Here is a 142,069-nt window from a genome sequence, read left to right on the forward strand (position 1 = left end):
ACAGGTTCCAAAGCTACACAGAGAAACCCGGTCTGGAAAAACAAAAACAAACAAACAAAAGATTAAAAATCTGTCAGTGGCTCGTGCCTTTAATCCCAGCACTGGTGAGGTGGGGCAGGTGGACCTCATAAGTTCAAGGCCAGCCTGGTCTCCATAGTGTGAGGACACCCAGTCTCAAACAGCAAAGATAAACATTGGGTCAAGTGGAAGTAGACCTCAGGAGTTCTGGCAGCACTTGTCATAGAGTGACTCAGAGCTGGGCCTTTCATAGTCTACTCCATATCCTACTTCAGCGAAACAAAGTTGAGAGACTGTAATATCTGGCTAGACAGGACGCTGTGTTGTGGGTAATGGCTATTTGCCATTTTGCCCTCTCCAGCATCATCTTTCACCTCCCTAACTTTTACTGCCTATATGGCTGGTTGGTACCAATAAATGTACACCTAGGCCGATGTGCATGTTTACAGGTCTAAAGCAAATCAAAGCTAGCAAGATGGCTCAAGAGGTAAAATGCTTGCTACATAAGCCTAATGCCCTAGGTTCAATCTATAAAGCCCTCTGACCTCTCCACGGGATGGTGGTGCAAGCCTTTAATCCCAGCACCATTGAGACAGAGGCAGGCGGATCTCTGAGTTTAAAGCCAGCCTCTAGAGAGTGAGTTCCAGGACAGCCAGAGCTGGACTGTTTCACAGAGAAACCCTGTCGTGAAAAAACAAAAGGAAAAAAAAAAAAAAAAAAGAAAAAAGAAAAAAGAAAGGAAATCCTCAGACCTACCCCTGCTCACCGTGGTGTGTGCTTCCCCTACACACTCACATCACATTATGCACAATAATAAAAACAGCAACCCAGTTTAGCAAAAGATAACTGATACACTCCATATGAGCTCTAGAACCTGGTCCTGAGGCTCTAAAGGTATATAAGAATCATGAGAGCCCACAGCTGTGCAGGTAAGGTAACTAGATGATTTTTGTTTGGTTGGGTTTTTGTTATTGTTGTTTTGTTTTGTTTTTGCTTTTTCGAGACAGGATTTCTCTGTATTGTTTTAGAGCTTGTCCTGGAACTTGCTCTGTAGACCAGGCTGGCCTCGAACTCACAGAGATCTGCCCGCCTCTGCCTCCAGAGTGCTGGGATTAAAGGTGTGAGCCACTGACACTCGGCATGGAAAATATATGATTTTAAATAAATACAGTGGTCTGGCCCCAAGCTGGGGTCAGAGCTGGGCCTAATTTGTTAGGGGAAGGAGTCGTTGCTGTTAATAACTGAACTGTAATTTAAAGACGAAGGGGAAAGGGTGAAAAGGTTACTGTAGACAAATGGGCACCAACAGAGACACAGAAGCAGTGTAGTGCCTTTGAGAGAGCTTCGAGGCGTATCCAAAGCAGAAAGGGTAGGGAAGATGATGGACTAGGGGTCTGCCTGCCTGCCTCGCCATGGCACTGTAGGCTGTGAGGAGCAAACTCGAAGGAGGGAGGGGCTGGCCTTCCAGCCCAGCAGTGATACTCTAGTTTTGTTGTTTGGCTCTCCCCATCCTACAGTGCTTCTGGAGGCTGAAGATGGCACCTTCTCAGGACTTGCCTTTCCCTGGTTGGTCACTGGCCATCTGGTGTCTGCTTGAGTATTGCTGTGTCTCTGCTGCAGACAGGACTGACCCAATGTTCACAGACCTCAAAACCTGCGGCCTTTTCCTCCACGGGCCTTGACTTAGGAGGTCTATGGCACACCCCATGACTAGGGTCAGGACTTACTTCCTGGAGAAATGAAACAGGACTTTCAGAATCACAGACAAGGAGTCATGAAAATAACCGTCAGGAATGGATCCTCATGCTGACTCAAGACTGCAGCGGTCACCAGCCACAGCTACGCTGTGTTCAGTATTCTCCCTCAGCTAAACAAAGTTCAAGGGCTGCAGCCTTGGGTCAGCAAGGTGCTGTGTTGTAGATGACGATCAGTTGGCTTTCCCCAACATCATTCTTGACCACCTTCCACAGCCTGTATGTCTGGTTGGTGTCCAGTAAACTACAAGTATGGCTGTGTCTGCCATGTTTATAGGTCTGTCCACAATGAAGCTGCCCCAGGAACCGCCTCTGCTCATCTGTGCCCTGTGGGGGCCTTCACTAACTGGATATCAGTGTGATTGCTACTGCAGTAGTCTTAAGTTTTACTGCGCCCACCAGTTTGCCCGAGCTGTAACAGTCACCTACAGGCCGCTTTTGTTAGGCATTGTTTCTGATGGGCATGCTAATTACTCAAGGAGTGTATGTCCCTGCAACCTTGTGGTTCTCCACCTCACTCTGCCACCCCTAATACAGTTGTGACCCCAACCATAAAGTTATCTTTGTTGCTACCTCTTAACTGTAACTTTGCTACTGTTATGAATTGTAATGTGTTTTCTGATAGTCTTAGGCAAATCCCTGTGAAAAGGTTGTTCAGCCTGCAAAGGGGTCACAGCCCATTGCTCTAACCTATCTCTTCCTTCAAGGCTGAAGGCACAAAGTTAAGTCATTGTCCTAAACCTTCAGTCATCTTGTATCCAGCAACAGCAAAGTCTGTCAGGACAGCGCTCCCATCTCTCTAATGACAACTATGACATGGAAGGCACACCCCAAAGCAGAGGTCCCAGTAGAATTCAGACTGGCCTCTCGAATGGCAGAACAGCTTATCAGATGGCTTTGCAGGATCGGAGCTGAGAGTGATGGGTGGACCCACACCTGCTAAATTATGCATATCCCTTGACTGCCCCAATTCTTTCACTGTCTGACGATGAATCTCTTCTAAGTACCCTGGAGAGAATCCTGGAGGCCACTCTTTACCGGTCCCTCTTCCAAATGCACGCTGCTTTTCATTATTACTCATTTCTTTGGTATAATTGGGGATGTCTGAACACGCATGGGAGCGTGCGCGCACACACACACACACACGCACACACACACACTGTGGTTACAAAGTGAAGATTGTTGCAGTGTGCCTAGTTTCCTACATTAGCGCTCCAAGATTGCATTTTAGGAAAATAGTTTAGTTAAATGGAGTAAGAGCATGGTGGCCAGAGGCTACGCAGAAGCTTCCTCCAGAAGGGAAGGCTGCAGACAAACCGCTCACCCCCTTGCCTGCAGACTAAAGGCTTGACTCCGTGGTCTGGCTGTCACTTCTCTCTCCAGGTCACCTGAGGGCATCTTCATGCGACCCCGAGAGCTGTACCCAGTCCTATGAAGACTGCATGGCGGTTGGCTGCATGCATGCTCTCTTTGTGGAAGGGCTTCTTCACCTTGCCCTGCTCACGCTCCTCTCCTGCAGGGTCATGATGGCCCTCCCTGTTAGTTTCATTACTTCCTACACAGTTCTTGCTACAAAAGTTGCCTCTTGTAACCACGTATTTCCAGACTGGTCTCTTCTTCTTTCCAAGGAACTTAGCACTTCAAAACCTGGTGTTTCTAAAACAAACAGAGCTCCTAGCATCGCAGACAGGATTGTGGTGATATTTTGTTAATGATCTAACCAATAAAGCTTGCATGAAGATCAGAATGCAAAGCTAGCCACAGCCAGGCAGTGGTGGTACACACCTTTAATCCCGGCAGCCACCCTAGTTAGCCATAGAATCTGGGTGGTGGTGGTGCACACGTTTAATCCCAGCACTAGAGAGGAATGTAAGACTGGGAACTCGCTCTCTTTTCAGTCTGAAGATTTCATAGAGGTAAGAGCGCTCCGGTGGTTGGCCGCTTTGCTTTTCTGATCTTCGGCCTGAATCCCAGTATCTGTCTCTGGGTTTTTATTATTCATGCTGCAGGCATATTTAACACAGCTGGGGCCTCCAGGTTCCTCTCATCACCTTGCTTGTTTGTACCATGGTCTTGTTCACCCTGGCTTCCTCATAGGGCAGACGTGTGGGGAAGTGCACTTTCCTGAATTAGCATGTGTCTGTTGAGTGGTGGCTGAAGAAGAAGGTGGGGCTTGGGGAGTTTATAACAAGTCATCCCTGAGTTTCACTTTTTCGGGTCCTCATTTGGGAGAAGCGCTGAGATCTGAGGGAGGTAAGGTGAGCACTTCCTCTAATTCCTGCAGCCTCATCCCAAGCCTTCTTCCCTGGGATATCCCCATAGCTGATGGAGGCTAGTCCTCAATGGTGAAGTCGGTGCCCAGCCTCACAAGGGGTCTCTAGGATGTCATGCAAAAGGAGCACTCATCCTTGTCACTGATTGAGTTCAAACATGGGCAGACTTCGGGCTGAATGCGTTGACCTAGAGTTCAAATACCGGGGTTCCTTGGAGGGAGCTGCATAGTCTGCCATGTGTTGAGTAAATGCTGGGTGCGTGAGCCAATGAGTAAGTGAATGATTATGGTAGCTGGGCCGTGAACCAAGGTAATTGCTCCAGCTGCCTTGCTTCATCCTTTAACAGGCTGTTTGAATGTGTGTCCTTCCCACAAATTTGGAAACTAAGTATTGGTATGTGTAATTTAGGGGAGACTTGTCAGAAACAAATTTCTGGTTTACCAAATTACTGCCACATTTTGAGATAGGGTCTCACTCTGTGGCCCAGGTTGTCCTCAAACTCCTGCCTCAGCCAACCAAGTACTGGGTCTTCAGGCATGAGCCCCAGGCCTAAATTTGCCCAACCCTGCCCTGGCATCAAAGATGGCAGAGGTGACTCAGACATCACAAGGTTATGAGGCTAGCCCTTCAGACGGGGACAACTTGAGTGAAGACTAAAAAGCAGAAGACCAGGAGTCAGTGTGGCTGGAATTTAGAGTGAGGAAAAGGGAGAGGAAGCTCTGTCTTGGAGGGGTGGGAGTGGGGAGTGGAGGGCGGGGAGCCATTATAGCATGATCAGGGCAAGAGCCAACCTGAGGAGTGAAGGTAATCACTCAGGATTGTTGGAAAAGTGAGTGTGGGCACAGGAAAGAGAGGGCAGGCAAGAAAGTTCTTTCTCAGAGCCCCAGTGAGGTTATAAGTGACTGCTCCCTTCCAAGCAAACCCCTGATGCTTCTAGTCAGGACAGAGGGCAGGAGATGTGTGGGAGAATAGTAGGGAGATGAATCTGCCTTTACTGAGCTCAAGGAACCTCTCTACCAGGACAGTGGGTCTAACAGACTGCTGGCGTCAGTGGTTGATTCGGGACCCCTGGCAGTTTTTAGTGGTGAAAATCAGGGAGTGTAGAGGAGAGGAGTCACTAATGGCTCAGGAAGAGCGGCCACCACAGACTCTGCAGGAGCCAAGGAAAGAAAGAATGCAGGAGCAGAGGGACTCCAGAGGCTTAGGGTTGGCAGAAGGGGAGAAGGGGGATGCAGGGGTTGAGAGAGGATGCTCTCCGTTTTGTTTTTGCAATGAAGGAAGAGTGCCCGGTGGACCTTTGTGCCACCTTGACGTGTCTACCAGATTGCCCTTCACATCTGAATGGTGTCAGGACTACTATAGGTTCCCCTAGGGTTAGCTGGAACAGTGGTAACTGTGGTGGCAGTAGCTCAGCTGAGCTGCGTACCTGACGCTTCTACAGACTCTTTTAGCATGACAAGGTTCACTAGCTCCTGTCTGTCATTCTTTATCATTTTTTTCATGTGTTTGAGAGAGAACTGAGGATAATGGAGTTGCAGTTCAGATTCTGCGAAATAGATGTAAACCTGCACGCTACACCCGGTCTTTTTGCTCACTTTTGTTCCGTGTAGCCTTCTGGCATATTGATTCTCATTTCACAGAGGAGGGGAGGGGCCCCGAGTTTGGGAGGTCTGGTGCAGCCGTCTTGTGGAGAACCGGGGTCCTGGCTCCCAGCCAGGCTCTCCCATCCTATTTCACTGGACTGTCCAAAGCCTGGCCACGAGGTTTATAAAGACTCTGAGGCCTTGTGCTGCTTGGTACAATAGCCCTGTCAGGGTGGACACCATCTCCTCCCACGTTACAGACAGAGACTGAAGCTCTGAATTACCAGGGACTTGCCCAAGCTCTGGTCATTAGTACATCCCTCTTCTGAGTGCAAGTTCAATGCTAAAGTGTAGGCTCGCTCCTTTGCACACCTCTCTGTCTCAGTGCTTTGCACACCTCTCTGTCTCGCATCCTTCTTCCTCAGGGTGAAACTTAAGTGCTCGGCCTTGTCCTGAAAACCAACCTGCTTGGTTTCTGGTCCCTTCTTTCTTTACAGTTGTCACCTCTACCAGGTCCCTGGTAGCGTATTTATTCCAGCCACAGCAGCGTATTTATTCATGCTTTCTCCCTGCCATGGCTTGTGCCAATCCTACTATGATGTTTGGTATGGCTGTGAAATTCCTGAGGGCGGGGCCTGCATGTGTTCCACCATCGTGTTCATGGGGGGCATTAGGAACCAGAGGATCTGCATGAATGAACATTTGAACTTGGAATGAGCTTCCCCGGGCTCTCCCGTTACACATGCTTCTGGAAAACAACTGTCTCCTGGTGGATTGCTAAAGGATCCTTTCTGTCAGGAGCTTTTCATTCTGCCTACAACTCCCTTCTTGGTCCCCTTTAGGAGGAAAGAAGTTGTGGGTCTGGGTTATTGCCTCTTGGAGCCCATAGAGCAAATGTTCTTGAATCCAGCTATCCCTTTTCCCCTCTAGGTAGTCAATACCCTGTGTGGAAACATGGACACCATTGGGCCTGTTGGTTTGCAGCCTGGAGAAAGAGCCTCAAGCTGCCCACCGGAGGGCTTGCCAAGGCCCTCGGATAGCTTAGAACTGGTAAGCCTAGCACTGGGTTCCACTTCTGTGCTTATTTGAGACCATCACAGGTATGATGACTAGAGGAATGGGTTGCTGGGCTCACACACTGTTCGCAGTTTGCGGAACTGTTAATCTCCAATATCTTTTCTTTGAGATTCCAAATAACTGCAAGGTGTAGATTGGCCTCTGAGGGAGGAGCACTTAGAGATGAAAACGTAAGCGTTTGTACCGAAGGTTGTCAACTTTAAATGTGCCACTTCTGCCAGCGGTTACACAGATGCTCTACCTGCTCTACAAGGGTTAGCATCTGGAATGGGCCCTCCCCATTGTCTTTAAAGTAAAGCACGGGGCTCCCTTGTAAAATGCTTACACTGTCACTATCTTACACTTTTGCAGACTTACCTACCACAAATAAAATGCTTACACTCTCACTATCTTACACTTTTGCAGACTTACCTACCACAAATAAAATGCTTACACTTTCACTATCTTACACTTTTGCACACTTACCTACCACAAATAAAATGCTTACACTTTCACTATCTTACACTTTTGCAGACTTACCTACCACAAAAAGAGAAGGAAAAAACCCTGACAGAATTGAAACTTTCAAAAATTAACTTTGTAACCCCTTTCATGACTCAGACATCCTTTCGGCTGCATTCCATCCTTTCTTATAATCTGGTATTACCGTTTCTTAGCCCTCATTCTAAATGTTATACTACACACACACACCGTGCACACACACACACACACACACACACACACGCGCGCGCGCGCACACACACACACGCGCGCGCGCGCGCACACACACATACACACATACACACACGTGCGCACGCACATACACACGCGCACACACACACACTACAGACAAGGAGCTGAGCCCTTCAGTGAGTGGCGTCTCTCCAGTCTCTCTCTGGCACGGTTTCCTCACAGGGTCACTGTGGTTAGGCACCAGAGGTGACTAAGTGCTGAATTGGTTTCCTTAGAAGTCAGTCTCTCTCTCCTTCCTTCTGTCCCTCCCTTCTTCCCCATCTCTCTCCCCTATCTCTTCCTCCTTCTCTCCTTTATCTTTCTTTTCTTCTGTCTTGGTCTTGTTTTGTTTTGGTGGTATGAGTATTGAATCCAGGGCTTGGCCACTACCACATCTCCAGCCTTTCCCTTCATCTTGACTAGTATTCAGAAGTCTTCACCTACCACACCCGGGAGCAGAGAATGCTTATGTAAACCATTTCATAACTCTTGGTCTCCATTTCCTCATCAGGAAAGCATAGGAAAATAACTTGAATTATTTGTTCTCCTCAAATTAAAAAAAAAAAAAAAAAAAGCCTCGTGGGAATGAAGGAACTGCGTAGAGGCCATGCCCACCAAAGCGGCCTTGGAGCACCCCGTCTGTGTCCTGTAGTTTCCACCTCGTTTGTTCTCCACCTGCGGTGGCTTCATTGTCACTGAATTTCACACATGCACACACCCCTTTTCCTTTGTGCAACCTGTGCCTCAGACCCTGCTGTAAGAGTTTCCTCCATGTTCTGCCCATAGCTGGGCCCCAGAAATGAGCAATGACTACCAACCCAGGGCTTGTCCCGGGTATCACATCCCTTCTCACCGCCTACACCTTCCTCCTGAGACCTCGCTCAGGTCCCACATCTGCTGTATTGGCTTTGCTGTATGAACCTGCAGTTTGACAAATTCTCTATGGCTTTGCTTGGCTTCACAGGGTTACCAAATGCTCTATAGCCAGGGACCCCACTCAACACTCCTGGCCTCACTTCAGGCTCTTTCTAGAGCCGTAGTTTGAGGGAAACAATCATGTCATCAGTGTCTAGCCACATCTTCTAGTCCCTTGCCAGACCTTCACAGAGGTCTCTTTGTTACCACCCGAGGGTGCAGAGTCAAGCCCTCTGGGATAATTGTGCCCCATGCACTGAAGAGAGTCCTTACTTCACTGAACATGTGTGTCACACTGTTCTGGCAGTGGTTTTAGCCCCTCACAGCATCCTTGCTGTCCTATTACTGTTCTGCTCGATAGAAGAGGCCATTCACTCAAACAGGTGTCAGAGCCAAACTGACTGCTACAGCAAACTCGTTAGAAACAGTTGCCATGGAGACCATATTGGACTCCACACCCTCTCCAGCCCTTTCTTCTCACTCTCCTGAATGAGGCCCAGACCGCCATGACTTTCCTGGGACCACGGAGCCACAGAGGGCCGAGTGGGGACTGAGGTTCTCTCTTGCTCTTTTTGTCTGGATTTCTATCCTGTTTTGTTCTTCTCGGGGGAGGTGCTAGGTTTTTTCCAAGCTTCCCATTGATAATGGCAACATTTTTGAAGTCAGATCAACCTGGGTTCACAATCCACCCTTCCCCTTCAGAGCGTCATGGGCTAGGCAGATGGCTGCTCTCTGAGCCTTAGCTTCCTCATTTTTAAAGCAGAAACAATCGCTCCCAGTGTGCACGGCGTCTGGAAGCATCTGTCCCAGTGTGAACATATAGCAGGATGCCTCGGACTCCAGTTAGGGTGATCTGCCCCCTCAGAAAGCTGCCCCCCTTCATAAAGAGGGTAGCATTGAGGCCTCACGTCCCATCCTCACCCCTACTCTATAGAGCAGGGGTTCTCACCTTCCTGATGCAGCCACCCTTTAACACAGTTCCGTATGTTTTGGTGACTCCAACCATAAAAGCATTTTCATTGCTACTTTGTAACTGTAGTTTTGCTACTATTATGAACCACAATGTAATCATCTGTTTTCTAATGGTCTTCCGAGATACCAGTAAAGAGCTGGTTTGACTCTCAAAGGGGTCTCAACCCACAGGTTGAGGACCACTGCCTTGGAGGGCCTTTGGTCTCCAGGTGCTTCTCAGATTTGTATCCAGTTTGGGGCAATTGATCTTCAGAATAGAATTCCTGTGTCACAGGAGGTGGGGCCTTGGGCAAAAATCTAATAAAGCTGGAGCTCCTGAGCTGTGACCCTCCAACAAATCGGGCTTCTTTGGGTGATCAGGAGGGTTGATCATCCCAGGGAAATTTCCATGCAGAGCTGAGTTCTGTGATCTACCTATTTCTTAAGCTTCTAGTACGGCGAGAACCCAGGATATCACATCTTTTATCTCATCCTGTCAGCCTTTCCATCAAGCTCTGATCCCACAAACACCCCCAAACCCACCCCCGTGCTCAGGGGAAGATCTCATTATTGTCCCTCAGAGAATCAGATGGTGGATTCTCTTCCTTTGTTTAGGTCACCACTTGTAAAGCCTCCCTTACTCCTATCTAAGGATGTGATGGCTCCAGTCACACATTTCTGATCCTGCCTCTCCATTTTCAGTGGCCACCATCAGTGCCAGAACCATATTGTATGCTGCCTCTGTCTTCCACAAAGGAATCAGAAGAGCTCAGCAGGAACCAGACTTGTTTAGCTGTGTGGCAGGGCAGGGTTTGGAATGGCGCTAGGTGTTTGGCAGGGCTTAGTTGACCTGTTGGGAAGAATGGCCAACTGAGGGAAAGGCCACCTCCTGCTCTGCTCTGTGCTTATCCCTGTGCTGGGCTTGTTCAGGCTCTGGAGTCCGAGAGAGGGTTGAGGGAGGTAAGAATTAGGGTGTGAATTTTGTTTATTACAAAGACAGTTACGGAGCTCTGGTTCTGGAGATCGGGGAAGCAATTAATAGCAGCTGGAGAGAGGCTTCACCAAACCACACATTTCAAAAGCTAGATGGTCAGGGTGGAGGATGTAGGCACTGAGAAGCAGTCACTAGGGAATGGAACACAGAGGGAGGTGGCTTCTCTTCCTGGGACCCTGCAGAGGATGCAGGAGCTTGGGGTAGGCAGCAAGGAGGGGGACTAGAAGACCAGAGAGGATCTGGGAGAGCAGCGCAGGGTGCTAGCCAGCCCTGGAAAGCAGAGGGCCTAAGAAGGCAGGGGTGAGTCCGGCAGGACAGCGCTCTGCCAGGTGAAGTGGGAGTGACTCCTCCCACATGTCGGCTTGCTTCTTCTTAGGTACAGCAATGCTTGCAGCAATTCAAAGTGACAAAGGCGCAGCTGCAGCACATCCAAGCCAGTCTCCTGTGCTCCATGGAGCAGGCGCTGAAGGGACAGGACAGTCCTGCCCCCTCTGTCCGCATGCTGCCCACATATGTGGGGTCCACGCCGCATGGCACTGGTGGGTAGCACAGGCTAGGACGGGTGGCCCGGCATGGAGAATGTGTTCTGATCTGGGGAGAGGGGACGTTCCTTATCTCTGTCCGCCATCGCTAAGGCCCCTTTTACTGAACTTCTTGGACTTTGGAAGTTTTCCTGGGAGGCAGGCAGCTCTGACGCTGCCCACGCAACGGCATGTCTTTATGATCTCTAGAGCAGGGAGAGCTCCTGGTGCTGGAGCTTGGGGCTACAGGAGCCTCACTACGCGTGTTGTGGGTGACACTGACGGGCACCAAAGAGCGTAGTGTGGAGCCTAAGAGCCAGGAATTTGTGATCCCTCAAGAGGTGACACTAGGTGCTGGCCAGCAGGTGAGTAGTCACTGCATGGGGGGGGGGGGCTTGAGCCCGCTGGGTGGGTGGGGCGCAGGTGCTCAGAGCTAAGGCGTTCGTGTTGTTCCCATAGCTCTTTGACTTTGCTGCCCGCTGCCTGTCTGAATTCCTGGATGCACACCCCACGGAGAATCAGGGTCTGAAGCTTGGGTTCAATTTCTCTTTCCCTTGTCACCAGACGGGCTTGGACAGGGTGAGCGGGGGGGGGGGGGGGGAGACACGTGGGGCCCGTGAGTGGGAAGAGACTGCAGCTCGTGTGAAGGCCACGAGGGAAAAAAACAGCCCTGCTTTTCTGCCCCCCCCCCCAGGGCACCCTCATTTCCTGGACAAAAGGCTTTAGGTGCAGTGGTGTGGAAGGCCAGGATGTGGTCCAGCTGCTAAGAGAGGCCATTCAGAGGCAGGGGGTAAGTGAGGGTCAGGGTGATGGAGAGCTGCTCCTGCTGGGCTGGGCTGGGCAGGGCAGCTGTAGGTTATGCCTGTGTTTCTGCTTTCGCTTCCTACGCACAGCCTTTATCCAGTTTGACCCTGGGGTTAATGTTGCTGCCATAGCAATCAATGAGACAGAGGTTAAGAAAGGCTCAAATAAGATGACCCTGCCCTGGGGGAGGGGCCTGTGAAAGGAAATGAAAACCCTACGACCAGCCCTCAAGATCCTCACATTCTAGAAGGCCAAGTGTTCTAATAGAAGATTGCCCCGTGTTCAGATAACTGGTGGCAGCAGAGGGCGCAGGGAAGGAGCAGGTTGTCTTTTGCGTGAGCTTGGGGAGATGAGCTAACGTGAGAGTCCTAATCTCAATACTCTAGAAGCTCCAGTCCTTTCAGGCTAACCCCAGGCACTGATTAGAAGTCAGGTCAGAAGGTATAGTTCAGAATGCCAGGCCAGGGTGTGGGTGAGGCAAGCGTGGCTCAGTCAGACTTCAAGGAGGCACCCAGCTGTGGGACCCTCTTCCTGGTCCTGTGGGTAGGAGCCTGCGTGACCCTGGGAGCCTGAGTTGGGGGAGGGGATGGGAGGAGAACCCACAACACAACATGGGGCATGCAGGCATTTCATGGACCCTGGGTATCTCCTCTAAAGCCTTGGCCCTCCGGCCACCCAGGCTGGCCCCGACTCCCTGTTCTCTTCCACCGTCAGACCCACAGTATTGACGTGGTAGCCATGGTGAATGACACAGTGGGCACCATGATGGGCTGTGAGCTGGGCACCAGGCCGTGTGAAGTTGGGCTTATTGTAGGTGAGCCATGGGCCATGTGTGAAGGGTGGCAGCTGCTCGGTGGGTGGCCTCTGATGGGGTCTTCCTTTCCAGACACCGGTACCAATGCATGCTACATGGAGGAGGCGCGGCATGTGAAAGTTCTGGACGAGGACCGTGGCCGCACCTGTGTTAGCATCGAGTGGGGTTCCTTCTATGATGCTCAGGCCCTCGGGCCAGTACTGACCACCTTTGACCACACCCTGGACCGCGACTCCCTAATTCCTGGTGCTCAGAGGTGGTGGCCTGTTGTTGTCCCCAACTCTGCTCTAGGCGTTGCCATGTTCTAACCTACCTCTTCCCGTCCTTCCGAGGGTCTGCAGCTTGTCCCTGGGGGTCCCAGGTCAGACTCAGGGAAGAAAAGCCTCAGAGTACTAGAACCCAGTTTTCAGTCCTGGATCGGTCTAGTCAGCCTTGGCTGGTTTGGGGTTGGGGGTTGGGGACAGCTGAGAGAGATACCCCTGCTCTCCTGGGTGCTGCTGCCTTCCTAGGAGCATCCCCCCCAAATATGACCCAAAGGATCTCTTGTCCTCTGGGAGGTTATTTGTTTCTGGAACCTTAAACAGCTATTCCTCTTTGAGGGCTTACAAAGGGCTTTGTCCATTTCCGCTGTAGGTTCGAGAAGATGATTGGGGGCTTGTACTTGGGTGAGCTGGTGCGGCTGGTGTTGGTCCACTTGGCCCAACATGGGGTCCTGTTTGGTGGCTGCACCTCTCCCGCCTTGCTGAGTCAAGGCAGCATCCTCCTGGAGCACGTGGCTGAAATAGAGAAGTAAGTAAGGGAGGCTGGCCCCTTAGACAAGGGACGGGGGAATCTGCTTGGAAGAGGATGAGGTACTCTCTCCCCAAGGTAGCCGTGGGGCTTGGCAGGATGGGCAGCTCCTAGGTTGCCTTTGCCCCATATCGTGTCTTCCTCTCCTCCCTGCAGTGCCACTTCAGGGACAGCCCGTACCCACACAATCCTGCAGGACTTGGGTCTGAGCCCTCGGGCCTCAGATGCTGAGCTTGTAAAGCATGTATGTGCGGCTGTGTGCACACGGGCTGCCCAGCTCTGTGCTGCTGCCCTGGCTGCCCTCCTATCCCGCCTCCAGCACAGCAGGGAGCAGCAGACACTGCATGTGGCTGTGGCCACCGGAGGGCGAGTGTTTGAACGACACCCCAGGTATTGTGAGAACAAGATCCTCTGCGAGCAGGTGGCATAATGTATGCTTTTATGATATATACCCGGAGGGCATGCTGGTATCATGTGTGCAAGCTGGTGGATGTGAATGGCAGAGTGAGAGTTGGACTGGGCTGTGGGAGGCCAGGAGGCATGTAGGGAGAGAAAAATGTTTCTTTTTCGTGTGTGCCAGAGAGAGGGGCGCCGAGGGCAGTGGATGTATGATTGGTGCCAAGGAACAGGTTTAGGACTGAATTTATTTAAAATGATAAGACCTGGGGCTCCAGCTTGCCAGGGTCTAGGATTCAGATGCCAAACTGAGTGCGCCTGATGTGTTTATATAGGTTCCTCCGTGCTCTAAAGGAGATGGTTATGCTCTTGGTCCCAGAATGTGACGTATCCTTCATCCCCTCTGTGGATGGTGGTGGCCGGGGTGTGGCAATGGTGACAGCTGTGGCTGCCCGAATGGCTGCCCACAGGCACATCCTGGAGGAGACTTTGGCACCATTTCAGCTGGACTTTGAGCAGCTGACCGCGGTGCAGGCACAGATGCGGGAAGCCATGGTCAGGGGCCTTGCAGGAGAGGCCTCTTCCCTCCGCATGCTGCCCACGTATGTGCGAGCCACACCTGATGGCAGTGGTGAGTACCTTGCCTGGGCAGAGATCTGGGATGTGGGCTCCTGGGAGTCGACAGTGTGTGCTAGGACAGGTGCCATTTCCCTGCTAGTACTTACTGAGGGTCTCTGTCCCACAGAGCGAGGCGATTTCCTGGCCTTGGACCTAGGGGGCACCAACTTCCGGGTCCTGTTGGTACGTGTGGCCGAGGGCAGTGTGCAGATCACCAACCAGGTCTACTCTATCCCTGAGTGTGTGACTCAGGGCTCTGGACAGCAGGTACTCACAGTTCGGATCCTAGTGTCAGGGGTGGAGAAGGTGGGGGAGTCCGCCCCCTGACATGCTCCGCCCTGCAGCTCTTTGATCACATTGTGGACTGCATCCTGGATTTCCAGCAAAAGCAGGGCCTGAGTGGACAGAGCCTACCCCTGGGATTCACCTTCTCTTTTCCATGCAAGCAGCTTGGTCTGGACCAGGTAAGGGAGCTAAGAAGTGATTCCCAAGGGTCTGTAGCTCACACGTCCTTAGAACATGAGCAGGAGGCCAAGGAAGGCGATAAGGGGAGCAGCCCTGCTGAGCTGGGACTGTGTACGGCCCGGGCTTCCTGCAAAGACGTGTGCCCGCGGTTAGGGTGAGAGGCATTCAGAACAGTACTGGCCTAGGTTGATGCTGACCAGAAGATACGTCCTAGTTCAGCCTTACCTCTGGTGTTCTGCCATGCTCCTGGTGTCTGTCAACCACGCCTCTGGTGTTCTGTCTTGCCTCTGCTCTCTTCCTTCAGGAAGCAGCATTTGTTCTTTTCTCCAGAAGAGGCTTGAGGTCACACGTTTCTTTGCTTGTTTCCTTCCCAGCTTGGCACATTGCCGAGTGACAGTCATAGGTCAAAAACACACCCAAGACACATCATATTCTTCAACCTGTGTATCAGACGTCTCAATGCCCACCTCAGAAATCTGGCATAGGAATAGCTAGTCTTGGGCCTCTTGTCCAAGCTCCCAGGAAACTCAGCATCTCCAGTTTCTGTTTGGAAGCGTTTCGCGCTGAGCAGCCTGCTGCCCCTGGGGACCTCTGCCATGTCCTCAGTTGTCTTAAGTCCACCACAGTCTTTATCTGCCTACACGCACAGTTGTTCCTGTTTTGACTTCTATGAAGCATAGCTGTTTTCTCGGCTGTCTTGTACACCATGCTCTTACTCCATGGTCTGGATGGTGCAGCTGCCTAGTTTCTCCTTTAGTATGGCTCCGGGCCAAGCATGTTCGCTTCCTTGAGCTGTTCTCCACAAGATATGGGAAGTGTGTATCCGTGTGTAAATTTGGGCATGCAAAAAGTGTGGCCTAATGGATTTTTTAAAATAACTGAATATTAGCTTATGTGTTGAGCCCACGTTCTTGCTAGGGATAGTTCAGTAGTTGGACACTTGTATGTGGGAGATCCTACACAGTCATTTTTTTTTTCCTTTGACAGCTGTGGCTAACTCCTACCCTCCTACCCTTTCCCTCAGACATACACAAACAGCACACCATTTTCCAGGTACAGTTCTGCCCCTGGTTACTAAGTCTCCTTGCTCATGAGAGACTTGCCTGTCTCACCCTCCTCCTACCCTGCCCAGGTGGCTGGCTTTTCAACTCACCCTTTGCTTTTTTCTGGAACAACTGATGGCTGTGCCTAACTCTGAGTATTCCTTCCTTCAAAATGACTCTTGGAATTCTTCTTTGAAAAGATGGATTTGCTGATATTTGAGTCTCTAAAGTTTCTCCATCCTCTTTCCTACATGCAGCAATCATTCTACCAGCTCTGTTCATTCCTAGCCCAATTCCAAAGGACCATTCCTTCTGGGCAAGCATTTTAAAACAACCAGGCCTCAGACCACCTGAGCATTCTGCAGCTAATAATGGAAGACATAGGTCAAACCATTATTAATAGGTTTCTTCACACTGAAAGTTTCCTAGGGAGTTGAGGGGTGAGAAAGCAAGCCCTTCAACCATAGGGCAAGGAATCCTGCACGGGAAGGGTGGAAACTGTACACTTCTGGTGGGTACAGGGTTTGTGAGGCACAATAACAGTCTTGTCTGCTTGATCCTATCTCAGGGCATCCTCCTGAACTGGACTAAGGGGTTCAATGCATCAGGCTGTGAGGGCCAAGACGTGGTGTGTCTATTACGGGAAGCCATTAGGCGCAGAAAGGTAGGAGCCTAACTCCAGGGGTGCTTTGGGGGCTGGGAGGGGAGCAAAGTATCATTTGCTTCCTTGAGGGGAGCAAAGGGGCCCTCTACAATAGAGACCTCTGAGTCCAGTGCTGGTTGCCATGACAACTATGTTGCCCAGCAACTAGCAGCATCCTTTTGTATGCAGGCAGTGGAGCTGAATGTGGTTGCCATTGTCAATGACACGGTGGGGACCATGATGTCCTGTGGCTATGATGATCCCCATTGTGAGATGGGCCTCATTGTCGGTAAGGAGGGTCTTGCCCTTTGTGCTCCAATGCCAGATAATTCATTGCCTTCTGTTGATTCCTTAGGCTGGACATTTCTCTGACCCTGGGGACATGTGATTATTTCTGTGTGACCCAACAGTTCTGGGCCATTGGACCTAGCTAGGAGTCTGGGACCAGGGTACCTCATTCTAGTTAGCTACTGGTTGAGTCATTAGATCTTTCAAAGCCTCAGTTTACCCATTTGGTAAATGAATCTCTGCTAGACTGGCTTTGCTGCTCCCCCCCCCCCCGTATGACCTTGGGTAACTCACTAGAGTCTTCATCTTAAGGTACAGATAATGACAAGAGGTTAAGGGAATAGAATGAGAAGGAAGGGACCTGGCATAGTATAGTGTGCCTGGCTCATGGTGCATACTTGTTCAGCACTGGGGAGAGATGGCAGGCTGGTGACTTGTGAGGGTCTTCAGATAGTGAAGTGTCTAAGACACAGGCAAACTCTTACCCTGGGGCTATCTGGCATCTGGATAAAGGGCTGGGAGGACGCATAAAAGAAGAGGGACTCTATTTCCTCAGAACAGAGCACCTGGAGGGGATTAAGCCCAGGACAGCCTGTGGCACCTACAGCTGACTGACTCCACACCCTAGGGCAGACAGGCTAAGATCAGAAAGGGACCAGTTCTGAACACGTGGGAGACAGGGCTCTAAAGGAGAGCCTTAGGCAGGGGAGGAAGGCTCTCAGGCCCCTGAGCACAAGGATGTTGTGGCCTCTCATGGGCAGGGAGGTGCTTAGGAGACGTGGCACTATCAAGGGGCCCACAGCTTGGAGTTGGAAACCTGTAGAGCAGTGGTTCTCACCTGTGACCCTTTAAACAGTTCCTTGTGTTGTGACCCGCAACCATAAGATTCACTGCTACATCATGACTGTAATTTTGCTAGTTATTAATCATAACGTAAATATCTGTGTTTTCTGATGGCTTTCGGTGGCCCCCGTGAAAGGGCTGTTTGAGTCCCAAAGGGGTCGTGACCTACAGGTTGAGAACCACTGGTACAGACAAAGGGAACGCCTTTCCCTGTCTGTTTCTCAAATATTACTTTCAGCCAACTCCGTGTCCCAGGGCTCCCACAATGCTTTTTTGTTTCTGTTAGACCCCGTGGAAGTACTATCAGAGCAAGCCATTCACTGTCTAACTTCTGGCCAGGCGGCGGGGTCTCTGTCAGCTCCTGGCCCACTCCAGTCAGATTAAAGGCACTCTAGGGTCAGGAGACTGTAGCTTCTCACCAGCAAGAGAGTGGAGCCACACATCTCTGTCTCCCCAGGGAGACAGGGTTGACGGCAGCACAGGGGAGCTTTTGGATAGCAGGGGAGACAGGCTAATGCCGGTACTGGTAGGGGCACAGAGGAAGCGGAAGCTCTGAGGTTTTGGTACAGACGAGGTCTACTACATCAGAAATGTCAGAAAGGGAGACCAGGGCCAGGGACTGGCTTTGAATGTTCGGAGGTAGAAATGTAAGGAGCCTACATTCTGGTGTTTGGCGTGGGTTGAGGAGGAGTTTAGGCAGGGGAGGAAGGCTCTCAATCACCCGCCCCTTGACCCTGGCCTGCCTGCAGGTACCGGCACCAATGCTTGCTATATGGAAGAGCTCCGGAACGTGGCAGGCGTGGCCGGGGACTCGGGCCACATGTGCATCAATATGGAGTGGGGTGCCTTTGGGGATGATGGCTCACTGGGCATGCTCAGCACCTGCTTTGACGCTAGTGTGGACCAGGCATCCATCAATCCTGGCAAACAGAGGTACGACGGAGGCCCAGGCAGTGTTGGTGAGCAAAGCTGATGGGCCTCTACTTCACGTGGACACGCATGCGCCTCCGTACAGGTTTGAGAAGATGATCAGCGGTATGTACCTGGGTGAGATCGTCCGTCACATCCTCCTGCATTTAACAAGCCTTGGAGTTCTCTTCCGGGGCCAGAAGACTCAGAGCCTTCAGACCAGGGACATCTTCAAGACCAAGTTTCTCTCAGAGATCGAGAGGTGCCTGCACTGCAAGGCAGCCGGTCATTGTGGGGGGATGCTGGATGCTGCTGATGGCGGAGGGAACCTCTCGAGGATTAAGTGGGAGAAACCCTGAGAGAGGGAACTAACGCCAGGTGGCCTTACTATTCTGTGTTGTCTCTTTCTGGCTTCAGTGACAGCCTGGCCCTGCGTCAGGTCCGAGCCATCCTGGAGGACCTGGGGTTGACTCTGACCTCAGATGATGCCCTGATGGTCCTAGAGGTGTGCCAGGCCGTGTCTCGGAGGGCCGCCCAACTCTGTGGAGCCGGCGTGGCTGCTGTAGTAGAAAAGATACGGGAGAACCGGGGCCTGCAGGAGCTGTCGGTGTCTGTGGGAGTAGATGGGACACTCTACAAACTCCACCCTCAGTAAGTCTGGGTACGTGGGTCAGGTAGGGAGACATGGCCAGGTGGGCTGAGCTAGCCTGGGCTCAACTCAGCCCGTTGTCCTCACAGCTTCTCCAGGCTGGTGTCAGCTACAGTTCGGAAGCTAGCCCCTCACTGCACGGTCACCTTTTTGCAATCAGAAGATGGGTCTGGCAAAGGTGCAGCCCTGGTCACTGCTGTTGCTTGTCGCCTTGCCCAGATGGCCCATGTCTGAAGGAATCTCCAAGGATGATGGGCTCTCACCGGACTAAGGCCTCAGCCTATCTTGGCTCAGCAGGCCCAGCCACCCGGAACTCCCAAAGAAGCCACGTGTGGCCCCCCTTACAACCAGCTATCCATAGCCAATGGCTTTCTGAGAGAAGTCACACTCTGGTTAGCAATATATATATATAATTTATTTACATTCACGTCCGCTAAAATCCCTACGTGCCCCGGCAGCCGGGCAAGGCTGTGTACATAAGGCCAAGTGTAAGTGCATGAAAGCACTTAAGACAGAGTCAGGACACAAGCTTCACACAACAGGCCCCACACAGGGGCGCTGGGCAGCCCCAGGAATGGGCGCCACGGCACACACACTTGCCATTGTACAGCCCGGGACTCCCATTGCATATTCACACGCCCCGCTGGGCAGGGCACCTGGAGGCTGGGGGCAGGGGCAGGGTCAGGGGGGAGCCTTCGGGTGTCCCTGGGTGGGTGGGGGGAAAAGGGCAACATGTGAGAGGCAGATGTGTGCCGACACCGGGTGTGAGACGCGAGCAGCCTCCAGGTGCACAGCGTGAGATGTGTGTGGTGGGGGAGGGTCCTGCGTGACCTGGAGAGGGGTGTGTGTGACATGAGCACACGGGGCATGCACGGACACATGCCTGTGTGGTGACCGTGTGCCTGAATCCAAGGGCCAGCCCCTGTCCGGCTGGGGCCCTCAGTCCCCCAGGCTTGAAGCCAGGCCCCGCAAATGTACCCCTACCCAGCAGGCACAGAAATGTTTGCATAAGGCCCACCTCAGGCAGGAGCTCTGGGGGCCGTGTCCCAAGCCCAGCATGTATGCACATGCTGTGTGTATGCGGGGCCCCTGGCAAGGGACAGGAGGAGAGGTAGCATCACACGCATATACACGCATACACACAGATGGGCTGGGCTCAGCCCAGGCTCCAGGCACTGTCCACTCTGGGCCCTGAGAGCAGGGCAGAGTGAGAGCAGGCGGCTATACCAACCTGGCCAGGCAGGCCATGGAGGGATGGGATTTGGGCAGGGTCTGAAGGGCCAGCGTTAAGGGACAACTTCAGCCAGGAGGGGGCCTGTCCAAGCAGTTCTCCCCGGTGTGGGGGCAGGGCCCCTGTCTGGCTTTTGCCTGTCCCTGGCAGGTACCAAAGCTGGTGGCAATGTAGGCATTACCGGCCTGGCCAGTCTCAGCACTCGGCCTCTGACACTGTGAAGAGGCCAGCGTCTGGCTGGCCCAGGCCGGCCACGGCTGCTGCCAGCTGGCCGAGGTTGCCATTGGGGAAGTGCCGGGCCTCCCAAAGGTTGAGGATCATGGCCGTAGGGCTGGGCTTGGAGGCAAAGAAGCTAAGATGGCTGCAAAGAAGGAACAGTCTCTGTCAGAGGTCCGGCCCCACTGCAGGCTGCCCCGTCACGCCCCAAATCTAACCAAAGGTGGGTGACACCCCTCAACCGCCGTGGCCACTGGAGGTTGTGGCGGGCCCTGTGGGCCTCGGTCTACCCCTCCTGCCCTACCAGTCCCCACTCTGCCTATCTCCACCCACCTGTCCAGGTGAAGTTTCTGGGCTAGAGTCCGCCAGTCGGCACCCCGGCTGCAGGGTGGGTCCAGGCTGGTAATGATCTTTTGCCGAATGAGGAAGGGGATCTTGAAGGCACTGGGACCCACCAGGGCTGGGACCCCCCCTTCACTCTCCAGAGCCAGCAATTCCGCAAACCTCGTGTCCTGGGTTGTGTGAGGTATGCAATAGGCGCCAGTCAGAGCTCAGCCCACTGCTGCTCCCGCTGGGGGGTTTCCAGACCACCCCAGACAGTGGGGGCAGCAGGCACTGGGTGGCCTCTCCCTTATGCACGGGGCCTGCTCTAAAGAGGGTCTCGGATGCTGCCTGGCCAAACTCACAGTGAGCGGTAGAGGAAGCAGCTTGTGCCGTCCGCCACCCCCCAGGGCCAGGGCCATTGCTCACACTCTGCCCTTACCTCACGACATGCCTCAACTCCGTTCCTGCTGCCCTTCCCCACCCCACTGTGTGCCAAAGCCCTGCTTACCCTTTAGGGCCCAGGTAAAGTCCCTCTCTGGGGAAGCCTTCAGGGTCTTAGGCCAACCCTGCCTCCTCCTGCTCTGTACTGTTTGACCCCCTCTCCATACCCCACTAGCACAAGTCCCCAGCAACTTGGAAGGCGCTGGGGGAGTGGGTAGGGCTGGTGGCAGGTTGGCAGCCAGGCCCGGTGGCGAAGTGTTTCTGACGAGGGCGGGGCACTGGCAGTGGGAGTCCAGCATCTCTGCCCACCTTAGTGACGTTAAAGTTGATGATGAAACTCTGCCCGTCGCCCTCCACCTGCCACACCCACACCTTGCAGGCCAGGTCACTGGTGCTGGGGTTGATACGCTCCAAGGTGAAGGTACAGTGCAGATACTGCTGGGTGCCGTTCCAGATGTCATAGAAAGGAATCTCCTGTGGAGAGGGACAAAGAGGCGCCATCAAGTGTGCCCAGCACAGGACTGTGGTGCTCTGGCCATGGCACGGGCCTCACCTGGTAGCTGACCAGGAGCTTGCTCTTCCACAGGGAGCTGGGCACATCATGGACGGACAGGCGTAGGTTGTGGTAGCTGTCTTTGAAGTGCAGGACCCGAGGCTCCTGGATCAGCTGCCCCCCCAGCTGCTTCTCAAGCTGTGCCACCTCCTGCGGGGCCCAGAGGGTCAGCGAGGCCCAAGGGTGGGGGTAACCCTCTGCTCAGGGTGGGAGGTCAGCCCACGGGGCTGTGTGTGGAAGTACCTTGAGCGCATCACGGGTGTCATGCAGGCAGTACACACGGATGTTGTACTCGAGGGAAGTGCAGGCCACAGGAGCAAACAGCAGAAGCTTGAGGCGCTTGGTGGCAGCCACACTGAGGGCCTCTCCCACCAAGGCAAAGCGGCCGAGCTGCTCGGTGAAGACATAGCAGGCACCCGCCTCCAGCTGGCAGTAGTAGAGGTGTGAGGGTGACTCCTCACCAAGGTGTAGCACATCCTGTGTGTGTGGGATAATGGGTCAGGTCTTCACCTTAGGAGTCCCCGGAGCCATCGGGCCGGCCACCCTCAGCTCTAAGGAGTGGCCAGAGCTTAGGACCACATAGTTATGAAAGGCCAAGGTGGAAGGGATGGGAAGCCATGCTGTGTTTGGGGTGGGTGCCTCAGCTGCTGCTCCCTCCTTACCTCCCAACTGCCCTCACAGGACTGCTTTTTGAGGTGCAGGCTCCAGCTGTCAGGGCTGGGTTCTCCGCAGTGGTCCATGGCAAGGATGACAGGCCGTGTGAGCAGGACTCCTGGAGGCCCACAGCTAACGATGGGACTCAGCAGGGTCTGACAGCCAGCTAGGGGCAACCTCAAGTGGGGAAATACGGGTAGGGAGGGAAAGGCGTCAGTGGCCAGGTCCTATGAGGGTAGGGGATGAGCTTTGGGCAGGGCAGTTGGCACCCTAGGGACAGGAGCTGCAAAGCAGGGTGAGCATAAGTGTGCCGCATCCCTGTCCTCCCTCAGGCCAGGCCAGAAGAGGCACAGCAGAGCTTGTCATGTTCAGGGTGTGTGTGTGTGTGTGCATGTGTGTGTGTGCCTGTGTGTGTGTGTCTGTGTGTGCTTGTGTGTGTGTGCCTGTGTATGTGCATATGTGTGTGTGCCAATGTGTACATGCGTATGTGTGTGTGTGAATGTGCAGGGTGTGCCTGTGTGTGTGTCTATGTGTGCTTGTGTGTGTGTGCATATGTGTGTGTGCGCACGAGCGTGTGTGTGTGTGCGTGCGCGTGTATGTTCAAGTGATTCAGGACAGCAGGCGGGTGCCCTCCCAGCCCCCCACCACAGCAAGGCCCAGGCCCACACCTCACATCTTCTGGCTTGTGCAGTGTGAGGTAGATCTCGTAGATCTTTCCTCGGGGGATGGCATCTGGGGGAATGAGGAGGCTGATTCCTGTAACGGCAAAGGGCCAGGGCTTATTGCTACACATACTCAATGCCCTGTGAACTAGCCAGACCCATGACTGTCTCCTGTAGCCTGCCTTGTCTGGCGACAGAGGTGCTTCAAGGACTACCATACTGTCCCGCCCACATAGGCACAACTCTGAGTCAGGGAGACTCCAAGAACATCTGAGATAAAACAGCTAGGAAAGGGCATAATTAGGAAAGAAGGTACCGCGTACGCTGTCCGCACCTCCCTGTTATCCAAATGTTATTAATTGGATCGGGGCATTTTCTGCTTAAAACCTTCCCCATCTTTTAGGCCTGTCATTTGAGGCCTGTCACTGTCACTCTGCCCAATCCATGCTACATTCAGCAGTTCCCAAACACTGGCCCTGTGGCCATGCTCAAGCTCCTCCTCTACTAGTCCCGGCCCCTCTAAGAGCTGGTCACTTCCTGCCACTGCCTCCACCCTTGCAGGTGGTGATGGGTCTCTAACAGCCCTCAAGGACCAGCATCTACGGCCCAGATGTCCTCCCATTCCACTGCTGTGTCCTGCCCCACACGCTTTCAGGAGCGGTATCGCAGTGTGGGGAGGAGAGGAGTTTGGGGTGGATCCAGAAGGACAGAGCTGAGGAATTACAGAGAGTAGAGTGAGGCCCTGCTCCAAGGATAGGACCCCCAGATGCGAGGAACCTCTCAGCTCATACAGGAAAGGGGACATTCTGTGAATTTGTCCCTAAAGCAGATAGACGAAGCTCCAGGGTATGCTGGGCTGGACCACCAGGCTATATAAGGACACTACAGTCTGCCAATGCGCAGTGATGCTCCACGGGCTTATACGTCCCACTGACGCCACAGTCGCTAGGTCTGTGTAAGGGCACTCTATGATGTCCACCCATCTGTGTGCGACCATTAAATGATACGTGACTGTTTCACAGACAGCTGGAACCCAGAACAGGGAATCTATTGGCCACAGGCTAGCAAGTATTGCTTCCCTCACTAGCCTGTGCTGCTTCTAGAGCCCGGGGTCGCTACTGTTGGTGACAGCTGCAGACAGCCTGGCATGAATGCTGGCTATAGGGAGGTGCATGCACCTGTGCGCTCATCCAGAACGGAACACTCATGCTGGGCACCCAGAAAGCTGAGAGGAAAAAAGGGTGCTAGCTCTCAGTCCAGCAAGGAGAGGGCCAAGTAGACCCCAGTAAGGCGTGCAGGGGAAACGGGCGGCCTCCCACACCGCCAGGGGCCACTGATTCTCATACCCTGTCCTGGCGGTGGGGGGGGAGGGGAGGTGCAGACAACAATGGCAGATGAGGCGGTAGATGGAGCTGCATGAGCAAGAGGCAGCATGGTATGTATGTTCAGGTGCCAAGGCTCTGCAGTGACTGTCACGTGTAGATGCACAAATAGGTAGAGTCAGCAGGCCAGCAGGGGTGGGTCACATCAGGGAGCCCTAGAAGGGGCTGAGTAGGGAGGGACGTAATGAACTGGGGATGAGGTGAGGGGAGGGATAGTCTGGGTGTGGTGAAGTATGGGTAAGACGGGAAGTCGAGGAGGCAGCCGCTGTTGGGAAGGGCGAGCACTCAGAACAGTGCCTGACTACAGTGAGGGGTGGCCAGGGGTGAGGGAGAAAGAGCAGGGACCGAGGTGTCCCCAGACTGTGCTAACTATGAGCTGGGGAAAGCCTGAGCGGATGCGGCCGTGGGAGAGGGTGGGAGATGACTGTTTTAGGCAGGAAGACTGAGGTGCCCAAGGGTGCTAAGGGCCGGGAGAGCTGGGGGCTGGGATGGCGGAGTGGGTGAGAGCACTTGGAGCTCTGAGGAATGCCAGAGATGGGCAAGGAGATCAGGAGCACATGGGGTCACCTCAAGAGAGGGAGCAGAGGATTCAAAGTGGGGGGGGGCTCAGCCTTATTAGTGGTTGCAGCCGATTTCTCCACAGACGGCCCAAGAGGGGTCAGGGACCCTGTCTGAGGCGCTTCTGCGGAGTGGCCGATAGGATCCAGGATGCAGTGGGGGCTCTAAGGGGTGCTCTGCTCTGGTGTCTGACATTTGCCATACTTCTGAGCCTGGGGCCCAACACGGAGCCCACCACATGTAAGGCTGAGTCTCTGACAAATTGACAGACGACCTTCAAGTCCACAGGCAGCAAGGATGCCCTTATCCACGGCACTGTAGCTGCATCCTTCCCTCAACTACCTCCCTTCTCGCTGGCAGACTCTGCCCTCCACAGAGGCTGGTGCACTCGGGAGGACCGTCGGCCCTGTTCTGGCCTTCTCTGGGAGGAAGAGGAGCCTAGTCTGAGCCCCTGTGCTCTCTGCGGAGCCCTGGGGTCCTACCTGTATTTGGGATCATCAATCGGCCCCCGAGGAAGTTGAAGGTCCCGTAGGCCATGTTGCTGGTGCCGCGGGGCAGGGAGCGAAAGTAGTTTTGGGTGGAGAGGCGGGAGACAAAGTCCTCTGCTTCAGAGGTGGATGAGCTGTGGTGCAGGGTATGGCGGCCACTACCCAGCGGGCTGAGCAGGTGACCATTGGAGAGCTGGAACTTGGGGCTGGGCCCATCCTGCCTGGGACATAGGCTGCCCTGGTAGGTTGTGGTAGTAGTGCTGAGGTCTGGTTGGATGGTGAGCAGATGGGGATTGTCTGTGGGATAGAGACAGACTCAGCTGGTGGCTCAGAGGGACTCCTCCCGACAGCCCCTGCCTTGGGGACTCAGGCAGGAAAGGGGGGCACCCCCCACCTGCTTTGTTGGGCTTGATGCTGACAGGCTGGAAGCCTGAGGTGAGGATGGATGAGTCGGCCACGTCTGAGTCCAGCCCTTCCTTCTTGCGACAATAAATGAGGATGAGGACGAGCAGCAGCAAGATGAGGCAGGCAGCCACGGCAACAAGGCCTATGTAGAGGGCCACGTCCTCGGGGCCAGAAGCAGCTGCAAGACAAAGGATGAGCTGCAGGGGTGGTGAAGGAGAGGGTCTATGGGCAAGAGAATAAGGCTTCAGCACCCCCCCCCAGGGGTGGATATGAGGCAGGGAGCATGGAATTGGCGTGTGTGCCTTTTAACCCTGTACTTGCCGCCATCTTGCTTGGGACTGAACAAGTTGTATTCCTCACAGGGATAAGACTTGGCCTGAGGTTGTCAGGAGAGTGAAGGAGGCAAAGAACTACTTCCCCGGGGTGATGGTCTATGCTTGGCTGCTAGGTTGGGGGTCAGGGTGGCAGGGGCAAGGTGTGTTCCCGGGATACCAAAAGTACGGTGCTATAGTTTGCAAATGCCGGCCTAAGGGCTCATATATCACAGGCCTAGTCCCTGTGTGTCAGTGTGAGAGGCACTGGGACCTTTTAAGAGGTGGGGTCTAGTGGGAGGGCATCACATCTTTGTGAGGGCTCTTCTCAGTCCATGGGAGGTGTCTGTCTCTCTGTGTCTACCTGTATCTTTCTCTCTCCCTTACATGTGATCTCTCTCTGACATGGTACCATCTGCCTCTAAGTAATGTGGCTGGGGTTGGGGGGGGGTTGCATTCGCCAGAGCCCAGCATCATGCTACTTGGAATTTAAGCCTCTAAAACTAATAAACCTCTTTTCCTATTTCATTATAATAATGGACAAATACATGGGTGATCAGCTTCTCGTGTGTTTCCACGTCAGTCTGAGCCCTGATGCATACACCAGCCTGGAACTGGGGTGGAGGGCTAACCACTTGGAGGAAGCACTATTGATTTTTGAGAGTTTTGCATAATGGAAGAAATGTCCATCAGAAAGGAATTGACACAGATAATTAGGTTTTTAATTGAAAGAATAGGGGAGGGTGTAGTCTAGAGTAAAAAATCCAACAGAGATCTTTAATTGTTAGTTATGGCCTTGTAATTAACAGGCCTCGCGAGCCCAGCGTCCCCACAGGACTTACTTGTGAGCTTGGGGGATGGGATAATTTCATGGCTGTGGGAGAGCAGATGGGTGTACATGAGTCAAGGTTCACATCTGCGCATGTCTCAGGAGGAAGGTGGCGAGACTGTGTTAGAGATGAAGGCCCCTGGGATGCCGGGCTTTGGAGAGATACAGTCTATGGCAAAAAATGGCTGCCTCTGGGGCTGGACAGGGCCAACTGTGGCAAGCGGAAATGGACCCGGGGCAGAGAAGACTCACTGTGCAGGCAGAGGTCACTGGTACAGTTGCGGGTGTCCAGGTCGGCACCCCGGCACTCCTCACCTCCATTGCGGGGTGCTGGGTCAGAGCACTCACGGCTTCGCCAGTGGGTGCAGTCAAGCCCACAGGCTGACCACTTACTCCATGAACTCCAGCTCCCATCCACTGGACAAGAGAGACACGGGCAGAAAGCAAACAGTACACTCAGCTTAGGAAGCTGGCCTGGGTGGCCTGCCTGTGTGGCCCGACTAGTCATCTGGACCAGGCAGAGAAAGCTGGCCTGCACTTGGGCACAATGCCAGGGTCGAGCCCTCCGATCTGTAGGACCTTAAGCTGTCCAGCTAGCCTTGATGACACATGCTAATGACAGGGGACGCGATGATGCCAGGGGCTGCTTGGCTCTCCCACCCAGGGAGGCTGTCCTGGTCCTGAGATGGGAAGGGCTCTCAGTCACATGACTGCCCTTCTGGTCCCAGGCACAGGTGGATGTGCAGCCCCAGGCTGAGCCTAGATCCTGTCCTCAGGTTGCATTAGACGCTAAGTTGAGCCCAGGCCTGGACACAGACCGAGCCCTGACTCTGACCACACTGCACCCTGATCCCCACCTCAGACTGAGCCTGGCCCTGCGAGGCAGGCGGGTGGGATGGAGCCATGGGGGGGCAGGCTGGTGGGTGCGATGGAGCCAGGCCACGGAGATGGCGTGGTGAGGAACGATGCAGGAGGCGGTGGCCGCTGGTACCTGGGCACAGAGTGGCGCAGGCTGTTTTCTGGACATTCTGCCCCTCACAGAAGGCGCCCCCGTTGAGAGGTGCCGGGTTGGTGCAGCTCCGGCTCCGTTTCTGCCAGCCACGCCCACAGCTGGCGCTGCAGACAGACCACTCAGTCCACGTCGACCACCCACCGTTCACTGGCCGGATAGAGAAGGACTGGGGTCAGGGAGCGGGGGCATCCTCAGACATGCTGGTCCAAGGGATGGGGCAGGAGGCAAAGGGCCTGTGGGCTGGGAGTGAGTGGGCTGCTGTGCTGGGGACTGCTGGGGAGGGCCAAGCGCAGGCTGCTGGACCCCCGGGCTTCGCGGCACCTTCAGATACTCTATCTTCTTGGCACTCAGGCTAAACTGTAGCTCACAGGGCACCTCCAGCCGGACCCCAGCTTCTCAGGGCGGATCTTCTATGACCTCCCTCTGCCTGTTCTGGGGGCTCCCAGATTATGTGGCTCTACTTCCCGTTCTGGGGCCTGGGAAGCACAGGGATGGCGTATGGTGTTCCTCTGAGTCTCTCACACTGTGCTCCCGCTCACAAGTGGCCAGCACCTGTCCCATCCCTTTGCCCAGACATACCTCTGGCCTCTTTCCTAGTCAGGACACTGTCTGGTGAGCCTGGCCCTTGCTCCATGCCTTTCCATCCTACGAGCCACACATCACTGCCCTGATGGTACCTCGGTACCTCTTCCTATGACTGGGGAGCCCCAGGACCCACCATAAACAGTGACAGCAGCAGAGGCACTGCGGCGACGGGCTACGATGTTCTTGGCCACGCAGGTGTAGTTGGCAGTGTCGGCCAGGCGGGCCTGCCGCACCACCAGGCTGTGTTCCCTTGTGATGTACACGTTGGGATCGAGGGAGGGGTCCACGAGGTCCTCATTCCGGAGCCACTCCACCTAGGGGGAGAAACCATGCCACCACACGGCTGGCCCAGGCTGGCCGGACCAGGGGACAGTGGCCACCGAGGAGGTGGCAGTCAGGAGCGTGAGCTTTAGATGGGATAGGAGGTCTGGGAGCCCTGTGCCCCTGTGGAGTGGGTCCTGTAGCCCCACTCACCTCAGCTGGGGGGATGCCTTCTGGGGGACGACAAGGCAGCACAATGCCCTGCTCCAGTGAGACTTCCTTGGCCAGCGGTTCCTGCTCAAAGTTCTTGCGCAAATCTGGAGAAGAAAACAGTGTCCTTAAGTGTCTGGCTTAGCCAGACTGGCTCCCCGCCCTTGGTCCTGCAAGAACCGAATACACGGCATTAGTGCCAAGTGCACTGGGGAGGGTTTAGGTCGCCAGGAATTTCCTCCACCCAGCAAGGCAAGGCTGTGGCCTCCAGGAAGCCTGCCACCCCCTCACCAACCAGGGACACCCTCTAATGACCATGCCTTTACAGCACGGCCTGGCCCCGTACTCACAGGCGATGCGGATGTAGGCCTTCTGACTTTTGGTGGTACCCGAGGAGCTCCACGCCACACACTGGCACCAGTATTCCTCCAACCCGAACACTTTCTCTACCTGCTGCCTTGACACATTGATACGGACCTCCATGGTTGGCAGCCCTGCCGGGTTCAAGGGCTACGCTGAGTGTCCCTGTCCTAGGCAGTTCATGCCCTGCGTCACCTGCAGCTCCCCTAAGCCTGGAGGGAACTCCAGGGCCACTGAAAGGGATGCTGACATATCCCCTGGACATAAGGGAGGATGGTTTCTAGAACTTCTGTCCCTTCTACTCTGTTACCTGAGGCATGTCTCAAGTAAGTCACTGACTGAAAATCTCTAAGGTGGTTACTTGTGGAGCTTTGGTCAGCAGGTTCCAGCCTCCAGGAGCCCCGAGAGCAAGGGTGAGGCAGGCAGGCTGAGCTCTTTGGAGGGAGAGGAGGGGAGGGGGCTCTCTGAGCTCTCTGGAGGGCCAGCAGGTAGATCTGATAGGTGATAATGTAACAGCTATTATCATTGAGCTGCGAGGCAGGATGGAAATAGACTCCTGGGACGAGGGTGACCCACTCGCCGCTGCCGGGGCGGGCCCTCACTCATGCTGTTCCCTTCCCTGGAACTCTTCCTACTACTCTGTGTGTGCTCCAGCTCCAGCGGGTGCCCCACTCCGGAGAGAGAAGTAGGCACCGAGAACAAGCGCAGGGGTGGTCTGAATCCAGTGTGGTCAATATTCTCCAGACACCTGGGGTGGCCTAAGTGTGCTCATCCATACCCCAGGGGGTCAGCAAGTGGGGTCAGTCTGGGTGTGCTGGGGGAAACCCCTCTCCTACCCTACTCAGATCCCACCTTCCGCAGCACCCAGAACCAGACAGCGGGTGCTTGGGGGAGGAACCCTGGTCTCGTTGACAACTCAGAATAGGGGATGCTGATCTCCGAGCCACCTCCCACCCCTAGTCTGCAGCCAAAACCACTGTCCCAGGAGTGAGAAAAGACTGTTTGTTTCCAGTTTCTCCTCCTCCTGACCCCAATTTCCCTTGGGTCACTGGCTTATCAGAAAGAGAGAGAGAGAGGCCAGCCGCCAATGTGTTTCCATTGTTAAGAGAGAAATTCAATTAGGGTTGCATTGCAGGAGCAGTGAGCCCAGCTGAGGCAAGCAGCCTGGGAGACTGTTTTCCTTCTTCATTTCTCTAGCATGCCTCCCTGACCCCTGCCCAGACCCTCCTCATGGAGTCTCGCCAGCTGCAGCCCCGGGACCCAGCTGTTTCTATCAGCCATCCCAACCCTGGCAGGTTCTTACAGGTGTGCATGTCTACAGTCGCCTCGGGCTGTGATGGCTGCTGTGCGACTGGGCACTGTCCCCTGCTAGTCCCACTCTCTTGGGTGTAGGGTTGGCTGGGGCTAAGAACCAAGGTGCCCCTCCCAGGGCCTGTGTGTAGGAGAAGAGCGCTAGGCGCCAACTATCTGTCAAGCACACACAACTCTGGGGCCTCTGAGACCGGGTCATGGGTGGAGCAGAGGCTTCCTCTCCCTACTTTCTGTGTCAGAGTCAGGGATGGACAACCTCCAGAACATTCTGGCCTGGGGCACTGAGTGTCCTCTGGGTGGACTGATGGCCCCCAAGCCCCAGACTTCCTCTACTCTTCAGCTGTTCACTACCTCGGGGGGGGGGGGCTCAGCTTGGGAGCAAGAGCATGAAGCGCAGTCTCCCTTTGATCTCCGGCCCCTTCAGCCCCCTTCCCACATCTTCCTGCTGCGCGCGGGGAGCGGGGGGGGGGCGTTTATCCACAATGTCCTGACTTCAGGGTGCACCTTGAACTCCACAAGCTGAGGGCTGGGGGCAGGGGGACACTAGACCCTGTCCTTCCTTCCTTCCAGCAGGTCATTAAGGAGCCTGGTTCCTGGGAACAGGTTCTAGCTAAGCGGGGCAGTATCAGGAAATGTGATCAGGTGTTAGGAAGGAGGGATCCCATGGTGGCTGGACTAGTGGTGTGTGTGTGTGCGTGTGTGTGTGTGTGTGTGTGTGTGTGTGTGTGTGTGTGTGTAAATGCAGACAGTGCATGCGGACCCCACAGTGGGGATTGCTGAGGGTTTCTGGGAGGTGGAGGATTAGCTGGACACTCTGAAGTCAACGTGGGCCCCTTCTATCCAATTTTAATAAGTACCGGAGGCCAGTGCTTGCGTTTACAGATCCCAGGCTTTCCCCCTGCCTTCTGGATGGGAAGTGAAGGCAAGGATGGGCATGTGAGAGTCTCTTCTGCCACCTGGCCCTTACATGTGAACAAACAGGGCTCAGGTCTACATGGAGCATTAACGCCTGCCACGCCTATCTGACCAGACCGGCTTTGGTATGTGCAAGACCCTTTTGCCATGGCCTCTGTGCGTAGTTAAGGAAAACCATTCTCCTGGTCTTGCAGCATTCTGGTTCACAGTTTGGAGATAATTAAGTCAGTGAACCCTGATGTGTTGGCCATTGCATACCCGAGGCTTGAAGTTCAAGGCAGAAGGACCTGGTGTTAAGTGGGTATGTCACCACGGTTCTGTTTCTCTACTCATGTGGATGGACAGACGGCACAGATGCCAATGGGAATATAGGTTTGGGGCTGTCAGTGTGTGTGCTGCAGAGGTACAAGGCTGCTCGGTCAGAAAGGGCCTCGTGACACTGGGGTATAGGAGATAAAGAGGGATGGCCAAGTCCATGGCAGGGCTCATTAAAACATAAAGCGGTACTTTGCCTATGCAATTAGAGTTTCTCTTTCAACCTGAAAAGGCCACTCACCTCCAGTTCACAGATTTAAAAAAAAAAAAAAAACTGATCTGGGGCTGGAGAGGGTATTCCCTGGAGCTCTCATGTCCAGACGATGTGGGTTCTGGAGCTATGCTCACAGTCAGTAGTTGTGGGAGGTACTGCTACTATCTAGAACTTTCTTGAGCTATGCTCCCCAGCTGCATCCAGCAGGCAGGAGTCAGCAGTCTGAGAGCTGTGGGGGCCGAATCTTTAACACCTAACCTGGTAAGGAGGGTGTGCAATGAACACTTCAGGGTTTGTAGGATGGGTGTGGCAAGCAGCCGGCATGGACACAGTTGGAACAGTGCAGAATGCAGAGCTCAGCTAGGAGTCGCTAGCCTAGGAAACAGGCCAGGGGAGCGGAGTCCAGGGGATGCTGCTGGTGGGCTGAGCTGGCACATGGTGGGGAGGAGTCCCACCTCTGTGAGCTCTGGCGTCAGAGGATGGGGGTCCTCTCTGCCCTGGGTGGAGCCCTTTGGGGGTCCTGGACAGGTCAGGGTCAAGGCATTGTTTTCTCTGAGGACGAGGTCACACTGTCTGAACCTGGGGCTCCTCAGCTTGCATTCGCAATAGCAAGTGCTTCCAACTGTTAACTTAGGACACAATTTCACCATCTGCCCCGTGTGATCCACCCACAGCACAGTCTGACTGCAGCTTTCCTGACATCTGCTGGCACCCCGGGCTCACTTTCCCACCTAACCCCGAGCCATCCTCAAGGGCCGATGTTCTGTCTCCCACCCTATCCCTTTGGAAAGGGCAACACCCCTTCTACGTACTTCTAAACTTGGATGCTACCCCTCCTCTTGAAGTCCTTCCAGGGCAGCCGCCACCATTCCTGCTTCCCTACAGCACAGGTCACACTCTGGGTCACCTTTCTCGGCTCCCTTTAGCATCTGTATAAACCCCGGTACTGCCTGTCTGCCTGGATGGCATTGTTGCTCACCCTCATGCTGGTGGCCTGTCCGTCTCAAACGGGCTATCTCCTGGGGTGTGTGCTGTGTCTCAGGCTGGCTGGGGTCATGGTGGGAAGAGATGCAGGACTAAACCAGAAGGTTCTATGTGTCTCAGTGACCGTTAGTACCAGTGTTAGCTATGTTAGTGTTAGTATGGCTGCCTCTGTGGGCCTGCTTTGGGGGAGTACTGGAAGCCATTCAGGGCTCTCCATCATGCCCACTTGCCCGCCTGAGTCCAGGGCTTGCAGTGGGGAGAGCTGGTGTCCTACAGGAGGGCAGGCTCTTCTTGGTGTTGCCTGCTGCTCTTGGGACCCTTCTGCCCCTTTCAGCTGAGGCCCTGAGCCTGCTTCTCCTGTCAGTCTCCATACTGTGCCACTGGTAGCTCTGGTCACGTCACTCTGCTGTCTGAAGTCCCGTAGGTCAGTGGCATTCCTCGGGTGTCCTTGTTTACACTCATGCATCTCCATTGCTGAGCCGTGACCAGCGCGCCTGGCCTTTGTCTGGGCTATGTCCCTGGCTAGCGGTCTTTTCTCCCTCTTCCCTCTCTGGTCATTTCCTAGTTTTCCATCATTTAGCCTCCCCCGAGGAGCATGCCTGTGACCCCGAGGCAGCCTCAGCTCTGCTCCCCTCTTACTAAGAAGCAACCCCACAGTGCCTCTCTTGAGGGACCGTGAAATAATGCAAGCATGCTTGAACAGAGAGCAGAAAATACATTCTCATCATGCGGAGCCCGCTCATTTCCACCCCGTTCCTTTGCAGGCTCCTCTGGACAGGCTGTCCTGATTTTGTGCTTTGCTGGGAGACCCCGGGGCATTTCAGTGGACGAATGTGTGTGTGTGTGTGTGTGTGTGTGTGTGTGTGTGTGTGTGTGTGTGCGTGCGTGCGTGCGTGTGTGCGCGCCTTCCCTCTCACTTCCCAGGCTGATGGTCAGGGAGTCTCCTGGAGAAGACCTCTGTGGAGTCACACAGTGCCAGGTGTGGGGACTCTGCCTTCCCTGGTGGTCCAGAAGGGAATCGGCCAGGAGGCGGCTGCACCTGGTGCTGTTGCTTGCAGGTGCTCACGGACCCTCGGGGCCAGCCGTGACCGCATCTGGGACTCACCACTGCTGCCATCAGTGCTGCGCTCGATCACGTGGTCCACCTGGCGCACCCATTCCCCGTTGCACTTGAAGAAGATCTGGGTGGCGGGCACAGCCTTGCACACTAGCAGCACGGGCTTGTTCTTGACGATGTACACATCCTCGGGCTCCACCAGGAAGTGGGGGAGCAGATCTGGGTTGGCACCAGGCACTGGACTGGCCACCGTGGCACTCTGCTGGGCCCCTGCAGGAGGAAGGGAGGAGGTAAGCCGGGTCTCCCCGAGACTGCAGCGGCAGCTGGCACAGCAAAAGCTTTGGGCATGACAAGTGCAGGCTGAGCCACTGGACATCTCCAGGTTAGCATAAGAAAGGACACTCGGCCTTCTGAAGACCAGGGTGCCACAGTGAGGCTAAGGCAGGTGTTGGCTCTCAGGAGGCCGTGGACAGAGAGCAGCGATGAAAACTCCATATTCTCCTGGAGAAGTTTTGGGATCTGGCCCAGCATGCCCTTGTCCCAGTAGATCTAGGTGAAGGTGGACCTTCCTGGCACTTAAAATAGATGCCACTGAAGTACAAGATGAGTGGAAAGAGGCAGGGGAAGGTACACAGTATGTCATTTTGAGTGGCAACATGGGGGCGCTGGGTAGAGTTACACTATGGAAGTCTGGGGAGGGGTGGAGCAGGGAAGGGCTGGTGAGGCATGATGGGTAGGCATGTCAGGGTGGACGCCAAGAGAGTCTTCCTGGAACTCCCAGGACCTAGGCCCCTTCTCATTCATTCAAGAAGACCTGAATATGGGTTTCCTTCTAATTTTAACTCGAACCTACCACCATCCCACAAGTCATTACAATTACACGGGTAACTGGCTCCAAGGCATCCATGGAGGTAAAACCCCAGAGCAGTCCAATGTGTCTGTCTACCAGCAGGACACCCTAAAGGTGGAGGATGCTGCACCAAACAGCCCCCTGCTGGCCAACACTCAAAGCAGTTCCCACCAACACACACATTAATAGGGGCTTCTAGGTGTAAAAAGCAGGAAAGTCCCCAGGAAGTGCGTTCTGCTTCCCAGTACTGGTGACCTTGGGAAGTTGGGTGAAGTCACTGGCTTTGCATCTGTGACATGGGGTCACTCCAGCGGCTCATGGGGATTCTGGAGTACCTCATGAGGCTGGCTGCTCTGAGCAGCCTCTTCAGGAAGATTCTCTGTCCTTCCTCCAGGCACCTCTCTTCCTTTTAGGCCTTCTTTCCCCTACCTCCCGGCCCCTCTGCTGCATACCTGTTCATTTCTGCAGCCACCTCCCTGCACGCTCCTGCAACTCTGCAATAAAGGCCAAGCACATGAGCACTCAGTGAAAACAGAGCTGCCCTTCCTAGACCACCCTGTGTTGCATCCGAGTCAGGTTCAGGACCATGGGAGATTTGGACAATTGGAGAATCCAGACTTTTCACTGCCGGGTATGAGGTCCCAGAAGAAATCCCTCCCCACTAGGACCCCAGCTCCGACCCTTCCCTCAGGAAGTGCTCAGGGGGACCACCCTAAGACCCACTCACTCTGTGTGTGTCTGGGTGGGGGCGGTGCTGGGGGTTGAACCTAGGGCACTGAGCTTGCTAAGCATGTGTTCCATGGCTGAGCTCCACCCATAGCCTTCAAGCTCAGGGAATGCTTGAAGTCTAGTCTGGCTCACTGGCGCATCTTAGGGCTCATGCAGAACTTCTGAGGTCTGGAGAGTGATGGGGGGGGGGAGAGGAGTAGGAGGCAGTTCTGGAGTGTGGGTGTAAGATGAGTCCTTGTAGGTATGGTGGCTTCTTAAGACACAAGCCTGGACAAGCCATAACATCTCCGTAGTCCCCAAGACTGCACACATGAATGGCCAAGGAGCTCCCACAGTCCTTCAGGGCAGGTCTGCAGCTGCTTCTGCCTCCCCTTAACTGGCAGAGGCTCAGCATCATAGCCAGTGCCTGTCTCTCTGCTCAGGGTTGGATGGGCACGGGTCCCCTGCGGGGTGTGAGGCAGGGAGTAGGTGCTCAAGCCTCCCGCCTCTCTATCGATCAGCACAGCAAGCCCTACTCACGTCAGCCGCCCGTTGAACCCAGTACAATCCCTCATGTCTGCATTTAACTGCTAATGAAAAATAAATGTACTGTGACCAATAAGGGACATAGCTCACTTCTCCAGGGCCTCCGTCACGCACTCTGCTGTGGCCTCCCTCCCACTTCTGGGGTGAGGGTATTTATCAGGAGGTCCCAGGGGTACATTCCAGGCTGGAGCCCTGTCCTCTATCAAGGACACTTATGGGTGAGTGGTAAATTTGGGCCATATCTTCCAGGGACAGCAAGATGCTGCCTGGGTGGTCAGAGCTGGCTTCTCTCTTGCTAGCCCCTGTGGTGGGCATCTGCGCCCTCTCCCTGCCCACATATTCCTGAGAGTTTTGTCACCTGAACTGCCCTGCATGCAGCACGGAGAGCCTCAGTCCCCATTTCTTCCACAGTGTGGCCCATTAGGCTGACCACTTTCGGCGTGAACCCTCCATCAAGGGTGGACCCTTGTGGGAGAGACTTGGGAGAGGGTAGGCATGGATATGTGGACAGTGGGTGCCTGGCCCATTCTGTCCACCTGGGAAGAAACCTGCTCCTCTGAGGTCTCAGGCCCACACACTCACTGTGATTAGTCTAATGGTCAACTTCCCACAGTTCAGAGTCTCAGTGAGGGAGCGTCTGGGTAAGGCTGTCCGCAGGCACGTACATGAGAACTGTCCCGACTCCTTCCTCACCTCTGTGAGAGGGTGCAGTCACTGTGGGGAGCACCACTCCCACAGCAGGGCACCCCAACTCTGTGAGAGCAGGAAGCATGTATTCCTCTCAGCTCGTGGCTGGATGTCACATTGGTTAGCTGTTTCAAACCCCCACTGCCTTGATTTTCCCACAATAACGAACTGTCACCTGGAATTGTAAGCTAAGAGGGTCTCCTCTCCCCCAAGTTGATTTTTGTCTCGGTATTTTTATCGCAGCAAAAATGAAATTAGGGCAGTCACCCACCTTAGCCATCCATCTATCTATCCCATCCCCATAAGCCTCCTTCCAGGACACAGGCTACATGCAGCATTGTGGTGGGTTTGATTGCACAGGGCCTCTCGTCAGACCACCACTTCTGTGGGCAGGAGTCCAGGGCTTCCTGGATGGCAGCAGAATGTTTGCTGAATGACTGAATGACCCCAATGCTCCCTAGAAATTAAAAGCTGTGCAAGATAGCCCTTCCTTCTTGGTCCACGAGAAGACCCAGAGAACAGGCAGAGAAGCCCACCAGCGGCTGCCGGTGGCACACAGGGTCCCTCGCCAGCTCTACTCAGGTACATACGTCTGTGTGAAGCTGAGCCCATAGCTTTCCTTACTGCTGTGAGGAGGGTGAGCGCTTCCTGTGTATCTCAGAGGCCCAGGGTGGGTGTGAACATGCTTTCAAATGTTTTATTTTTAAAAGCACCATGAAAATGTGAGGTGTGATTAATCAAGCTATTAATGAAGTTGCATTTACTGAGTAAGGCCTCATCCCAGCCAGCAGAGCAGGAGGGGTGGGGGGTAGGGTGTCACCTGGCCCCCCACAGCTGCAACCAGAAGAGTGTAATTTCCCTAGTGCAGCCAGTGTGCGGATCCTTCCAGCCTCCCACCGCCCACCCCGGGGTGGGGAGAACACAGCCAGGGGCAGGATGGCCAGCTACTTCCGTCCCCCCAAAGTAGACTGGGACAGGAGTGTGTGTGTTGGGGGGCTATGTGGCAGCCTCACCTGCCCCCCAGCCCTATGTGTTGTGTTCCCCCTGCTTTGAGCTGGGGAGCCCCCAAAGGCTTATCTGTAGATGCTGGCTCTCCACAGGACCCTCTGGCCTGGGTGTCCCAGCTCCCTAGGCAATACAGATGCCTAGGCAGGCAGAGAGAAAGGCTTCAGAAAAATGTGCTAGGGTCTGAGCTTCCTCCCTGGCCTCACCCGGGGACTCCCTCTACATCAGGCGGCATCTTGACAACTTGAAATCCCTCAAGAGCTTGTGTACATCCTGTTCCAGGCTCTGCCTCCGTCCAACATTCTGGCTGACAGCACCTGCTTTTCTTCCAAGAAAGCCAAGACTCCGCAGGCCATGTGGCTGACCCTACTCCTGGCTCCTGGTCCTGCAGATTCCTCTCTGCAGAGCCCAAGAACCTGGCGGGGATAAGGGGGCAGGTTCAGAGCTCTGGGTAGCCCTGGAGTCGCTCTGTGCCAGCCCTGCAGGCCTCGTCTATCAGAGCAAGGCCAAACACAAGGTGAGGTCTGAAGCGGCAGACTGGGGAGATGGCAGATGGCCAGAAAGGGGACAGGTGCGTTTCTGGGCAGCTGCTGAGGCCTGGAATTCCACCAGGCTTGAGTAAAAGGTAGGACTGGGTTCCCAGCCATAGGGGCCAGTTCTTTCCTTAGCTGAAGCCACCTGAATTAAGGATCCTTTGTCCATTGATCTATGTGCACATCTCCTACCTTCTGGTGCTTTCTGCTCCACCTGTAATGACTGCTCTAACTTCCCTTCTGCAGAAACACTTTCCTGACCCCAGACAGCTGGCTACACTCCTCTGAGTCCCCAGACAACAGTCACAGTGCCAGTTCTGAGTGTGCCAATGCCCCAAGAACAGTGGCTGAGCATGTTTTACCTCCTGCCTATCTCCAGAGCCAGACCAATGTCCGACACACAGCAAGCGCCCAGAAAGTGTTGAATGAATGCCGAATTCACTGCTTGGAAAGGGACAGAGCCCAGAAACAAAGGGCAGGAAGTAGACCACAAGCTCTAAGAGCCAGCTCTGTTCTTCCAATCAGTCAACGAATCAGGCAGTTTGCTGGGAAGAGTAGCTTCCTCAAAAAACAGAAGCAAGCAAGACTGCGGAGGCAAAGGACTTCCTCTAGGGGGAGCAGTCTCCAGGCTGCTCCAAGGCATGGTGGAGGAGGTCAGAGCCCTACAGGAGCTCTGCCCTGGTGGCCTGTACACGTGCAGGGATGGAATTCCTTAGGACTTGAGATAGCTTCCAGAGCTTTTTCAATTACTACTTTTTAAAATTCTCTGATGGAAGCTCAACTGTAAAGGCCTAATATCCAAGGACACGCACTTCTGGGAGGAGGGGGAAGAGGTGGGGAGGGACACACAGAGGGAAAAACCTAAGGGGAAGAGCAGGAGATGGGGGAGTAGCAAGTCCCTCGCCCCTGCAGGCTACAGGTCTCAGGGCAGACGAAGAGCTGTGGGGTTCCAGGTGTCAGCTCAGAGCTGTGAACTTGTCTGAAAGTGAAGACCAGGTTCCACAGGCCCAGAAATGCACCCCAGGAACCTTTGCGATCCCTAGAAACCTAGCAACCCTTGGCACTTCCCACCAACTGTTTCACACAGCCTGGCTGCAGGCCCCATGCAACATAGAAAGACCTGCATCTCCCATCTGTGAGGACGCACAGTGATGACCCCACAGGAGACAGGGTCAGAGCGGGGACCCACTGGCCATCTGTCTCTCCAACCGTGGCTCCCAGCCTCACAGGACTTCTGGAGGCAGGTCAGCATCCCGGCTCTGGTGATGGTGGTGGTCTCTTCCGTGTAGGATCATGAACAAAGAAGTAACAGGGACAGGGACAGACCTCACGGTGTCTCGGAAGGTATGGCTGTTCCCGCCCTGCTCTCAGACACATGCCTGCACACACTCTGGTTTCCATGGTAATATATGTATGAAAGTGTCACAGAAGCCGAAGCCACCTTCTCAAGATTGGAGGAAAGTCACCCTTTCCCCAGGGACTCCGGGGGCTTGGACACATGGACAGCCACAAGCATTGTGAAGACAGAACGCCCAAGGGGAGTGTGGCATCCTGGACTGGCTCCAAGGATGGACCAGCCGCACAGCCTGTGTGTCACCTGGAAGCTGTGATGCACCCTGACTGACTCCTGCGGTCAAAAGTGGAAATGAATGCGGGACCAGCCACATGCCCCGCAGGCAGCCGATGGGTAGTCACAGTATGGACGTTCCCTCAGCCCGGCTCGGCCGTAACCACCCCTCCCCCTCCCCCTGCTCTCAAACCCACCGCTTACCCTACCCCGGGGCCTTTGCACCTGCCTTGCTCTACCTCTAGCTGGTGGCCCTCTCTTCCGATGGTGCCTCTCTTAGCCCAGTGTCACCTCCTCTGGGAGTCCCCATGGCTGCACTGTTCGAGTGACCACTACTAGCCTATTTCCCAATCACCAGGCACCTGCCACAGCCTGAGGTCCCCGGCTCTTTGTCTAACTGAGGCTCACCAGCAGCATCCATTCCAGCACAATGCAGGGCCTGGCGAGGAGTGGAATGCCAAGTTCAGGTGTGCCGATGGACTAGCTAAGGGTGCTCCAACTCTACCCAGCACCCACCCTTTGAGTGACATGGCTGCCATCACTAGGAACCCTCAAGCCTGCCAGCAAAGGGGACTTGCAAACTCTGGGGGACAGAGGGCTATGATGGGAGACAGGCCCTTGGGCCCTACTCAGGACCCCCTGCCCTAGCCAAGGGGCCTTGCCTCAGGCCTGAGAAATAGTTAATAAAACTGAGGTCTAAATAAGCATTTGATTAACAAACGATAAAATAGCTATTGTGTCCCTGAATTAAGCTGTAATTGTGGTTGATAATTGGCTGGTTAGAATTTAATAAGCTACAATTAAATAGAATGGAATCCGGGGTAATTATGTGGTCACAGAGCCCAGGGAAAAGGGGGGAAGGGGGAAGGAGGCTTTTTCCTGCTTTGACTTTGCCGGTGGCATGTGGCTGTGGGCCTCCTCCTAGTTTGCATGGAGGTGGAGATGGTGATGGCGTGTGTGCCTGTGTGCAGTGTGTCCTCCTCCACCTGTCACCCGGCAATGGCGAGTCCCGGCAATGGCGGGTCCAGGACTCCTCACTACTTGATGCAAGGCAGCACATGAGCCTTGCCAGGGCAATGGCAGCCTCAGCTGAAGGAGACATAAAAGAACTGGCACAACTCCCCGCAGGGCAGGAGGCCAGGAGGGTGCTGGGAACCCCACAGAGGAGGGAGGCAGGCCGCAGGAGAGGGAGTCCTCTGGCCTGTCTAGGGAAGAATCGGACTGAGTGGGAGAGCACCCACTCAAGGTCACACAGCGAGTGGCTGAAGAGCTGGGGCATTCTCACACGGCTGCAGGAGAGAGGCAACGCCACTGGGCTGCCGGCTGGGGGCTGTCTGCCTCTCTCAGCACCCACGCCCTCCCCGATTTTCATCTGTGACCTTCGCCAGGTAAACTTACAAGCGAAGAAAGGATGTCAGTACTTCCAAAAAAAAAAAAAGCGTGGCCACAGCCAGGTGTGGCTGTCCCACCACAGCCAGGTGAGGCCCCTGGCAAACACGCAGGGCTGATGGGCAGCTGCTGCCTACGTGGCTGTTTATGATCCCATCAGCGGTTTTACAATGTTGCCGGCAGTTAATTTAATTAAAGAGCCCGCACTGGATGTGATGGCCTTTCATATCTCACTGGCTTAACGGAGCTCGGCCAGGGCTCAGCTGAAGTGGCTCTGGGGCTGGGCAGGGACTGAAGGCTGCAGACACAAGGTGGGTCACATCATCAGCCCTTGGATGCCGTGAAACACTGCAGGATCGCAGTCACCTGTCCTCACGACAGTCACAACGAGCTGCCTTCTCGTTTCAGCCTCACAGATTCCAGGAGGCAAAGACCTATTGTGTTTCCACTCTGCAACTTAGAGGTGAAGAAATGACTGATGGCCAGGGCAGTGAAACCCTGATTCCGACCATGCAGGCCGGTGGCTCACCCGGGCAGGAGTGGCCAGCTGCATACAGCGCATGGAACATGGCTACACTCAGGTCTCGCCCCAGGGGAGTGGCCTAGTCACCATGGCAGGAAATCCTGGCACAGCCTCTGAGAACCACATCTGCTGTGGCTCATCCTCTAGCATCCTTGGGCTCAACGTCCGCCTGAGCCATGCCCACACCAGCACGATGACCTTGAGACCACAGGTCTCCAGCTAACCCGTGTTCCGGGTCTCCGAAGTTAAGTTCTGGACCCCACTCCTTATATAGGAGGCAGAGAGGACACCCAGACACTAGGGCGGGCCCAGTTCCTACCCACGGCTTCCCAGCTGGCTCCCTGGCTCCGACACATTCCAAGTCAACCTGGGAGCCCCAGACAGTCTTGACTTCCCGGGACTTCCTGTCAGCTGGGTCACCTCAGAGGATCCGGGCCTCTCTTCCTAGGTGCTGTTTTAGCTCCAAGTGCCTTCAAGCTTCTCCATTGTTGCCAGGCCGCCACCGGTTTACCCGTCTTCTCCCGCTAACCTCAGCTATAATCACGGTGCTGTAACCTCACAGGGCAGAGGCCGGATGCTCCAGCTCCTGTGCCGTCTGGTACAGGCCCCCATCTACCGGGCACCCACACCCAGTGCTCCTAGCCCACGGATTCCCGAGTCATGTGACCTCCTGTGGGCCATCCCTCCTGGGCATTCCAGGCTTGTTCTTGGGCCTCCCATGGGCTGTCAGATGCCAGCTGTGTAGGTGGTCTCCTCCATCAGACTGTGCACCTGTACGCAAGCTAGAGTCATCAGAGAGGAAGGAGCCTCAGCTGAGGAAATGCCTCCACGAGATCCAGCTGCAAGGCATTTTCTCAATTAGTGATCAGCCCTTGGTGGGTGGTGCTATCCCTGTGCTGGTGGTCCTGGGTTCTATAAGAAAGCAGGCTGAGCAAGCCAGGGGAAGCAAGCCAGTGAGCAGCGCCCTCCATGGCCTCTGCATCGGCTCCTGCCCTGCTTGAGTTCCTGTCCTGACTTCCTCAGTGATGAACAGCAGTGCTTAAGTGTGAGCCAAACAAACTCTTTCCTCCTCAACTTGCTCTTTGGTCTTGGTGTTTCATCACAGCGATAGAAACCCTAAGGCAGCACCCTCCGAGGCATACCCATGTCCTTGTCACTCTGTCAGCAGTGTCCTGCTCAGGGAGGGCTGGAATAGGAGGCCAGTGACAGCAATCCCCCTGTATACCTGGCTGTGTGACCCTGGGCCAGACAAGGGGCAGCTCCATCCAGCCAGTGCCACCACCCAGGCAAGGTGGCTTGGAACCTCCCACAGCAAAACAGTGACAACTGACGTAAAAATTTAGACACTGTGTTGACCAAACAAGATGGCAGGCCAACTAGACAATGGCCTGACTAGACAATGGCCAATGTCTCTCAATTTACAAATTAGGGACACAGCAGGGCAAGGGGGAGCCCCTTGGGTGACCACGAGCCTGTCACACACCCTGACTCTGTCCCTACCCCACAAGTTTCCTCTTCCCCACCTCTCCCGGCCAGCCTCACCTTCCCTGGACCTGGTCTCCCAGCCTGGAGTGGATGCCCTGAGGCCAGGCAGAAGGATCTGCCATCCACAGGTGCCTGGGGCTTCACTGTGATCAGCTGGTGTCCACCTTTACCTGAGGCCGGAGACACTGTCCCTTCTAGAGGCCCAGGGGCCCCAAGAGCCATGTGGTGCTCTCTGTCTGGGAAAGGAAGAGGCAGCGAGCAGCCTGGGCTTGCTGGCCTTCAGTCTGCCCTTTAAGCTGCAACCAAGGGGTGGCGAGATGGGGAAGAGGAGCTGGGGAGCCCAGAGAGGAGGGAAGGAGCCCAGGCCTGGCTTCAACCTTCAAGCTGTGAAGACGGTGTCCGGCCGTGGCCATCACACCCCTGACAATATAGTAATGAACCCTCACCCCATTTTAATTATCTGCTGTCCAAATCATTACCAGCTTGTTTCTTTCGCTGAAGGGCAGCTGTACTTTTTCTCCTAATATTGATTGCTGTGTTTCCCTGGTTGGTTCATTATCTTCCCTACCCCTTTAATAGGCTCCTAAGGTCTTGGGTGAAGAACACTTGGGCTGCAGGAAGCAGAGAGAAGGAGCTCAAGGGACCATGGAGAAGGAGAGAAGTGAGCCAACCCTTACTGTGCAGCCTGAGGTGAGCCACTGCCCTCTCTGGGCCTGGAATCCCAGAACCCTCACTCCCGCCACACCGGCTCCCTCATCTGGATGCAGTCAGGGTGGGATTTTTTTCCTTTTCTTTTATTTCTGAGACAGGATTTCTTTGTGTTGTCCTGGCTGTCCTGGAACTCACTTTATAGACCAGGTTGGCCTTAAACTCACGTAGATCCTCCTGCCTCCATCACTGAGTGCTGGGACCAAAGGTATGTGCTGCCACACCTGGGCAGAATGTTTTAAAGTGAAAGAAAGGAGGAAGAAGGGGGTGGCAAAAGCTGTGCCCTCCTTGTCCGTGGCCTCTACAGGAACAGGCAGAAATAGTCAAGGAAAGAACGCAGAATCTCGGGAATGTGGAACACCGATGCCAAATGAAGCTGGGAGGCTTTGGGGTGGGGGCCTAGCTTTCTCCTGTCCCCAGGAGATTCCATCCCCAGAAGCCTAGCCCTCCCTGGGTCTGTCCCCCATCCTTGGCTTCTGCCTCACCTTGCTTGCCATCACCATGGAAACACAGGCGATGCTATGATGTCTCGTGGTTGCAGAAGAGCAGCCCATTTCTCTGGTTTGGCGGTGGGGGCAGAGCAGGGAAAGGGCCTCTTTTGGTGAAAATTTAGAACTTTCTAGATGAGGTCATGTGCTCTTTAACAAGTCGCTAATGATTGTATGAATATTTAAATCTTAACATAAACCTGCAGTGGCCCCAGTGAGACCCCACCCCTCTTTAGGAATTTATGGCTCTCGGGCTGGAATATATAAAAATTGGCATCAGTCTGGTTGAACCACTGTTACGCTGCAGCTAAATGGGTAATTGGGAGTGAGAGGCGCTATCTGTGGATATAAATTACCTACAGTAAACTGAGGGCATTCATGGAGAGTTTATTATCAATTATCTCTTGCTTGTTCCCCTTAAAACGAACTTTAAGTATATTAATGAGAAAATTTACAGGTCTTAATGAAATGGGGGAAGTGTAAGGTGGCTGAGCCTCCTCCCCCCTCCTGCTTGGCCGCCCTGGGACACTCAGCAGCCCACTCAGCATAGTGGGTCCCAGCTGGGTGTGGCCACTGTGCAAAGTCAAGTCCTACTCCTAACCCTGTCCCCAGAGAGTAGCAAGGGGGTGTGGGGACAGCTTCAGCAACTCTACTGTTTGTTCATCCAACAATTCCCACCAGGGCATGCTGTGTGCGGACAATCAGCTCCAGGAGACTGAGGGCAAGGAGACCTTCATCTGCCCCCTCCGCACAGCACAATGTGGGTACTGCCATCCGGGCGGCACAAATGGAGTGTGGTGGGGGGGAGGGGGAGGTGAGGGGGAGGGGGATGGGTAGGCAGAGGGGAGAGAGAGAAAGGGGGGGAGAGAGAGGTGGGGGGGGCAGCTTCCCTCCCAGGCTCAGAAGCTGCTCCCAGAGGAAGCCAAGGGCAGAACCTTTGTGAATCTGTGTAGCCACCCTGCCCCTCACCATGTCCACCCCACCCCCACCTCAGATGCACTCCAGACACAGGCAGACACAGGCTGGCTTGCTTCAAGGTCGGCTTGACCTCCTTCTGGTCCAATTCACCGCCCGGCAGCCTTGGCTCCCTCGGGTCCAGAGCACCAGGACTGCTGACTCTCCCTGCCGACCTTGGCTTCTCCTGACACCAAATGTGGTTCTGGGCTCTGAGTGGTAGCTTGGAATTGCCATGCAGGGCAAAGTCAGGTTTGACCCTCTCTCTGAAGCCCACCCCGTGGTGGAAGACAGACACTGGGCAGATCAGCAGAGTGTGGAGTCACTGCTGGCTCAGGGACAGTGCTGGTGGCAGCTGGAAATCCCTGGGGAAGCTGATCTGGGTGCGGTGGGCAGGTCCCTGCGGTAAGCATTGTGAAGGATGCCACAGGGCCACTCTGGAGTTGTGCCCCCCATGCTGGGTCTGGGTCCGGCGGAGGCACCTCTGCCCACCACTGAGTCGCTGCCCCCACCCACTAAAGGCCCTCTGGGTCTGACTGCCCCAGGCTCCTCGCGCCCTGCTGGCCCCTCTACCTTGCCCTCTCTTTGTTCTTACACAGCAGTGGGCTTTACAAGGACCCCAGAGCAGGGCTGTGGCCACCCAGGTCTGGGGCTGTGCGATCATCCTGGCGGGAAACCTGCTCCACGTGGCTCCTGGTTATTCCTCCCCAGCCCTTTCACAGTCACTGAGCCTTTGCTCTCCCCGCTCGGTCCTGCCCCTGGGCCTTGGTATCTGCTGAGCACGTTTCCACACACAGAGCCGCTACGCTCCCTCCTTCCTCAAGAAGCCCCCGCCACGCCACGTTCACTTGCCCTGCTTTTCTAGTGGGATCTCTGCTGAGCTTGTTCCTTTGCTGTCTGTCTGCCTGACTCACTTGTAACATGGGCAGGCAACCCACAGGTCCTCCACCCATGCTGCCAAGGGAACCCCAGGCTCCGGGCTGCAGAGGCCTTCAGGGTGCATAGAATGCAGCACACAGGCCCTGTGTGGGCTGTGGGAAGCAGTGTTGTTGGACACATCAGGCTGGGAGGCAAGGATGTGACACCTGGTCACAGTTTCATTGGTGGCTACGACACTGGATATGGGAGAACAGAGAAGGGGCAAGGCCCAGAGAAAGGGTGTCCCACAGTGGTGGATGAGAGGCTGCCTGACCTAGCAGGCCCCAGAGAGGGGCACCCTGGCACAGGTTTGAGGCTAGGTGAGGCACAGCAGAGAGCAAAGATGGCTGTCACTCCCGGCTCAGTTGACAGTAGATGGCAGGGCAGCCAGGCATAGATAAATAAATAGCCTCTGGTGCACTGCTGAGGGACGGAGGTGAGGTGGGGCTCCTCTGGCAAGCTGCAGAAGCACCAGCCCGCTCTGCTGCAGACCCTGCATGTAAAGCCTGCCAGCTGAGGGCACAGGTCAGGGAGTCCACAGCTGGCACCGAGGTCTGATGCCAAGAACTCTAGTGGCTGGGGTAAGTCACCGAGCCACACTGCTGCAGGAGCCGAACTCCAGCTGGACAGCAGCAAGCGTGGTGCCTTCTGGTCTCAGGCTCCAGGGTCTAACTGACACACAGGACCAGGCTTTTCTGCCTCTTGCCCAGGAAATGGAAGGGGCCTTATCCAGGGTCATGATCCCCTGACCTAGGAACAGCAGTTTGCCAAACTCGGCACGGTCCCCCCACAACCCTTCTGGAAGCAGTGGGCACCAGCTGAGCTCAGGCCTTCAGTGCCCTCCTAGCTCTGTATGGACACTTCGATGTCTCTGCGTGGAAATAAACCATCTTCTCATGGTCACAGGTGGGTACAGGAGGGCCCAGGAGAGCAGAACCATGTCGCACAGGGGCAGCCGTAGACCTGCATTCGTGACATGGAAGAGGACATCCCATGGCTGGCCTACATCCTAGCGTCCCTTGGGATTCCGGGATCTGTCCTGAGGACCTGCCTATCTATCTTCCGACACTTCAGTCACCTCAGACCTGAGTTTGGCTGCGTTTATCTTAAAAGTGCCTTATCCACCCCTCACCATTATGTGACCAGCCTTCCACCCCATTTCCAGCCTCAGGGCCTCCCCCTCCCCCACACCCCCACCTCCTGTCTGTGTAAACACTCTGCTCTCTGTGCCTATAATTAGCCCCAAATAGAATAATTCATAACAAACTTTATTTCTTGTGGCATCTTTCTTACTAATGTGTCACTGAGTGCCTCACAGCATCAGCAGGAGGGAAGCCAGTCTCCGGGGGGGGGGGGGAGGGGGGTGGCTGAGAACTGTGCCCTCCCTTCTCCCAGCAGACACCTATCTGTGACACCTGCTTTTTCTAGAAGGTTACAGAAACGGGCATATGTAGCATGGAGTTTTTGTGTCTGGCTTTGTCCACAGTGCCCTGCACCTGCTGTTCACCTGGGCTGTTGTCTGAACACGCACTGAACACCTTTCTGTTGCTGAGCAGAGTTCGAGATGCTGGTGGATGAGGCGCACCTGATCATTCTCTCGGGTTCTTTCACAAGCAACCTCTGCCCACCCCAGACCTGTGTTTCTCCAGGAGTGAGGCTGCTAGGGCCCACAGTAGACACGCTGGATTAGTAAGTGGCACTGGCTTTGCCATGTGCTCTGTCGCTATCTATCGTGACATCTCAAACACTTCTCTCAACAGCTTTGACTCTTGCTAGGCCCATTTTGCAGATGGCAAACTACAACCTGTGCGGAGTCACACAGAGCTAGGCGCTGTGGAGCCAGACAGCCTGGCTTGGGTCTGCACACGAAGTGCTCTGTTCTGCCGGCACCCACAGCCCCTCTGGGCTCAGTTCAGAGTGAGGCGCTCTAGTGCTGGGTGGGGCTGTGCCCTGGACACGAGAGACCCCGGTTCCCATTCCCCCAGAGTTAGATGTACACTTCAGACCCTGCCATGGGCCCACCTGGCACTCGCAACCACAACTGCCTTTGTCACTTCTATGGGTGGAAGGTGCTTGCTATGTTAATTTCCCTTACTACGAGCTCTGAGCCCCAACATTACAGGTTTAACTAAGGAGTAAAAAAACCACTTCTGCTGTCCCCCACAGCCTGACAAAGTATGAGCCAGGCCTCACTCAGCCAAGCCACACCCCCATTTTGGTGAAGGAAGGATGGGGTGGCTTAGCTAGACAGCCAGCCTGAGGGCTGTGGCTCTGCTCTGCATGGCTGGAGGGCAGTCACCCTCTCCTACTCCCTTGAGCAAAGTGGTCAGGAGGCCATGGGGACAGGTCTACCGGCTGGTGTCACTTGCCCCACACAGGACAGGTTCCTTTGAAGTTGGCCTAGACGCAGTCAGTCCTCCTGTTGAGAGTCGGGCAACAGACAAGCGGGAAGGGAGGGCTAGGTAAAAACATCCCCTTTGCCCTTGAAGACCTCCAGGAATGTTCCTGGACTCCCGGGACAGAGACTCCTCAAACTACCAGCCAAGCACGAAGCAGCAACCCCTAGACAGATGCTCCCTAGGGGAGAAGGAGAGGGGGTGGGTTACCCCCTTTGGAGCCCAGGGTCTCTGAAGGGAAGCTAAGTGAGGGACCATTAGGGCGGCTGTAAGACTGGCTAGTGGTAATGAATGATGGCTCCTGGCTGTGCCCCCTCTGCCCCAGTTCACCATCCAGCTCTGGTCTCTCCACCCTTCCCAACCTCCCTCCAAAGCCTCTGAGCGCCTTCCCTCCTCCCCTGCCACACTCAGCTCCTCCTTTCCCTTAGGCCCACAGGCTCCTCCTTCCAGTGACACCATGGTGCAGTTCCTTGGAAGCAGGGAATGGAGCCCAGGGTGCTGCCTGCCCCAGCTTCAGCTCCCAGCTCCTCCCCCCCCCAGGTCCTCCCCTCCAATTCCTCTCCCACCCCCAGCCTTCTCCAAATACCTCCACCTCCTCCATGCACCCCGTCTGCCCCTTGTCTCAGTTAGACTGACCCCTGCTAGGCCTCTTCAGGGACAAGAACTCTACTCCCAGGCCAGAGCAAGCCCAGGCTACATGATCTGGGCACAGCACAGCCCTCCACTCCCTGACCAGAGGTCTTGTCGGGGTTGAGCGGTGCTGTCATTTTACCCCACTGAGCCAGGGTGACCGTGGTCATCCATTGCCCAGCCCTGGGATGCATACCCATCCTCCTCATTGCTGAGAGACGTTGTTGCCACAAGCTCAGGGGTCCCTGGTTCTCAACGGGTCCTCCTCTGATGCCCCCATGTCTAAGCAACCCACCTTTACCTCCATCTCGCTAGAGATGTGCTGTGACTTGGAGGATGGGGACACAACAAAGGGACATTCAAGTGTGCTGAGGACGAAGATACGGTGTCAGAGACAAAAGCAGGAATGGCTCTGCACAGAGAGCACAGGGTGCCAGCAGGTGGGATGGGCCAATACTGCAGGTCAGGCTGGGGACAGAGAAGGGGCTGCGGGCTCAGTTACTGGATGCCTTCAGCTACATTCCTGGCCTCCATCTCTATTTTCCCCACAAAGAGGAGCTCCAATTTCCCTGAGGGGCCTGCCACTGTTCCGTAATTAGCCAACTTGTTTAGATGAATCCGTGACTTAAGAGTTCCAGGATGCATCCTGATTGCCTCCAATCAACTGTGTCTCTTGTCTTGGGAATGGCGATTGACTCGAGTGGGCATAGAAAACAGTGGATGAAGTCCTAGGAGTGGGGAAGGAACTGAGGGCCGGGGCTGCTGCAGCCACTCTGTCCCCAGGCGGCACGGAGCGTCTGGGGGTGAGAGCAATCCAGAGTGGCTGAGCCTGTGGATCAGGCTTTCTCTAGTCAGCCACACCTGCCAACAGGAGGTATGTCAACAGGAGTCAATACTGCCCACTTATTGCTTAAGTCTATTTGAGTTGAGTGTTCCATCATATTGCAACCAAAAGATTAACTGAGAAGCGAGTTTGGCCAGAAAGTAGGAAACATGGGCAGGGAAAGAGGGGACAAACCTGGCAAGACAGATCACAAAGGAACTTGAGTGACAGGTTATTTCTTCAGGCACCGGAGCAGCCAGAGACCTTCTCAGCAGGAGAGTGACTCGTGGTGTCTCACATCAGCATGAGCGTCACCAAGTCTTGCCTCCAACCTCACTAGCCTCCTGGTAGCTGACACTAGGGTCAGGTTTGTTAAGAAAGCATGGTAACAGTATTAATCCATTAAAAAAAAATCTGTAACATAATATCCGAGACAAGCTAAGTTTATAATAAAAAGAGGTATACTTAGTTCACAGTTTTGTCTTTGCATTACTGAGCCTGGACTCGGGACCTTGCACTTGCTAGGGAAGCATTCTTCCATAGATCTGTACCTCCCCACCCCTTAGCCCATGACCGCGGAGATTGAAAAGTCTTCCTGGTTCAGCCTCTGGTGAGGATCTCATGGAAGCTGGCATCTCAGCAGCAGAAGTGTGCCTGGGAACAAGGTGGCAGGTCACCAGACAGAGCCAGAGCACGGGGGAGGGCCAGGCTTGCTCTCCCTATAATCACCGTATGTATGTGGGGACCAAGGGAGATGCTCATCTGAGAGGAACCCCACCTCCACCCCTGGTCCACTTCTTAAAGCCCTTACCTCACCCTTTACCACCACACTGAGAATCAAGCGTCCAGCATGTGAGTCACTGGGGGACACGAGCCATACCCAACCGCAGCAGCCACTTTGCCTGGGACAAGATCTGAGAATTTCAGTGGATGACTGCAGGGTGAGAGTTTCCACCCACAAAGGGAGCTCCACACTGGACGGCCCTCTTCAGTAGCTTTCTCCTTTGAAAATGGGTAAGTGAATTCTCCAGAGAGCTTTTAGGGGTGGCGGTGGGGACCTCACAGGAGCTAGCGGAGGTCATGGCTGGCAAATCACAGCTCTAATTAAACTGGCTTTAAGTATGTGAGGCGTGGGGGGAGCTGTCCATGGACTGAACCACTGTCCGGGGCTGGACTACTGTCCATGGTACTAACGCACCAGTCCTGGCTAACTTCACAGCCAACTGGCTCTGTGGCTGCTTGGAATGAAGTAAAAGCATCTTAGGAACCCGAGTGGAAAAGCAGACTCCATAGCCTTTCTGTTCCTGTTCATCCCTCTCCCAGAAGGCCTTCTGCACGAGTCAGATAACCTGGCAGAGGCCCAAGCAGCCTGCTTCCTCTTTATGACCATGTCTCCATCCTAGTGTCTAAGCTTTCCAGGGTTGCGGGGCCCTGAAGGGCTCAAACATCAGTCCAGTCCAGTGGCCTGTGCTGGGAACCTGCAGGAGCCAGCCAGGCAGAGACAGGCCCTGGGGAGGCAGCTGGAAACACGGGCTGCATGCCAACAGCAGTCCCCGGAGGGCCTGGCAGGTGACTTCCGTCTTCACCATCTCATGGTGCCTGTGCTGGACAACAGTATCCAGAGCTTTCCTGTCGTGCTAAGGGCAAGTGGCTGGCACTGTGAGTGTAGACATGAATGTAGGGCCGGAAAACTCTATGGGTCAGAGCCCAACATGGGTGCTGGAGCATCAGTGTTAGGGGGCAGGGTGGAGCGGTGTCTCGGAGCAGAAGTGGGCTGTGGAAGGGAAAGGAGCTGTGTCTTGTTGCAGACATGTATGCAGACAGGGCTAGCAGGTAGTCATGGCTGCCCAAGCATCTGACTGTGGTGGGGACTTCCTCTATGGTATCATTTTCATGGGCCATAGGGCAGCTCACACTCTAATTTTGCCCAGGAACCATTCTAGTTCTGCAACCCACGAACTTATCTAAACCCTTCTGGAAGCAATTTATATTTCCAGCCCGTATCACCTCTAGGGGAAATGATTTTCAAAGTCTGCTCCCCACCGAGTACAGCAGGATTTCCTGTTATGGTTTTAAACCTGCCTTCTCCTGAGCGTGGCTGGGGGCCAGGGAGGGGAGTGGCTGCCTGTGAGGCAGCAATTTAGCCAAGGCCCCTTCCATGTTTTCTCACAGACTCTTCGTTCTGAGCTTGTCCCGGGTGGGCCAGGATGGCTGTAGAACTGGTCCCCTTTCCATGCCTCTCTCTCCCTGCAGCCACTCAGCTTTCGGTAGCTTTACCGTTTCCAGCATCGTGTCATCTCTGAGATTTCGGTGCCTCCATTCCACAGATGTGCAAACTGAGGTACCACAGCCCGAGGATCTGTGACTAAACACCATTTCCCTGGAACTCTGACTGGCATGCCTCTAAGAAACCACAACCACAGTGGGTCACCCTCAGCCCTGCGATGGGGGGAAGGGGTCGTGGATGACTTCTCCACCCAGCTCCCTTTCCATCGGGGCCCCAAACTCCCTCCACCTAGACAGCCTCCATGCCGGGACCCCAATCCAAACCCAGTGCCATCTTCTGCCCTGCCCACAGCCTTTCACAACCTCCCCGATGCCATCCTTCATCAGTGTGGCATTTTACAATCACTCAAAAGAGCTGAGACTTAACTGCAAACTCCATCATTTTACCACACATAAACTATTCCAGATCTTTTATTTAAATGCAGAAGCAAACAAACAAACAGACAAAGATGAGCTTTGGTTCTGCCCAAACGTGCATCTCCGGCTGCTCGGTCCTCCACGCACCTTGCTTCTTTTCTTTTCTGTCAGCTCTTTCTTGATGCGAAGACAGTTGCTTCGCATTCCAGATGAATCCATTGCTAAGACTTGTTTTGTTTTGTAATACGGGGTGCCTCCACACTCCTGCTCAGGGGTACATGTAGTTACAGTCATCCCTACATCCCCCTCCTCCCAACAGCTGCACACCTGCACATGGGGCGGAGCTCAGAGATGTCCTCTGCAGAGCCCAGTGATCTCATATGTCTGACAGGAGGGAAGGGGACGGAGCCAGGCAGGAAGTGCCAGCATAGGAGGGGAAATGCATGAGAGGCTGCAGAGCATCTGTAACTGCTGGGAAAAGATCAGGGATTCTCCTGGAAGTTGGACCTCAGTGGCTAGAGAACCCTGGATGAGCGCTGCTCCTGGCCACCAGCAGGGGCCCATGGCCTCCACCCAAGAGCATTCACAGGGGACTTGCATACTGTGCTGGCCAGTGGCCACTGTTGACAGGGGAGAGATGTGACTGACAGGAGTCCCTGAGCCCCCTGGGAGGGCTGGCTATGAAGGGCAGGCTTCTGGAGCCAGCAGCAAGGTCACCTTCACCCATGCGTGCATCCAGCCCCAGTGCCCAGGGCCAATGTCCACTGCTAGGTGTACAAGCCAGCAAGGCCCTATCCTCAGGCTCAAGTGGCGTGTGAGAACACCTGTCATCCCTAGCAAGCCAGGCCAAACCCGGCTGTCCTTGGCAGTGTGACCCATAGTGTGAGGGGCTTGCCCACAGTACCTGGGGTTTCTAGACATTTCCATGAGATGCAGTGGCTTCCCGAAGCCCCAAAGAAATGGTGTCCCAGCCACGTTATGCCAGTGCTGGAGAGGGCCCACACATGGCTGTCCCCTTGCACCCTTGATCTGCCTTTTGGCTGCTTCCCTGGCCTGGAACCCTGAGGCTGCTCCCCGGGGAGCCTTGACAACAAACACTCAGCTCTGCAGAGACCCGGGAGGAAGACACTGGCAAATTGAATTGTAATCAGAGACTACATCTCCCTGCACTTAGGGACAGCTTCTCTTAGAGGCTGGGGTGGGGTGGGCTCACAGGGACACAGGTAGAGGAGGGGAGAGGTGAATGGGAAACGGGGATCAGCGGGGACAGGACTGGAGGGGAGGGGCTGCTTAGCCAGCCCATCCCTAGCAATCTCTGCTATTGCTTATGGTTCTCAGATCAAGTCTCTCTCACTCCCCTTCCCCCCTCTGCTAGCATTTTTCTTCCCCTTGGGGTCCACAGAGGAGAAGACTCAATAGAAAGATCTGTAAATGAAAGGCCCCTCCCTGGCCCTGGGGAATATATTGGAGGCTGAAGTGATGGCCAAAATGGGACAGTAATCCAGGGAAGACAGGGAGACGAATCAGGCAGGCTAGGCCACTAATGCCATCCATGCATCACAACAGGGCCTGGGAACAGAGAGCCACTTCTCAGCCACAGACAGGACGACGGGGACAGAAGAGGAGAGGGGAGGGGACCCTGTCTAGCTCCTTTGTGCTCCTCTGCATGCCTGACAGCCTGTAATTACTTCATTTCTTCATCTGCTCACTAGTGTGTTTCCTGTCCCCTGCCCTTGAGTATGAGCCCCATGGGGGCAAACAGGCGGCATCACTGGACATCCCGGCAGCCCCGACACGTGGCTCGGAGTCCAGAGCGGGCAGCAGCACTAGACAAGCACTTGCTGAAGACATTGGGGGGATTCACGGAAGAACAGACTGACAGGTGAGTAAACTGATAAGTGAAGCCATCCAGGGTAAACCCACAGCCTGCCCCGACTGTCTCCGAGAGGAAGCCATCTCTGAGGTTGCCTAGTGAAACCCTGCCCCACACAACAACCTGAACTTTCCAGTTGTCTCCTCTTTGCCTGTGTCTTGCTGTTCCCTGGCCTCATCCAGGACCTCTGCTCTGGATTCTGGGTGCCAGCTGCCAGTGCACCTGTCAGGGGTCTTTAAAAGGTCTTGAGAGAGGTCAGCCCGGCCCAGGCCCTTGACACTGCCCTTCCCCAGGGCGAGCAAACCCTGCTGTCCATTCTGGTCGGTGTCCTCTCCCTCTCCCCCCCCCCCCGCCTCCCACCAGCCGTTCACTGTGATCTTTCTAAAGAATGAATTTGGTCACAGTGTTTTCCTGATTTCAGGTCTTCAGCAGCTCCCATCACCTCTGGAAAGGACGAAACTCCTTGATATGGAGGAAATGGGCTTGTACAATGTGGACCCCACGGCTCCTCATAGCCTTAGATCACACACCAGTCCCAGGACATGAGAATGCATAGTGCTGCACTCATTCTACAGGTGAGGGAGTGAAGTGTAATCAAGCAATTAAGTGGTGAACCCCAGTATAAACAGTAACAATAAACATTGTGATTAGAAGCCGGGTGGTGGTGGTGGTACACAGCTCTTGGGAGGCAGAGGCAGGTGGATCTCTGTGAGTTCAAGGTCAGCCTAGTCTACAGAGTTGAGTTCCAGGACAGCCAGAGCTACACAGAGAAACCCTGTCTTGACACCCACACACACACACACACATATTGTGATTAGAGCAAAAATAGGAGCCAAGTATGCCCACACAGCTTTTCAGGACACTAGGCAAGAGAATCACTTGAGCCACCGAGTTCAAGGCCAACTTAGAAACACAGCGAGACATTGCCTCCAAAATTAAAAACAAAATCCAAGTGGATAGGCATGGATTCCCTTCCTGATATTGTCCTGAGCAAGTCACAACAGTAACTGGTGAGTCCTCACCAACCCTTACACACCAGGCTGGAGCCTGACCTTTGAACTTCTCTGAACCTCAGTCTTCACAAGTGAAGACTTCACACTCACAGCCTTCTCCAGTGTCCACTGAGAGGCTTCAGAGAAGAAATGTGTGAGCATGCTCAGGGCGAATAGTGACATCTGGGTCAGAACCCGGCCACAGTGACCTCTGGGGAAGATGGCATGTCCTGACAAGGGATTGAAGACCTCAGCCAGGAAGCAGCTGTCATTGCCCAGCATCTTGGAGGGACGTGTGATGCTGGGACGTGTGTGTGTGTGTGTGTGTGTGTGTGTGTGTGTGTGTGTGTGTCTGTGTCTCTGTGTGTGTGTGTCTGTGTGTGTGTGTCTGTGTCTCTGTGTATGTGTGTCTGTGTGTGGTTGTGTCTGTGTCTCTGTGTGTGTGTCTGTGTGTCTGTGTCTCTGTGTGTGTATGTGTGTGTGTCTCTGTATCTCTGTGTGTGTGTGTCTCTGTATGTGTGTCTGTGTGTCTGTGTCTCTGTGTGTGTCTGCCTGTGTATGTGTGTCTGTGTGTCTGTGTGTGTGTCTGTGTGTCTGTGTGTGTCTGTGTGTCTCTGTATGTGTGTGTCTGTATGTGTCTGTGTGTCTCTGTATGTGTGTGTCTGTGTGTGTGTCTGTGTATGTGTCTGTGTGTGTCTGTGTGTGTGTGTCTATGTGTGTGTGTGTCTGTGTGTGTGTGTGAAGCAGGGTGTCATGAAAGGATTTCCAGGAAGGACCAGTTCTGGGAAGTACAAAGAATCCAAAATGGAGCCAGGGCACCAGCCAGGTGTGGTGGAGGGGTGTTGTGACACAATGGGTGGCAGGGAGCAGACCTGCATAGGGACCAGTCCGTACCCACACTGGCATTCTTCCATTCAGAGGCAGAGATGCCAGCCCAACAGTCACCACTGGAGGGGCTGCCGGGCCCTGTGCATCTGCTTGCTGGCCACAGGCTTCCCTAGAGGAGAAGGCAAGTGTCCTCACCATGTTAGACAGACAGGTGATGGGCAAAGGGGTGCCTGGCACAGGGCTGGGGACGGGGCGTTTAGGGACTCCACAGCAGTTGACTGAAGTTGCCAGCTGCAGCCACATAAATCGTGCCCTGGCCCAGGATAGCATCCATTAACATGAAAGATTCCATCGCAGTCTACAACCTCCCTGTCTTGTACGGCGACAGCAGGTAATTAAAACAATAATTGTTTTCTGATGTTGCTTCTGCTGAACGATAAAAGCTTCCAGTTATTTTCTTTTTCACTGGGGGGGGGGAGAGAGGGGGATTGGGGAGGGGCCTACTCAGGGAGTAGGGGCAGGGCCACAGGACACAGGAGTTCGGGAGGTAACGAAGGTGAAGAGAGCTTTCTGTGTGGCTGACAGGAGGGAGGAGCCTGGTTCTAGCTTAATACACACTACATACCACACACACACACACACACACACACACACACACACAGTACAACACATAAATATATGAATACATACATCATACACATATACATACATACATGCATGCATACACACACACACACAAACACCACATACATACACCTCTCTGGAGAGAGCCACACAACTTGGAAGCCCCAAGAAAAAAGAGGGGAAGTCCCAACCAAGAAGGCTATCAACGATGGATGTGTGGAGACAGTCTGTCCAAAGACTGAGGAGCTCTTCACAGTGACTCTTGGTACACCCAGAGAGGGAGGCAAGGACCACCCTGGAGTGGAGGCGATGGAGAGGGCCTGGGGTACTCGTGCATTAACACGTCTGCTTCCTCCAGATCCATCCATCATCCATCCACTCCCTGCCCACCACTCCTCCACTGGCCTCAAGAAACTTAAGCTTTAGTGGAGGGAGGTATAAAGTAAGGAAGGGAGACCTAGGGAAGGCCTCTCTGCGGCTGGGTGGACATGGAGGAGCCAGGAGAAGATGGACTGATCTGGGATGCGTCCGCAGCCTCCACCGTCTCCACTCCATCACCCTGGTACTTACCTGGCTGCCTTTGCCACACTCGGCCCCATGCCCAGCAAGCTGTGGAAGTAAGGGCGGAGTGATGACTGCTTACACAGGCAACATGAATGACATCACACTTACTTGGGGGCTCCCTCACCTTGGCTCCCACTGCCCGGGAGGCTGACAACGCCACTCTAATGCCTAAGACAAATACTTCTTAATCACTAAAAAATGAAATGATTTCACATGAAAATGTTAATGTATTCAAGATCACAGCCATGTACCGTGTCTGACAAATTAGCACCAGCCCGCAGCATTGTTGGTAGCTACATTTATCCTGGTGATGAGACACATACATATGCGTGTGTGAGTGCGTGCACGGGTGCGTGTGCGCGCGCGCACACACACACACACACACACACACACACACACACGAGGAATGGAGGGGTGGAGAGGGCAGCTCTTGCTGGGGAAGTGCAGAGAAAGGGAGAGCCAGCAGTCACATGGCTCACAGAGTTCACCGTGACCCTCTGCCAGCTACAGGGCCACCAAGTCTCAGCTGGCTCCACTGCCCTGTACGCCCATCCTGGACCACAAAGCCTACATCAGGCGGGGCTGGATGGCCTTGCAGGTAGGCCACCCACAGACCCTGGGACCGGCAAAAGGGTGCACTGTGAGATGAGAAAAACAATTTTACAAGAATTCAACGTTCAAAATACGCATCAGGGTGTCAAGAGACAGAAAGAAGCCTGTGCATTGCTGGTGGGAATATACAACGGTGCAGGTCCCCAAGGAAACAGGTTGTGCCCCTGACAGTGTTCAGTGCCAGAGCCACCTGACCAGCAGCTCCACTCTGGGAGTGCACCCGAAGGAACAGAAAGCCGGTATTTAAGCAAAGATCGGTACAGAAATGTTCAAAGCAGCGTGGCTTACAAGAGCCAGATGTGGGAGCAAATAGGTGGATTTAAACGGCACTTCAGCCTTTGCGGCCAGAGGTCGGGAAGCTGGTTGCTTCCTTTAGACCTTTGGCTGATTTTCTCTCAACTCCAGTGAGGCTCTGACCTAAGAACAGAGAATTAATGAAAAGCACAACACAGGGAGCCACGTTCACGGAGGCAGGCGTAGGGGAGAGGGACCCCTCTCTGGAGATACCTGGCTCTCCGCACACTGCTCTTCAGCACGGTGTCTCTCAGGGTGCAAATGCTCGGGTTCTTCTCTCCCGCCCCCCACTTTTCCAGCCCCCTTGGTCAGTGTCTTTCCTTCTCTTGTGACGGAGTGCTGGCCTCTGCTTCCCTCCTCTCTCCTTGCCCCTGGCAGCTGCATTACCCAGCATTCTCTGGGGGGGGAAATATCCCAATGACAGCTGTCTCTGCGGAGTCCTCCTGGCTGGGTGGGAGTGCTCCATCCTCAGAGCCCTCTGTCCTGCTTTTTCCTTAGCCTTCCCTGCCCACCTTGTTTTCCTTTTTGCAGGAATTCCTGGGTGGATTTTATTAAGGCTACCCAGAATTTAGTTTTTATTTGTCTGTGGTTCCTTCTCTCTCCCATGCATGGAGTGGTCTGTGTAACCTACACTTCATTTGGTACAAATCACTCTCCAGTCTGTGGTACCAGAAAACAAAAACTTATTTCTTTAAATGCAGCAGGGCAGTGAACCAGGTGTTGGCACAGGCTTTTAATCCCTGCATTCAGTAGGCAGAGGCAGGCGATCTCTGAGAGTTTGAGGCCAGCCTGGGCCACAGAGCGAGTTCCAGGGTAGCCAGGGCTACACGTGGCCATCAAGCTGATTCAATGAGTGAGGGCACTTGCCATGAAAGCCTGACTAGCACACGGGAACTATTAGCTGGTGGCAGGGATGAAGACCTTGCAGTGGGGTGTCTGTGTCATGTCACAGAGGCCACAGGTGGTACGGTCCCACAATGGGCAGCCCAGAGAGTGTTAAACCAGGGCACTGTTGGTCAGGGCCAGGGAATGGGGAGAAACAAGGAGTGGGTGGTAAATGGGGTCCTGCTGCAATGATGAAAATCTATTTGATAGAGGCAGTAGACACGCGCACACACACACACACACACACGCCTTCACTAGGCCTCTGTCAGCTATTTTGGATGTTGGTATTTGATGGCGACAGCACACATCCAATCGTTTGCTTGGCAGTCCAGAAGCCCCAAGGGGCTCAGGTGACCTGCCTGACCTTCTCCCTGTCCCCAGTCCCGCCCCACCAGTATGGACTCTAACATAGCACAGGCCCCGGCCCTACTTTCTACTGCATAACCAAAGCAGAGGAGTATCTGGCCTTGGGCTCAGGCTGTGACACAAAGCAGACCAGAGAACCAGGCCTTGTGATGTTCCCCAATCAGTTAACAGGATCAGACGTGGCCCAGAGGGACTTTCAGGCACTCTAATCTCCACTGTGCTCTTCCAGAAGTAATGGTGGCATCGGGTATCACTGAATACAGACGAAACAGGTTGTGTTCTCTTCATGTGCACGATTTCATGTTCAAACCACACCCCACAGCTCCTTCCTCCCGAGAGCCCCTTCTCAGCTCAAATGCCGCAGACAGGCCTTCTGTGACCATCGGTCTCATCTGTGACCCTGACTCTAGAAGGCCACCCCATTTGGTACACCTGTGGTCGCATGCCCCCTCTGACTGCCTTCTGCTGAGCAACAAGAATAAGCATTCCTCATTACTTTAGTCTGTCTGCTTGTTTGGGATCGTCTCCAACCTTAGTGTGGGCTCTGTCAGGGAGGGGAGTGACTGCCTTGCTCTCTGCACTACTGTAGTCCCTAATGCGGTGCCTGGCACACAGTAGGTGCTTAATACACACTTGCTTAATGCTGAAGGCATGTCCTCCTTGCCTAGCCCTGTCCCACAGTCTGTCCATTCTGTCTTCCAAAGAGCTGAGGCTGGGACCTGGCTATGAATGGCAGTTGTGTGACATTAATCAAGTCCTTTCTCTGAGCCTACCTCAGAAAGAGCCTGTGTGTAAGCACATTGTAAAACCTCAGCAAGCATGCTGGAACTTCGCCTCTTCTGCTCAGTTTTTTCCCCCGAAGCCCTGAATGGCTTCCATGCCTCCTGGCTCTAATATTCTTTCCCTTTCTGTAAGTTCCCAGTGGCCTCCTGGCATGCTTCTGAGCAGGCTCCAAGCAGTGGCTCCTGGCTTTGGCGCAGCATATCCTCCAGGCCTCAGTTGTCTGAAGCCCTCCCTCATGACTGTCCCCAATCTCCAGCTCCTTCCCAGTTCCTACTGATGGCTCTTTGACTTCCTCCAGGTTTTCTCAGCAGCAGCCATTTTCCCCAGAGGGCCCTCAGGAAAGGACCCAAGCTCACAGCATCCATAAGCTGCTTCTTAGGACAGGTCTCACGTCTGTGCTGATGCTCTGATTGCATCTCAGAGCCAGTCTTGGGACATAACCTCAACCTGAGTACTAGCTTTCGGAGCAGAAAGGGAGGGGGGCGTACAGGAAGGGACTTACACGTGACCTGTGCACTGAGCCTGAGTACTATGCATAGAGTGGAAAGCAGCCTCAGGGGAGTGAGCAGGGCACATGGGTGCATACGTGGGCAGGGCCTATGAAAAGTAAGGGCATGGGTTTGTGGGGATGCAGGAACCAGAAGTGAATGGGAGAAGGGGTGTGTGAGACATGAGTGATAAAGGCACACAGAGTGACAAATGGTACATGGGCACTAGGGATAATGCCCAGTGAAGTGACAGCCAAGTTCTAGCCCACCCCACAATGAGCTCACTGTACCTGACTCAGATCTTAAAAGATTTATTTTTATTAAAGTACGTGTGTGTGGTGTGTGTGGGTAGGTGAGTGTGTGTGTGTGGTTTGTGTGGTGTGTTTATCTGTGTATGTCTGTGTGTATGTGTGTGTGTAAAAGAGAGTGAGTGAGTGTGTCTGTGTGTGAGTGTGTGCGTGTGCACGTGTGCTGAGAGCAATTCCCTCAGAGGCCAGAAATGTAGGATCTCCCTAAATCTGGAGTTACAGGTGGTTGTGGGCTGCCAGGAATTCTGGAAAGTGAACCAGAGTCTTCTGTGAGAGCAACACACTCTTAACTGCTGGGCCATTTCTCCAGGCCCCTAAATCAAGAAAAGCCTAGGGCAGGGTGGTGGTACACACCTGTTAGCCCAGAATTTAGGAGGCAGAGGCAGGCAGACCTCCCCTTTGAGGCCAGCCTGGTCTACACATTGAGTTTAGGATAGCAGGGCTACACAAAGAAAACCCCGTCTTGAAAAACAAAACCACAAACAAACAAAAGCCTGTGGTCCGGTTTTCAGGGGAATCTGTCTTTCAGAATGCAATAGCTGCTGCTTGAGCCAAATCCCCTCACACAGGCCTCCTGGCCACCTTCTGGATCAGGGGTGCTGGGTACCAAGACCCAACATGTCATACAGCATAGGCTGGATCAAAGTTCAGGCATTGCTGGGTCAGCTCACAGGATGAAGAGCTTGAGGGACCAATCTCTGGGGCCCTGGGGCCTCCAAGCCAATCTCCTCCTGCCCCCCCCCCCATGCCATGGCCTTACTCCACTCATCACATAGGCTTTTCCTCATGGAAGGAAAATTCCTGCCCTCCGCCCCAGGCTGCTAACCCCTCCACTGCCAAACGAGGAGAGCCATTAGACCCTGATCGACCAACCCAAAGCTGTGGTCAATCACTGTGTTCAGGGTTTCTTCTGCAGTTTGGCCAGCCTGGGTCCCCAAGGCTGGCAGTCCCACCTTAGGAGGGACGTGGAGGTGTTGTGCCTGGATAAAGTATGTTAAGAGATCGAAGCGGAGAAATTCCAAGCCCTGGACACTGGGACACTGTACCATAAGCCCAGTTCCCTAGGGGAAGACCATTCTCAATCCCATGGAGACAGAGTAAACCCAGCTTAGCTCCAAACTCCTTTCACTTTACTATAGAGTCTTGAGCCATCTGCCATGTGTATCCTCCCTTAATCTCCCTGCTGGGTCCTGATAGGGCCTGCTGCAAACATCCCCTCTTCCACAGCCACCTCTGCCATTGCCATGTGTCTCCTCCCAGCTGACCCAGACAGCGACTCAGTACAGGGCAGGACACTGTCCCCTGGGACATGGCATTAAGACAGTACTGTTACAATACTCAGCTTGGTCAGAGCTTATGATGCACGTCTACACATAAGCTGCAGCCTGGTGGGGTGGGGTGGGGGCTACCACAATGGATCCAGAACTCTTAAGGTTTCTCCCCCAGCCCGGCTCCCCATCCATTTTCTGTTTCTGACATCACTTCCCCAGGCTCAGAGCTCTGAATCATGTTTCTTCCTCCCCCTCTTTGCCCCCCACATGCACCATCCAGATGCAGCATCCTCATCTGCGGTGTCTCCCACATCTCAGCATCCTCATCTGCGGTGTCTCCCACATCTATCTCTCTAACTCCAGCTTGCTGCTTGCTCACTGGGAAGGGAGGCTCCGTCATTTCTTGCCTGGCTGACCGCCGCAGCCTCCCGGCTGGTCTCCTTGCCTCCAGCCTCTCTCTGCTGCCATCCATCCTCTTTGCACCGCCAGATTAATCTTCCTTAAGCACTGCTCACTGCCTGTCACTCCCCAGCTCAAAGATACAGCCAGCTCCATTGCTTGCCGGCCCCCCCGCGGGCACCGTCTGCTCCATCAGGGCAGACATAGGCCATCTCGTGGCCTGTCCCTCTCTACCTCCTCCTATGACTCTCTGGCCACCACAAGCTGAGATCCTGGCTTCTGTCACTCTCTGAAGCCCCAGGACATCAAGTGGGTTGTCCTTTCCCAGCTTCCCGTGGCTCTCAGATGAGACTGTGGTGCTGCTACCTCTCTTCTCTGCAGTCCCCGGGACCAGGCCTGGCTTCTAGGCTGGCGAAGTCATACCTGGCCAAGTCGCTCTGCATGACTCAACCTTCACCTTATCAGCCTTCTTTCCCAAGCCTCCTCATGAACGCTTGTCACCCCAAAATAAGCACCTTCCCAAGATGACAGGCCTTGACACTTTCTGCCTGTTTTGTCAAGCAAGACCCCACCACCACCACCACACACACATAATCCAGGAGACGGAAGCTAAAGAACATGCATGTGTGCAGTTGCAGACATCCCAGACATACCTACCAAACATTTGCTATGAGCTGGCAGGGCTGTTCTCAGGAGTCGCTCATTGCCTGCAGTACCTTCTAGGTGAGCAAACAGGCACAGAGGGCTTATACCTAACCTGAGCTTGGGGAGGCGCTGAGCCCAAACCAGCACCTCCCTGCCGACTGTGCTAGGAGAGGCCCGGGTGAGCGCAGTCAAAGGCCCTACAAGGGAAGTTTGCAGACTTGTCCTGCCTGTTGCTCACTTCAAAGGGCTGGGGCAGCCTGGTTTGCAGTTATGATGTATGAGACCAGCACACTCAGGCTCAGGAGAGCCGACTGCTATAATCTAGACTTCTGTAAGCTAGTTGATACCATACTGACATTTGAAATAGGCTGCGGTAGAAAAATTTACATCAGGAAAATTGTCAGTCTTTCTGAGAACCTGTTGCTCGGCCCTGACCCAGGCCCCACTGCTGGGGAATGGGTGCGGACCCCTCTAAGAAGCTATCTGGGTCTGAAGGGAAGGGGTTTCCAGAAGTCCAGGTGGGTGTGAACTGGATCCCAAAGGACTGGAAGGAGGTTTGTAGAAAAGTGTTGGCCAAAGACAAGATATCCAAGTAGACTCAGCTTGTGAACAACATTCCTAGCATGAGAAGACAGCCAAGGGCAAAGCCACAGGGAGAGCTTTGCAGCCACTACACAGGGATGTGTGGGTGCGGGCAGTGTAGTGGCTGCAGCTACAGCTGAGACCCACAGGGGGTGCCAAAGGCACCGGGAAGGTGGGGGAAAGGACCCTGGAAGGTAGGATTTGCAGACCTCTGGGACGCTGGGAAGTAGTCAGCAGGGTTGTGAAATAAATGGACAAAGTGGACGACTGTTTCAACCCGTGCCTCCTCGATAAGAAGCTTCAAGGAGCGGCAAGCCATCTGATGACAAGGTTAAGCCCATACTGTGGCTTAAGCCCAAGCGTATTCTATAGAATCATAACCTCTGACTGATCAATGGCTCACACACAAAGACCAGGGCATTTGGGAGTGTCTGAGGGAAGAGATACTCCATTTATTTCCCCCTAACTGTAGTCTTGGGAGTCCCTGGCAGTCACTGGGGACTGTGAGGGGAGAAGTCATTGGGAAATAACACCAAGATGGGTCTTGGTCACATTGTTCTCTTTGAATCCAGCCATGTCTGAAACCAAGGTTACCCCTGGCTTTGCCGTTACATCTGCCACTAAATTCCCTATTTTTGCTTAAATGAGAGTCGTCATTTTTCAATATTTGCAACAGATGCGCTTAGTGTCCCACGCTGCTTAGTGCTGAGGCATTGCCAATGAGATGAGCTCCTGGGATGAGACACACTGGGGAGGTGCTCCTAACTACACTGATGAGCCATCGCTGAGTAGGCTGGAGATGCGCCCTTCAGAGGGGCAAATGGGGCAGGCAGGTGCCCTGTGTTACCATCACAGGGAAGCCATCTAGTGTAGTCCCAGAAGAAATAGCCCAGAAACACCTGCAGGAACTTACTCATTATAATAAAATAATTTTGAATAAGTCTCTTTTGCTTGAAGATGGAGGGCAGAAGTGAGAGCTACCTCCCTAATTATAATCATGGCCCTGTGACCTGGCCAGACTTTTCCCGGTGTGGCAAACAAAAACTCTGGTAGGGTCAGGATTGAACTAAAAAGGTGGAAAGAACCACACAGACCATGACTTGTTTCCTTCTATCAGGCTAGGGAACATCGGGCACAGCCACACAGGACAGGAACTGGAGTGTGGTCACAGCTGCCACTGTCTGCAACTTAACTTGCCTCATGGACTGGTAAGGTTTTGATGAGACCTCCAGGCACAGCCTAGCACTTACCACCATCAGGGTGCCAATTAAAATTTAAAAATGGTGGTAACCGCCCTCCTCTTCCCACCCAGAGTTCTCTCTCAGTAGAAAAATAAAATAAAATAAAATAAAAACATTAGGAAGCCCTAAGTGGTGGCACATGCCTTCAATCCCAGCATTCGGGAGGCAGAGGCAGGAGGACCTCCGTGAGTTCGAGGCCAGTCTGGTCTACAGAGCGACTTACAGTACAGCCAGAGATAGCCAATATAAAGAGCCTGTCTCCAAAAACAACAGATAGATAGATAGATAGATAGATAGATAGATAGATAGATAGATAGATAGATAGATAACTGAGCGAGCCTCCAGCCTGCCAAGGGGCTTTGGAGCAAGCAAGTGCTGCCTCATCTGCAAAATGGGAATGATGGCCTCGCTTACAAGAGGCAGTTGTGGGGCATCTTCCCGCCGCGGGTCTTGGACGACATCGCTCACCCCACGTCTAAGGGGTCCGGACAGGGGAGGTAGGGGCGGGGCTGCAGCCCTGCTGGAGGCTGGACAGAGCTCCCCGGGCGGCAGCCAAGCGCTCAGCCAGGAACTTGTTAACAGACCCCGAACAAAGAGCCGCTAATCCTGCGGGCGGCCGCGGGCGGGCTGGCGGGCGGAGGGATCCCGCCCCTTCCCGGCTCGGCCCCAGCTCCCGGCGCATTAATTAGGCCGCGCGGGGCGGGGACCACAGCGCCGGCCTTGCTCCCGCGGGGACGGTGCCCGGCGGGCCGCCCCTCCCGCAGCCGCTAATCGCATCCCGGCCCGGGGTCTCGGGCTCGGACCACTGCGGGCCACGCCGCCCACGTGTCCCGCAGCCCCGCGGGCTGGAGGAACCCCGCCCACCCAGCCACCTTGACAGTCGTGTCTGGGGGGTGTGCGGGTCCGGAGGGGGTGGGTCGGGTCACGCAGCGGGCACAATCACGAGAGACGGGAAAGGGGCGGGAAGAAACGCAGACCTGAGAAAGACCTTTAATGCCTCGGCTTCGTCGGGCTCCGCCCCAACTAGGAGAAGGTGGAGTCTAATTCGGGGGACTACTCCCCCTACACGATCCCCGGTGGAGTTGCTAGGAAGGGGCAAGCAGAGTTCACTTTACTACCTGGCTTTAGGGTCTGGTTGGACACCGGGTCAAGAGTTCCCTTCCCAGGGTCCCTGTACTGTCCCTCAGGTATGTCAATATAGGCAGACTCCCTAGCCCCTCATTCCCCAATCAGCTACGATTTTGCCTGGAGCTCAAGGTGACCCTGAGCCTTCCACAGAGACACAACGGTGACATCCAGACTGAGGAGGAACCCAGCTTTGGGGACCTCTGGTGCTCCCACCATGATCCAATCAAGAGGCAGGATTTTCAGGGTTTCTCCCCTACCAAAATGGGCCCTAAGACTTCCTTCCCCCTTTTATGCTCTTCTGTAGGGAGCAGCTAACACTCCAGCCTCCCCAGAATCCAGAGTCTCCCCAATCTTAAACAGGGCCAGACTGAGTCAGTCAGCAGGCACACCCGGAGAGGGGAAATGGCTTGTTTATGCTCTGCCCTCTACATCCAACTGGCAAAGAAAAACAAGCCAGACATATCCTGGAAAACAGATCCTCAACCCCTAGGCTACCCCTGTCTAGTGGCTCAGCAATGTCTTCTGGACAGCCACACTCTCCTGCTTCCCACCCAAGAAGAAGGAGCCTCCTGTTCTACACACCCCAGTCAATTGCTCACATGCCTTAAGTGCCTGCCAGGTGCTGGTTCAGTGCTCATGGATGAATTCTACACCCTGAAATTGAAGAGGAGCAGGGCGGGTGGAATCCAGGGTGAGGAGTAAGAGGCAGATGCCAAGGGCATGGGATCTCAGGAGGTACTCACAAGGGATGGCTGTGTATTTGGCTATGCACATTTGTACCCTGACGCAAGCCCATGCCTCACCCTGGCTCAGCCCCAGTCCCCAGAGCTTGCCAGCTCCCTATCATCTGCCTGAGATATGGGCTCTGCCCTCGGTGTCTGGAAAAGGGGCAGGCCTCCAATACCCTGACCTTGGGGTCCCTGCTAATCACCGAAGGTGCTCACAAGCTACAGCAGGGCCCAGCTTCTTGGTTTGGGGACTGGGACTCACAGTTCCAAGCTTTGGCTGTGCCCCAGAAGCCACCTGGCTCCCAGGCAATACAGCCAGCTACTGCCAGGATTGCTGGTGTCTTTGGCAGGTGTGAGAGTTCCTGGGAGAGCCTGCAACTGAGTGCTGAGTCCACTCCGGGCTCTAGGGGCAGTTTCCCTGGGCATGAGCCTCTGTCTGGGGCTAGCCATCGGGTTCAGTCCAGATAGTTTGAGCTGTTTGTCCGACATCACAGAGAAATCAAACAGCAGAGCAGGAACTGGGATTCACACCCACCAGGGCTCTGTGGCCACCTCTTGTGTGGCAGAGATGGGATCAGCACACGGTCCCGGGACAGAATGAACCAAACGAGAGACGGCAACAATCCCCCAAACAACACTCTTTGAGCATGAATTAAACGCAAGTCCTTATAGCATGACACATGTAGAGCCTTGAGCTCTGAGATGCTGCAGTACACTCTGGGTGCTGCTGCCCACCCATCGGTTTAGACCCCATCCTGTAGATGAGGAAACAGGCTGGGAAGGTAACAGTTACTTATCCAGTGACACGCGCCATTTATATTGCAAGACCTCTCTATTTGCCCTTAAAGTCCCTGCCCTGTTCTACCTGGCAGAAAGAGGCCAGAATTTCCCTAAGAGAGAAGGACCCTCGGGGGAGGGGTGGTAGGTAAGAGGGAGGAGGAGACTTGGGGGGCTGGTGGGAATGATTACAGAAAGCTAAGCCCCCACCTGAGAGGCAAGGCACAGTGGTCCTGGGACCAGACAACACACGGGTGATGTGTGTAGCAACCCAAATCTTGGTATCAACTCTATTTGCACATAAAACACTTCTGAGAAGATCAATGTCAGGACAGGGACAGGGTGGGCTGGAAAGCACCCGCTCATCAGACACAGGCACACTTTTGTGGGTGGCTCACTAACGTGCACTCGCGTGTGCTGGCTTGTTGTCTACACACATGTGTGACCTGGGCATGGTGCCTGCCCCCATGGAGGGCCTGGTCTTAGCAGTCTCTACTCTGACAGGGTGGGGCGAGTTTGTGGTCAGGAATAAGGTTGGGGCTGATGCTGAAGTGGATAGATTAAATTTCTCTCTTCCTCCCTGCTTGGCCTTCAAGCCCAAACTCCAACCAGAAGAGAAGGGAAAGCATTAGACACTTGGCTGCTGTCAGTGGAGCGTGTCAGGGGCAGAGCGTAGGGCCTATAGTGTCACAGGCAATGACAATGTTGTAGAAGTACAGGAGAAGGGACTATCAGGACAGAGCACATCACTGAGCCCTGTGGAGGAGGACCTGGGGAGGCTTCAGGGAAACCTCAAGTCAAGGCCCGGCCAGGATAAGGACAGAGCCAGGAGCTGGGATGCCAAGCAGAGAGCATGCTGTCAAAGCCAGGTGGCACCATTTTCTGCAGGTCTGTAAATGCTAGTCGGGTGGTGTCAAGCCCGCAGCAGGCAGAACCCAGCAATGCAGCTGAGCTCTGGGTGCACTGACCAGGTGTCTCCTTCAGGCTCCCACCCCAGCCCAGCTCAGGGCGCAGACTACCTGCAGGCCCCGGAGAGCCATAGGGAGCCTTCCATTAGGCTTCCAGGGGCCCGAGGCTGAGAAGAGGTCTGGGGCAGGGGAGGGTGGTGGTGAGCAGGAGATGGCCACTATGATGAGACAGACAGGTGAGAGCTAAAGGAGCTGGGGGATGGGAGGAAGCAAAGAAGGCTGGGGACACAGCAATGTCACAAGTAAGACTGAGCCAGATGACTTGATGACAGATTAAATGTGAAGCATGAAGGAGAAGGGAGAGCCAAGGGAGACAGTAAGGTTCCCACCTCCCCCAGGCTGTGGTGAGGGGCGGCAGCAATGGTAGCCCCTGGGAGGAGGGGACAGAGGTGACTGGGTTGGCTTGGCATGAGAAGGCCTGGCATTTGTGTGCACCGAGCAGGTTCCTAGGTGGCAGCATCGGGGCCCTGATCTAAAAGGGCTGTGCACCCCAAGCCAACGGTACACAGTGCAAGCCTGCAAGCCTCAGAGTCATGGCAGCACCAGACAGGAAAAGGGATGTGACAAAGACCAAAGGCAGCTGCTCCTAGGCCCCAGCCGGGCCTCTGGGTTGGGCATGTTAGCACCAGGGTCAATACTAACCCTGACCTCCTAGGAGACAGACTTCCCAACGTGGGCAAGGGGGAGCAAGCAGGGCAGTGAAAGGTTCAGCCCTCTCCTGCAGAGCCCAGGGCAGCACACCCCACGCAATGGTGCTCTGTGTTCTAGAATAATGCCCCCCCCCCAGCTAGAGTCAGGGTGGGCAGAAAGTCCAGCTGCCCTGGGATGGGAACAGGGATAGGAGGAGAAACAAGGGCAATGTCGAGCCTGGTACCCTCGGCTCCCACTTTCCAGGAGAGCCTGCCCCTCCATGCCTCTCCTCCCTAGGAGGACGCGGACACCTGAGTCAGGAACCTGAGAATAAGGAGCTGTATGGGCTGGCAGAGTATAAAAGGTAAGCCACACGGGCGCCTGTGGGTGCAGGCACAGACAGGGCTCTGCCCAGGTGTTTGTGCACAGGGATGGCTTTGTGTGATACCGGGTGACAAGGGATGGTTACTTGGCCCCAGAGGGCAGAGAGCAGTGGCTCAGCAATGCTGCCCCAACCATGCCCCTTTTGCCTGGTTGACCATTTTTTCTCCCAGCCACTCACAGAGACATTTTTCACCAGCTGCTGTTGCCAAGGAACTGATGGGCGGGCGGGCGCGGGAGCTAGGGTCATGGCAGGGGCAGCATGCCTGGTGTCTGTCCACACATGCCCAGAGCCTGTGGGGACAGTGAAATGGACCCTCTTTGAGAAGTGGGGCCACCCCTACCCCCAGACCCTTCAACAGCTCCTTTCTTAGGCCTGAGAGCCCTGGGGTACTAGTGCTCATCTGTCAGCCCCAGGAGACATTGGGCCAGGCCCCAACAGGTGCCCTGCCAATGGGCAGTGCAGCTCCCCCCACCCTGGCTTCCTGAGGCGCAATCTTTCATTCCTGGAGTCAGTGCCCTAACCTACCGGCGCTGTCACCCATATCTGCAGTGCAATAGTGCACAGCTACCACAGGCATGATGCGTATCGGTACTCACTGACCACACGTGTGACGGCACTGCCCATGCCACAACAGGCCCTCCATTACCAGGACACACGCGGTCCACAGCCTCCACACGTGCTCACGTGGCGAAAGGCAGCCTCTGACCGCACAGCCCTCTCACACACATCCAACTCAGTAAACATTTCCCGGGCACCTAGTCAGTGTCTGGCAGCATCTCCTCTGTGTGCAGATTCATTGACCATGGTCAGAGGTGCAACTCACACCCCCAACATGAACATGCACACGTCCAATGACAGCTCTCAACCTGAGGATCCTGCAACTCACACCCCCAACATGGACATGCACACGTCCAATGACAGCTCTCAACCTGAGGATCCTGCAACTCACACCCCCAACATGAACATGCACACGTCCAATGACAGCTCTCAACCTGAGGATCCTGCAACTCACACCCCCAACATGGACATGCACACGTCCAATGACAGCTCTCAACCTGAGGATCCTGCAGGATGAAAGGGAAGGCCCTTGGGAAGGGTTTGTTAGAGTGAGGATTTAGGGTGCAAAGACGGGGAGGGAGGTAGAGCGGGTGGGACAAAGTGAGGATGGGGGAGCGGGATGTGGGGGGCAGTGGCGGGCGGGTGAAGGGACCAGTCAGTCACTGGCCGAAATCATCAGGTCCTTGATTGAGCTCTCTTCATTCCGGATTGGCAGTTCAGCAGTTCAGAAATCCACACCCTTAGGATGAACTGTGTGGCCTTGCCAGCCTGGGGAGCACCTCCCCCCAAGCAGGTTCAGGGGGCATCGAGTATGGAGAATTGCTAAGGCGCCCTTACCCATACACAAAATCGCGGCGCTGCCAAATCTTGGGGGGTCAGAGACTAGGGGACCCCCCCAGAAACACACCGCTCAGCCTAGGTGCAGGCTTCGGGAGGGCAGACAATGCCTTTCTCCAAGGCCCCTCATGCACGGAGGTGGGCTAAAAGGCTGGGTTGTGAAGGGGCTGGTTAGGGTAGCCAACGAGACAAGTGAGGAGGAAACAGGACTGTGGAGTTCCTGAGAGGAGAAGCCCGCCAACCAACAGCCAACAGCAAACAACTCCCTCACCGCCTTCTCTCCCTCCTCCCTCCTGCCTCCACCAGCACCAGCGAGGCCCGAGCCACACACCATCATAGGGGCCCGGTGCTTTGACCGTTGGCTGAAAGAGCTGGGGGCTGTTGGATGCCTCCACGCCTGAGTGTGTGCTGTGCAAGCATGTGTGGCGGGGACAGAGGAGGACACTGTGTTCTAGACGTGGGCAGAGGCCAGGTGCCAAGCTGGGAAATTGTGAGTGGCTGTTTGGGGCAGTCCTACCTGGAAGAGCTATCTTACGCCCCCCTCCCCGTTTTCTGGGCATTAGTTTATGGTCCAAACCCGCTCATCTTCGAGTCCATCAAGTCTTGTCTTTCTAGGGTTATTCCAACCCCCCTCCCCCGACCATTCTCTGGGGCCGTAAAACCAGAAACTTCCCCCCACCCGGAGGCGTGGGGCGTCTACACTCGCCAGCCCCGTGCGCTGACAGCTGTTCCTGGACTTGGCAAAACGCAGGCTTCCGGGAGAGCGCACCGGGAAGCTGCGCAGCAGCGAGAGGCAGCCCCCGCGTCCTGCCCGGCAAAGTTTGGCCTCCGGGGGCTGCCAGTCCGGTCGGCCGTGCGGGTCAGGGCCACCTCCTCCCCAGAGCTGAACGTTCGCGCGCACGGTCCCCCGCAAGCCTCCCCAGAGCGCGCGCGGCGTGACTCACCCGAACCACGAAGCCAGGCGGCGAGGACTATGCCCAGGATCGCTGGCCACAGGCCGGAGCGGACGGCCATGGCCGCGGGCGGACGAGCGGGCTGGACTCGGGGCCCCGCGGGCGGGAGAGAGGCTGTCAGCGCCTCAGCCGAGAGCCCCACCTCGGGGCGCCCCCGGGGCCCATGCCAGAGGACGGCACTGCCTCCGGGCGGCCGGCTGCGGGGCGCACGCGGCGCGTGGCTCCCCTGGGCACCCGGAGCGCAGCAATGCAGCCGGGGCGGAGCGCAGCGCCAGCCGCGCCGCGCACCGAGCCAGCCGCCGCGCGGAGCCCGCAGCCGGGGAGCGGGCCGGCGGGCGCCGCAAAATCCGGACTGGAGCGGCGGAGCGGGGCGAAGGCGGGGCGGGGCGGGGGAGGAGGGGCCGGGCGGCGCTGCGCACGGGGGCCACCCCCGGCACCGGGGATCCCTTCGGGCAACGCCTGAGGCTCCCCCAGGGAGGAGCTGGGGTAGTGGGCGGGGAGGCCTCCCATCACCCCTCGCTGTCTCTAGGGACAGAGATAGGAGTCTGGAACCCGGAGTGGATTGCTCTTCCGGATCCGGCATCACCCCAGCCCGCCAGTCGGCGCACAGGTGGCCCGGGAGGGGCCCCGGGCTGCGGCGACCCCGGCGCAACGCCAGCCTGCGGAGAGCAGTCCGACTCTGGAGTGCCCCGGGCAGGTTCCGCTGCAGTCCCTGCTCACACCCCTGCCTCCCGGCTGCGCTCCGAGGTCGTCAGCGCGCCGCCGCACTGGGCTAGCGCGCGGTTTGGATGGGGGACTGCAGGAGAGGTCCGGGGGACCCAGGCGGCTCGCAGGAGCGGCCAGGCCCCCAGTGTCGCATCACCTGCAGCCCCAAAGCAGCCTGGTGGGTTCCAGGGGCACGCGCAGCAGCGTGGCTCCAGGTTTCCCTAATCCCGCGGCGCTGTTGGCCCAAAGGAAACAACCTTAGGGCGCAGCGCAACCTGCAAGGCGCGTGGTGTTGTTTGCGCCCCGAGCGCGCGCGGCGCTCAAGACGTGGGCGTGATGCAGGAACCAGAAGGGCTTTGGCAGCTACAAACTCCTGGGGGGGGGGGTAGAATGGAAGCGCCTTAGTCTTCTGGCTCTGTGACCTTGGGCAAGTCACGGGCGTCTCTGGATCCTGATCAATGACCGCTGATGGAATCTCCTATTCCCCACCCCCATTCCCTAAAGTGGTTAAAATAAACAGAGGGCTGCCCTAGAGAAGAGAAGTAAACGCTGTCACTGCGCACGGGGTGAGGGATCTGAAGGAGAGGGTCCCACTGCGGGTCAGGAGGGGAATGAGAAGGGTGGAGACAGTCGCAAACTCAACGCCTACAGCCCCGATCGATAATATAAATTGGTGCTGCAGGCTAGACGAAAGAAATAAGAATGGTCTTGGCTTCCACAAAGAGACAAGAGCTCTCCTATATTTCTTGAGACACGAGGCCCTCTCTCGGTCTGTCTTTTGTTTCCCACTTTTGATAGAGAAGGTTATGAAAAATGTTTTGCTTGTTCTCTCCTCTCTCCCTCCCGCTCCTCTTTTTTTCTCTTCTCCCTCCCTCCTTCCCTGTCCTCTCCTCTCTCTCTTTGCCTTGTGGTTATCTCTCTCTCTCTCTCTCTCTCTCTCTCTCTCTCTCTGTGTGTGTGTGTGTGTGTGTGTGTGTGTGTGAGAGAGAGAGAGAGAGAGAGAGAGAGAGAGAGAGCGCCACAGCCAAAGCTCCAGATGCGCCTGCAGATCCTGGGCCTGGGGCTAGGCAGGTGGGGAGACAGGGCACAGGTTCACATCTGAATGCCCCTGGTGGGGGAAGTTGCAGCCCCATTTGGCTTCATTTTCCAATTTTCAATAGAAGCCTTGTCTAGGAAAACGATTTAATTTTTTAAAAGGTGTGTTTGTATGTGTGCCTGTACACATGAGTGCATTGCATGGTGCCTGTGTGGGAGCCAGAAAACAACAAACCTGTAGGAGTCATTTCTCTCCTTATGTGAGACCCAGGGATTGAACCCAGGTTGTGAGTCTTGGCAGCAAGCCCCGTTATTCACTGAGCCATCTTGGTGGCCCCAGAATTGATTTTTAATACACATGTGTATTTATAACCTCTTGTAAACCAGGTGACTGTGCTCCCCAACGTTAGTTTTTTAAACTCTGCTTTGGGTGCTGATTGTGCAAACACATTAGAGAAGGGGCTGATCTGCCCTGTGTGTGTGTGTGTGTGTGTGTTCGCGCACACTCCCAGGCTATTCTCATTGATCCTATTAATACCCCTTCAGTGCTCTCCTGGACATGAATTTGGGTTCCACGTTGTGGAGGAAGTGTTGAGAGCTTGGGGTTTAGACACTGAAGGGAGGTGGCCGGGAGTGGAGCCTGGGGTGCATGGAGAGGTTACAATGCATTTGTTGATTGTGCTGTGTCCTTGCCTACATCTGTAGTCTGCTTTAAGCAGTACATGGAACCCTGTTAAATCAACATGTCCATTACCCAGATGAGGCAGCTGAGACCTGGGCAAACTGCTAAGCTTCTGCTTTGGGGTTAGAACCTGAGAATAAGGTTGAAGACACAGGGAGTCCTTTCTTCTCCTCTCAATTCTCCGCGCCTCTCTTTCCTTCTAGACTAGAGAGGCCAGTGTAGCAGTCAGGATAGAATAGGTTTTGTCATGGTAACAAATGGTCCCCAAAGTATCAGTGGCTTTAATCAACAAAGATTTATTTCTCATTTGTCCATTGTGGATCTACTGCTCCAGGTCATGTTCACTCAAGGACCCAGGCTACCAAGGAGACGGAGGAACAAAGGACTCTAGAGATATACCTGACAGCAACGAATGGCTTAGACCGAGAAAAGACGTGCCACTTTTACCCACAACCAGGACCCTACCTGAGAGAGGCTGGGGTGCAGAGCTGCAATTACTGAGTGGCAGGCAGGGACATGCACAACCTGCCTGTGGGGTGTGACCTCGCTCCAGCCACATCCACAGCTCCCTGGGTCCATTTCCCCAGCAGCCAAGCTGCTCCTTGATTCTTGGCTTTCCTATTTGCCGTTCTTCCCAGAACACTTTATCCTCTGCCTTTTAGATAGCATGTTCCTTTTAGTCATTGAGACCTCACCTCAGCTGTATCCTTCTAAGTGGCACTCAGGCATACCAGGAGAAAGAGGATGGTTTGTGAATGGCTCACCTGCCTTCTGGTTATGAATCGTGGCCTTAGGGCTACCAGGAAGGGCTTGTCTTACAACTGTGTGGGAGGAGGGCTCCCGACATCACTACCCTCCTTTGCCCTCCATTCTGCTAATCTAGACTCAGACAGTGTGAGCTCAGGCCTCTGCCCTCACAAAAGCCCCAGACTCAAGAGCCATGTGGAACCCGCCCCCCTCCAACAAGTGTCCACAGACAACACCCCCCCCCGACTTCAATAGCCCAGGCACAGGGCACAGAATTCACCAGAACCACTTTGCCAGCCAGAGATGCCTCTTCTCTAGGGAACGAGAATCTGCCCCCTCGCTGGTTCCCCCATCTGGGCCCACACCATCATGCCTCCTCCCCCTCTAGTTCTGTTGTTTCAGAAGACAACGCCTGGAGTTTTCTCCACTAGGGCCAAATGTTTCTGCCCCCACTGCTAGTTTGTCAGTAGGGTCTGGGTCCTGGCCTGGTAGTGGGATCCTCTCACACTGCAGGTGCTCCCCAACAAGGACAGTCCTTTCGCGACAACCTGCAGAGCAACAGCATGCCTCCTGCCTGCATGGTCTGACATGCAGTGGGGTTTCAATCAGCTGTAGACCAAGGACATCACACCCCCTGACACCCACTGCAGGGGAGCCGGGAGGCTGTGGTAAGGCCATCTTCATGTGGAGATGTGCCCAAGTGGCCATGGTGTTGGACAGAGTGCAGATGCCTGCGTCCTTCCCTTCTGATTCAGGCTGTATAGGAGCATCTGGGTATCTGAGCATCACCTTCTGTCAGCTGTTTCTACCACTGCAGTGGTCGGGAGAGCCACCACACATTGAGGAACACTACCCTGGCATTTGCCATAGGTACTGCCAAACATCCGAGCTCCCTCTGTGGACTGCCGATTTCCTGTAGTTAGAGGTGTCAGCTCACCCCAGTTACATTCCATAGTACTGCCACTAATCTCTCTCCATATGGAGCTCTCTGGGGAGGTGGGTGCCATCAGGCAGAGTCCTTGCTATTTTCTTCAGCATCTTGTCAATCCCAGCCGAGGCTGGGAAGTCATATCCACTGCCATGTCCCTGCTGAGAAGGCCCTGAGGCCAGAGGTAGGACAGAGCCCGGCAGATCTCCACCAAGACTGCCTTGCAGGTTGCCCTTTAGGAGAACATTCCACTTTGTTCAGCCTTGCCTCTGACATCACCATCATGAAACTCATATTTTGGATTTGTCCACTTCTCAGTATCCAACTTCTCTGTGTCTCAGAATCCAGTGTTTTTGTTTCATTTGAAGGACCATCCCTTCTGCCTTCAGCACACAAAATCCATTTGCTCAACCCACCCCAGTTCCAAGACACAGTGCGAACTTCTGCCTGGCTGATCAACACCCACTATTCCCTGACCTACAGAGACAGGCATGGAGTGAACACCAAGCTGAGCCCATTCACTAAGGCTCATTTCTGGAACTTCCGTTGCAACTAAAGAGCTTCCTTTCTTGGGGACATGGTCTGGTCATGAAGCTCTTGCTATATGGCATGCAGCTGTATGACATTGCAGATGTGCCTAAGCTCCAGGCATTGGCAGAAAAGCAAAGCCTAACGAGAGCCTCCAGAATGGTGGTGTGTCATCCAAATTGCTCCGGGGGCTGCTAGGACGACCCCTGGAACTCTCAATTCTCTCAGCCAGTATGTTCCTGTTTGATTGTTTAAACCCATTTGGGTTTCTGTCATTTGCTTTAGAAATAATGACACATGATTATCCTTTATAAGGGCTGGGTGTGCAGCTCAGTTGGTAAGGTGCAACTGAGCATGCTCAGAATCTAGCACTGCATCACCATGCAGGTAGCAGGGACCTGTAACCCCAGCACTGAGGAGGTAGAGGTAGGAGGATTTGTGGAAGGTCTTCCCAGCTGTCTAGTGAGCTTGAAGGTACCCTAGGATACATGAGACCCTGTCCTCCCAAATTATCCCTTATCAAAGTCTGCTCTAAGCTGGACACACTGACTCACACCATCACAAGGATACAAAGCAAACTAGCAGGAAGCCAGTTCCTCAGCACAGACTGTGGCGGCCTCACCTTGGGGGTTCCAGGACCAGGGACAGCGCCCAGTGCACTCAGGACCGCGCTCTGTCCTTTGGCTTCTTTCTTTCCATTTTCACAACCCTGGCAAAGTAGACCTGAGTTGTGTAGATGTAAAACTTGAGGCTCAGAAAGGCAGAAAGGGTACAACGTGCCTGATGCCTCTTATCTGGTAAAGACTCACACCTGAAGTTGCTTTAGAAACGAGTGACTGAAAGGATGTTAGTCTAGCAAATGGGAATTTTAGAGACACACACACACACACACACACACACACAGACATATACAGAGACAAGAGAGTGCAAATACACACATGCAGAGAGAAACAGAGAGAGAGAGAGAGAGAGAGCACGCACATACAGAGACAACCTTCCCAGCCCTGCGACATCCATGGCATTTCAGTCTCTAAGGTTTCCCTGGCTACAGAGCCCTTGTTTCTGGTCTCCCCTACTTTCAGGTAGGTTTGGAGGTGAGCAATTCAATGCTGAGGGGCCCAAGTAAAAAGGAGGGGTAGAAAGCGCCAAGAAGGAGTAGGTGGGGAGATTGGACCATGCTGAAGCTTGGCACCATGCCCTCTGCAGATGACCTGATGAGTATTTTGCAGAGATAATTTCATTAGCGTCTCTGGGAGATGAACAATTAGCGAGACGCCCTGATGCTTTAAAAGCTGAAGAGAAGAGGATGCCTTCCTTGCCCACCCCCACAGCACCCCCTTTCTGCTCCCCCCACTCCATCCTTCATTCACACACTCCTCATGTTTCCCTTGCACACTGCCATTCCCTCACAGAGGCACAGAGGCACCTCTGCTCCCAGCCTAGCCAACGTGCTCCCTCCCTCTTCCATGCTCCCATCAGCCTGAGCTGGATCTCTGCCCACACTGCATCAATCGGTCCCCCTGTGCTCTGATCACTCAGACACCCAGGGCTGAAGCTTGGCATCCGTCCAACCTTCCAAAGGCACTGCTTTCCTTTCTGATACCAGAGAGGGCAGGGCCAGGTAAGGCTTCTCTATTTGGACTGATTTTACTACCAGGTCCTTGGCAACTTCCAGTAGAGATTGGGGCTGCCTATTGCAGTCCCAGGGCTGGTCCAAGAGGCAGAGTGCAGGAAAGTTCTTACCACCTGTGCTTGTACCTGGCACACTGTGTCCCAGGGCTGGGCAGAGACTAGTGTTCACAAAACAAGGCTTGGGTCAGCCAGAAGGACATTCGTGATCTTATCAAACAGAGAGAAACGGGGCTCCAGACACCAGGGTCAGTGTTTGTCCCTGACCACAGCAGTGTGTCTTGGTCTTGGGGACACACCTCTCAAATGTCTCACGTGTCTTAGGGCATGCATGAGAAGGGCTCTGTCCAGCCAGCAGCATTATTGGTCCTGAGAGTGAGGCCTCAGCCTTCATGACTGACATCACGAGCTGCAGATAGAAGCTCTCCAGTCAGGATAGATGGTCCCTACAGAGAAGCCACAGCACTCTCCCTTCATCAAGGCATCAGAATCTCCTAGAAATGTGTAGAAGCTGTTTCTGACCCCTCCCCAAATCTTCTGACAGGATGTTCAGGGAAGGGTTTGGGAACCTCTGGGGGTTTGGGATTATTTGTTTTAGAACCCTTTGCTTTTTGTTTTTAATATAAAATGTTTGTATAAATCTTTGAGAATTTCATACATGCATATGATGTATTTTGATGGTACCCACCTTATTCCTCTCCCTAACTCCTCCCAGATACACCCCCCTCACAGAAATCTGTGTTAAGAGGTCTCAGGTGGGCCCTGGAGACTTGGAACCCTGCACAGACATGAGTAGGAAGGGAAGAGGAAGCCATTTGACCTGCAGTGGGAACTCCAATAGCATGATTCAATCGTCAAGGAGTAAGGCATGGAGGACAAGGAAAGTCTCTTTTTATAATGCACGGATATACAAGCTATGCAAAGCGGATGTACAATGCACTGTGTGTTATTCAAGCTATGCAAAGCAGATGTACAATGCACTGTGTGTTGACATTTCAGGCATGGTTACAGAAAAACCATCTACAAAGGTTCCTTGTGGGGAGACAAGTAAAACAGACTGAGAAACACTGCTCACCACAGACGGGTGAAGATGTACAAGACACACTACTCATGCCCGTGACTAATGACACATGCATAAATAAACACAGGAGCACAACCCATACTCGGACACATGTACATATCCAGCCCACACCCAGATCTGCACATATAAGCACGTGCATGCACAAATACCCTGGTAAGCATAGCTGGATATAAATACACATTCATCTCTCTCTCTCTCTCTCTCTCTCTCTCACACACACACACACACACACACACACACACACACATCTCCCTCCCTCACACATATGCAGATACACTCGTCTGCAGCCCACACAGGCATCAGGAGACTCCAAAAGCATTGCAATAGTGAAGAGGAGACTGGGTTAGGATTTTAATAAGCTCTTACACAAATAAATATATAAAACCCAGCTACCAGGGGCTGTGGGCTGCTGCTTATTGCATTCTGTCAGTGACGCTCCTGGCCTCTGGTCTCTCACGAACAGAGGAGCCATGCAGCTGTCTTCACATGTGAGCATTGCGCACCCATGCAGGGGAGGGGTCTTCTGAGATGAGTGCACATCCACTCTGTGAAGGAGGAAGGAGGAAGGTACACCTGCGCCGGCACACAGAAGCAGCATCTGGGAGGCATGCATTGGCACAGGGCAGAGAGGGCAGAAGGCAGGGAAGAGTATAAACACACATGGACGATGTCTGGACTCTCAGAGAACTTGGCCTTCACATCGACAAGTTCTGTTTACCTTTGCCAGAATGTAATAACCTCCAGGAATACACGCTGGGTCAGTAAATGGACAGACGAACGAAGTCTCCGAATCCCTCCATTCGGCCATGCCCTGAGGAACTTGCTGCTTATTTCACAGATGAGAAAACTGAGGCAGCCCTACACCTGCCCACCTCCCCCTCTGCCTCCAGCATTTGGAAGCTGAACTCAAGCTTTCTGGCTCCCAGGCTTTCTGTGAAACAGGTCCATGGGCGACCAAGTGGTACGACTCAGGCTGATTTCCCTGTGACCTGTCCAAATCACTCCAGTCAAGCGCCTCAGAGACCCTTATTGGAGTCCAGCACTCATGAAAAGACCCTCTAGAGAAGTCCCTAATACCTCCTCCCCATTTTCACTCTGCTCCTCCCTAGTGCTCCCAAGTGCTTGACCCTCAACCTCTGCTTCCCAGGCCCCTGAGGGCCAGCCAGAGTCAGCAGTACAGAGCCGATCAGCAATGCTCGCCCAGCACAGCACTCTGACTCATCCCCTTGGGGGCTGGTGCATACTGTGTGCCAAGGTTAATTAAACTAGTAATTAGAAGGAGAGATGCTTAATCGATCTGGTTAATAAAATAACCCCCTTGCGGGAGCATGTGGGTGCTGTCACTCTGCTGGGCATTATGGGATCAGCCAAGCATGATGCTCCCTCTGTGCCTGGCTCCTCCACCCCCTGCTCCCCGAGTCCCAGAGCAAAGTCCTGGGTCCTCAGAGTGGGACCATGGGAGCAGCTTCAAGGAGCATGAGGTCTGAAGAGACAGCTTGGGTGCTATGTGCCAGGACAGCAACAATGTGACCAGTCCTCAGACTGTCTTCCCAGATCTAAGGCAGGCGCTGAGGCCTTGGGGCCTCCCATGTCAGCTAGGAGCTCTTCACGGTCTGCTCTGCACCCTCCTGCCGCTCTCTTTGAAGACTACATCTGTTGGATGTAGCCCTCACGTTCAAAATCTTATCCTTGGTTTAAAAAATTAATTTTTTAATTTTGCATATTTAACTGGAATACTTTGTTTCATGGTAGAAGAGGAGGAAGTAGAGAAAGAGCAGGAGGAAGAAGAGGAGGGAGAGGAGGAAGGAGAGGAGGGGGGAGGAGGAGGGGGAGGAGGAGAGAGAGGAGGGGGAGGAGGAGAGAGAGGAGGAGGGAGAGGAGGAGGAAGAGGAGGAGGGGGAGGAGGAGAGAGAGGAGGGGGAGGGAGGGGGGAGGAGAAGAGAGAGGAGGAGGGGGAGGGGGGAGGGAGGAAGGGGAGGAGGGGGAGGAGAAGAGAGAGGAGGAGGGGGAGGGGGGAGGAGGAAGGGGAGGAGGGGGAGGAGAAGAGAGAGGAGGAGGGAGAGGAGAAGGAAGAGGAGGAGGGGAAGGGGGAGGGGGAGGAGGAGGGGGAGGAGGGGGAGGAGGAGGGAGAGGAGGGGGAGGAGGAGGGAGAGGAGGGGGAGGAGGAGGGAGAGGAGGAGGGAGAGGAGGAGGGAGAGGAGGAGGGAGAGGAAGGGGGAGGGGGAGGAGGAGGGGGAGGAGGAGGGGGAGGAGGAGGGAGAGGAGGAGGAGATCTGCCCAACCCCAGGCTTTCACCGGGAGAAGCCTCAGGTGGTGGTGTGTGGCCTTCTCCCCACATGCAGGTGCGTATGTGGACACAGCTCTCCAGGTAGCTTCCTGGATGGAAGCTGTCTTACTGCTTTTTCAGGGTGCTCCCTCCGCCCCTCATCACTCAACGATGATATGAAACACTTGATGTTTTCTTCAACCAGATTTCACCAAGATGGAATTTTCCAGAAGAGGGGAAGAGCCTCCTTTGCCCTGAGGACCTCGTGCCAGGAATGGTCTGGGGCTTGATGCGAGGCGTCCCCTCCATCCGTGCTCCTCTCTGCTACGGCTCCTTGCCTTCTGTCTAGTGCTCAGTGATTAGAGTAGGGCGAGGCCACAGCAGGGTCCCTCCCTCCCCAGTGCTACCATTCAGACAGCACCAAAGTCACAGATGCCTGGTCAGACATAAGGATGTCAGCGGGTGCCTCCACCCTCACAGCCTTGATGCAGCTCAGCTCAATCACAGGGTCCTCAAAACCCCAGATTCCCATTCTCTCCTCAGAGACCGGTCCTGCAGGGGCACGCCCCAGTGACCTCCTCTCTGGGGGCTTCTGAGAGGGCAAAGGTGCTCAGTTCACCTGGCACCCTCATCTCTGATACAGTGCAGGCGCTCTGCCGGTGGGACAGCAATGTGCCTAGGCAGGGACAGGGTTTCACCAGCCTTCTAATGGCTAGCTTAACAGGGTCAGAAGTCAAGTGAGCCGGTCGCACGGAGGCTGTGGTGTGGTAGCCGGAGTCTGGACTGCTATCAGCTATTCGATTCTCAAGTCAATTTCTAGTCTGAAAGGAACGACGCATTTACTCACAAAGGAAAAGACGCAGGAGCAGAAGAATGAAGACAGGAGGGGGCAGGACACAGGCTCAGCCCCGCCTGCTGCCGCCACCTGTGCACCCTTGGGCGGGCCACATCTCCATCAGCGCCCCGTCCACTCCCCCTGCACACACCCACATGCACACCCACCTACCCTCTCTCCCATGCCAACACCCACCCACCTGTTCATCACTCTCTTAACTCACTCAAGTCCCGGTTGAGAAGCCTGAACATAAAATCTGAGACGCTCCCGATTGCCATTAATGTGACCATGCTATGAAAATTCCATGCCATGGAACTTTGTTTCATGTGCAAAATTATTTAAAACATTGCATAAAATTACCTCCAGGCTCTGTGTATCAGGTGCATAGGCAAACATAAATGAATTCCATGTTTAGTCTTGGGTCTAACCCCAAGACAGCTCATTATATCTGTACAAATAATCCAGACTATTGAGTAGAAATTGCAAAATCTGAAACAGTTGTGGTCCCAAGTATTTCTGATAAGGTTACTCAGCCCATATTTATCACCTGCTCCAGATGCCATGCCTGGTGCTGGCTGCAGAGCGTCTTCTTGGAACAGAGTGTTCTTTCTAGTGGAGACCGAGGCACAAAGATGGGTGATAAGTATAAGCTAATTCTAGATTGTAAAGAAATGGGCAAGATAAGAAAGCGAGAGAAGGTGGAAAGATGAGGTGAAGGGGACGTTTGAGAAGTGCTGTTGCTTCAGCAGACACGGAGACCTTGGGGAAGCACCATGGGTGGAGGGGACAGCCAGTGTGAGGCAGCTCCCCTGTGGGAGTCCAGCTCAGGCTGTTACCAAAGCCAAGGCTGAGGGGATGGGGCAGAAGCCGGGAGATCTCCAGAGTTGCGGAGGTGGAGAAGGGCAGTCTGGACTCATCCCGGAGAGCCATGTGGAGCCAGCAAAGGCCTGCAGTCTGATTGACACCTAACACGTCTGTCCAGCTGTTGCTTAGTAGTGATGATAACTGGGGACTTGTAACTTAGATGGCGCTGAAGTCAGGGTCATTACCACAAGTGCAAGAGGCCTGTGGTGGAGCCTCACAGGAAGCGGGCTGAGCTAGAGGTGCAGTGGCTCTTGAGGCTGGAAGTGAGGAAGGGACAAGCCTCTGAGCCCGTGAAAGCCATGCTAGCTCTTGACTTAATTACAGGTGTCATGGGACGCAGTGGAAGGGGGCAGCAGATGGGGCACAGACAGATTGAATTTCATTCTAGAAAGAACCATCTGGTGGCTGTGGGAGGATGTGTAGCAGGTACCTAGAGCCCACCCTGTGCCCCCGGGCTGGCTGCTCAGCTGCAGGTGCCTGGGAGCAGCTCTAAGCACCCAGGAAAGCAGTATGGACAGGCTTCGGTGACGCTGTGTCTCCCCATGCCCTCTACAGCCTTCACTTGCTGACTCATCCCCAGGGATTAGCAACCTCTGGAGCTGCTTCTCAGTATCTCCACAGAGGTGTGCAGCCCGCTCTCCCTCCCGGACTGTGCTCCAAGATCTTTTCTCCAACCCAGGCCCTGCTCCCTGCCCTGCCCCACGGTGCATGTGAGTGTGTGTCCACAGGCCCAGATGCATATGAGTGCATGCTTAAGGGTGGCAGGAAAGGAGAAGAAAAGAGGGGGCCCTGGAAGGGACCTGCTGGAGGAGGGGCAAGCCCCAGAGCTACAGGAACCCGGCTGTCTCACAGCCTTGTCGGTTCCCATCAGGAGAGCCATCGCCTTGCAGGCTATTTTATCTGTGTTTATTTGTCTGTCTTCCTGTCTTGCTCGATCTTCTCATGTGTCTGTCTCTCAGCCGTCACATGCTCCTCGGCTGGAGCCAGCGGTTCAGAGACAAACTCAGCCTGCCTCCTCCTGAGGCCAGGCATACACACGCAAGAACCCAGCAAAAGCAGCTCCTGGGCCTCCCAGCACCTCACAGTTTGCATTTCTCCAGCCCACGCACGTGTCTAATTATATCCCTGCCTGTTCCCAAAGGAGTTTAGTCGCTGGCCCTCCGTTTGTTCTTCACAGTGACATTGTGGGTTAAGCAGGCACAGACTTAGCTAGGGGCAGCTGAGGAATCCAATGTCCGGAGGGGCTTTGTCAAGGTCATGGAGCCTGTGTGTGCATGGATTTATTGTGTGTGCATATGCATGTGTGTGTGCAGGATATGTTCACATATGTGTGCCATGTGGTTGTATGCACACACACATGTGCCACTTATGAACATGTATGCCTATGTGTGTGTGTGCATGTGGCTTTGCATGCACATGTGTAATCATGTGTGTTTGTGCATGTGTATGCATGTATATGTGTCTTTGCATGAACTCATAAATATGTGTGTGTACTAATATAGGATATATATGCCTTTGTGCATGCATGTATAAGCGTGCATTTGTACATGTCCACAGTGTATATTTATGTGTGTACACATGTGTGTATTCCTTTGTGAGTATGTATGTGTGCATTTATCAATGTGTGTGCATCAATGTATGAGGTATATGCCTGTTTGGATATGAATTTCTATGCAAGTGTGTGTTTGCATATTTGTGTGTGCCTGCATGTGAGCTTATTGATTTATGCATATGTGTATGATCATTTGTATGTTTTTGTTGTGCATTGGCACTCATGTATATTTGTATCAGTGAGTAAGCATATATGTATGTGAATTTGTATGCATATATGTATGTATGCATATATGTTCATGGATGCCTTATGTATGTGTATTTGTACATATAAGTACAAGTATATTGGATGCCCATGTATCTGTATGTACATGGGCATATTTGAATATGTGTGTGCCTGTGTATGCACATTCATGTGTATTCATTATGCACATGTATATGTGTTCATGCATGCATGCTCACTCACATGTACGTATAACCTTTTGGCTGATGGTGCATGTGTGTTCATACATGGGTGCATACATGTAAAAACACATCCATGTGGGAACATATGTGTTGGTATATGTTTGTGTGCATGCATACACGTGTGTTTGTGTGCATGCATTTTCCAGTATCTGTGTGTGCATGCGTGTACGTGTCTTCTCACATGATTTTATGTGTGACTGCACACATGTGCATGCACATGCTTTTATGTGCTTGTGTGTATTATATCCATGTGTGCACATGTGCTGGTATGTGTTTGTGTGCATGCATACACGTGGGTTTGTGCACATGCATTTACCAGTATCTGTGTGTGTACGTGTCTTCTCACATGATTTTATGCGTGACTGCATACATGTGCATGCACATACTTTCATGTACTTGTATTATATGCATGTGTGCACATGTGCTGGTATGTGTTTTTGTGCATGCATACATGTGCGTTTGTGTGCACGTGCTTGTAGGGGCTCGGTGGTGAGGGCCAAATGACTACTGGCTGTGTGTCGCCCTACAGCCTGTCGTGAGGACTTGGCGTCTGGAAGGCTGGACAGGGGTTGTGGTACAGAAGAGAAGGGGCTGCCCAGCTGCCAGCAGGTGACAGGATGACTTGAAGCCAGAGCTGCAACAAAGAAGGGGAGTAAGGGGACAACGAGGCTTGGCAACCGCTCTCCCAGCTGCTCTGGGTTTGAAGCAGGGCCACTTTGCTGGCTCCAGCACAGCGCGGACAGGTGGCAGCAAGGTTGGCACAGCCAGGAAAATCCATCTTGTGGAGGCCAGCACACAGCAGAACAGTGAAGAGGGACGCGGGCTGAGGGGAGGGGCTTCGAGGAGCTACCCCACCTCTGGTATGGCCCCTCCCCACATTGATACCTGCTGCGTCTGCTCCTCCAAGCCAAGGTACTCAAGGCCTTCAGAGCTGCCCTGGTCCCCTCGGCGGCAGGAGCTCACAGGACGGCTGCCTCTCCCCTTTTCCCTCATGTCTATAGCTTTCGGCTAACTAGTCCCAGTGGGGCTGCTTTGGGTGAAGGGAGGCACTGAGGGCTCCCTGGAGTGTTCTGAACCCAGCATCAAAAGCTCATCGGGATGGAGTGTCCCCAACTCATGCTAAGGGGACAGGTGCCTCAGCCTGTATTACAGTTATGTGGACACTGTCAGAGTCCCCTGAGTTCTGTCCATGTGGAACTTACATATTAGGGGGACAGGTCAGAGCCACTTCACATAGCAATGGAGTAGAGAGAAATAATTAAGCATTGCTAGAAGTAACTAGGGAGGTAGCTTTCTGGGTGAGGTGGCCGAGGAGAACTTACCTGAGGACTGTCTTTGGGGTGAGACCTGAATCAAGAGCCCTTCATAGACTGCACAAGAGTACCAGAAGAACCAGAAAAGTCATGTGCACAGATGATATCGGCCTGCTTGATGGACAGAAGGAAAAACAGTGAGGTCAGGAGCAAGCAGCCCACGAGTCATGCGAAGCTGATGGCCATGGGCAACTAGGAGAGATGTGAGGTGGAGACATCCGGAGACCAGGCAGGAGTGGCTGCTGCTGGCCAAGCAAGAGGGGCTGTGTTGGAGGCAGGGAAACCTCATGGTGAGGAGAAGCTAGTTTTGGAGGCTTCTAAGGGATGGTCCTCAAATACCCGCTCTGGAGGGGGCTACAGGGGTATGACAAGGGGTGAGCAGAGTTAGGGCCCGGTTCAGATTTGAGCTAAGGGTATATATTTCCTGGGCTGTGGAGGACGGGTGTTCTTCTGAAAAAGGGTAGGACGCCACACCGTCACTCTCTTCTCCACAACGCAGCCTCTTAGGCCAGCAGAGCCGGAGCAGCACATCTGCTCCTGGCTGTGGCGGAGACACAGGGAATACTCTAACCCTATGTACGCTCCCTGACTGCTCTCCCGGGCATTCTGAGGAACTTGTGTCCCTTCCTTAAGATGGACGGCCCTTTACAACCTCCATATGCTCAGCTTTCTTTTTATTATTTTAATTTTTAAATACTTGGGAAACTTTCCAGTCCTGGCTTCTGCTATGGTTCTGGTGCCAGCAAACACACTTGCTCCCTACACCCCTTCCTTCATCCCAGCCATGAGGACTTCTCCCAAAGCAGGGCTGAGGGAGGCAGGGATTGGGGGGGGGATCCAGCCGGCACGGCACTTCCTGCCTTGAGTCGGAGCACAGACACAGCCCTCTGGAGGCACCTCAGCAGCAGAGGGCTGGCCTGGCCTGCCGTGGGGCCCAGGTATCAGACAGGAACAGCAGGCTTCCTCAGTCCAGCCCACCCACAGTCACCTGTTAACCAGCCAGACTGCCTTTCTCCACTATAGCTGCCTTCCCGCAGGGCACTCTGGAGTGTTCTCCCTGTCCCTAACCTTTGTGGGGCTCAGTCTTTCCTATCCCAGTGTCACCTCTTCTGTCACTGGATCCCTGAGTGTCCTCTGTCACTGGCAGAGTCACACTTGTTCTGCTGTTATCTCCAGATGAAGGCATCTCTGCTTGCACAGTGCCCAGCAATGGGACTAGTGCCTGACACAGAGCAGGGTAGGAAGGACTCACCGAATGAATGAATGAATGAATGAATGAATGAATGAATGGACTTTTGTGCTTCCTGTTTATCTCCTGGGACCCCTTCCTGGAGAAGGAACACAAGGCACCCTGAATAAGGCAAGGTTAAGGGCACAGAATGACAAGGCCATTTATTATTAACCGGTTACATGGGCCAAGACATTGCTGTGACCTCATTCAACATGTTATTCCCATTTCAGATTAGAGCTGACCAAAGCACAGAACAAAAGGGAGGGAGGGGCTGGAGAGCTGACTTAGATTAAGAGCTGAGCGGCTTAAACCACCTGTAACCTCAGCTCCAGGAGAGCTGACATTCTCATCTAGCCTCTGTGGATACTTGCACACATGATGCTGCTACACACACACACACACACACACACACACACACACACAGAGAGAGAGAGAGAGAGAGAGAGAGAGAGAGAGAGAGAGTCTTAATTTTTAAAATAAAGAACAAAAGAAGCCTCCAGAATCAGCGTACAAACAGAAGAGCCCCATTCGAATTCTGGCCTTCTTACCCAGGCGATTCCCTACCCTTTTCCTACCAGACTGTAGATGAACCACAGATAGATGGCCAATTTTCAAAGAACTGGAACACTAAAGTACACTTGTCAGCACACCATTGACACTTTGATGGCTTAGAAAGTGAGTTCAGAGCCAGCTGGTGCACCTCCAGGGAGTCCTGACCTCCTGGCACAGGGTGGCACCTGTGCAGCATGGGGCCTCGGCACCGTTGCTCAGAGGCTGCTTTAACAGGAGGCAGGTGCCCTGATGTGGGGCGGCCCACTGTGTTCAGCCTCCACAGGAGGGGCTGGCAGCACAGGTCCTTTGGAGCTGTGCTCCTGTTCTTTGTCTCTGCAGAGAGCCACCTCGCTTTAGGCTCAATGCTGGCCACCTTGCTGACCATTCCTGCTTCCCGCTTCTCCAAACTGCTAACCACCATGGACCCATAAGCATCCTCTGAATTGTTCCAGCTCCCCCCAGCTTCTGGACTCTGCTACACTGTCAGCTCTGTCAGGACAGGGGTTTGTGTGCCTGGATTTGCTAACTCAGGACTCAGCACAGTGGCTGGCAACAGCACCGTGTCCCTGCAATGAACATTTCTTAAACTCGTACCCTCCAAGCTGTGCCATCATAGTCACAGTCCTTTATCCACACCCTACTTGTGTTACTTAAGTATTTCTCTTCCCATCAGCCACCTTAAAAAAAATAACTTAAAGAAATAAAATGTAAAAGGAAGCTTTTTTATCACTGCTGTAAGTGGAAAGCCAATATCACGAGCCATAAATAGAAGACAACTGTTAAAACAAATGCCACAAAACAAAGCGATGCGATGAAATCTAAGCAAATGCCTGGCGCTGCAGAACGTGCCGGGGCTGGGCTGAGGCCGATCTCTTGTTGCCAAATGGGCAAGCGTTATTAGGCTTTAAAGAAATGCTAGCCCAGGCCAAGAGTCCTCAGGCAGGTGAAGGTGTTGGAATCCCACTATGTGACTGCATTCTGGGGACCTCCTAAACTTGTCCCTACCTCCGTGGTCCTCATCCTGTGCATCAGAGAATGTAGATCCTGGAAAACTCAGGAGAGCTCCGAGAGACACGTGCAAGAGCTCAATGGAGCTTGCATGTTTTGAGTGGACGTGGGGCTAACTGAACTCCGCAGAGCCACCATCTCTCTGGTCCAGAGAAACAACCACCAAGGCCATCTGCCCCTCTGCTCTGGTACTCCTCCAGATGCTCGCCTGGCAGCAGCCTTCCATCACCCATGGCCTTCAGAAGCACTCTGTCCCCCTGAATCCTGACTCTCCCGTTTGATCTCATGCCACATTTGTAGGATCCTGGGTGTCCATTGCTAGGCAACGGAATAACATAATGAAGTCTCAAAGGGATGTAGGGCCGAAAGGAGGTGTGCTAAGAGGGGCTGCTGCCCACTCAAGGCTGAGCAGAATCTGCTGCTGGAATCCAGAGGACAACTTGGGTCCCCGCCTTCTCCAGCAGAGCAGGGTGGGGGGCACACCCCACACCCTCTTCTGTGCAGGATGCTTAGCCTGTGCATCTTTTGCAGATGAAAGAAATTGGGGTTCTGAGGCTCAATTCTCCAGAGGCTCCGTGAGCTTACGCCCAGCCCCGACTCCACCAGCCACACCACTGATCCCATATATCCGGTCACTCTCCACGATGCCTTGAGTCCAGGCAGCACTTTCTGCTGCCCGTGTACAGTCTCTACAGGAAACTATGGCCTCTAAGGGGGACTCCATTTCACTGTGCCTTTGAGGGTGTCCACCTCAAGACTGAGGGCATCCAGCTTGCTCCCTCTCCCTGTCTTGACATTTTGAGCCAAGGACAAAATCTATGGCTGCTAGTCAAGCCACTCAAGACAGAATGGACTGGCCTGACTACCATTTAATCACATTCTTTCCTTGCAACCCTGTCCAGGAAGTGCCAGGGGCCTGTAGGGACCAGCCTGGCCGGACCTGGCAGAGTTCACAAGGTCACTGCCCATGCGAGGCCCCAGCCACCCTTGAGCCTCAATGCGGGCGGGGCATGAAGGGAGCTTCCTATTGCTCTGCATGAAAAGCCACTGCCACTGCCCGCTGTCCAAACGCGCCACAGCCATAAAGCAGCTGAGAAAAAATGACGGCTGGGAAGGAAAACGAGCCACGAAGGAAATTAACTCTCACTCGGGGAGATCTCCGCTTTCTGCTGACAGAGGACCTACCCTATAAAGCCAAGAGCTTAAGCTCCACTCTTACAGTAACTACCGTGCCGTAGGCACCTCTGCCCTTGGCCCAGGCCCAAGCCCAGGGCACTGAGAGACCCACAGCCTGGATCTGGAGTCCAGGGAACAAGGGATGGGAGGGAGGTTTGGTGCCAGACCCAGGGTCCCCTTCACAGAGAAAACTATCTAATGGATGCCAGAGCCCAATGGGGACCTGGGGACCAGGTGCTCCAATCTTCTCACTTGTCAGATGAGGGGCCTGGAGACTCAGAGAGGGTTAGTGACTAAGTGAAGGTCACCCAGCCAAAGACCAGATCAGATTAAAAGTACACCCCCAACCCCCTGTGGGCCAGAGCCATTTCTGTCAAATCCTGCCCCCAATATGCATATTTCTTGTAGACTGGGTCCAAGCTAGGTCCAGTGAAAGCACAAAAGGCAGAGTGTCAGCCTCAATTAAAACATAAACTCAGCATCGGCCACTGGGTCTTTCCCATTACCTGGTGGTGCCGCCCTACCGCAAAGCTCTGTTCTGTGGGCTCTTTGGCAACAGCCTCTTGGGGAGGCAGTTTGGGGGATTTAGGAGATGCTCCTCCAGAAGGATAATGAGTTCTGTACATTTGCCAGAGGTAGGCACCCCTTCTGGGGAAGGTCCCTACCATGCTACCCTTGAACCCAGACTCCCAGCTGGCCCAAGGCAAGCCAGCTCTCCACTCTCCTCCCCCAACAAGCGTTTGTCTCCGCACAGCTTGGGCCTGCACACTCCCACCTCACATACATCTCTCCAAGTAGGGACATCTGTTGTTTTTTCCTACAAGCATGTCCCTCTCTGTGGACCACCCCTTCCCCTTGCTAGTCCTTGAGCTTCTGAAGACACTGGTCACTGGGGGAGGGGCGCACACACACCTCAGGCTTGGCTAGTGTTGATCTCATCACCCTGGTTACCAGGGCAGTTCAAGACTGTACGGGGAACTCAAAGGCTAATAAAAGAGAAAGCTGGGACCTCAGGAACACAGGAAGAGGGCCTGCTCTACCCACTGGAGTTGTTGGCCAGAGGTGCAAGGCCAGTGATGCTCACAATTTGGGAACGATGGCAAGGCAGAGGAGCCCCGGCCTGCAGTGAGCACACACAGCTTCCTGATGGCTGCTGGGCATCTGGATCTAGCCAAACCTGAAATCGGGAAATGAAGACAATTAATTTCACAATCATTCTACAGCCTCACCCCACCCGATAGATACACCGTACTTTCTGTCACCTGTAACCTCGCTCACAGTCACTGCCCGTCTCCAGTTTACCTAACGAGGACCCCTGGATCTGCCTGGGGGTCTGTGTTTAGTCATCTACAAAGCAAAGAGATAAAGTCTTTTTGCTGGGTTTGAAGATTCTGTCTCCTGTCACCCTGCTGATAACTAACTACATTGAACCGACCTCTGAAGGTCTGTATTATGATTCCCCACCCCACCAGGATGATGTCAACTTAGCCAGGCGTCTGGTTTTATGTTCACAGTGGTGACTGTCATTTGCATGTATAATCGTGTATTATAAGGTCCCGGGACTATTGGAATGAACAAAAAAGGATTGTGTATACACTGCTTCCTGCTTTCCAGTTGGCTCCAGCAATCATGCCTACCTCCCCTTTGGATCTCCCTGAGGGATGTATGGATATAGGCACCTAGCTAAGGTTTGGTCACCCACAGCATGCCGTCTCTGACACTGGGCCAGGGTGAGCATGTTACCCTGGAAACCAAATCTCTCATTTCATCTGGGGTTGGTGAGCCTGTAGGATATAATCTGGAGTCGCCAAGGGCCACCATGGAGCCATGGCTGTCAAAGTTACTGCCTACGTTTTCTTGCTCATTCTCTTAAAAAATATTTTTATTCATGTGTATGTGTGTTTGTGTGCTTATCTGTATATACACAACAGGTGTGTGGGTGTTCAAGGACGCCAGACGGGATCTCAGATCCCCTGGAGCTGCCTAGTGTGGCTGCTGGAAGCTGAACCCCAGTCCCCTGAGCCACCTCTCTAGTTCCAATCCCATCGTTTTCCTTGAACTTCTTTATTTCTTTCATTTTTACTTTTTGAACATACATGAAAATGTGTGGGATCCATATGTGTGTTAGGGTGATAGGCGTGCATGTGGAGGCCAGCGGTCCACCTTGGCTGTCATTCCTCAGGAGCTGCATCCATCAGGGGTCTCCAGAGGGACAAAACTGATAGAAGGCATACATATATATGAACATACATATGAACGTGCATATGTGTGTATAACATATAACTGCATACATAATTTATAAACGAAAAGGGAATTTATTAGACTGGCTTATTAGACAGCAGCTGTCTCTCAGTGGAGCAGATGAGAATCTGGTGCTTTCCCAGTGCACAAGGCAGGACGTCTCAGCAGTCCCGACCCCACACTGGAGGCCAGGGAGACCCCAGGGCAGCTGTGGCTTTCAGTCTTCCGGAATCACAAAGAAGCCGTTCTAATACCAGCAAAGGAGAGCAGCAGCAGAGTGGGGGCTTGGCAGCAAGAGGGACGCCAAGCTGACAGAATGTGAGTTTCCTTCTTCCGAGGCGGCAGCACACGGAGAAGGGGTCTCCCTGCTTCAGAGAACCCAATCAAGAAACCCCTCACAGGAGTGCCCAGCAGCTGGCATTCCAGTTGACAGTAGAGCCAGGCAAAGGTGACCGGCAAGATTAGGCGTCACAGGGGCCATCACTTGAGGTCACAGTCTCTCACTGGCCTGGGCTCAGTGACTAGGCTTTCACTACCCGGTGAGAGCCAGGGTACTGCCGTTTCTGCGCCCTTGGCAGTGGTTGGTACGCGCGAGCCACTGTGCCTGGCCGTTTTCACCTGAGTCTGGGGTGATAAGCACATGGCCTGATTCTCGCAAGACGAGCACAGCTTACAGGCTGTGCCGTCTCCAGCTGCAAACTGGTCTTCTGATTCTTGTACACCAGGAAGTACTGACTAATGTGGAGATTGTTATTGTGGTTAAATAAGAATCGGGATAAACAAATAGGCCAAATAGATTTTTATTCAGGAAGAAATAACTTACAACCTAGACAGATGAATACCAGCAAGTTCCACCGGATGCTCTCCTGTCCGAGTTCCCACCAGTAAGAGAGCTTCCCCTCCCCTTCCTCAGACCTCCTTCCACAGGTCACTTCCGCCCATGGCTCCACCCCCCAATGGGCGTGGTCAGTGCCACAGAAGGAGACAAAGTAAATATCTCACTACAGATTGTCTTGGGAAATAATGATGATACACTGGGTACAGTGACACAACACTCAGGAGGCAGAGACAGACAAAGCTCTGTGAGTTCAAGACCAGCCTGGTCTACATAGCAAGTTCCAGGACAGCCAGGTCCATGTAGTAAAACCCCTAATAAGAAAAGGGGAGGGAAAGACAGAGAGAGAAAGAGACAGAGAGATGGAGGGAGGAAGAGCGAGAATGATAGCAGGTATGGCATATGCCTATATGCCTAGCTAGCACATGGAGGTAGAAAGAGATAGAAACAGCAGGATCAAGAATTCTTCCTGGGCTACACAGAAAGACCTTGTCTCAAAAAACAAATAACACAAAAATTAGAAACTAATTATATTTAATAAGATGCCAAATTCATAAACAAACGTTTCGGTAAACAACATAACAAAAGCACAACCAAGAGAGATTGGCCTCCTTATATGAGCAGACTAATATGTGGGCTAAACAGAAGGCGCTTTTATTTTGCTCCTTTGGTATACCCTGAAACTCTAAGCTACCACATTAGGCTCTGCTCAGCTCAGTGCAATGACTCGGATTTTTTTTTCTCCCTCACATGTGGAAAAAAAACAAAACAGAAGGCACCTTTATCAGCCAGAACCAAGGGTATGGATGAGCATTCCTCCTCCAAACCGAGGGCCATAATGACTGGGACATCTAGGCAGAGCAGTGGCCCCGACTCAGGGTCCTCATACCCACCTGTTCTGCTCCCAGTGCCTTGCCAAGTCACACACGGCACCAGGTACTTCATGTCATAGCCTCCAGTATGGTACTCTTACCCATGCACCCAACACGGCAGCGCTGCTGGCTCTGAGCTCCTGAGCATGGCTGGCAGGGCACCCTGTTAGTGGGAAAGAACCAGGGCCAAAGTCAACACCCTGACTGTAGAGCTCTGTTTGTCTCTATTTCCCATTTGTGAAGAAGGGAAACAAGACACAGACTGCTTTGAAATTCCTCCAAAGGAAGTTGCTGACATCTCCGTCTGTCTGTCTATCTGTCTTCTGTCTGTGTATCAGGAGAGCTGCCATTTCCCTGCTTACAACTTCTGTTTTAGGTTGACCTCTGTTGCTGTGATAAAGTGCTCTGACCAAAAGCAACGTGGAGAGGGAAGAATTTGTTTGGCTTATGCTTTCAGGTCACAATGCATCACTGTGGGAAATCAGGGCAGGAACTCAAGAGAGGAACCTGGAGGCGAGACCCACAGAGGATGCTGCTTGCTGACTCTCACTAGATCATACTGAGCCATCTTTTTACACAGCCAAGACCCACTTGCCTAGGGATGGTGCTGCCCACAGTGGGCTGGGCCTTCCTGCATTAAGAAAATGCCCCACAGACCAGCCTGGTTGAAGTAATTCTTCAACTGAGATTTCCTCTCCCCAGGTGGCTTTGAGCTGTGGCATGTTGGCAATAAAAACTAACAAGGGCAGCAAACTTCTTCCAAAAGCACGGAAGCCACAGTCCAAATATCTTGGCACTTTCTGGTGCCTGCATGCTTCTCCAACTCCAACCACTCTTGCTGTTTGATGTTCCCCGGGGTCATCTGAAACCTGGCTGTTCCCATGTTGCACTGGGGCTGTGTGGGGGCATGGTCATGACTTGTAACTGTAACTTGTAACAGCTCCTTTGCTTCCCAAATCTACTTGGGAGCTATGCTCATTGCCACCCCTTCTAGGGGTAGGCAAACAAGTTGCCAAGGGGCCAGGGAACTCACCCAAGGCCATTACTGAGTGGAAATCAATGTCCCTGTGTCCTAGAGAGGTCAGATAGCACCTTTGGGGTGACAGGCAGGAAGACACTGAGCTGAGGTCTTGGAGGCCAATGAAGGGCATTCGCACAGACATGCAGGCTGGATTAGGAAGGAAGCCACAGGCATGAGGCAACACTGTGAACAAGCCACAGGGGATGCCACTGCCATCCTGCTCGGAAAGGCAAGAAGGAGCAATGTGACAGAGCTGGAAGAAATAGAACAATGACGGCCACTGGCAGGTACTCGTGTGAGAACTACCACCAGATGAGGAGACTCAGGGAGGACATCCCCCCACCCCCCGTCCAAGCATGGCAGCCTCAGGCTCATTCTGAACAGAAGCCAGGAACCAAGGAGCCTGGGTGTCAAAGAGGTTGGACTCCTCACCTGGGTCTCGGAGCAAGAGGGAAAAGAAGCCAGGAACCAGGGCAGCCAGAATGATGCTGGATTCGCTGCTGGTTGCTGCTGTAGCTTGAGGATTACAACACCCACTTAACATAGTACTCCATAGTTAGCTGTGGTTTCAGATACTCACGGGAGCTGCCAGCCAAATACACTAAATGGAAAGTTCCAGGCCCAGAGCATTTGCAAGCTTCAAATGGTGTGCTGTTCTGAGCAGTGTGATGACGTCCTGCACCGTCTCTTCCGTCTCGGCCAGTATCCACCACATTGTGTACACTCTCTGCCCGGGGGGGGGGGCACCCAGCAGCCATCTAGGTTAGTCACTGTCAAGTAACTGAATTTTCAGTCACAACAAATTCAAAACATAAGAGTAACGTCACCAGGGCATACAGTCTGGAGGGCCAGGATGGGCAGAGCACTACACTGAGAGGTTTCACAGAAAGTAGGAACACATCTAATATAATGTAGGGCTTGGGATACTATCTGCAGTTTCAGGCATCTGGGGCAGAGGGTCTGGGAGAAAATTCCCTGTGGGTAAGAAGGGACCACTGTGCCACCTGTTTGGACGCCACTAGTGTAAGCTGAGTCTCCCCCACTAAGGATAAGGCTCAGGCAGGGCTGTGTCGGTTGAATTCTGTGGGTCTCAGCTGGGCTGCTGCAATAACCCATCTTACTGTGGACGGTCTGGGTGGCTTGCCTTCATCAGTGCCTCATCTTCCTGAGACACTGGACCAGTAGGGTGAACCCATCCCAGAGGTACAAGGAAACACGTGATCCCTCATGAGGTTGGCTGCAGAGTTATTACTTCCGCCTATCTGCCCTTGGCCAAAGCAGCTCCTGTGGGTCAGGTCAAAGCCAAGGGCTGAGGAAACAACTCTGTGTGGCCAGGGCAAGGATGATGGGGTAGGCAGGGTAAAACAGGGCGTGATCCCTGGTCCAGGGACCACAGCATCATCACACCTATTTTCCCGACTGTCCTAGACTTGTTCTTTCCTGAGTTCTATGGACGGATGAATGAGTGAGTGAGCTCAGTAGGAAGGATGAGCTAGTGTTTTTTGCAGCAGTAGGGACAGCTCCTGGAAACTGAGGTGGTTTAGTCTTCTGAAGAGTAGCATTTGTGAGCATGGGAATGAATATACAAGTAACAAGAGGGGGCAGTGGATGGGGTAGGGGGCACAGATGGTTGATGGGGAGGATCCTTGTGACTAAGGCCTCTCTTCCTGTCAATGGAGGAATTAGATTTATCCATGAGATAGGATTAGCATTTTTTTTCCTACAAAGGACAAGGCAGTGAAATTCCCAGACATTGCATATGGTATCTTCTCAGTGCTGCCTTTATGGGTGAAAATCCTCCAGTCAGTGCATCAGTAAGTGAGCATGGCTATGTCCCAATAAAACTTTATTATAATTGTGGCCCCAGCCACATTTGGGCCATGGGCTATCTGTGCTTTATTAATCTCTACGGCAAAGGAATCAGGGTAACAGCCTCCAGGCTAATTCTGTCCCTCCCGATTGGGTTTTGTTTGTGTTTAGAGGCTGATAGAGCAGTTAGGTGGCCAGGTTCCTTAAAGGCTCACAGTGGCAGCCAGCTCCGCCCTGGCCTCTGTCCTGGGCTCTCTGATTGCCTGAGTTGTCATTTCTTCCTGGAGTGTTGGCATCTGTTTGGGGTTTCTTCTCCAGTTTTATCACTGTCTCAGGGCTGCCTGGGAACACCGTACTGCAAGCTGGATTTATTCAGCACTAGGCTGTTGTGAAGGTTACAAGGCCAAGGTCAAATGTTAACAGGGCTTGCTCCCTCTGAGAACTGGGAGGGAGCAGGAGTTCCAGGCCTTTCCAGGGTCCTGGCCTGGTGTCTTTACATTATTTGGCCTTTACCTGTGTTCCATGTCCAACCTTCCTCTCTGTGCATGGATATCAATCCCATCAGATCAGAGCCCAGTTTAATGACCTCATTTCAACTTGATTGCCTCTGTAAAGACCTTGTCTCCAAATAGGGTCATGTTCTGAGGGTCATGTTTTAGCACTCCAGGATGTCTTTTGGGGGAGTCAGCTCATACCATCCAGGTCCTCCACAGCCTTCTAGTTTCTTCCTTCTATGTCTTCACTGTGAGAACACACATGGAATTCTTGGAACAGTTAGATCTGCCTGTTGCAGTGCCTTGCATGGGTGGCAGGAGGTGTCACTGGAAGGGGCCAGGCAGTGAGGAAGCAATGGCCAGAGCAGGGTTAGTAAGGCTGGAAGTGAGCCATGGCCTCAGCAAGGACTGGGATAGGACTCAGGGCTTACTGAGATCCAGAAGGGAGCAGAGCCCAGATGTGAACACTTCTGAGGGAGCAAGCAAATTTTTTTAATTTTTTTATAACCAAATCCATTTAAATGAAAACAAACACTTATAGACAATATTTGGGAATTTGGGCGTCGTTCTTTCCAAACCACTTCCTGCTGGTAAGGGGCGCTGTCATGGGGGATTCGAAGAAGATTCAGAAATCCTGGCTGTAGTCTGCAAGGCTGCTTTGTCCAGCTGTTTTGAATGTAGGATCACCTGGTACTCTGTTTCAGGTGGTCTGGCTTGATCAAACCACATTAGTCTGGAAGGAATCCACAGCTTTCCATTTTCTGTGGAAACAAAAATGGAAATCCTTTTCCCCAGTAACTTGTCCTTGAACTTAAATTTTGGAGTCAAAGCATTTTTTTTAATTTATTATTTTACATGTCGATCCCAGTTCCCCCTCCCTCCCTCCCTCCCTCCCTTTTACCCTCTCTGCCCTCTCACATGCACCCTAACCACCCTCCCCTCCTATCCCCCCACCCCAATTCCATATGTAGGGGAATGCCATCCAGTTGGGGTCATGTAGATCTGACAGGTCATGTGAAGTAGGGACTAGGGCTTCTCTCCTGTCTCTACATTAAGGCAGTTATCCCTCCATGGGGGATATGTTTGCAAGGTCCTTTTGTGCACCAAGGATACATCCTGGCTCCACTGTCTGAGGTCCCTTATCCTGCTCAGTCCTTCTGGCTGAGACCCATGTTCAGGGGGGCCTGAGTCAGTCCCATGCTAGCTTCCCAGCTATCAGTCTGGTGGCCCGTTAGCTCCTCCTTGTTCAGGTCATCTGTCTGTATGTGTTTCTGCAGCCTGGTCTTGTCCTCTCCATCTGCATCTGGGTTCTAGTTCGACTCAGTGTTTATGTATGTATGTATGTGAGCAGATTTTGTATGGGGTAAAGTACACATTAAAATGGACATGGAGATGAAACTCTCCACACAGCTTGGTATAAACAGAAAGAGACCTAGGTCCAGGCTGACAGGAAAGCAGAAGGAGCCATTCAAGAGGGAGGAACTTGGGGAAGCCATAGCCAAGTTCTTTCCGAACTGGCTGGTGGTCTCAGAGCCCCGTGGTCTGGTAGGTTTTACCGTTCTCTGTAGCTTTTGCAGCTTCTGCCTGCAGAAGCTAAGGGAGGGTGACACAATTAGAGATGGGGACACCACATAGAGAGCCATGGTTCTGGCAGCCTGGCAGCCAGTTCAGGACAAAGGAAAGAGGAGACCAGAGACCTTAGGCTAGGAGCTGGTGGCACTCTAGAAAGCCAGGGGCCTGCCCTAGATAGGAGCTCAACGACACCCTGTACCTCCCATTAATTATCACACTGTCCAGAGGGGGAAGGCTCCACCTTCTTCCTCTTCACAGGCCTGAGAAAGGTGGATATCAGGGATTAGTCACTGACCTGGGGCAGAGGCGGGGACCTTTCTTTTCACAGAGAGCTGTCCTGGCTCAAAGAGCCCTGTCCCCAAGCCCTGCCTCTGAGTCCCCAACAGTGGCCACCTGGAGCAAAGACAGAGTATGAGAACCCCCATTTAGTAGGAGAAGGGCAATCAGGACAAGGCTGGCAAGAAAATTTCAGGTAATTGATGCTATTTTCCCATTGACTATGTTCTGCTAGAAAAGATTTTGGTTACAAGGTGTAATCAAATCACACTTAAGAATTCCACTAAAAGATTACTTTTATAATGAGAAAAAAAATGTACTTTCTAAAAGGCATCTGCAGCATAAGCTCAGAGGTCAACTCGGCAATGCCTTTAGCAATGTGATGGGCACAGGCTCTCCGAGGAAGCAGTTTCATCGGGGGCAATTCGCGGGGGAAGATGTCCTCTGAAGACTTGCCTGTGACTGTAAAATATTGGAAACAGCCCGAGCACCATCAATTCTGGGTGGAATATACATATCAGCAGGGTACGCACAAGATAGAATGCAGTGCGAGCCTAAAAAAGACCATGGGGGCAGATGTCTGTGAGAAAGGTATTCAAGAGACACTAAGGGAAAGGCAAGAGGAAGAGCACAGGGCACAGCAGACACCAACTTCAGGGTAGGCAGGGACACCTGTGACTTCTCCTTCATGGCCACAGCAAACCTCACACACCTGGGAGCCAGTCCTGGGAGCCAGAAGCCTGGAAAGATATCGGAGGTGCTGCATGCCCTCAGGAACCTCCTGGGCAAGATGATGGTTGGTTTTGTGTGCCAACTTGACTGGGCCACAGGGTGACCGGGTTGGTCACATATTGTTTGGGCTTTTCTGTATGCACATTTTGGGGACAAAGTCAGCATCTGAATTGATGGCTGAGCCAAGGAACTAATGCTCCTTAAAGCGGGTGCTCCTTAAAGCGAGTGCTCCTTAAAGCGGGTGCTCCTTAAAGCGGGTGGGCCTTGAAGTCTTGTGGAGAACAGAGATGCTGAGTCTCCGTAACTAGGAGGCAGGGGTACTCCTGCCTGACGCTTCACACTAGGACAATGGCTGCCCCTTCTGGTGCCTGTGCCGGTGCCCGGCAGCATTCCTTGACTTGAGGGCACACCACTCCAGTCTCCACTTGCACTTGGGTAGTCAGCTTTCCTCACCATGACACGCACCCAGGACAGTCACCTTACCAAGAAGGAAGGGTCATTGTGCCTTACAGTCCAGGAGTTTTCAGTCCATGATAGACTGAGCTTGTGAAGATGTGTCACTGTGGCAAGAGGCTACCTTGACAAGAAGTCATGTCTAGGAAGGAGACAGCGTCCTTCTTCGCACACACACCCGGTTGATCTAAAGATTTCCCACTCACACACTTCTAGAGGTTTGATCACCTTCAGATGGAGCTGCCCTGGCGGCCACGTGGGCCACTTCTCTGTGCTGTCTTATAACTGTGACTACGGTTTGGAATGGAATATTCCTGAAGACCATGTGCTGAAGCCTTGTCCCGGGAGGGGGAGCAACCTTCGAGGACTGGGGCTTAGGATGGGAAGCCGACCTGGCGGGGTACCCTTCATCTGTTGGTGCCTCGCCCTTTCCATCCACGCTCTCTGACTGCTTCCTGGCTGCCCAGAGGTGAGCAGCCTCCTTCGCCGGGAGCTTCGCCGCTCATCATGAAGTCTTACCTCACCACCTCTAATAGCAATGTGTCCAGCGGTAGACTGAGCGGCAAAGCCTCAAGCTAGAGCTTTTCCTTCTTAGAAGTTTTCAGTTACTTTGTCACCACAGTACAAACTGGCTTAACACAGGCACTGTCACTGGATCTATGATGACCTCCCCACCCCAAAGACCTCAGTCACATCCTCTGAGGCCTCCCTAATCAAGTCACACTCACAGGTTCCCAGGCTCAGAATGTGGTGGTGCAACTTAGGGGTCATCACCATTTCAGGTTCCAGCTTCATGAGGCAGTGAAGGATTCTGGGAGGAGAAGTCACGAGCTCGGGGTCTAGGTGAACAGAGGTCTTGTTTCTTGTGGCAACCTTTTCTTGGCTTTGCTTCTCTCCTCAGGCTTTCTCAAACCTGAAACAATAGCTGTGCAACTTTAAAAATAAAAACACCTTGAAGAGGTCTTTTGCATATGTTAGTCACCTCCCTCCTTCCTACCTACCTACTGCCCTTCAGCAAAGACACACACAGACTCACAGACACTACACTCTCACACACACAGACATAGACACTACACTCACACACTCACATACACATTCATACACTCACACACTCCACAGACAGTACACTCTCTCACACATACTAGCAGACACTATACTCACACACAGACATACACACTCACACACAGACACTACACTCACATAGTCACAGATACTACACTCATATACACACTCTCTTGTACATATACTCACACACAGACAGACACTATATTCACACACACACACTCACACATGCACAGACACTACACTCACACACACATACACACAGAGAGACACTATACTCACACACACACACTCACACATGCACAGACACTACACTCACACACACATACACAGAGAGACACTATACTCACACACACTCACAGACACTATACTCATATAATACACTCACAGACAGTACACTCCCATACATACACACAGATACTACACTCACACACACACTTACACACACACTCACACACAGACACTACACACAGACACACACACACAGACACACTCACACACACACACTCACACACAGACACACTCACACACACACACTCACACACACTCTCACACACACTCACACATATATACTCACACACTCTCTCACTCACACACATGCAGTCAAACACACACTCACCCCTGATCCGGATCTTCCAAGGCAGATGTTCTTTCTCCCTTACTTACACATCAAACACCCAAGAGTTGTCTCTACTTTCTTAAACTAACTCCCTCCCATTATTCCATTCTTGATATTTTGTTTATTTTTGAGAAAGAGGGGCTTAGAGAAATACATTAATTGTTTCTTGAGTCTCCATAAAGAAAATGTCAACTGCCCAGCCAGGCATGCGGTACATACCCATAGTACCTGCCCTTGGAAGGCAGAAGCAGGAGACTGGGAAGTTCTGGACCATTCTGACTTCTGTATTCATTACTTTTTCCTTATCTCTCTCTGTGTGTAGTGTACATACATGTTCATGTAGGTATATACACATGTGCATGCAAATATGTGTGTGTGGAGGTCAAAGGGCAACAGTTGTCTTTGTCAATTGCTGTCCACATTGTCTTTTCAGACGGCCAGGTCTCTAGGTGAACATGGATCTGCTGGTTAGGCTAAGCTGTCCGGCTAATGAGTTCCAGGAATGCAGATGTCTCTTCCTCCCTGGCTCTGGGAGTGCCCAGCTGTGACATGGGTGTTGTCACAGCTAAACTCAGGTTCCCATGCCTGTGTAGTGAGCACTCAGCCATGGAACGGTCTTCCCAGGCCCTGGGATGAGTTACTCTTCTCTTTGCTGTAACTAAGTATCTGATGAGAAGTAACTCGGACAGCCAGGTTTTAGTTTGGCTCACAGTCTCAGTTCATCATGGCGGGGAAGTTATGGCCGGGGTGGGGGTGGGGGGTGAGGGTGGGGGGGTGAAGCAGCTGGTGACATTCGGACCATAGTCAGGAAACACATGTCCCTTTTATTCATCCCAGGACCCAGCTCCCTCAATGCTACCCCCCACTCCACTCAGGATTCATCTTGCCTCTTCAAGTTAAACTTTTCTGGGAATACTGTCATAGAGACACACCCAGAGCTGTTTTTCCATGGTGATTCTAAACCCAATCAAATTGACAATGGGTATTAACAGTGAAGTCTTGGCCTCCAGATCTGGAGAACTTGGGGTAGGAGTGCGACTGACTGAGGGTCTTTCCTTATGCAAACCCCCAGACAGTTGTCAGCTGCTTTGTTCAGAATGTGGGCCCAGGAAGCCAGAGCTCCTGGTTTCTCAGGAGAAGCTCATCAAGCACAATTTTACGTGAACAATTTAATACAGGAAGCTGATTAAAAATGTTTAACTGCTGTGTAGGGCAAATAAAATATACTCAAGTCAGATTTAGCCTCAGGCCTTCTTTATGGAACCACCATCCAACGTGTTAGCATTTCAAGTTCCTGGCCAGCCTCCAGCTATGGCGTCACCTCCTCTCTGGTGCAAGGCATGCCCCCTCTCCCCTCCCATCCCCTCTCTTCCCCTCCCCTTCTGTCTTACCTTCCCATTCTGTTTTGTCATTTTTCTCCATTCTTGAGCTCCAGCCTCCAGCAGTAACAGTAGTAAAGAAGCAACCAAGAAAGAAACCCCGGGGAGACAGAGGCTAACACTGGGGGGTTGGGGGGGCTGGGGGATTGGGGGGTGGGCCTGCCCAGCACGGCTGGAAGGGGGCAGTGGCTAGTTCTTGGCTGGGAGCCTGGTTGTTTTGGACACTCGCTTCTGCAGACTGTTCTGTTCTCAAACTAATGATGCCATTTTTAGTGAGTCATTAGGATATTCATTAAGAGTTGTTAGCACATCAAAACAGTGTTGGTGAGGGCTGGCAGAGGGCGGCTTCCTGGACATTAGCAAGTGTCTGAATTTCCTTGGCAGCAGAGAAGGGACAGAATGACAGGAAGCAGATTCTCAAATGCCATCGATTCAGGGGGTACTGTTTCTTCAACCTACAAGTATTGAGCACCTACTGTGTGTACATGTGGGCATTCATTGCCTTCCCCTGTTACAAGGATGATGGATAAAGTCTCTCTTTGTCATATCTACACACACACTCTTTGGCATATCTTCCTGTGCCTCAGAAAAGACATCTGAGCCCTGCCTCAAGATCTTTGTTCTTGCTGTGTCCCTGAGACCGAGTGCTCTTTCCAATCCTCAGTCCCTAAAATTTTTTTTCAGGGCATCTAACTCTGGCTCCCTCTCTCCTGCTGCCAAGCCCCAGCCCATCCACAGTGTGTGGTCTTAGGTGGCTCACCACAGTGGCCTGGCCCTATGTTTGCTTGTTGTATTCCTGTTTCTCCCCAAATCACAGCATCAGCTTCCTGAGCACAGAGGCCTGGTCTACCGGTCCCTGGATCCCAGGCTACAATAAGAGTCCCGGGCACAAGCATAGTAGTCACATAACTGTTTGCTTAATGCAGGGGTAGGAAGAATCAGCCCCAGGTTGACAAGTGGCCCAGGTTGATATCTGCCCTGCTGTAAATCTCCAAGTAATACTGTCCATGGCTTTTCTCAAAACGCCCGAGATCGCAGGAGGAAGGCCGCATGAAGCAGTCCGTTAATTTCTTCAGCTACTGAGTCTCCTCTGCAAAGGAGTCCTGTGCGGGAGTGCCTTGGCCAGCCCCGCCCATCGCATCTGCTCCCAGAGTCCTGAGTGTGCCTCAGGTGCAGGCGGCTGCAGGCAGGGATCAGGCCCGGCACCAGGGCCAGGTTCTGCCAATAGATTATTTCTCTGAGTAATTAAGATGGAATTAAAAATTAATTCTTTCCTTCAGCTTGTTTGCATTTCAAGGGATAAACTTGGGTGTTACAGCTTCTCTGCAGTTTTTCTACCTAAACTGGGCTGGATTGTGAGGTGAGGGAAGAGAGATTTATCCCTGGAGAGGGAGCTGGGATCTGCCCTAGGAGAGGAGGAACGGGAAGCCATGTTGCTCTGGCCCTCAGAGGACTTGGAAACTTGCATGTTTGCTGAGGACCCTGATTCTGGTCTGCTCCTGGCTGGGATGCCAGGACTCAGACCCTGTGTGCTCGGGAGCTGCCTCAGCGGTGAAAATCAGCTCCCACAGGCTCTGTATGGATGCCTCCTTCCTTCCCAGAGTCAAAAGTCTTGTCTGTGAAAGGGGTGGGCGCCTGCCTCATGGGAGGCTGTATGTATTTAAAGGTACTCCAGAGCATAGACAGCTGTACACATCTCCCGACCCCCCAATGCCCCTGCCTTTCTTAAGGAAGGTTCACTTACCTGGCCATGATGGCGGCATGCCTTTAATCCCAGCACTTGGGAGGCAGAAGCAGGCAGATCTCTATGCATTCGAGGCCAGACTGGTCTAAAAGCGGAGTTTCAGGACAGCCAGGACTGGGGCATAGAGAAACTCTGTCTCAACCAAAAAATAAAAAAAAATAAAAATAAAAATAAAAAAAATAAAAAAAAAAAGAAAGAAAAGAAAGAAAGAAAGAAAGAAAGGGAGGGAGGAAAGGGGGAAGGGGAAAGGGTTCACCTGTCTGTCACTAGGCCATGCAGTCCCATGACTCAAAATCAAAAGGGCAGAAAGCATGTTTGGGCAGACATGATGGCTCTCATTTATAATCTTAGCATTTGGGAGGCTGAGGTGGGACACAAACACAAAGGACCCACAGGAAAGTGACTGCTGAACTTGCCAGAACAAGATGGGACAACCCTTCAGGGTTCCTGCCAGAAATTCTGCAGGACATAGAGGAAAATGACTGACAAACTGCTAATATAGGCAGGACAATTTCAAATTCCCTGCTTCGCTGAGAAGCCTGCCAGACACACTAGGCCTGTAGGCTGAAGATGGATGCCCCAATGGCACAGAAGAACCTTGGGTGACTGTCCAGGCTGCGAGATGTCTCTGCCATTTCTAGAGTTTTAGAAGTTGCTTACGATGTACTTCCTGTTTACTTAGGTAATATTATATCCTTCTGGGGTCTTTGATGGAGTTAGAGACAGATAGTTGTAATTATAGTTTTCCTTAGCTGTGGTAAGAGATAGATTAGATAAAGAACTTTAGACTCACAAAGATAAAATAGACGGTAGTGCTACACGGCAGTCTTTGCTCACAAAAAAGCACCAATGGGGAAGACAGGAGTGAAAGCTTCCCCAGGCTACAGTCCCCAGGGCACCAGTGCAGGCAGTCGGCCTCATCTGTATCCTGTTTATCCTTCCAGAAGCATCTTATGCACCCACGAGGAAACACGTTTTCTTCACTCCTTCCCCTTGGTTTCCATGGAAGGTAGTATGCTAGGTGCGTCTTCTAGCCTATTTTTATTTGTTTTCCTCATAACGCATTTCTGTGCACAGCATGGCTCCCCAGCCATCCCCACATCTGGATAGTTACCCACTGCCTAGGAGTGTGTAGCCAGGCCTCTGCTGGCGGGTGTTCATATTGTTTCCAATATCACTGCAAACTGTTGTGCAGTGAATAATAACCTGAGACATAAGTCATTCCGCTCCCACACGTCTCTATCTCTAAGGTAAGTTCCTAGAAGTGAAATTGTTGGTCAGCGAATAAACTACGTTTGTTAAAAATAAAGCGTGTGCACAGCAGAGGGGAACATGAAACAAGAGTTGAGGAGCATTTGCAAAGGTTGAAACTGACGGCACGTGGGAATTCGCTCTTGTGCACACTTAAAATGGACATGGCGTTTAAAATGTAAAGGGACGGATGTCCCTTCCCAGAGTTTTCGGTGTGGATTTCAGAACTTGTCTCTCCATCCACACAAGAAAAGTGATGAACAACTCACCTGCCATCTATCAGGGAAGTAGGGGCACAGACTGGCCATAAAGTAGGAAGACAAGAGGTAGACCAGGCAACCACAGTCCCCAGAGCAGACAATGGCTGGCAGCAAAGCAGAGCCCTTCGTCCACTAACGAGGCTCACCGTGGACAAGTCTGAGAGTTAGAAGCTCTGCAGGCCCAATTTAGAGGGTATTTGTGATTTCAACTCTATTAGCTTCTTAAAGTGAAGAGCAGAGAAAACATCCCATGGCTTTTGCTGCAGGAAGGGTAGAGTAGCCATCTTCAAACACGCAGAGCTCTCTAAGCCAAAGCAGCCCACAGGAGGAGCTATTCTTCAGGGCTGGAGGTGAAGGAAGGGTCTCCCAGACTCTACCCTTCTGCCTTTCTGACCCACCTAAGAGAGAGGGAGGGCGGGAGGGAGGGAGGGAGGGAGATGGAAGAAAAGCCGGAGATGAGTATAATAAACTTTATTAAAGCAAGAAGCAGGTTGAACCGGGCAGCATCCTGACTGAATTTGGTTTAAATGCCCCCCACCCCCAATACCTATCCATCTCCTACAAGGCCCTGGCCTCTATTTATAGCCAGCAAAACAGGAAGTGACAGCCAGACTTTCCCTGATCCCTACAGCTTAGCAGTTGCTTTCCTGAGTATAATTCTGTAATCTACAGCCTTGAGCCTAGCGGGCTCCCTGCTCTGCCTAGCTGAGACTCAGTTGCTTGGCTACCAAGGTTAGGTTACACCTTGTTTGCCATCAAGCTAGGCTACATCTAACTGTATATGGAGGCCACTTTGGGCTCAGTTTTATCGCTCAAATACTAAGGCTGGTTTATGACAAATTAATTTATTTAGGTTTAACAGAAGTACTGTGAGGGTGACATTGCAGATCTGCTGAAGACTGAGCCGCAGTGCACCCCCCCATGCCCCAAACCTTACCACCACCACCAGTTAAGGCCTAATTACAGAAGTCCCTTTTGTTTAGTTCCTTGTGCTCAGATTTCTAAGCCACACTGAGAACAGAGAGTAGAATGTGAAGACATGGAAGCTGTGTTGGACCAGACTGGAAGGCAGAAGGGACACTGGGTGATCAAACCAGGAATTTAAAATCACTATGGTTAATATGCTAAGGCCTCTAATGGGGGGGGGGGGCAAACAAAAACAGATGGGTTACCTAAGCCAAGAGTTCTAGGCATGAGCCAAAGGAAACATTAGAAATTGAAAACACTGGGCTATAAATCGTGTCCAAGCTGGGCGTGTTATACTCATGTAGCTTCAGCTACTTGGAAAATAGAGACTGAAAAGTCATTTGAACCCAGGAGTTTGGAGCCAGCCTGAGCAAGAGACCTGTCTCTTTGAAAAAAAAAAAAAGAAAGAAAGAAAGCACGCGCACACACACACACATACACACATACACACACACACACCAAACTTCTCCTCAGAAACTATACAAGCAAGAACAGAATGGAGTGAAATATTTAAAATGTCAAAAGAAAAAAATCCAAAATTCTGTATTCAGCTAAGTTGACTGGTAGAAGTAGAGGGCAAGTAAGACAGCTGGGGAGGTGGCTCGGTAGGTAAACACTGGAAGGAACTGACTCCTGACAGGAGTCCTCTGCTCCTACACATAGGCACGCACACACACTCTCCTGTGCATGCCCATTAGGGCACACACTCACACGCATGCGCGCGCACACACACATATGCATGTGCGTGCACACACAATAATAAACAAAAGGCTTCCCCAGGCAAGCAATAATTGGGGAAATTTGTCACTAGGAAAACTTTCTTACAAGAAACGTTGAGAGATGATTTGCAGAGAGAAGAAAAATTATATTGGTCTGGGCTTAGGTCAGTGTAAAGACAGGAAGACTATCAGGAGAGGAATAGAGGAAGGTTAAAACATGTATTTCTTAATTAATTGATATTACAGATAAAAGTTTACTCAAATAGAGATAATGCGTTTGATGACTACAGCTTGTATGTGTCATAATAGACAGTAATGGAAGAAAGATGGGAGACTGTGGACATTTCATTACCATGAGGGACCCGGGACACCATAAATCAGAACAGCGGGCAGTGTCTAGTTGTAGTGCACAATGAAAGCATATAGCTGACATGCTACAGAAAGAGAGGAGATAGAATAGGATAAAATGCTTAGTTAAAAACCACAAAGATATAAAAATCGGAACATGGGAAGCTGGACAATGAACAGGAAAGCGGGGCCGATAGTAATCAGCTGTATCAATAACCATGGCAACACCAGTGTACGGCGGCTTCATCTATAACCGCCTTTCAATAGATGAATGGATAAATAGCCTGTGGTACCTGCAAACAATGGACGATTACTTGGCACTAAAGGAAATGAGCTATCAGGCCATGAAAAGACACGAAGGAAGCTTAACTGCATGTTGCTAAGTGGAAGAAGCCAAGCTCAGGGTGTAGACTGTGCGGTTCCAGCTCTGGTTGTCTCTAAAAAGCAAAGCTTTGAGACAGTGAAGAGAATAATGGCTTCCGGGAATCGGGATGAGAGTGGGGTGAGCAGGCTGTGCAGAGAGGATTTTTAGGGTGCTGAGACGACTCCGTTTGATAGCAGTAGTGGAATGGTGTCATTTCATGTTTGTTCAGACTCCCAGAATGCACACCGCCAGACTCGGCCCCTGATGTGAGCTCTAGGTTTGGCAACAGTGATGTTCCTCGTAACACATCTCCTGGCCTGGTGGGAGCTGCTATCAATGGGGAGGTTGTGCATGTGGGGGGAAGCAGGGGGAGAGAAGGTGTACCATTTTGATATGAACCTAAAACTTCTTCTAAAACACAAAACTTAGGGTGGGGAGCTGCATGTTGGCAAAGCTGTGGAGAACAAGAACCCCAGGCTGTCGGGATTCAAGAAGATGCAGCTGCTGCCGAACAGTGTGACAGAACCCCAAAACTAAAGCTGGAGCCATCCAATTGTAATTCCTCATTGGGGGATTTACCTCAGAGGATTGAGGGCAAAGCTCGAGATGGTATCTGTACACACATATTCATGACGGCCTGTCGTGCCATGACGCCCTCCTGGCCAAGCAACTGCCACCTTGACAAGTTCAGCCAAGCCCACCCCAAGCTTTCAAAGGGTCATTCCCGCTGGGCTTGTTGACCTGACCCGAGGGGTGGGAAGGGTCGTGAGACCCTCGCGTGAGTGCCTGTTGTACGCAATCCATTCATTGTATGCGGCCTGGGGAAAGGCTACAGTATAAAATCTGGGTAGTGTTGGCCATTTGTCCCTGGCTGGAAATATAACAGGGAGCACTAGTCGGGGAGGTGCTCGATTGGAAAGCCACCATCCCAGTTGCAGCCTCTTGGGAGGGGGGAGCACCCACCTGTAGGTAAACCCCTCTCCCACATCTGTAGGGAAGCCCAGTAAACTCATTGCTTTCCCCAGAATGACCTTTGGAGAAATCCTTCCTCTGTTTGGTGTTGGGATCTTGGGAGAAAGGATAGACATCATTTACATCTCCCCCTGGTAAGGAGACTTAGAAATACAGTGGAAGATCCATGGATGGATCAGAATGGGATAGACATGTTCATAAAATGTTGCTCATCTTGAACAGGCTGACACGTGATGTGGCCCAGATGAACACTTGATTTAAGCGACACAGACTCACAGGTGCTGTAGGATTCCGTCTGTGTTACCCGGACGGTCAAGTGTATAGGGATAGAGTAGTCCCATGGCTGCTGAGGCTTGAGGAGGCAGGGAGGCGCTGTTCAGAGATTTGGAGGCCAACGTTAGTCAGGGTTCCCTCATGCAAAGATGAGAGGAGTCAAGGCAAACCCTGCCTCCCTTAAATGCCGCTCTCGCATGTTTGGTTGCAGCAAATCATGGACTAATTGAGGCTATTCTGAACCCTAACACAGGATCACGATGAGGGTTCAGCGGCCGGGGGGAGGGGGGAGGGGGGAGGGGAGGCTGTGTGCAGGGAACGGAGTGGGAATTGAAAACCTTTTCTATTTTGCTGTGAATCTGAAACTTCTAGAAAATAAGGTTTATTGGTTTAAAAAACAGACTGCACAAAAGAAAAGAACATCAGGGGGCAGAAGACACGGCTCAGTGGTTAAGGGCACTCGATGCTCTTACAGAGGACCGGGTTCCGTTCCCAGCATCCACATGATGGCTCACACCTGTCAATAACTACAGTTCCGGAGGACCTAATGCCCTCTTCCAGACTCGGGTGACACTACAACTACCTGGTCCACAGACATGCCAGCAGGCGTAACACCATTCAAAAGTACAATAAATAACTCTTCATGAAAAGAAAAGAGGATTAAATGAGGACCGCAAGCCAAACTGTGGGCGCCACCTGAGTGGTCCAGGTTGGTCCGTGGAGCCAATGGGGCAAATGGAGGAGGGGCTAGAGGAGCCGCATGTGGTAAGTTGCTGCTTTTTGCTCTGTTTTTCTGTGAAGCTAAAATTTCTCTAGTGAAATAAAAATCTATCTAATTTCCCAAAATATATGTGTGTTTATAACTTGATATACTGTCAAATCCCCCTAAGGACTGTACACATCTATAATGTATGGGTGTATCTGTTCACCAAAACAGAGTGCTGTCCAATTCAGATCTCTCTCTCTCTCTCTCTCTCTCTCTCTCTCTCTCTCTCTCTCTCTCTCTCTCTCTGTGTGTGTGTGTGTGTGTGTGTGTGTGTGTGTGTGTGTGTGTGTGTGTGTGGGTCAGAGGCTGACTCACAGGACTTACTTCTCTCTCTACATCTCCAGTTCTGAGAATTGATCATCAGATCATCAGGCTATACGTGCCTTTACCCTCTGAACTATCTCACCAGCCCTAGGTGTAACTTTTTGTGAAGATTTTTTATTGAAATCTGACATACACGCAATTCGATATGTTTTCACAAAGTAAGCCCACATCATTAACAGCGCCAAGATCAAGAGATGGAATATTATCAGTGAGCCCAAAAGCCTGTTCCTCTCCAGGGCAACATCTGATATTTCCAGGGTAGCGTTTAACCTGACTTCATTACCATTGATTAGTTTTGCTGGCTTTTGCCTTTTATGTAAATAGAGTCTTTCACCGGGCTTACTTTGTTCAGCGGATCTGAGAAGCAGCCTTGTGTGTAGCTGAAGCTCATCCACTCCCGTTGGAGTACAGTCTTATGCTAAATGACCCAACTGCAGTTCATGCAATTCTATTCTTGACGCCTATGTGCTTGTTTCCTGTTTGAGCTATGACAAATAGTGACTCACAAAGGAGCAAGCTTGTGAGCTCATCTGATGGACCGCCCTCATGACTGCTGCTGCCAGAAGAATCCTAGCAAATCATATTTGTGAAATTTGGAGATGTCTCTTTTTAATGTTTATAGTTGTCATGGTGGTGTGGTTTAAACTGGCACATTCTGATGACTAAAGGAAAAGCACTGTTTGCAGGTGGTGGTGGCACATGCCTTTAATCCCAGCACTCAAGAGACAGAGTCAGGAGGAGCTGTATGAGTTCGAGGCCAGCCTGGTCTCATGACTTCCAGGACAACCAGGGCTACACAGAGAAACCCTGTCCTGAAAACCAAAACTAAATAAATAATATGAAAAATCAATTTTATATACTATAGGCATTTTTTTTAAATTTGTGTCCAACACCTGCTTAAATGTTTGCCCATTTTTTAAATTTTATTTTTAAATGTTGTTGTTTACCTGATAAAATACTCATGGCTACAAAAAGATAAAGATTTACAGTAAAGACAGATTCACATTAAAAGAAAAACCTCTAAAGGTTTACAGTGTGTTTTAAAATATATGTAGGCTTGAGAGGAAAAAAAAGAATAAAATTATTTTAAAAATACAAAGAGAAACTGGGTGTAGTGGCTCATGCCTTTAATCCCAGCATCCAGGAGAAAAGGTAAGCAGACCTCTGTCATTGCAAAGTAAACCTGGTATGCAGAGTGAATTCCAGGACAGATCAAAGTTACACAGAGAAACCCTGTCTCAAAAAAAAAAAAACAAAAAACAACAACAACAACAACAAAAAAGTCCACCTAAAGATGGAAAGAATCTGGATACTATATGGCATTATATTGTCTTTGTATTGTTTAACTGCTGAGGAAACAACAACTGTTAAAGGAAATGCTGCTGGATTAATTCAATTTATATATTTTAAAAATGCTTTGACTTCAAAATTTAAGTCTAAGGACAAGTTACTGGGGAAAAGGATTTCTATTTTTGTTTCCACAGAAAATAAAAAGTTATTGATTCCTTCCAAATTAATGTGGTTTGAGCAAGCCAGATCCCCTAAAACAGAGTACCAGGTGATCCTACATTCAAAACAGCTGGGACAAGGCAGCCTTACAAACTACAGCCAAAATTTCTGTGTCTTCTTAGGATCCCCCATGACAGCATCCCCTACCAGCAGAAAGCAGTTTGGAAAAAAAACGACACCCAAATTCCCAAATATTGTTTATAAATGTTTGTTTTCATTTAAATGGGGTTTGTCATAAATGGTTAATGATCACAACCAATATTTTTAAAGGTAAAAAGGGGATTATGGTATAGATATGAATACTTTGTTTTGGAATGGATTTTCATTTATTGATACAATTTAAGGTCAATTCTGTGATATGTATATTTCTCCTTTTGTTTAGGTATTGTGTTTATATAGCTCATTTAGAAATATAATGTATAATGTAGTACAGATTATAGATAATTACCTATGATAGTCAAAGCTTAGAGTTAAGTTAGTTAGGTTTTCAAGATACACAGAGATGTATTTGAGATAGATAAGCATTCTTCAAACCTTTCAAAGACCTACAGAATATGGCATTTAAAATGGTTTAGGGTTTTTCTTGACAGTGAGCCATAACTGTTCCTGGCAACACCACCTGTGTCAAAAAGGAAGATGGACATTGAAGAAACTCATAATGGAATTTGCCTTCAATATGGCAAGACTAGCCATTTGGACAAGATGCTGCTCTTGTCTGGACTGTTTGACTTTATGCTGTATAAACTGGACATGCAGGACCCACAGAAAAGTGACTGCTGATACAAGATGGACATTGCTACAGAGTTCCTACTTCATGAAAGAGTCTGCCAGACAGTCTTCAGGACACACACACACACAAAAGTGACTGACAAACTGCCAATACAGGTGGACAGTTTAAAGTTTCCTGCTTTGCTGAGGAGTCTGCCAGACACACTATGGCCTATGGGCTAAAGATGGAAGATTACAGAAAAACTTCAGGTGACTGACAAGGCAAGATGTCTCTGTCATTTCTAGAGTTTATATATTATCCTTCTGTGGTCTTTGAAGGAGTTGAAGACAGTTATGATTATAGTTTTCCTTAGTTAGGCTTAAAGATAAGTTACCTATAGGACTTTAAACTCACAAAGATAAGATAAATGATGAAATATTTTCTTCAAATCTTGCTAAATGTTAATGAACTAAATATTGTTAACTGTGATTCTTACTTGATAAATGTTGTGTTATATATTTTGCTTTGTTAAGGTTAAAACCCTTCTTTTTATTTAGACAGAAAAGAGAAGATGATGGGAGATGTCATTCTGTAAATATGTTTCTCATACTGGTTAATGAATAAAGCACTGTTGGCCAATAGGAAAGGACGATAGGAGGGACTAGGAGACAAGGAGGAAAGAGGAAGTAGTAAGGAGGAGTCAAGATGGAGAGTCTGGAGAGAGCAGGACGACAGCCGGCTCTCCGGTAAGATGAGACCACATGGAAATACATAGATTTACAGAAATGGGTTAATAATTAAGGCAAAGCTAGCCAATAAGAAACAAGTAACTGGCCAACAGCTTTATATCAAATACAGAGTCTATGTGTTATTTGGGGCTGGCGCGGCGGGACAAGACCAGCGGCGGGTGGAAAACCTACTCCTTACAAATTATTCTTTGGATCTCTTTATATATGATGTATGTAAGTTCTTTGTTATGTATAGAAAATACCTTCTTCTTCATTTCTGAGCCATGGTTTTTGTTGTATCAATAGTGTCTCTTAATTTTTAAAAACATTTTTTAAAACTAAAATATAATTATATCATTTCCCCCTTCCCTTTCCTCTTTCCAACCCCTCCCATGTTATGCACCTTGTTCTTTCCCAAAATTATGGCCTTTTTTTATTTAGTTCGTGTGTGTGTGTGTGTGTGTGTGTGTATGGTTTTTCACTTAAATATATAAACACCACCTGCTCAGTCTGTTTAGTGTGCGAGGAAACCACACCCCTGACAGCTCAACAATATGGCCAATATGGCTGCCCGAGCAAGGCCTGAAGGACAACTACAGACATGCTAACATGGAAGGGGAAACCTCCAAGCTGTGTGCCGATGAACTGGAGAACTTCGTTTTAATGTAGTCTGGCTTATTAATGTTTTCCTTGGTGTAAGGACCATGGGTCCTGTTTAAAAAGCCTCTGCCTGTCAGAAAAGATGTTTTCTTGTGTTGTATAACCTGAGATAAGAGCCAAGATTAATCCATATATGCGTTACCACTTTTGTCTCACTATGACGAAATGCTTAGCGTGTGCCTCCCACCCCTTTCCTGTTGTGGCGGCTTGGATGAAAATGGTTCTGGAGGCTCATGAGTTTCAATGCTTGGTTCTCTTGGAAAGGGAAGGGTTAGGAGGTGTGGCCTGTTGCAGTGGGTGTGGTCTTGTTGGAGGAGGTGTCCTTGAGGGTGGGCTTTGAGGTTTCGAGAGCCCATGCAATTCCTAGTTAGTTCTCTCTGCTTCGTGCTTGTGGATCTTATGTAAGCTCTCGGCTACTGCCCTAGCACCACGCCTGCCTGTCTCCATGCTCTCTGCCACGACGGCCATGGACCCTGACCTTCTGGAGCATTGAGCTCCAAATTTAACGCTTTCTAAGTTGTCTTGCTCATGGTGTATTTTTTTTTTTTTTTTCATAGCCATAGAAAAACAAGACACCAGTCAAGTTGACAATAAAGCTTTATTGTTCCAGTACGGACATCCAATTTAATCTCTACCATTGAGAAAAAGATCATCTTCCCCAGCCACTCTGGGGAGAAGCTTTGTAAAACTCAGACTTTGATACTAATATGTGGAGCTGTTTCTGGACTTTTGTCCTGCTAGCCTATTTGTCCATTATTTTACCATGTCGCCCAGGCTGGCTTCAAGCTCACAATGTAATTGAAAATGACTTTATCCCTCCACCTCCGCTTCCCAAGGGCTAGAATTACAGAGATATGACACCACGCCCAATTTGAATAGCATACTCTCTCTTTCGTAAGATTTACCTTTTTATTTAACATATATGAGCATTTGCTGTGTGAATGCCAGTGCATATTGTGTGTACAGGCGCCCTTGGAGCCAGAAGAGGCCACCAAATCCCTTGGAGCTAGAGTTAAGGGTGGTGGGGAGCTGCTCGATGTGGGTGCTGGGAGCCCGACCTAGGTCCTCTGCAAGAGCAGCAAGTGCTCTTAGCTGCCGCCGCCAACACCCTTCACAGTGAGTTGTGGTATCTGATATCGTGGATCCTAACACGTTGTTTTACTTTTCAGAGTTCCCTTGGTCATTTCCCATGCTTTCATTTCTATACCAAGGTTAAAATTAGCCTGTCAGTCTCCCTGAAACAAAACGAAAATCTGAGATTTTGGCTAAGTTTTGATTGGTTCCATAGGTCAGCTCTGGAGAACTGATGAATTTGAAATATTGAATCTTTTACCCCAGAGATACCATGCTTTTCCGTTTCTAACTTCTCTCAACAATGTTTAGTAGAATTCCACAGAGCTGTTCTATTTATATTATATTAACTGTATCTCTAGACGTTTACATTTTAATTCCTTTGTTAACGGCACCACTTTTTAAAATGTTGGCTTTTCAGTTCTTGCTAGTAGCTGCTGAATTTAGCTATGAGTTCCTACACCTTCCTGTGGATTTCACACCAACAGTCACGCTATCCATGAATGATGGCATATTCGCTTCTTCCCTTCAAATCCTTTGGTTTATCAGCGTGCCTTTCTGCGTTGGCTATGATCTTCAGTGGCGAAGACACAGGCGGGAAGAATGGTTGTTCTTGCCTCGTCTGTGGCCTCAGGCAGAAAGCTGAAGTTGGGACTGAGCGTGACTCCCACACAGTCTCCCATCCCATGGATGCCTTAGTTTGCCAAGAGTTTTGTTCAATTGTAAGGGGATGTTGACTTTTATTATGAGATAATTATATGATTTTTATCCTTCTATTCCATTACATCCAAAGCTAGCTTTGCAATTCTTGAATAAATCCAAATTTGTTATGACACATTAGTCTCTGTTTCTGGATTCAGTTTGCTAATACTTTATTTAGGAGACTATGTCTATGAGAGAGGTTGGTACTCTCTCCACGGAGATTTTTCTTACACTTTCCTAATCAGGTTTGGATATGAAGGTTTTACTGCCTTATGTAAAATAATTGGGATTGTATTCTCTTCTTAAATATTTCAGCAAATAGTTTAATGCTCTGGCGGACCTCGTGGAAGACGGTGATGCCTCTTCTTTACATCGGGAGAACCATCCAATGAAGACTGTGGCCCAGGACTTAGTCATGAATACAGTTTATACAGTAGACATAGAAATTTTCGTATTTTCTATTTCTTCTGTCAGTCTTGGTAAATCCTACTTATCTAGCAATTCTTCCACTTCTCCTGCAAATATAAATTTACCAGCTTGCAGGCCTTCATGATCTGCTACATCTCCAGCATCACTGGAGTTTGTGATGGTGACCTTGTTTCTGGCAATGGCTGCCTAACCCACTGGTTCTCCATTGAAATGTTCCTAAGTGTTACTGCTATTATCAGCCCTTGTGAAAAGACCGACTTCCCTGGTCCTTTCTATTGTGTATTTGTTTTCTAGTCCACTAAAATTTGCTTGCTATTTGTTTTAACCTACATTTCTTTAAATAATAAGCTTCCATTTTTTCAATCTTACTGTGACATTTGGGAGGCATGTCTCCCAGATGTCTGGGTGTTACCAGTTTGCTTCCCGATCTGTGCCTCTGTTTGGAAGTTGGGGAACCCTTAAGAGGTTTTCTTCCTGGGGAATCATTGGGTCATTTGGAACATGACCTTGAAGGGGATATTGAGAACCCAACCCCTCCCTCCTCCTTGATTTTCACATTCCAATCACAAAGTGAATGGCTTTATTGTGTACCGCCACTGCCATGCGCCACTTTGCATATGGCATATGGCAGGGCCAAATGTGGGCCAAAGCCTCAAACCTGTGAGCCCGCCATGCCCTTTCCTATGTGTATGCTGCTATCTGTCACAGTAACCGTGGCAGACTGGCTCCCATAGGCTCATATATTTGAATTTTTGTTCCCAGTTGATAGACCATTTAGGGAGGGTTAGGATACGTGACCTTTGGGGGAGGTGTCACTGGGATGCCAGGTCCAGACTCTGCCTTGTACTCTCAACCAGATGTGAAGACTCAGCTATGTCTCCAGCACCACACCTGCCTGTCTGCTGCCAGGCTCCGGGCCACGATGCTCACGGGCTCACCCTCTGAAAGTATAAGCGAGCTCCCAGTGAAATGCTTTCTTATTCTGCCTTGATGTCTCTCCACAGCAACAGAACAGTGAGTAACTAAGGCGAAGGGCAAACGGACTGACACACTCTTCTCAACCTTTCTCTGTTCCAAAGCCTTGCGGTCCTCTAAGCATGGCTTAGAGGTTGCGACATTTTGTGTTTTCTGAATTGTGTTTTAAAATGTCTTATCTTTTTTGTGCCGTTTAATTTTAAGCTGAATTTATTTAGAGGAATGCTCTATGGTTTCCAGATATTTGGGGTGCCTCAGTTCTTTGCTGTATTCATGGTCCTGGGAGACGGCTCAGCAGTCACGAGCATGGGCTGCTCTTGCAGTGGACAGGATTTTGGTCCCCAGCACCCACATGATGGCTCATACTCGTATGTAACTCCAGTTCCAAGGGATCTGATGCCTTCTTCTGAACTCTGTGGGCATCTGCAGTGCACATACATGCATATATGCGTGCAAGCAAAGCACTCATGTATGTAAAATAAATGAATCTTTTAAAGTATACTTTATTTCGCATGCTCTCTTTGTGATCAGAGTCTGTTCTCCCCTCCCTCTCCTTCCATGAGGACATGGGTTCCAGGGACTGAGCTCCAGCTGTTCATCAGGTTTGACAGCAAGCGCCTTTACCCTCTGAGCCATCTTGTCAGCCCGTCTCTATTGATCTTTGTTTTAACCTAATCTGAGTCCAATCAGGAAACTCAGTATTATGAAACTTATTGAGACTTGCTTTACGGGCTGTAGTTCATTTTGATAAATGCCCCATGTGCACATAAAAAGAATGTATTTCTAGCACTGTGGCATTGTGCCCTCCCTGTCACTTAGGTCAAATTACCCAATCATACATCAGATATACCTTCACTGAGTTTTTTTCTCTCATTTTTCCGTTTTTTGCCCGTTTAGTTTAAACATTAGTGAGAGGCGTGTACTGTTGTCCTATCACTGGGGACAACTCTGCAATGTGTTTACCCATTGCCCAGTGCTGCAGGGTATCGATCTTAAGTTGCTGTTGGCATTACAACAGAGTTATCAGGAGCATGCCTGCGCGAGACTTTGTCAGAGAGTTCCAGCTGGAACTGGCAATGAATCCAGTCCCCACCGGATCATCCTCAATCACTCCTGTGTGGTCAGCATGTTTAACACAGGTCATGGGACTGGCTGTGGGGCAGAATCTCTTTACAATTCCATGTGTTTCCCTGGTGATCACTGTTGTTATACATTTGCTCATGTGCTCACTCCACAGTCGGGTGTCTTCCGTGGTGAAATGTCAGTACAAAGCTCTTATCTTATTAAATGGGGTCTTGGCTTTCTCGTTCGTTAGGCTGTAGTTCTTTTCCGTGTACTCAGGGTATGAGTCAGCGCCCCCTCCCTTCCTCAGCTGGTACAAGTGCCCCCCACTTCCCCTTTTTCCAAATGTTTGGCTTGTAGCGGAGGCACCACTGGCATGTGCTACTACTGACTGGGAGAGGGACCCTGCTTTCTTAACGATGTGACTCCTGGTAGGCCGACCATACTCCAGGGCAAGCCATGCTCCCAAGAGTGACTGGGCTCACAAACTGGACCTGATGGAAGTTGGGGGAGAAAACCCAAATTTGGGTGGACAGGAGAGTGAGGGGGAATATGGGAGGACTTGGAGTATTCAGATACGATCAAAACACATCGTATGAAATTCTCAAAGAATTAATAAAAAGGTATAAAAGGAAAAATTTAAACAAAACATAATGTTTGGTTATGCTAGACCCTTTGTATGACCACATAAGCTTTAGAATGAGGTTCAGTTTCTACCCCTAAAATCTGGCGCTTAAATTGGTATCCATTGGGGAAGAGTTGAGCATGAAAACACACCCATTCCCAGCTCAGGAACTCAGTGTTTCTCTCCACTCACTCACAATGTGTTGGATTCTACACACACAGAGCTCCCATGAAATTTATCAGCTCTTCTTTTGTTTGTTTATTTCAGAATTTCTTTTGATTCCCTTTCTTATAATTCCAGTTCTCAGGTGAAACTTTTGTTTCCTCACTTCTTGGAAATATTGATCTCACAGATCTTAAAGCCCAGCCCCAGCCCCTCCCTCCCAGCTGCAGGGTGCACAGGGATGTGCTTCTAATGCAGTGTTTTACTCTTGATTTTCTTCTTTCCTTCCTTCCTTCCTTCCTTCCTTCCTTCCTTCTTTCTTTCTTTCCTCCTTCCTTCCTTTTTTGGTTCTTTCTTCTATCCCTGACCCCACAGGCAGCCAGATGAAATGCAGTATCGTTAAAGCTCTGGATATTGTCTGGGGTGATTTCCTTCTCCCTTCTCCTCAGGTAGGCAAGCCTGCCCATCTCAAGTTCAGGTCTGATCTGAGATTAAGTTGATCTGAAGTAATGTGGTATTCCTTGAAGAGCTCACTCAGTTCAACCTCCTTACTCCTTCCCTGTTTTTCCGTAGAACTTGCTTATTTACCTATTTGTTTTTAGTTTAGTTTTTGTTTATTTGTTTGTTAAGACAGGATTTTACTATGTAGCCCTGGCTGACCTGGCTAGCCTTGAACTCAGAGAGATCCTTCTGCCTCTGCCTCCAGGTAATGGGATTAAAGGATGTAAGGCCAGAAGATGGTGTTGAGTCCCCTGAAACTGGAATTACAGATGGTTTTGAACCATCATTTGGGTGTTCAGTATTGAATCTGGATCCTCTGCATGAGCCACCCCTCCAGTGCTTGGCTTCTTAGTCTAATGTAAATGAGATTCTTGAAAATGCTGTTACTGAGATCAAAAAGAAGGAGGAGGAAAGAGAGGAAGGAAGAAGGAAGGAAGGAAAGAAGGAAGGGAGGAAAACAGGTAGGAAGAAAGGATGGCAAAACAACAACAAAACAAACAAACAAAAAACGATCGAGTCTGCTTCCTACCTCCACACTGAATATTTCTCCTACTCTGTGTGGACTTCAGAAATCCTGACCACTGTAACACAAGACCATGGCAGGGAGGTCAGAGCAAGTGTGTCCTCTTACAACATTGGCCACAGCAACAGAACATAGAGCCGAAGCCCCAAACCCCAGCATGCCACTCTTGTCTGATGCTGGTGCCACATAGTCTGTTGCAGCAAATGGACAGACCCTGCCTTTTCTGCAACCTGAATGATAATAACGAGTGAACTCGCCGGCCTGCTGTGCTAGGATACATTCGTGACCTAGATGAAAACAAACGCTTGCAACGATCTGCAACGGTCCTGCATCCTCTGCATCCCTCACCAGTGGCCCTCCGGCAAGGGCCCCTTGCCAGGTGGCAGGAACGAACGTGCCTCTGCCCATAAGCTGGGAAGCTTGGCTCGAGCACTGGTCTCATGTTACCTGTGATTACTGGGGCATTGCCAACAGATCCACAGGCCCAGAGTCCTCCTGCTTTGTAGTTGTGGAAAGCTTGCAGGCTCTGATGGCAGGTGGCCCAAGCCTGTCCCCAGATAGACAGCAACTTACTGTAGCTTCCACATGAAGTGTCAGGAATGCCTCCCGTTCAGAAGGGGCCACCCTGTGACACAAAGCCTTTCTTCTTGTGAGGCTAGTTATTGCTTTTAGGCCAGAGCCATCATCAGACTCAGAGAGCAGGGGGCCCTCAAGTAAATGACTAAGTCCAAAATGGGACTCACTCAAAGGGGATTCGGAATGAAAGGAGTGCTTTAAAGGTATTTCCATAAAGGAAGCTATCTTGCTAGCATGCCACAGCACCCTGGGTGTGGCAGGTGAACAGATTTCATTCTAACTCCTGACAGGATCACATCTGCAAGCAGCTAGACAGTCGAGTGCTTGCCCAGCTTCCATCTGGGGCCAGGCTCAGCTCTTCGGCAGCTATTAACAAATATCTTAAGAATACTAGTTCTAAATACCAGATGTAAAGCAGGGTGGTAGTGGTCCGTGCCTTTAACTCCTGCACACGAGAGGCAGAGGCGGGTGTAACTCTGAGTTTGAGGCTAGCCTGCTCCATAGAGTGATTTCCAGGATAGCCCGGGATACACAGAGAAATCCTGTCTTGAAAATACGAAAAAAGAGAGAAAGAATGGCAGTTCTATACTGAGCATAGGGCATGGGCTGCCAGGGATGACCCCAACATCCACAGGGACTCAGGGGCTGGTCCACAAGCGGCACTCATCTTGGGAAACTCAGGTGGCTTTAAGGTGCTTTGAGGGCAGCTGCATACACCCTGGTCTGGAAGTTTCCAGAAAGCATTTACTGTGCCTCATGTGCTCCATACTGACATTTATAGACCAGTTTCCTCTAGGGTACCCTGCCCCCAGCACCTAACACCACTCACACCCATCCACAGGGTGGCCCATACAACATGAGCAAGGATGTGAACTCACTATGTGGGACTCTGTGCCCACACATGTTGTGTGCTCGTGCATGTGTGTGTGTGTGTTTGACTTTACTTTAAATTTGTTTTATGTGTATGAGCATTTTGCTTAAATATATGTATGTGCATTGTGTACATGCCTGGTGGTGCAACAGATTCTTGGAATTGAAATTGTGAGTGCTATGAGCCACCACCTGGGAGCTAACCTGGTCCTCTGAAGCCTAGGCTGATCCATCTCTCCAGTGCTGGGACACAGGCATGTGTCACTGTGCCAAGCCTTGAACCGCCCCTCTTACTGGATTAGGATTCTGAGTCAGGAATGAAGCATTGGCCTCAAAAGAACCTTCACTATTTCCTTGCAAATGTGGCTGCCTCTTACTTTGTGCTCAGCACTATGTCCTACCATTGGTAGCTTAACATTACAGTCACATGCCACTTAGCACTGGGGACACGTTTTAGAAATACACCGTTGGAAGTTTCCGTGATTGTGTGATCACAGTGCACTTAGACACGCTAAGCTGGTGACCTTACCACACATCTAGCTATGTGAGATCCGTGTGGCAGAGCCTGTTGCTCTGAGGCCCATGATGAACAAAACACTACCAGATTAGATAGGGCACAGAGGGGACTATGCCATCACAGACACTGTAAACCCTGGACAGATCTGGCTATTCCCCATGGCACACGCTCCGCGGTGAAGCTTTTAATACATCATATACCCTAAAATCACAAGGGAAAGCACCGTCCCGCAGACATAAGCCAACAATACATGTAGTAGGCTTCTTGATGCCAAGGTCATCACAAACACAACCTGGGATGGCTACAATGTCATTAGGGGGAAGGAATGTTTCAGCTCCATTATGACCTCACGCCCCTCTGTTGACCAGTGTTACCCTCATTTGGTTCACGCTTGTGTGTGGCTCCTAATGTGCAGCACGGGACAAGGCTTGTCTTCAGGCTGCTGTCCCTACAGCCCGTGCTGGGTGGCCCCATTTGTGTGGGACAGGGTCACTGGTGTCCTGAGTACTGATGAAGGCGTTGACCCGTGGCAATCTGCGACCTCAAGGGACTTGAGAAGCCACTGAGTTCCACATGGAGGCTCTGCTCTTGGAGAAAAAGGGAAGAGGAGGAGGGAGGAAGCCAGATCACTCCTGCCCCGCCCCTCCACTTCCGTTCCCTGGCCTCAGCTGGGTGCTAGGCTCAGAACACGTTAGTCCTCCAGCATCTTCCTCCGATGGCTTTTGGAACCAGGCTCTGCAGCTTGGCTGCTGAATTGTCAGCAAGTGACTCATGTTTGACTATGGAGGCTGGGACAGGAAAGACACCCACAGAGCCAGGGGAGCAGTGCAGGGGTGGGCAGGCAGGGTTAGACCTCAAGTGAGCTCAATCACCGCAAGTCAGGGAGGAGCTCAGCCTAGACAGGGCTGCTAGCCCAGCGGCTAGCAAGAGCCCCCCCCCCCCAAGATACACTTCTGACCTGCAGTGTGACACTGTTTGACAGCCATCCTTCCCTGGGGACCTGGCTGAGGCCTGGCAGTGAACAGGCAAGGGGCCGGTGAAGTGCCTTCCCATGGGCTGGAGTGCATGGTGGAGGAGCTGGTTCTGGTTAGAGAGAACCTGAGTGGGTCAGGAGGAAGCTTTGAGGAATTCTTGAGTGGCTGTCAGAACATCTGGCAATCAGGATGGGACAAGGGGACCAGGGAACAAATGGGTAGGCCGTACAGTGTTTTCTGAGTGCCCCCCCACACACACACATACACAAACACAATGCCAGAGCAGAGGAAAGTAGCAGGCTCCTGCTGTCTCCTTGGTCCGAGACAACTGGTGAGGAGCTGGAATGGTGAAGGTCATCCATGGAAAGCCGGTCTCCGGCCTGCTCCTACCTGCAGCCAGTGCTGCGGGGGGGGGGGGGGCAGGGGGTACAGATTTCTCTTTCACTGCAGACCTGGCAGCCTTCGTGACCTAGATACACAGGGGGTTAGAGGTGGGTCTCATGACAACCGTAAAGAAGATGGAAAAAAGGAAGGGAGGGAGGGAGGGAGAGAGGAAGGGAGGGATAGAGGAAGGAAGGAAGGAAGGAAGGAAGGAAGGAAGGAAGGAAGGAAGGAAGGAAGGAAGGGCGAGCTACCACTGTCTTAAGGATGGCCTTCCTGCCTCATACATTTTCTTCTAGCTGCTCTGTCCCACACCAAGCACACATAAATTGGAGCTAACCAGCCTGGTTCCCAGCATGAGCCCCCTCCTGCCTTTCTAGCTTTGCTGGAGAGGACAAGAAAGAGCAGAAGTCAAAAGAGCTTGCACCCCCTGAACGGTGGCCCATTGTGTGTGTGTGTGTGTGTGTGTGTGTGTGTGTGTGTGTGTGTGTGTCCTACAGCCTTGCTGTGGGGGGGGGGTTCATGTTGGGGTTTGGCCGCTAGCTGCTGGTCACCTTTGTCACACTCCGTCAGGGTCCTCCAGGCTGGCAGTGACGAGTACCTGGCTGATGACTCTATTCCACGCCCCATACAGTGACCAGTGTGAGGGGGCTGCCAGCTAATCCAGGCACAATGATCACCATCCACTTTCAGCTCTTCCTTCTGAAGATAACACCAAAAGACAGGTTTGTAGACAGGAATCCAGGGGGTGGTACCCATAGCTTCAAAGAAGCATCCTCAAGTTTAAGACTGAAGCCAGCCCTGCAGAAACAGGGCCTCAGAGAGAGAGAGAGAGAGAGAGAGAGAGAGAGAGAGAGAGAGAGAGAGAGAGAGAGGAGTCCTCACATTATTTTCCTTGTTGCAATAACAAAATAACCTGACAAAAAGCCGCTCAAGGGGAAGAGAGTTTATTTTGGTTCAAGATTTAAAAGCATAGAGTCCACTATAGCCAGAAAGGGCATGGCTGAGACCCTGGCAGCAAAAACATCCATTAAGACTCCTCACATCCAGAAAGACCATAAAGCAGGGATCACAGGATGCTTGTACTACAGGGACTCCAGCCCAGAGGAGATAACACCCACATTCAGTTGAGTGCTCCTTCCTCAGGTAAACCTTTCTGGAAGGTTTACCTGGGGCTTGCCCATCACAGACATGTCAGAGTTATGCCTTCTAGGTGACTCCAAATCCATCCAGCTTGACAATGAATTAGCTGTGACAGCCCTAAAGACCCCATCTGAGTCCTAAATCAAGCTGTTCTGAAGATCACCTTGAGGTTTTTCCATCATGGGTGTCACATGCATTTTCTTTCTGAGATAAGCTGGTTTGGGTTGGGTTTTCTTTCACTCACATTGAAAATATTAGGATGACTGATAAATACTAGGGGGTAGAACAGACCATAGAACGGTGTTTGTTCTTAGCTCTCCCAAAGGCTTAAGTGATAAACAGGAACAGTTGTTTGTACACACCTTCACACATGGGTACACACACATGCAAAAATGTTTTTGACCTCAGCCCTACTCAGCTGTGCTGAAGGATCCAGGGAGGGCTTTTAATTATTGTTTATTTTCTGTGATGTAGTGTCTTGTATGTGTGTATGTCTGTGCATTATGAGTACGCCTGATGTCCATGGAGGCCGGAAGAGGATGTTGAATCCCCTGTAATTGGGTTACAGATGGTTGTGAGCCTTCATGTGGGTGCTGGGAACCGAACCTGGGTCCTCTGGAAGAGCGAGAGCAACAAATGCTATTAACTGCTGGGCCAGCTCCATGCTCCCCTCCCCCCACGGAAATAGATTCTAAACTGCTTGAAACAGAGTTTTAAGACAAAAGTTGCATCTCAGAAAAACCATGTATACAGAGAGACAACATCTAAGACCCCACAGACTGTGAAACCAGGGCCGGCTGCCCCAGCTTGCATCTCCACTTGGAAGCCTCCCTCTGGCAGTTTGTTTTCTATTAATAAGAGTTCTTTCCACCAGAATGTAATTCTGTATTTTAAATGCAGCTTGACTCAGCTTCCAACCCCAGCAGATAACACTATAAATACCTGGTACAGCACGAGCCTGCCTTCCCGTCTCCTTCCTGATGACACCAGCCTACTTGGTCCTGCTGAGCTATCAGCCTCTCTCTGATCTGTCCTTGCTGGCCCTCCTCTGAAGGCCTAGGTCCCTTTGCCTGGCATGGACATCCCTAGATGCTGTGCACAGAAGCCTAGAGCTTGGTGTCCATAGCCCACATTAGTACACACACATACACATACACACACACACACACACTGACACACTCAGACACACATGCACACACATGATAGAAGCATACACACACACACACACACACACACACACACACCCTCTAGGGTATCCTATCATGACCTGGCTTTCCACATCTCATCTCTTGGAGGCCCTAGTCCCTATAAAATTATACGTGTGTGTGTGTGTTTCCCTGCAAGTATGTCTATGTACCACATGAATTTAGTGCCTACAGAAGCCAAAAGAAAGCATCAGATCCCCTGGAACTGGTGTTATAGGTGGTTGTGAGCCACCACGTGGGTGCTAGAACTTGAATCCAGGTCCTCTAGAAGAGCTACCAGTGATCATAACCAATGAGTCACTTATCTCTCTAGTACACTATAATTTTCCCCCCTGAGAACTCATTTTAGAGAATGTGCCAACAAGCTCCCCATCAGCCCCTTTAATTTCCCAGCTCCCCTTCCCCCATTTCAGAATGCTCAGAAGCGAGGTCCTGACCTGGTGTGGACACCACCGGAGCTGCTCCTACCAAGTACATCCCTCCCTTGAACAACCCCCTTTCGGTGCATGGCTTCTGTGCACACAGGGCTCATTCAGTTACAAACCACCCAGCATGCACCGCAGGCACTTCCTCCAGTGCGCATGCGCACACACCCTCAGCCTGCGCCACAGTGTCCTTCTCCAAACAAGTTGTTGGGTCAGTGAGATGGCTCCGTGGGTGAGGTGCTCATTGTAGAACTGAGTTCAATCCCTGGGACGCACATACAATCGCCCTGACTTCCGCATGCATGCTGTGGTATATGCTGTCCCATTAATCACAGAACACATGAAATAATAATACGTAAAATATAAATTAAAAACAAGCAGGTGTTTTCCCAGGGAGCTGTGGTGGAAAGAATCAAATATGTGAGGGTAAAGAAACTTGCCATGGTGTATGCTTGGGGACATCACTCAACTCCACGGAAAAGCAAGCGGTTGAAGAGAGCGTGGAGGGGCTTCCTAACCCTGGCAAAACCAATTGTCTGCCTCACTATCCTCCCAGCGCCTGGTGCCAGGGTGGAGAGGCCTCTGTTCAGTGAGCTTTCCCGGTGCTGGATGCTGTGCTTTTTATGTTTTATGTGACATCAGGTCACTGTTCTTTGTCATTGACTATGTTACCTGAGTTTGACTGAGCAGCGCGTGTGTAAGCATGTGTGCACATACGTGTGTGTGTGTGTGTGTGTGTGTGTGTGTGTGTGTTTGAGACTGGATCTTCCAATCCTAAGCTCCACGGATGCCCAGGAAGTGCTCGGTCACTGAGCTACAGCCCACACATTACTGTTTAACTGTGTGTCCTCGTCAAGTCTGGAACAAGAAAGTGTCATCCTGCAGCATGACCTCACCCTTCACACTGCCATGGGAGGGTCTTCCCCATCGGCGCCCCACCCATTCTACACACGAGGATCTGAGGGGTCCACACTCCCAAGCACTTGTGCTAACATGACAGAAAATCAGCGTCGAAAGCAGGTTTGTAGCAACCCAGCTCGGAGCTCAACAACCAAGATTTAACCAAGCAATTCCTCTTCCAACCGGAAAAAAAAAAAAAATGTTGATTTCTTCTGCTGAGTCTCTCTCTTTTTTTTTTTAAGGTGGCCACAAAAGTAACTCAGCTGTTCTTTGAGAGAATGGCAGTCTGGCCCAGTTGTTGTCCCCTTGGTAAGCGTTGGTGCTGTGTTGTTCTGAGACTTTCTTCCCAAGTCCATGGCGAACAAGAAGCAGGGTCCATCTTCCACCCCACGGGCTGCACTATTGGAGGAGTCCAGTAAACACCCAAAGCAAGTCAGCCCGGCTCTTACTTTTCTTCAGCTCTAGCATGTTCTGAATAAACTCGTGTGTAAGGGGACTACAAGGGAGTGAGTTCAAGGGCGATGGCCTGTCTGTTCTTCACAGCTCTTTAGCTGCCCTGACAAATCCTCAAAGCTTGGATGTGGTTAGGAAGGCCACGCGTGGGATTAGCAGCCAGGCTGCAAGCTCTTCCCTTCTTCCCCTTGAGTATGCTTCTCACATCCGTGTTCTGTGTTCATGCTCTCAGATGGGGAAGCCATCCTTTGAAAGGTTAGCAGTAAGGACCAAGGGGAAGGTGTGTGGTTTGGACTTTGAGTTTTCCTATCTACACCATGTAGGTAGCCATCACAGTGACAGCAGGGATAAAAGTTGTTTCCAACGACCTTCCGCATGCTTCCCCTGAGGCTGCTCTTTACTGCGGTCTAACAGAGGCCTGCCCCAAGAGCCCGGGGTCCTCCAAGCCACTCATTCCCCTCTTCTCAAGCTTATTCCCAAGCCCACCCGGGCACACTGGCCTCATCCCCACATCCAATCTGCTCCTTACCTGGTCCTTCTCCACCCTGGACTTGTGAGATACAGCCAGACAATAGAAAACAGAATTCAGTCACACACGGGGACAAAAAAAAATTATGAAAATGAAATGTAAATAAATATGGATGCTGAGGACCTAATTCTGATAAGCGGATTTTCAAAATTAGCCATTTGCGAAGAGTAGATTAAATGCATTTAATGCGGTGGGTAGGAGGAAGACGATTAAGATGCACCACAGACCCCCTTTCAGCAGGGTTAGGGAGAGGCAGAGCAGGCCCCCTTAGCAGCTAGCACATTTGCTGGATAAATGCTGAATGCTTTTTAAGAGCACTAATTTGCTGTTGTCATGCTGGCAAACAGGCCTCCTGGAAGGGGCCGCTCGCTACCGGCTGTACAAAAGGCAGACCAATGGGACAGGGAAGGGATAGGCAGGGGCAGGGCGTAGATGGGGGTGGGTGGCCAGGCCTACAGTATAGAGGTGGGAACTCACTGTCTTCATGGAGGACAGAAGAATGACCCTGGCTGCCATTGCCATCCCCAGCCACCCATCCTGCCCCTACCCCTCTGAAATTCGAATGCTGATCCCAGAATACCTTGCAGCTCCCTCCATAGCAACAGAAGCCTTTCCCTCCTTACACACGCTCTGCACCCTTCCTTCCCATTCTTTCTCCCTGCAGCCCACTCCTGTCCGGAGAGGCAAGCCTCTGGAGAGGGCTGGCAGGACTCTTCGGGCAAGTAGCTGGTCAATCCACCCGTGGAGGTGGGGAGCAGGCATTCCCCAAAGGGACCCTAACCCTTCCTCCCGCAGGAAGCAGACCCCAAACAGCGGTCTGGGTCGTTCTCTGGGGCACTTCATTCAAGGACCTCGGAGCCCTGGCAAGCTAAGCCCTCATCTTGGGTTCGAGCAAACAAAGAACTGCACCATCCACACAGCAGCCAGAGGTCTCACACGTATCCTGGCATCTGGGACCCCAAGTCTCCAGGTGACTGAAGAGTCTCAGCACTGGTGGAGCTGTCACAGGGCAAGGACAAAGACAGACTCACCTGGCATCAACCCGGATCCCCTGACTGCTTTAACTCACCCCCATTTAGTTCTCCCAACTGAGATGGATTTCCCATCTGCTCAAAATGAACCCCAGAGCACCGAGTGTCTGCCTGCTGCTGACCTGTCACCTCAACGCCCCTGCGCCCTCTCTCTGTTTCCTTACTCGCTCAGCTTGTGCCCACCCCAGGGCCTTTGCACCTGCCGCTCCTTCCCCCAATGCCTCTGCTTACACCCGCATCGGAAGGTGGCATTCAGGTATCATCAGCTCAAATGCCAGCGACAGCGAGGTCGCTCCGTCTGCCACATCGTCCATCACTGTCCCAACCACAGTTTCCTGCCTTTACAGCAGCTGTTTGCTTCACTAATTTGTGGTTTTATTGTCTGTGTCCTGGCCCACCAGGAAGAGAGTGTTGTCCCAGTACTGAGGATGGATGTGCCCAGGGTCACGTGGCTGTGAAGTGGCCAAGCCCAGCTTGGAGCCTTTATGTGTAGGCTGCAGAGCCTTTCCACCCCAGCAGGTGACCCTGGCCAGTCCATAGTGGTAACTGTGAGACAGGGCAGGCTTGATTCTGTGGTAGCTCCCATCAAGATGCTCTGTGAATGAGGCTGAGGCAGGACCCCTCCCACTCCCTGAGAATCAAAATTCAGAGAGAGCTAATAGGGAGGTCACTCTTCTCCCTCTCCATTTCACAGACCCGGCACTGAGGCAGGGATGTGAGATGCCAGCTGGGTGGTCTGAGTGGGGGAGGGGGAGCTTGATGTGAGGAAGCCTCTGTCCTCAGAAGCTTGGTGTGTCAGTGTAAGAGGACAGTCCTGCCCAGGTCACTGGTCACTGGGAAAGGAAGGGCTTTGGAGCTGCGGTCTAGCCCGAAGAAGACAGTTCCTCACAGCCAGTGGCCTGAGTGTCCTCACAGGCAGGGCTGCTGGAGTCATTCTTTCCCAGACTCGGCTTCTCTCACTGGGCAGGAAGGAAGTGAGGAGGAGTCCGCATGTCTAAAAAGCACCCATGTGGCTCAGGCCTTTGAGGTATGATGAGAATTCAGCAGGGTGTCCTGGCCCAGGCTGAGAACCCCATAACAGTGTCTCCTCCAGAACCATCCCCAACCCAGAAGCCAACCCAGTTCCCTTCCTGTCCCCCAACTTTGCAGTGAGGACTGGAGTCTGACTGTCATCTGAAAGCCCTCTGAGCATCCCCCTGGGGGAACAGGAGAGGGAATGGTGTCCATGTCCTTCCTGCCTGTCACCCCGGCACCTGATCACCTGCTTTGGAAGTCCGAACATCTCCCTTAGCCCAGCTACAGGCCAAGCACAGAGCAAGGGTTGTCTTCCAAGGCTCAGGGAACTAACATTGTCCCCAGCACGTGATGAAGAAGCTGAGGCTAGGGAGGCTGGCCAAGCAGGAGAGTCCCAAGTGCAGCGGCTCACTTTCTAGAGCCCCCTGGTCTGTGTGCGCACGGCCGATGCTACAGATAGAGGAAACCTCAGCTCTGTGGGAAATGTACGGGCCCCAGCTTGGTGTGGTGCTGAAGAGCATCTGTGGCACCTGCTGGCCCAGCCTGGCCTTTGAAACATCAAACGCCTCCTGTCTCAGGTGAACATTGGCTGCCCCTTTGGGTTCCAGGATGTTGGCTCACAGTCTCAGTCCTGGATGCTCCAGTCCCCTCAGGACCTCACAGTGGACCAGACCTGCTTTATCCCTGTGCCTGGTTATAGCCTGATGGCCCATGGGTTGTTACGTATTGTGACTACACCCTGAGTCTCAGGAGGGATATGGTGCAGATCTGTCCTGAAGTCTCCAGTGGCAGAAACCCTGGACCTACAGAGACTGTACCGTCCCTGGATCTGCTGAAAAATGTGGGTGGGAACCTAGAGTCAGCCTCCTCCTCCATCCCAGGAGACAGGACTGTGCTCTGGACTTTGAGCTAGCAGAGCTGGCCAGCAGCTCTGCCTGCAAGAACACTCTAGCTGTGAGGAACTGTCTTCTTCGGGCTAGACCGCAGCTCCAAAGCCCTCCCTTTCCCAGTGACCAATATTTGAAAATTAGTCTTCCGTTCTGAATGAGAGAGAAAATCATTAGACTTTCCATCAGGGACCTGTTTTCATCTGTATTTGCAGATTGTCGGCCTGGGGTCTCTGCAGGTTATTATTGGAGTTTTTCCCCCTCATCACTGAAGAGATCTTTCTGAATCTGGTGGCCCATGCTGGGGGAAGCCTGGGCCTCCCACGTGGTGCTCCGACCAGCCTTCCCTGCTCACACCTGCTCACATATGGGGGAGAAGGGAATTCTGGGCCCAATTCCAGATGGCTTAGAGAACCACATGGGATGAAGGCGATGGGTGGGGGGGGGAGTGGAATGGTTGAATGCTGAGGGAGACAAATCTGAGGCCAATTACCCGTGGCAACCTTGTCGTCCCCCGCCTCCCAAGGAGGGGAGATAGCTGGGAAAAAATAAGAAAATAATATCAAAGCAGCCCCACGCCGTGAGATTGGAGGCCAGCTGGCTGGGAACTTGCTGCTAGGGGTTGGGAGGGAGGGTGAAAGCAGGCTGGGACAGGACAGGGAGGAGGCAGAGGGTCTGTGGTGATAACCAGGCACGAAAGGGGGAGGGCGGCAATGGGGACAAAGGACAGGGAGCATCTGCCCACCCCTCACAGGCCACCCCTCAGCCCTGTCTGCACTGCCTGCTGGGTAATGAGGCCCCGGCCGGCCTGCTCCTTCCTGCGAGAACATCTTTTTGTCCTTGAGCAGGTGGTGACAGAGAGAAACAGACTCTGAGAAGGAAGGAAAGTAGCCCAGGGTCACTGGGAGAATTAATATCATAATTGAGAATAACAACTAGACCTCCTATTTCCTAGATAAAATACCGCCAGGGGATTGCTGACAGAGACGGAAAAACAGAATCGGAAACCGTTTTCCACGTCTCTGCAAATGTCGTTGGTGTGGGATTTCCTCCCTCTCCCCTCGAGATGTCATGGCTGTGCTGTCTTTCACCTGTCCATGCAGATGGCCTAGACCCTGGGTTTTAGTTCCTGTACGCCAGGCAGCATCTCAGAGTGGAACACAGGACGGGCTCTGCAGAGTCACCAGAGGAGGGACCAGCGAGGCCATCAAGTGCCGTCAAGTTCCCCTGAGGCCCCCAGTGGGACAGGTGTGAGCCTGACAACTGACAGCCACATGGACACTCCCTGACATGACAGACATGACAGCAGCTCTTAGCTCAGTGGCAGCTGAGTCTGGAGGCTCAAACCCCAGTAGCTTCTATCCTGGGCCCTTCAGCAAACCGCTTTACTCTTTGAGCCTGGGTTCTCCTCTCCAAACTGAGGCTACTCTCCTGGGGTTCTCCTTCGAAAAGCATCTCAAGGCAGAGGGCCGGGGTGGGGAGCCTGGCGCTGGGAGACACCGATCACACTCCACAGTTTCACTGGGAGGGTTTTAGGGAAACTTGTAGAAGAACTTTCAAGCGCTATGAAATTAATTGGAGGGTGTTAACTGCAGAAATGAGGGAACAGAAGAAAATTACCTCCAAAGAATTACAACAAAGCAATTAGCACGGGAAGAAAATGATGTCTAGGACAGAGACGCATGCAAATGGCCAAGGCACTGAGCCGGGGAAAGGAGAAACGCAGGCATCCATCAGATCCAGCCAAAGGGTCTCCTGGCTGCACAGTGCCAGCAGGAGCATGGTCCTCAGGAGTTCCGCTCACTGAGTCTGGTGGGGGATGCAGTCAAGAGCCACACTTAAGATCAGAGTGTCAATCACAGGGCAGGTGGAGGTCAGTGGTCTTCAGTCATCTGCATTCTAGTCTTAGTTGTCACTGATTTCGTGACATTGGGCACATCTTGCAACAAATGCTATCTTCCAGGCTGCATACTCAGGGTTCACAGTGCTCTGGAACATCGGTGACAAGGGTGGGGATGGGAAAAGATCAGTAGCAGCTATTCTGTGAGGATGAGACAGAATTCAGAGCAGGAGCCCTCAGTGGACAGCAGGCAACTGATTCTTCAGGCAGAGTAGGGGGAGGAAGGGGGGAGGGAGGGGGAGGGAGGGGAGGGGGAGGGGGAGGGAGGGAGGCAGGGGCAGGGCAAGCCTGTGAGGGCAGGCCCAGCTGCCATTCTGACACCAGGTGCTTCCTAACTAGGATGGCCTTGAGACTTAGAAAGAGTTCACACCCCCCCCCACCTCACTTAGCCCCTTATCGGAGCCAGGACAATCAGCCAATCAGCAGTGTAGGGGACAGGGATCCCCACATCATAACAATGAGTGCCAGAGGCTCAGAATGGAAAAAAACAAAAACAAAAACAAAAAAGGAGTTTATTTTAGGATCTTGTAACATTGGGCACCAACCCAGACACAATGGCAGGTGTACCAGCATACTGCATGCATGTGATTGTCTCTATGTAGGTGTGTGCTTGTGAGGGCAGCCCCCATTGAGTCCAGAAGAAGGTGGCAGGTTCCCCTGGAGCTGGAATTATAGGAGGCTGTTGGAAACTGAGCTCAGGTCCTCTGCAAGAGAAATACACACTCTGAGCCACTGCTCCAGCCTGAAGCAGTCATAACAGGCCTAATTGCAGTCCTGCCCCCTCTTCCCCTTTGACTGGCTGGGTACTCTGGGGGTATAGCCTTTCCACACATCCCCTAAGTTTTATACTGTTGTGGGTGAACCTGCTCGGACACCCCTTGGGGGAGGGAGGGAGGGAGGGAGGGAGGGAGGGAGGGAGGGAGGGAGGGAGGGAGAAGACCAGCACCAACCACTCAGGCACTGGGAGGGAGGGAGTGGCAGAGCTAAGGAAGTTAGCCCCGCTTTTATCCCCCCTCCCAAGGTCCCATTGGCTCAGGCGCTGACCCTGCTGCGTGTCCTGTCCTCATCGGTGTCTCGGGTCAGGTGTCTCCCTGTCAGCAGTCTCTGGGGTAGAGGCTGGCTTGGCTCAGGGAGGAAGTGCCTGCCTTGCATACTCATGCAAGCTGGCCTGGGCACCTGCAGCTTGGGTAGGCTGGCCGCAGTTTCTCCTACATTATGTCAGGTAGCACGTTATGTATGTTTTTATTCCTTGAGATAAACTCTTGGTTTGAATGGAGAGTAGAAAAGAGATCCAGGCAAGCAGGAGCGCTGATGTTCGGCTCAAGCCCAGCTAAGACACCTTTGCTTTGAAAGTAGACCGTCTTGTTAATGGTTTACCTCTCGCCATGTGCTGTCCTCAGGGTCTCAGTGTTTGGGTTAGGGTTAGCTAGCCAGGCAGGAAGAACCTGGGGACTTCCTGGCAACATACAAGCTTTCAGCATGAAGTCAGAGGCGTCCTGGGTCAGCCATACCTGAAGTCAGAGGCATCCTGGATCCAGCCATACCTGAAGTCTGGCTGCCGCGGGAGCATCGTTTATCCACCTGGAGCAGCCTGGCTTATTCTGTCTCCACTTAACACACTCTTGCTCCCCCGTTCCCCCACGCCCACCAACCCTGTCCTCAGATCAGGGACACAATAGTGGCTTACTGTGTTGCTCATCTGGTTCTGGAAAAGGAAACAGCATGGGAGTGGGTGAAGTTTTGCTGGGGGACGGGCTGGGGAACAGAGTTCTAAGTGTCTCCAAGCCCCTAGTGACACAAAAGGCATCAGGGGACAGAGAGACTTCTCTAACAACCCCAAACCACCCAGTGAGGCCCTACTATGTCACATATCCCTCACTGATGAGGGCCCTTTCTCCCTGCAGGCCGGGCCCCTGAATACATCTTGTGAGAGGACCAATCCAGGCTTTGTGCTGAGGCAGGAACCTCTGCTCTGTGCAGCTGGTCAGAGTTCCTGCTGGCCAGGGTGGGATCGCTGGAAGAAGCCAGTAAGGGCTTCCTGGAGATGCTACAGACTGCCCTGCATGGCCGGCCGGCACCCCATCTCTCCCCACAGAGCCAGACTCATTCCCTTTTGCCATGTTGCAGCTACTGACCTTTAGCCATCATTCCACCAATCCCTTAAAACTGCCTGTGGAGTAAGGCATATCACTGAACGGACAGGGAAAGCAAAGGCCAGAGAGGGCCAGTATCCTGCCCAGCGCCACCTAACCAGGGAGGCTGACTCCAGAGCCTGCCGCTTGGCCCCACTTTACAGATTGCCATTGACTGCCTCCTGCCTGCCAGGCATTAAGAGAGAGAGGCTCCAAGCTCTAGTTCCTTCTCCATTCACAATAGGAGGTAAGGCTGGTCTCTTGTCTCTCAGCTGGTCAATGGAATTGCTGTTATTGCAGTTCTGGTGGGTTAAAAGGCCTCCATTCCTTGCTAGAAAGAATTTTCCTCAATAACTAGATTTTGAAAATATTATATACCCACAGAAAGTTGGGAAGATAGTGCATAGAGGTCCCACAGCCTCTTCTCTGGGCTACAGCTCACAACCTCCTAGGCCCTGGAAGTAGCGTCAGTATGGTGTGTGCCTCTCATGCTGCTGTGTGGAGACTCATGAAACTGTGACAGATCTGGTCTCTGCCACCTCCAGCCCTCCACCACCCAGCCCTGCAGCCACCAATCTACTTAGCAGCTCCAGCTCTACATGTTGACACTATTGTATACATGCGTTTGTAGAATGTGTGCTTTCTTTCTTTCTTTCTTTCTTTCTTTCTTTCTTTCTTTCTTTCTTCCTTTCTTTTTCCCGCCCATAAAGGCTTTATTCTAAAATAAACATTTGATGAATGCCTACTGACTCTCAGGCACGTTAGTCCTTTTCAGAGATATTCACATAAACTCTCTCAGTGGCAGGTAACAGAAGTGAGCTCAGACTAAGTGAGAATGGCATCAGACCAGATCCCATGTCTTGGCATGCTCTCTTCATGCTTGTTTCCCTCACAGGCTAGCTTTCCCCATGTGGCAGCTACCAATAGCTCCGGCCTCACAACAGCTTGCTGACAGGCCCCGGAGAAAGACCACCCTTTCCTTGGCAACGTCCTAGCAACAGTCCTGGCCCTCACTGGTGTGGCTCGGGGCTAGCCTGTCCCTGGATCAGCCACCAAATAGGAAGCAGTGTACAGCATTCTGGTTGGTCAATCCTTTCTCTCAGTCCTGCCGAAACCATGGGAAGCTAGGAAGAAAGTGGGGGCTTAAGGATAAGACGGGAGCTGCGACCAGAGGGCGAGGGAGAGGGCGAGGGCGAGGAGGAGATTCTGGGCCCAGTAAGCAGGCAGGGAGGCAAACCCTGGCTTGAGACTCTTGTGTTTCCTCTCTTCCAAGCTGCCCATTCCCTACTGCCTTCTACAGTTACCCTTTCACAGTCAGGCTCAGAATGGAAACTGTGACATCAAGAAAGCTCAGCTCTGATGGGTGGTGGCACACGCCTTTATCCCAACGCTCAGGAGATAGAGGCAGGATCTCTGTGAGTTCAAGACCAGCCTGGTCTACAGAGCAAGTTCCAGGACAGCCTCCAAAGCTACACAGAGAAACCCTGTCTTGAAAAACAGAAAGGAAGAAAGAAAGAAAGAAAGAAAGAAAGAAGGAAAGAAAGAAAGAAAAGAAAGAAGGAAGGAAGGAAGGAAGGAAGGAAAGAAAGAAGAAAAAAAGCTCAACTTCAACTTCTAATTGCCTTTGCCTCTGCCTCTGCCTCTGCCTCTGCCACTGCCTCTGCCTCTGCCTGGCTGTGGCCTCTAGGCTCTCTGAGACTCAGGAGAGGGGCCTCTGGGTCCTCCAGGGCTGCCGATGGGGCTGCTGTGGACTGGGGGTGGGGGTGGACTATTGACGTGGGGTGGTTATGTGTGAGGCTGAGCTGAGCCCCCCCCCCTTCCCCAAGACTCCATGCGGTCACATCCCTAGCAGTGTGCAGACCCTGGCACCAGCTCCTCGCGTGGGCTGCCACGTGGATCCAGCAGAACCAGGGAAGGAGCGGCCATCATCCAACTGTGAGACTGGCAGATGGAAGGAGTGAGTCAGCCTGAGGCCAGATGTGGCCAGATGAGAAGAGTAAACACAAAGGCTAGAGGCCAAACCTGCCTCGGTGCCCCAAGCTGGGCAGGGACAGTGAGGCCAGGCTGCGACAGACAGGCAGGGAGGCAAGGAGGGGGAGATGGATGGCCCCATCAGGCTCAACCAAGTGCGGAAAGGACAGATGGTCTCGTTGAGGGATGCGGCAGCAGTAGGAGCAGGGCTCTCCCCCAGAGCAGACTGAGCACTGAGCACTGAGCTGGGGTGGGGTGGGGCTCTCCCCCAGAGCAGACTGAGCACTGAGCTGGGGTGGGGTGGGGCTCTCCCCCAGAGCAGACTGAGCACTGAGCACTGAGCTGGGGTGGGGTGGGGCTCTCCCCCAGAGCAGACTGAGCACTGAGCACTGAGCTGAGGTGGTGGCTCTAGACCTGGGGTGCTGAGCCTGGATGGCGTCCTGCCTCCATACTGCCTAGTGCAGCCACCAGGTGAGGGCAGGCCTTCTCATGGTCTGCCCAGGTGTGTCCACTGGGACCACAGAAGGGCAAGGACAGTCCACAGCCCCAGGTGCACTGATTTCACGTGGCTGGCCCTGGGGAGGACGTATTGCACGTTAGTATAAATATGCTTAGCCTACTGGGTATGGTGGCACACGCCTTTAATCTCAACATTCAGGAGGAAGAAGTAAGTGAATCTCTAAGGATGTGAACCAATTTGATCTTCATAGTGAGTTCTAGGTTGGCCATAGCTACACAGTGAGATCCTGTCACCCCAACCCTGAAAAAAAAAAAAAGTGAAGGAATGTATACATTTAGCCCTTCTGATCTGGACACTTTAAATGGTTAGGATGAGAGTTTTATGTTTGGAAAGTTTCTTTCCATGTTTCTTGTTTGGTTTTCTGACTGGCCCAGGCTGGCCTGAGATTTTCAGTGACCCCAAACTCTGGAATTACAGGAGTGTGACTCAAAACTTAAAAAAAAAAATTTGCATGTATTTATTTGTGTGTGGTTAGGGAGTGCATGTGGGTGTCCGAGGACAACTTGTGAGGTGGTTCTTTCCTTCTACCATGTTAGTTCCGAGACCAGAACCCAGAACATCAGGTTGAGGACATGGGGCCCGTGCTTGGCTCCTGTGTTCCTGGAGGGAACCACTGAGAACCAGCTGGATGTGACCAGATGGAATTCGAGTTGAGTGGGACAGATGCCTCACTTCTTGCCACCAATATTCCTGTGAGAGTCACCAAGTTCCCACCGAGAAAGTAGAATCATAGAGAGGCGAGGAGGCTTGTCCCAGGTCACACAGCGAACAGCGAAGCTGCTCTTAGTCATGCCACAGCTTTGAGTGGACCTGGCTGGTGTCTCACAGCCTAGGGTCCACAGGCGTTCGGTTATCCAAACACTGCCTCTCAGCCACTTATGAAAGCCTTCCCTCTGTTTGTAACCAGGCAATCTCTTCCAGTTAATCATAGATCAGCGAGTCTCTTTCCATCCTGATAACGCCCACAAGCATATCTGAGATTGCCTGGAAAAGTACAGACAACTGAGCTGGCTCACATTCCCAGTGCAAAAGCCCAGAACGTAGCCAGGAATGGTGGGCGAGTTGCAAACCGGTGCTGGTGCCCTGCTGGTCTGGCGCCATTTTTGCTATCATTTTTAATTGGCAACAACATATAACACCAGATTTCTCATCCAGATTAGAAGCCAGAACAGCACTCCATGTTGTCTGTGTAGGGCAGGGCAGGTTGGGCTCCACCACAGTAACACACCTGAAAGTCTCAGATTTATGCCACTGGTAATTATCTCTTGCTCAAACCACATAACTACCTCAAGGATCTCCGCTCTGCACAGCCTCTTGGGAGCATGGCCTCTTGACTGCTGGAGGGCCATCAGCTCACAGTGGCACCTTAGACGCATGGGTAGGTCAGCTGCAGAGGAAGGACGGAAGGACTGGAGTGTGTGGACACTGCATATCTTAAGAATGTGACGGGTCCCTGTTCATGCTCCATCAGCTGATGGTTGTGCTCCATCCAAAGGGGTTTTGTTGTGGTCCATCCACACTCCAAAGGTGAATGGTGACCACTAGTCCATGACCTATGGTGCTGGGCAGTCCTCACCCACCACACCTCTGTGTCTGAAGCAGAGCGAGCCTCCCCGCTCCGGCCCACCACGGGAATGAGTGCAGGACCTGCTCCAGTTCCGGGAGTCTTCACTCAGAGTCGGTGCTCAGCGCAGAGCTGCAGCTCACAGCCTGAGACTGGCCATGCGCGTTTTAGTTCCCCAGTGCCCTGCCAGTGTCTTCACTGATGTCCCTGTAGCATTTCAGTCACACCCTCTGCCTTAGAGTGACTAAGCGGATCCAAATAGAATCTGAGTTCCTCATTCACACAAGCTTCCTTAAGGATATAGTTCAAACTTGTTGCAAGGCATTCAGAAATTGCAAATGGACCCCGGATCCATTTTTCTGTAGCGTCCCCCGTGCCCTGAAACTCCGAGCCTGAGCTCTTATCAGCCATTGCCTCAGTGTGCTCCATAAAACAGAGCAGTCTGGGAACCCCGGGTACACTGCAGGCTGTGAGCACTCTGTTCAAGGTTCTGATAAGTCCAGCAGTGACTAAAGCAATTTAATCTGGGTTGATTCAGGGTTTGCTGACTTGAGTCCTTTTCTGG

General features: G+C 52.4%; 2 protein-coding genes across 2 annotated transcripts; one reads left to right on the forward strand and one right to left on the reverse strand.

The window, feature by feature from the left end:
• The first annotated feature begins 6,562 nt into the window (after nt 1–6,562).
• Nucleotides 6,563–19,485, forward strand: Hk3 (hexokinase 3). The gene is made up of 18 exons (XM_051194242.1): nt 6,563–6,678; nt 10,653–10,815; nt 11,008–11,162; nt 11,257–11,376; nt 11,492–11,587; nt 12,316–12,415; nt 12,488–12,671; nt 13,049–13,204; nt 13,361–13,594; nt 13,936–14,231; nt 14,346–14,485; nt 14,563–14,682; nt 16,295–16,390; nt 16,559–16,658; nt 18,250–18,433; nt 18,516–18,671; nt 18,827–19,060; nt 19,148–19,485. The coding sequence occupies exons 1-18, from the start codon at nt 6,583–6,585 to the stop codon at nt 19,290–19,292; spliced, it is 2,775 nt and encodes a 924-aa protein (XP_051050199.1). The 5' UTR covers nt 6,563–6,582; the 3' UTR covers nt 19,293–19,485.
• Nucleotides 19,486–20,265: 780 nt separating this feature from the next.
• Nucleotides 20,266–73,670, reverse strand: Unc5a (unc-5 netrin receptor A). Its single transcript, XM_051194244.1, has 16 exons — nt 72,900–73,670; nt 34,385–34,606; nt 29,531–29,674; nt 29,184–29,287; nt 28,843–29,023; nt 28,104–28,271; nt 27,365–27,529; nt 25,962–26,150; nt 25,562–25,864; nt 23,146–23,233; nt 22,486–22,654; nt 22,067–22,300; nt 21,824–21,973; nt 21,580–21,744; nt 20,839–21,017; nt 20,266–20,650 (listed from the first exon to the last, which is right to left on the reverse strand). The coding sequence occupies exons 1-16, from the start codon at nt 73,489–73,491 to the stop codon at nt 20,485–20,487; spliced, it is 3,219 nt and encodes a 1,072-aa protein (XP_051050201.1). The 5' UTR covers nt 73,492–73,670; the 3' UTR covers nt 20,266–20,484.
• Between the last annotated feature and the right edge of the window lie 68,399 nt (nt 73,671–142,069).

This window comes from Phodopus roborovskii, unplaced genomic scaffold, assembly GCF_943737965.1.
Source record: "Phodopus roborovskii unplaced genomic scaffold, PHOROB, whole genome shotgun sequence".
NCBI classification, from domain to species: domain Eukaryota; kingdom Metazoa; phylum Chordata; class Mammalia; order Rodentia; family Cricetidae; genus Phodopus; species Phodopus roborovskii.

Bases quoted from the DNA above. Each gene is read 5' to 3' on its own strand.
- Hk3 (XM_051194242.1), top strand. From the start codon at position 6,583: ATGGACACCATTGGGCCTGTTGGTTTGCAGCCTGGAGAAAGAGCCTCA. The intron at 12,416-12,487 runs GTGAGCCATGGG...CTTCCTTTCCAG, and splicing joins TGAAGTTGGGCTTATTGTAG to ACACCGGTACCAATGCATGC. The intron at 14,683-16,294 runs GTAAGGGAGCTA...ATCCTATCTCAG, and splicing joins AGCAGCTTGGTCTGGACCAG to GGCATCCTCCTGAACTGGAC.
- Unc5a (XM_051194244.1), bottom strand. From the start codon at position 73,491: ATGCCGGATCCGGAAGAGCAATCCACTCCGGGTTCCAGACTCCTATCT. The intron at 29,675-34,384 runs GTGAGTCCCAGA...TGAACCCGGCAG, and splicing joins CAGCACTGATGGCAGCAGTG to GGCTGCCAACCATGGAGGTC. The intron at 22,301-22,485 runs GTAAGGAGGGAG...CCACACACACAG, and splicing joins CCTGTGAGGGCAGTTGGGAG to GATGTGCTACACCTTGGTGA.